Raw genomic sequence first — 107613 nt, 5'->3', positions numbered from 1 at the left:
ACACCCGGTTACAATCCTCCTCTTTCAAACAAATTTACGAGCCTTGGTGCGGACACCTCTCACTGGAATGTTATAGACTGGGTGAAAACTCTGAAAAACAAGGTAATCTGCATGGCCTCTCTGCCTTTCCTCTCTCATATATTGAATACATTGTATAATTACTTCTTTACTTATTTAATAGATGCTTTATTTATTTATTTAATCACATGATTATTCATTTAAACCTTTTTGTTTATTCAAACAGTGTTTGTGTAGTTGTTGTCTTATTCATTATTATTTTTAAACGCTGCTTAAATAACCAATGATTGCGTATTAATAATGATCTCATCATCTCCTTTAAATTACATATTTTCATTCATGCTAAAGATATGTAGCAATACATCCTAAAACATGCCCTAAAACATACCCCGGAAAAATGGGACGTGAGGGCACGGTCAAAAGTTCAACGCGACGTGGGCGTACCACACTAAGGGGCGGATACGGTCAAAGGTCAAAGCAAGTGGGCGGTCCCTCGCAACGTGGGTGGTCTGGAAGTAATTCACCCCTCCCCCTCCTCTGCAAAGGTCAATGACCCCATCAATCATACCTGTCAATCATTTTGACACTATGTCCCCCATATATACTACTCACATCGTCAGTTGTGCACCTTGTGACATTATTATGTTAGTCCGTCTCTGCCTCTATCAGAAAGTGTAAATGAATGTTTCACCTGCATTACAAGCACATGTTATAGCGAAGGTAACCTGTCGTCCATAAATTATGCAAAAAATAAATGACACAGATTTAAATACATCTGAGCGTATTTCACTTGTTAATGATTATCTGTGAACTCTAAAAAACTGTAAATCGAGAGAAAACAAGGAAATATGGGCTTCTGTCTTTGAATCTCTTTTATCCTACATTATTCAAGGTGTGTTAGTGGATAACTTGACAGACTGTAAAATTACATCAGTGATAAATAATTGCTGCAAAATGGTGCTTTTATCAAAATCAAATTAAAATTCAAATGGAGAAAAAAATGAGAATGCGGCTCGCATATTCAGGCACATCCAAGCTCACGAGCAGACATGCCCACGCGCTTGCGTACACACACAGCATACCTAATGCGCAGTGGCCCTCGGTTGCAACGCTCTATGAATACAGCACCTGGAATTGATAGACTCCCTTAGACCATGCAGTCTGTGCTATATGTGATGCCAACGGACAAACAGAGCACTACTAAACATAAAATAGCCTCGTCTTTCAGCGAATCATAATATCGACTCTAATGGCTAAAATTGGAGCATTATTGCATGAATATGGGTGAGAGAGGTTCAGCTGAGGGTTCCATTTGTTCCAGTTGTTTGGTGGGTAGTATAGAGGATAGAGGAAGAGTGACATGCACATATATTTACATTAACATGTAACCCAAGCTGCCCACTGTGATGCTATTGTATTACAGAATGCAGGAAAGCCAAAGTTCAGCGAAAGTTTGAGTGTAAAAAAGCACACCGACCTGTGTAAAACAAATGCTGGTATTACGCTGCTCTCCCAAGCTGGTGTTAAAGAGATAGTTCACCCAAAAATCATTTACACACCCACATGTCATTCAAAAACTGAGCTGTTTTTGTTTAGGATACTGTTAAAGGTGCTGTGTGTAATATTTAGGAAGATTTATTGACAGAAATGCAATATAATATACATCTTCAGAGGTGTATCAGTGGCGTAGCGTCTGGGTATGCAGGTGCATATGGGCCCGGGGATTGGGGGCCCGCATCAAGTTTTATTCATGGCCGTACAATAATGTTGAAAATGAGTGTTCTCAGATCTCGTCTACTCATAGGCAAATGTGAGTGGGTCCTTCCCCGGAAAAAAAATGTAAAAACGATGCCACTTTGCCAGCAGCTTCAGTGGCGTAGTGAGTAAGTGCTGACGCTACATACGAATGCAAGATCGAATCCGCCTTTTGCCGAACTACATTTTCACATCACATATCAGATCATACAGGCATTTATTTTCAACAAAATTAAGAAAATATTTGAAAAATGGCTAACAGGTGTTTAATAATACTGTAAAGTGTACGGTAAGCTTAGGGGTAGTAGAGAGGTCTTTATTGTCCCAATTAGTTGGCATCCATTTAATTATTTTAATACACAATCATTTAACCTATTATTATTGTATAATGTACACGACATTACTTTGTTTACCTTGCTGTGTCGAAATGCAATGAAGTTGAATTTATATGGACTCTGAATGAGCTCCTCAATGTCAATCTGATTGAGGTGGCCTAACAAATGAAGAAATGCGAGGATTACTGTCCAATCAAACGAAAGAAGGCAGAATTTGCGATTGACAGAAGCTGAGGTTGAAAGAGGGGAAAGAGCCAGTGCGATGTATGTAGCTACATGTTTAATGTTTGACAACTTGTTTTATCATAGAAACGTTCACACGTCGCGTGTAAAAACACGTGCAAAACACTGGCTGTGTCGCTTTTTCCCTCTTTCTAGCGCTTGGGAGTTTGCGCTCTCTTCGGGTCTGGCTATTTGAGCGCGATTGTCGTGCGTCAACATTTAAATAACAAACTGAGTAAACAACCTATGTCCAGTAATGCGCAACACTGTTGCGAACAGACGGAGGGGTCCGTTAAAAGTTTTTGATCATTTTTGATCATGTGACTTGCTACGCCACTGAGGTGTATAAAGACCTCTAAAGACACATAATGAAGCGTTATGTTTTTATTACCTTAGAATGAGCTATTTCTATCTATATACATTACGGTCCCCTTACATGGAATTTTCTTACATGTTGTTTCTACAGTAGTCCAAAACGGACAAACTCTACAGAGCGCATTTCGAAAATACGTTATCTCCTTTGACAAAGAAGTGCAAATGACGACATCTTAGTTCTGTGTCAGCCACCATAGTTCTTCGAAAGGGGGCAAGTGAGCTGTTGGTTGCAATTCGCAACCTCACCGCTAGATGCCGCTAAATTTCATACACTGGACCTTTAAGAAATGTTGTGATTATAGAATGTTGACAGTCTAGTCGCTATTCACTTTAATTGTATGGGAAGAAAAAGAGCGGTCAATGTTCTTCAAGATTTGTCATCCCAGAATTGTTCGTCTTACACATCTACAAGAAGTATTTTATGTATCCGCACGGAAACCGTAACGTAATAACCACATATTATCTGTGAACTCGTAGCTGGGAGCGACTGATTTAAAGTGACAGCAGCGACTCTGTTGTCTTTAGAGCCGAGTACGAAAGGGCAGTCAGGTGAACGTCCGATTGAAAAACCATGGCACGTACCATGTAATGAGCGAATATCATTAAATATTTTCAGGGCAGAGTTGAATTTGTTCAGCAGGGCAAGCTTACACATAGAGCTGCCATGAATTAATGTATGTTATCTGTAGTCGCCAGCATTGCTGTTCACCGTCAAAAATCCTGGCCAAACAACTAGTTTTCCTGATGAACCAAGCAAATCTTGTTGGTTGGAACACAAGAGGAGACATTTTAATGCTGTTTTTCATCCAATGAAAGTGAATGGGGACTGGGGCTGTCAGTTCTCCCTTACATCTATTGCATTCCACGGATGAATAAAAGTCACGAGTCTGAATAAATGTTGACAGAATTTTGCTTGCGAAACCCGGTGAGGACCAGGAATGATTTTCGACAGTGATTTCAATGTAAATGTACACTATAACATCAAGGCCAATGATGCACAATCAATGCAATTCAAGGTGAACCATAAACCAGCCCATATGCAAAAACCACGACTGGAGCCAAACTAAACAAGCGATTACGGTCCAGACGGCCCACCATCAATCATTCGGCAAGTGTCATCCGAGCTCTGGAAGAAATAAAGGGAGGGAAGACTAATTCAAATTTCCTTCCTCAAATGTTTACCAGCACAATCACACGAAGGTAGCCGTAATGTTTGTCATTTCTGGTGTGTGCACTGTGTGATATGCAGGCATTGCAGGAAAACAGCAGTCCATCAAAAATGTATCTTGTCAATCCCCCGTGCATTTTCATATCGCGCCGAAAGCGAGGGCTTCTTTGTATGCAGGTGTTGAATGGGATTAGGCTTCTACAGGTATCTGTCTCTCCTCTTTTCTCCTCTCAGGCAGGGCCGGGGGAGCTGAGCAACACAGCACATTGTTGCCATGGTTTCCAGCACAGCACTGCCTCTCGTATCCCTGACCGATACTTTACTACGGTTGTTCTGCCTGCAACACAGAACAGTCAATCACCTCTCTCTAAAAAATATACAGTATACACACCTCAGGAAGGCAAAACTCTTGGGTTGAGTGAGGGTACCATACCGTTTAATGTCTCAATCCTTGCTGTTGCTTGGTTCATTTATAATGTTGGATTAAATGATAAACTGCTAATACGGTAACAATATGCAGGCAACTTTGTCCACACATGACTGATAAGGTCTACCCCGCCTCTCTCCGGGAGCTATATTTTGCTTTCTTTTGCTACGTGACACTTGGGTAGACGCGTGTCACATCAGACACATCTATATGTCTGGTGTGACAACAGCACATCTGTACAGTAGAATGTCACACGGACAAAACAGTCCACTGTTGCACAGAAGGTAGACGTTTTTCAGACACTATGAAGAAACTGTGAAAAAAGACATCTGTATTGACATCAAGGAGGATATGCTGTGAATATTATTACCATACATAAACGTATATATTAGAATTATTTTCATACACAGTACATAGCCGAGTATTACTGAAATGATATGAGCTAACAAGTCAAATCATCCATGAATTTTACATAACTTTTATTCAAATCAAATCCATTTCGATGTAAAATGTAATTAGCCACGACGATGGTCATTGATGCATGTGAAGAGACGACTCAGGTAACAGGTTTCAGGGTGTTGCTTTTAATATAACATTGTGTCCTAGAGCCTTACAGTCAGGACACTAAGAAAATTGTGATTAAATGGGTTTCCTTTGAACCGTCTGCGTATAAAAGTTACTTTAATGAGAAAATCTCAGCTGTTGCTTAGTTTCAACAGTCTTTTTTTAAAGCTAAAAAAATTACTTCTACTTTTAAGTACAAGAGCAAACTTTTTTCATCCAGTTATGCTTTGGGCAGCGTACTTAGAGGGGAATGTACATCTAGCACAATTGCACAAAATCTACACTGTAAACAACGTTACTTTTCAGGTAGCTGAGGAGCCAAATACCGTAAAATTACAGTTATGTCATGTAAAATTACATGTTGTTCATGTTTTTATTGACAAATTTTCAGTTCTTATGTGAAAAATCTGTAAATAAAATGACATGTTTTTTTACAGTGTATGCTGTACAATGCAATGTGAAAATCTAGGTTGTAGAGCATACTTTATATTCCCATGACTGTACAACATCACTGCAATTTCTGTTGCTACCCGAATCTAACAAATCCCTTGATCGGCCATCATCATTTCATCACCATTCACCATCATATAATCATTATTTGATGAATAACCGCTGCTTTAGTATAATCCCCTTTAAATAAAAATTCTGTTTTTGTTAAACCTCAACATTAATTGTGCCACTCAAAACCATCTCTAATCAACTTAATTTGCATAGAAAGGAGACATATTTGCACAAAAAAGTCAATTTCCTAATTTAATACTTATACCGCAAAGCTTTTCCAGCACATTTAATGTTTCAATATCAAATGTGATCGTGGGAGACATAACTTGCGATACTTTGCTCAAACTACCTCGTCCGATACTGAAGCTACTCTTAAGTGAATTTGCCCCTTGGACTTTAGGATTTATCAAATATAATTTTAACAAATTTCAGTATAACTTTTATTTTTACTTTTTCAAATCAAAATAGGCTTTTGTCCTTCATCTGAACGGCCAAAACCTGTAACTTATCATAGCATGTGTAGAAACATGCCAACCAATGTGAGAAATGATCCTTTTCTCTCTGACTCCACCACCAGCTGGCTGGTAATATTCAGTGGGAGAACGGCGTAGCTGATGTCAGCCTCCCCGCTGACACTGTAATGCAGATGCCTTAGGCTGAGAAGAACAGCAGGTTATCCATCAGAGAAGTCCCACAGATTATGTTAACTCTCCGTAGCACATTACCGGTTGAGATCCGATGGTGTGCAACTAATGAAACTGGATCAAACTCTTGTTTGCTTTCATCTGTGGCTCTGTTAACTGGTGCTAGACAGTAATCACCTGTTGTTAGCTCTGTAAATAATGTAAGGAGGAACGAAGGCATAAAATGGATCTTTCCTCTGAAGGTGCAGTTTTGATGTCTCCTGGCATTTAGCAATAATGTAAGCAAGCTCGGAAAGAAGATTGTTTTTTGTTTAACGTGGGGTACCAACAGGATAAAGCATTACTTCTGCATGATGCATATTTTAAAGCTTGTGTCACAAAGAGCATCTTAATGCGAACATTAACATTTGAACTTTTCAGGTCATGAAGTAATTCAGTTCAACAGGATGTAAAATGCAAGGCAGAGCCGAGATTTTGATGGTGGAAGATTTATGATGAGGTTGTATAGCTTGTCAATATACAATATCCCGGCTCCCAAAACACAATAGAAAATGTAATGGATTTAATGGTTATAATGGGAACTGTATTGGTTGGTATAGGGTGTTATCTGGAGTAATACCCAAAACACACCTCAAAAAGACATTTTGTAATGGTTTTAATGGAAAAAGCTAATGTTTCATAATGGAAATCATTAGATGTTCTGTGCTTGTTCCTATTGTTTTTCAGCAGGGATAAAAGACTGTTAGCAACAGTCTTTTGTTAGCAACTGACATTTCTGGAGCACCATTGACTACCAGTCAATAGTCCAATAATACAAAAGAAAATATTTCAAAGAATTTAGGAAACAAACAGTTCTGAGGCACATTTGACTACCATTTTTTGAAAACTCAGTTGCTAACATTCTTATAAATATCTTTCTTTGAGTTCATCAGAACAAAGAAATGTATACAGGGTTGGAACTACTTGAGGTTGAGTAATTCATGAAAGAATTTTCATTTTTGGGTGGAGTATCCCTTTAAATGTGAAACTCAAAAGGCCAGTAGGTGGCGGTAAAAAGTCAGTGAATCATTCAAACAAATTTGCTCAACACGATTTATTTAAAGCCCCAGTGAAATCAAAATGAAAGTTTTTTTACTTTTATTAAAAATAAGTTGGCTTTAAAGACATCAGTAAACTGATATGCTCCTATGCGCATAGAGTCCCGAAAGAGTCCTAAACCCCTTCCCTAGGGCTGCTGAAGCGGTGCCTCATATCAGCCACTTGTCTGCACATGTATTATGTCCTACATGGTGAATGACGCATAGTGCACTAGATGGGAGATAGGGGATGATCCAGACAATGTAAACATTAACATTAAAGTCTTAATTTCACGTTAGTGTCACGCGAGCGGTTGCACGTGAGTGTGCTCCGGTTCAGAGACACGATAGCACAGAGCTGATCATATGCGATCAAACGCGCAAGTCCGCTGAGAAAACAAAACGTATCTGACACGTATCAAGTCTACATAGAATATTGAATGTTAAGGCTCTATGGAAGAGATCAGACATCACAGCCTTGATGAGTAAATGAGAAGACAAACTCCAGTGTCACTCAGCAACGTAAATAACCAGCTTCAAATGACACATCACTGGTATCACTGATCTTCCTGTAGAGGGTTTTCACGACGCGTCAGCAATCCGGAAGTCAGCCATGTTGGAGGCATTAAAGATGGGGTATCATGCAATGTCATGCATTCTGACTTCTTTACACTATTAAACGTGCTGGCTTCTCATGCTTAACATGGTCAACTTGTTAAAAAACGAGTTGGACGTATGATGTAATATTTCTGTACTTGATACACTCCCCCAAGTGTATCAAGAACACTTTATACAGTTTTTTTTATAATTTAATTGTCTTTTTATCGGCCATACTCCCGGAAAAGCACGGCAAGGTGAAAGAAAGAGCCCGCCCACAAGCCAACCGACGAGCGAGACCCGCTTACCATCAAGATTATCTGCGCTGCAGCTCGTTAATTTTGCGATAGTGAAGTGTGTGTCTGTTTGTTCACGGCATTTCAGTGATGGGTGTTATATAAACGGTGGATATAATGCTGGATTTGGAGATTGTTTGAAACTGATAGATGGCACGGTCAGTATCGGCCCACCTCTATTTACTACATATGCCTGCTGAGGTATAAAACACATAACACAAAATTGTAAACTGTTTACATTTAAATGCCACATATTTAATTGAGCTGCTGCCGTTTATTCAAATAGAAGATGTTGGCCGACGCAAAGAATTCTGGGTTATCTCTATCAACGAAGGATACACCTTATGTGTCCTCCGAATTCCTGTGAAAGAAGGTCACATTTGAAGGGTGCATCCGGACTGTCCTACCTGCTTTTATGAAACCAGACAGCCTCCGTGACGTAGCAGCCTTCGAATGAGACCTTAAGAGGACGCACCCCTCTGAAACAAGACACAACTATAGTCTCAAGGACGCCGTTAAAAGGCAGATGTAAGTGTTTAAATGAATGTAAAAGCGTGTATCCAACACTACTTAGTGTACTACTACAATTCCATTGTTTAAAAAAATAGAGTGGCATCGCTGGTATTTTAAAGCTTTAGCATCGCGATGCCACCTCAAGCACTGGTAGACCATGCAACCCTAATAGTAAATTAAACAATGAACTTGCTAAATTTCTTGCAATACGCAGATGCAATACACAGAAAAACATTTTCATCAGAGATGCATTAAATTTCACTGTGACCTTTTCAGGTGTAGAGTTGGCTTTCGCAAATATTGTCTCTTGCATATTTACACATGTACACAACTGCATGCTGATATTACAGATGCGATTTGTATTACAAAGTGTTAATTAATTTAATAATTAAATTCTGATATCAGTGTCTCCCACAGTAAGTCGGAGTATATCTGGGTTTACTTGTTTAAAAGCGTCATTGACCTCACAGCAGTCTCAGGGCAGCCTCTCACAGTTGGGTTTCATCTCTGCAGAGTGTAAATTGATTTGAAAATGAAGATAAATGACGAAGGAGTCCGGTTTGATTGTTACTATTGATTTTTCCTCGAAATGTTTATTTTTGTTCTACTGTAAGTGGAAAAACGGGTATTCTTGCTAGAGAGGGAGGCCATCTTTACCTAGAAGACCTTACAGGGTAGGATACGGAAACATGACTTAAATCTCATGTCGTCATAGCTCTTGCTTTGTTTCTTAGCTCAGAAGAAATATGAAACTATTCAATTTGCACTACTGAACACTCCAGGGTGGTCAGACGGGTTTAGTTTCTCTACAAAAGCAAATTATCTTTTGAGGAAGAACCCGTTGATATTTTCCCCAGAGATGAGCCCCGAGAGCCTCCCGGAGGTCTTTCTGTCCCTATCCAGATATCCTTGAGCAGAAAATCATCTTTTCATTGTTCTAGGTAACCAAAAGCCTGTCGTTGTCAGGTAAATATATACCCTTACCCCACTAACAGCCTGCATCACGCCTTCGAGCTTTAGAAATCTGCTAAAACACCAGCTGTTTCTTTGACATGAGAACACACTGTAGATGGATTTTGTTGGACTATTAAAAAATGCATCTATCTCTTCCCTCATGTGTATTCTTGTGTTTTATACATGGAAAATAATGAGGAACAGAATGTACAGCTATGGAAAAAATAAGAGACCATTTAAAGAGATAGTTCACCCCAAAATAAGAATTCTGTCATCTTTATTCACCATCTAGTTGTTCCAAACCTTTATAAATTGTGTTGTTTTGATCAACACAAAAATACATTTGGAAGAATGAGGAGGAGGAGGAGTTTTGGGGCACTATTGATTCTGACTATAATGGTAGTCAATGGTGCCCCAGAACTGTTTGGTTTCCCACATTCTTCAATGCATTTATTCACATTTATTTATTATACAGCCACGGAAAAAAATAAGAGACCATTTCAGATTTTTATTTTATTTTAAATGGACTATTTATAGGTATGTGTTTGGATAAAATGATTTTTGTTGTTTCATTCTGTGAACTATAAACAATATTTTTACCAAATTTAAAATAAAAATATTGTTTCTTTTTTGCGTTTATTTGCAGAAAATGAAAACTGGAGAAGCAGGTCAAAATAACAGAAAAGGTGCTCTGTATTTCTTCAGACTTCAAATACTGCAAAGAAAACAAGTTCATATTCACTTTTAAGCAATATAACAGTAATATTTGTACATGTATTTAGAAAAATGCATGTGATAACCTGGATCGACAGTTGTCATGTGTCTTGTCTGCTGTAGGTCTTTCACATTGCTGTTGGATGACTTTGTCACTCTTGAGGTTTGATTTTGTGGAAATTCAACAGACACTGGACTGGAATGACCAAAATACATCTAGAAATGCTCATTTGAAATCTCTTAATTTTTTCAGCAGCTGTATATCTAGGTGGAATGTTGTCAGCAGTCCAATGACCAAAAATGATAATTTTACCTAAACACATACCGATAAATACTAAACCTAACATTTTTGAATGGTCTCTTATTTTTTTCCAGAGCTGTATATTGTGGTTATAGGCAAGCAAACTTACACAAACTAGTAAAGACAAGACATGTTCAGAGTAGAAGGTTACTGCAGGTTCACAGAATACAGTTCACTACATGCAGTACTCTGACAAACCAACTGAGCTTCAGACAATTTCACTCCAGGCCTTGAAACAAAAGATTAAAATGGTTTACCTGTTTCATAAACTGATATTACTATATTTTCACATAGTATCTTCTTATTTACTAAAACCATTCTTTAAAATTTTCTTGTAACCGACAGTTCTAAATTAACAATAATTTAAAAAAAAATGGGTTGCATATATTAAAAACATTATTGGAAAAGACAGCAATCTGTAGATGTGGTGTTTTGCATTAACTTTACTAAAACACAATTATCATTCCCCCTCACATCAGTCCAGACAGTACCAGTCACCTTACACAGACTCCGCTCAGCATGAAACCTATCACACGCCATAATGAGATGGAAGAACTCCCAAGGGCTTCTAGGACAGTGAGCTGATGGTTTGTTTGTTTGTTGGTTTGTGTGTACCGGTCCAGTCTTAGCACAGAGGTCATTCAAAAGAAGTGCCATAGCTCGATGTTTCCTACCCATGATGCTCTTACGGGTGCAACATATCTACCAGTAATGAAATGAATAAAATGATTTATTTAGAATGTTCTGGAGGATATTTGATATGCTTGGCTACGTTTGGCCCATAGTCTCATCATAATGAAACAGCAAGCAGCCAGAACTGCAGCAGGGACCTTCCAGTGGAAGAAGGCAGACAAGCCAGCGCCCCAGGCTCTGTTAAATGATGCTCCGTGTCCACATTTCTCCTCATGTCAATATCCTTCTGAACGCCTGGTTGGCTTTTTTTGTCCGTTTATGCATAAGAGGCACACAATACAATTCTATAGGGAAATGGCGAAGGAGCAGATCTGACGTGGTGTTTTTGCACATTTCCCTCTCATATGTGGTCTTGGGAAATGCGTTGCGACCGACCGTTGGGAAAATATATTGTGGTGTGTTATTGTGGCTCAGATGCTTGTTGTTTAGATACCTGTAAACCACAGAATGGAATTGTCAGACCCTGACCCTGTGTCACCCAACATTTTTCTTCCTAAGCACAGATTCGGATGCTGATGTTGGGTCAGATTCAAGAGAGGGACTCTCTTCTAATGTGCCAATGACTCATTTCAAGGAAATGTGTTCATCTTAACACATAAGCTAATTGAGGTCTTTATGGGGAATGAGGATACTATGTAAGGGATAATGTACAGGCAGCCGGTTGTTATCGCAGAAATATCGCTTATTTCGCGATAACAGCCAGCTGCTTGTACATTATCCCGCTTATTACATGTCTACTTGCCACATGAGAAAAAAACTGCACATAAAATGTGAATTTGAAATATTTGATTACCTCATTTTTACCGAATGCAGACCTTCCGCGAGGAAAAGCCGTTTAGTTTCGGTTTTAAAGTAAGAAACGACGTTCAAACGTTACGAACAGGCAAATTGGTTTAATCATTTATAAATATAATGTCATATATGTTATTAAAAGACATATTTATAATTGATTTTTGTGTAATATTAAACTGCCCCTCTCAAAATGATTTGCAGCATCCGGGTTACAGGGTGTTATTAGTTTTGAGCGGTTGTTATTTGAAAATAACAACCCTTGGAATGTCACGACTGGCCAATCAGAATCAAGCATTCAAATGAGCCGTGTAATAAGGGCTCATATAATTACTGAAACCTTTTAATTGAGAAACCTCTGACTGCTTAATACTAGAGCTAGGAGGTTGTGAGACCTGACAAAAACATTGCTCGGCGTAAAACGAAGTAGGAGGAGGTATTGAAGAGACTTTCAATGACAACATCTAAATAATCTAAATAATTTAGTTTTAAATAAGTGATTTATTTATTTGTAATCTAAATAAATAAATCACTAAAGCCTATTAAAATCCCCCCAAAAATCCCATTCATATTTTTAGTTTAGACCATGGCCGTCTGTAGCAGTAGCTGAGCATCAAGAACAAAAAACTAATTCAGACAAATGCTAAAATATATGCTTTGTTTTCCATCTCGCCGGAGTTCCTGCGCAAATATTAGGATCCTGTCAACAGGGATGGCAGGACAAATAGCCTAGACTTCCACTATTACTATTAGTAGTAACCCCACCGTGCTAACATCATCAGTAAAAGGCATTCCATTTGTTCAGCTTAGTTTGATTTACCGTATTACAATTCTGAAGATGAAATATGCCCTGTATATATTTCAGCCATGCATTATATATGAACAAAAATTGGCCAGGGGCCAAAATCACGAACAAGGTATGAAAAATACTGAAATGTATTTGCTGCAATCCCTTTGATGTTTTTCAAATAATGTTGTTATTTAATAAAAGGTTTGTATAGGGAATAAAGTGCCTCTCAATGTCAATCACAGATGATTAGAGTGAGCTGTGATTTTCCTCACGCTGAGCACAAATGGCTGTTTGGAGGCCACTAAGATTCTGAGAAAACATAATCGACTATTATCAGCACACATATGCAGACATTAAAACAAACAAACAAAAATGATGTTTTTGTTATTCCATCATTGGGGATTGATCAAACTCGGTGCTGCTTTAGCAATGCCAAGGTCATGCCATCAGTTAATCTATTATACACTATAAACGCTGCTTAATTCTTTTTTTTTAAATACTGTAAAAATGTTAAAATGACCGAAATAGACTGCAAATTTACATATTGGGCGTAAAATAACATGAAAAACATGTACATTTTAAATACGTAAATACTTTTTTATTTATTTTACATTGTATATCAACTGATAGATTGATACTAGCAACGCTAAGGTACCCCCTCCATCCCAATAATGGAATAACAAAAAAAAAGTGAAAATACGGTCATGAATTACTCAACCTCAAGTTGCAAATCTGTATAAATTTCTTTGTTCTGTTGCACACAAAGAAAGATATTTAGAAGAATGTTAGCAACTGAGATTTCATGGGTAGTCAAAGGGTCCCCAGAACAGTTTGTTTTCCTAAGTTCTTCAAAATATTTTCTTTTGTGTTTAACAGAAGAAGAAAAAAATGTTTTTTTTACTATAGTAGTCAATGATGCCCCTGAAATCTCAGTTGCTAACATTCTTCCAAATATCTTTCTTTGTGTTCAACAGAACAAAAAAATGTATACATGTTTGGAACAACTTTAGGATGATTAGCATTTGCGGGTGGACTATTCCTAAGATCCCTGACAGAAATGACTGCTTATTGAGCATGGATATCATCATACATTGACCTTTGCTGTTCCATCTGACATCCTTATCCCTCATTGGCACAGCAGTGAAACTTCACAACCCCAGCTCCATGTGTACAGGACTCACACTGGGACTATCAATACCACATCTTCCCTTAAAGACCTCAACACTCAGTCAATACTATTCTGTAGTTCGCCAACTCGCTCGCATATACTGTAAAAGATGCTTGCTTGGAAACACAATAAGAAAGAACAACAAAGGTCCTGAATTATTTGTAATCACTGTTTGGGAGCGTGAAGTATGCATATTTTCCCATGAGCTACTTACAGTAAATATTTTTTAACTAAATTTGTATTTTCTGAGGAACATGTGAACAGTGCTCGCCCATGCCAAACCTGCTAACACAATGCTGCTACACTACAACCCAGCTAGTAGGGAACGTTTTCGGGAACATTGGCTAACATTACCCACACGTTGTATTAGTGTTTTAAAGAAAACATTTTATTATAATGTTGTATGGATGTTTTTTATTTTAAATAATGTTCCTATAAGGTTAAATGATAACTAAAATATAACATTTTAACTGCAATATTCAGATGATGTTTTTAGAATGTTATCTAGGCCACAAATTATGTTCCATTACAACAAAGAATAAACATTTTTACTGCAACATTCCAAAAATGTTTTGAGGATGTTGCTAATTCTGTTCCTCTAATGTGACATTTTAACAAAGGTAGAACATTTTTGCCTGCAACATATTCAGGATGTTTTAGGAATGTTGATGAGGTAACATATTATACAATGTTCTTTAATAAAACATTGATACAACGCTCCATAATAACAAAGGAAGAACATTATATGCAACATTCATACAATGTTCTGAGAATATTATTGAGGCCTGAGATGATGGAATGTTTTTATCAAATGTTCCTGAAATGTGACACGTTAACAAAGGTAGAACATTTTTGACTGCAACATATTCAGGAAGTTTTGGGAATGTTGATGAAGTAACAGATTGCAGAATGTTCCTTGATAAAACATTTAGCAAGGTTCTAATAAAGAAGGAACATTATAATACAACATTCATAAATTGTTCTGAGAATATTACTGAGGCCTGAGATGATGGAATGTTTTAAAAAAAACATTCTTGTAATATCATGTGTTACTAAAGGTAGAACATTTTGCCTGCCACATTCTGAAAATGTTTTGGGAATGTTATTTAAATAACAGATTATACAATGTCCTTTAATAAAACATTGATACAATGCTCCATAATAACAAAGGAAGAACATTACATGCAACATTCATAAAATGTTCTGAGAATATTGATGAACCTGAGATGAATGTTTTTATCAAATGTTCCTGTAGTGTGACACGTTAACAAAGGTAAAACATTTTTGACTGCAACCTATTCAGGAAGTTTTGGGAATGTTGATGAGGTAACAGATGCAGAATGTTCCTTGATAAAAAAATTTTGCAAAGTTCTATAATAATAAAGAAGGACTTATACAAAAATATGGTGGCACACACACTCAATAGCGTCTTGGCCAGACCCTTCTCCTCCATGTACCAGCTGTCTACATTAAACTGCACTATAAAGATGATTTCGGCTTTTAAATCAGACTGCAGTTTGCAAATTGCAATGGCGTTGAGGAGGGTGAGTAAGGCACAATTTAAGCTGCTATTGGATCTGTTGATATGTCAATCAAAACGAAAGCCGGTGAGCGCACTGGTCAGGCAGGCCGGTGTTCTGACGATCTGTGTTGTGCTACCATCAGAAGACCGCTGTGGAAGGTAAGGGATGATATTGGTAAATATTTAGATATATACCTAAATATGTGTGTTTGTAGTGCGCATGTCTGATATATGCGCGCCAATCTAGACCACGCGCTTTGAGCAGTGAACTCGCGTCATTTAAACATTAACGGTCATTTGTTTTCCTCAAAGATTCAGACTCATGTGTTTAGGGATTTCTTGATTTTCTTTGTTTAATGAATACCTTACAAATGTGAGAGAGGTTTCTGATGGATTTGACATGTCTAAGTAAACAATATTTGTGGGTGTAAGTTTGTTTTTGATGCATGCTATCTAAAAACGGCGAGATGCAGGTAAGACAAAAATCCAGTTAGTAGTTAACGTTAAGTACCCTAATATTTATTCATTTGTCAAACAAATGATTAATACATTTATATTATGTTGTAGTCTCTGATTATTTAAACAATTTACCTAATTACTATATGTCTGATGATGCTGAGGTATACAGTGCAAATGTACTGCAAATTAATTTATAATACATTTGTAAACGTAAAATTTTAACAGAAAATATATGAATTTAACTTCGATGTATTTTAATTTGATTAGACTAACTATTGATGTACATTGGTACGAAACGATCAGAACTAAAATAAGTTACGATAATGTTCTTGGAATGGTAGGGGAACGTAAATAGTTTTTGGTTACCGATTTTTGGTTTCTAGAATGTTTTCAGTTTCAGTTCCCAGGGCATTTACATCCATAACATTCTGGAAACTAAAATTGTTTGCCTTCATGTGGTTTACCTTTTTCAATTAAGTTAGCAGAAAAAAAATAGTTTGGTTGTAAATCTTAATAGTAATTTGAATAGTTTTAGAAAAGAACATTTTTTGAGTAAATATTCAATGCCTTACTCCAGAAGCTATTCTGTTATTTTAAATATCACAATCATTGTTGTAGGTGGTGTGAGGTAGCTAGCATGCATGAAAGGCAACAGTGTCCACTATCAGTATATGGCACATCATTGTTGCCCTACATATTTGAGGATAGATAAGAACTGACTAGTGACTTGTTCTACACTGAAAACCCTAATACTATAAGTTGACTACACTCTGTTGAATGAGTAAACTTGTTCCCTCAATTTAATTAAGTAATGGAGTCTCCCAAAACTTGTATGTATATTTAAGATCACTGAACTTGCTTTATGTGTACGTGCAGATTGAAATAGCAAAAATCTATGGCCTTTTGTATACATAATTATTTAAATGCTCCATCAGTTCTTATTCTTGACCAAACATACTGTAAATAAACAAAACATTCAGGTGAAATGGCTTATGGGTATTCCTCATTGCATATTGTTCATGTTAAGGTCTATATGCACTTCAATTTTAAGTGTATATGGCTTTTGTAGGTTAACAAATTAAATGGATGAAGATTTTCAATTCATGGTTCCAAAACACAAAGACTTCTGAAGAATCAATAATTATCCTGATTTCTAATGAATATTTTTTGTAATTTGGCAGGTGGACAAAAATGCAGCAGCACTTGAGAGGAGCGGCCCCTCTACCCTGTATGAGTCTGCAGCTCTGATTAACCAACGTCAAATGCTTGAAAATGTTTGTAATCTCATGTTTTTTGTTGTTTTTATTATAATTTTTCATAATGTGTCATTTCTAAATTCCTAATAGCTAATATGTAGTAAATATATTAAATAATGATTATACTGTAAAATAAATCTGCAGAAAATTACCTCTACCTTTTATGTAACATTTACGAACATTAAGTTCATAACTGAATCGTAACAAAATCCAGAGAAAGACAGTTTGTTTGCATAATTTATTTATGCTGCAATGCATGTTGGGAGTCATGGGGGAGTTTTGTGATATATATGACGGCACCCAGCATGCATTGCAGCATGAAAAAAGTATACTGATACACTGATTTTGGTTTAAATTATATGCATAACGTCAGTGGATCAAGCCACTGGATGATCAGGGCCTGTATTAATATTTTATTTTAGCACTACGAGATAAAGGGCAGGGTTGACCTCGTTGCTATTGATGATGTCATCAAGCTTATTAACTATGCCCAGCTTTGCTGATTTTGCCAAGTGATATATGTCCTTGGGGCGGGCAACACAATGTTAACCCTGGGACAACATTTCAATAATTTTCAATCAACAGTTCATGTGAAGTTTAAGCCTTTAAGTTTAAGGGTTAGGGGCTTGTACACTATCATTTCCCTCTGATTAAGGGTTTGGGGTGGGTAAAGGCTTCTTCGACAAAAATGTTGTCCTAGGGTCAACAAAGTACGTTGCCCCAAGTACATCTCCCACTTGGCAAAATCAGTTTGAGCAACTGTGCCCAAAGTGATTGGCTAGTAGGGGATGGATCTCTGTCAGAATCTTGCCATATTGAAATAAAGATTTTAAAAAGTTGCCATATTCAAATAAAGCTTTTAATATGTGGGCTAAGTGTCACTAATTAAACAAGTATAAGTTCAGCTAATCTTACATGTCTGCATCTCATAAATAATGAACAAATAAGCATTTTAATTAACAGACCAGAATAATCATAGCTGATAATAAGGTCCTTTTCAAAAGCTCATTTTCATAAAATTTCTAAAATGTTTACGTTCTGTGGCAGATTGTTGTAAGTTGGTCTGAGAGGCTTGGGAGTCCTCTTACTCCCCCGAACTTTTCACTGATTTTAGCGCTAAATGCTTTGTGAAATATTCTTAGAGCAAAATTTAGGAGACCTAAATGAGGATTGTCACGGCACACCCATTCTTTTTCAGAGTTTCTCCTAAATTCTCCTATTTTAACTTTAAGATGTCTTGTGAATATGAGCCCTGATCATAATTATTGTGATAACAAATGTGCCTAGACACAGCTGCTAAAAACACACAGGTAAAGCAGCTTAAAAACACTAACAATATGAAGTCCAGCGTCATGAGCCCAACTAAAGAAAAATGTGATCACCATAATGCTGATTTTAAATGAAACAACATATCTGTTAATTCTCAATAAGAGCTTTTGTAGATGTATGACAGAAATAAAGTCAGACTACTGTGTCATTTTAAGTGAAATTTTCAAAAAAACAGGTGAACCAACATGTAAAAGAATAATATGTAAAACTTGTATTCACATTAAGGTCAATGTGCCTTGTTTTATAGATATTTGTTTTCTTACAGTGTATGTAAAGAGCTTCAGAAACAGGTGAAGATATTTTCTAATAAAGCAGTTTAAGAATGTTACCACAAATCGTTTTGTTTTAAAGCTTGCTTGTGTACCCCAAAATAACTGTATTGGGAAAACTGACAAAACTGTAAGTATTTTAGGGTGTAATGTTCCAATAGATTTATCACTGAACATTTTTTAGAATTTTTTAACCCATGTTTTAACATTCTGGGAGCAAAAAGAAAACTACCCCCTGAAAACATTTAAAAAAGGTTAGGGACAAGTTCTAGACATGTTATCATTTTAGAATGTTTTTAGAAAATGTTATCCTACCTTTTAGGTAAAAATTCTGGGAACAAAAATAAAACTACCTGCTGAAAACATTTAAGAAATGTTAGGGGGGACAATGTTCTCAGAACATTTTTAGAACAAAAAAATTCTAGCTGGGAAGATGTTTCGACTGTTTGTAATGCACTTCTAAGTGGTTGTTGGTAAAACATGGCCCAGGTAAAAAGAACCCACCCAGAAGATTATATAATGGTCTGCAGATATATGGTTTGGGGTCCTTTGATGTGAGCAAACAAGAGCTGCTATTTAAAAATTCATAAATAATCTGCATTTAAAATTATGGCCACATATAGTTATAAATATGATGCGAACCAGCCTGTAGAGTGTTATACAGTAGGCCAGTAAAACAATCCACAGAGTTCATGTAGATTTGAGTGATTTTGGGGGTAAGACTGGGTCTTTCTGCTCTGACAGTTTGATGGCCAGGCACTGAAAAATGGAAGCACTATGTGCTGTTCCCAGAGTGCCGCTTTCATTTCTCCAGGGTCAAAGCAGCAATTTTGAAAAACCATCGCTTTATTTACAGTACAGTTGCAGAAGTTAAAGACGGGGAGAGAAATCTGCTGGTCTGTCTATCAGACAAATAAGAGCACAAGCAGGCGCGAGCTGATAGAGGCGCCGCGAAATTGTTTTCTCTCTCTTTCTCTCCACTTTACCCTTTACGGCTCCAACAAAATACTATACGCAGTTTCTTCATTTCATTTGCGGTATTTACTGCGTGGTTTAAAATGCGGTGGAGCTAACCTATAATATGACGTTAAGGGTTTGAAAGGGAAACTGGAGGTAAATATTTGTTACAGTGGCTTTTATTTCCCTGTCTAAATGGCTCTACGGATATGAACTTTCTCATGAGTGTTAATAAACTCTAGAGCCATCATGTGGGCGTTGAGTGTTTTTAGACGATTATTCAGATAGTTCTGTTTTGTTTGAAAGGGCTTGATGCCAGATTAAAAGCAGTGATGCTCGTACAGAGTTTGTGGGTGCGTGAGAAAAGCCAGCGCTTCCCTTGTTCATTAGGGAAGAACAACAGAATATACATCAACTTGACACAAACAGAAGCTTTTTGTTGTGGCATAATTAATCATATCCTGACAGATTCTCACATCTAATGAGCAATCTAAGATTGTAAATAGCCAATCATGAAACGCTTCTCAAAAATCCATATTGCAAAAATATATCATGAATGTCAAAGAAATATAAATAAAGTTTCTCTTCAAATCCTTCAACTTCATGTTGCTGTTTTAAGCATGAAGAACGTCCAATGGCTTTCATTTATGTAGTGATGTCATATGTGACCCTGGACAACAAAACCAGTCATGAGGGCAAATTTTTCGAAATTGAGATTTATACATCTGAAAGCTGAATATATAGATTTCCATTGATGTATGATTTCTTATTTATTTGGCCGAGATACAACTACTTTGTATTTAAACGTTTGAGAAAATCGCCTTTAGGCGCTGTAGCAGGCCGTTGCTAAGAAGAAACAGGTTTGTTTTAAGGCTCTTTGTTGGCTTACCGCTATAATGACGTTGTGGAAAGTAAATGAAGCTAAAAGCAGAAATTCTAAGCTTTACATAGATACCAAACTTGAGTGGGTAATTCTCAAAGAGTGGGCAGCAACAACAGTGGCAGAGCCAGAGGGGGCTGCAAGGACATCCAATTGGCCACCCTGTGTGTCACCCCAAAATTTGATTCGCTACTTATGTTGATTGACATCTGATTTCACCTCTCGTTGAACAAAGCTTTTATTTTGATGTTCAGCACTGTTACAGCATCGTTTACCGCTATCTTTACTCTGTTAAGAATGGGAAAAAGTTGTTGTGTGATGGATTGTACAGCGCGGAATTTGAGATTTATTTTTAAAGACTGACGAAAGATAGAAAATAAGCAAATGGATCGCTGCTATTTGCTAAACAAATGGAATATTAAAACGTACACGCTTGAGCCATTTCAAGTCAGACTCAGCCAGGTACGTTTTTTTGTTGAACCATACCATTATAGTGTTATCTACCTACTTTCTAACGTTACACCTTTATGTTGCGTAAATGTAAAGTTTCCCAGCATTTTCTAACCTTAGATGAATATAAACATTGGGAGAGATCCCCTATTTCTTTTATCATTCTAAGCAGGTGCGCTTCATACAAACTTTAGAAATACACATGAAGGAAGCATCATATTTTAAATAAGTTTTACTCCACCCTTGCGTTTAGGATTCCTAAACATTTTCATTGTGTAAGTTAATGTTAGGCTCTAATAGATAGTATCGGTTCCCAACATACATTGTTTACATCAGGGTCGGAAATTAACAGAGGCTTTGGAAAAAAATGACAACAAGGTGAACAAAACTTCCCTCCAAATTCAAGATAAAAGGGGACAAACTGTCCCTGCATAATTAAAAACTAACTACAACAGTCGCGATCTAAATAAGATTAGCACTGCGTCCGAAATCGCCTACTTCCATACTATACAGTAGGCGAAAATGAGTATGAGTCATGAATAGTATGTCCGAAACCTCAGTATGCAAAAAACAGTAGGTGAGAAATACCCGGATGGTCTACTACGTCCGCCGAGATTCGTGAGTGTGGATGGGATGGACACTTATCTATCCCATGATGCCACGGGAGCTGAGCGACGGTAAAATTTCAAAAGTAAATCAAATCAATATCGCGGAAAACTTTATCGCAGACGTTCATTTTTAATGTAATTGCCAAGAAATTAATTTCTCGTGACTAAATGATGTTTTTATCAACGCTCACATGTAGGTTGTTGTTAATACCTCATAGGTCAAAAAGCATACGGGTCACATGACCATAAAACATGGCGGACGCAGTATGTCAGAAATGTATTCATACTACTCCCACTCATACTATATAGAACGTACTGTTTTAACGGCCGATAGGTACTTATTCAAATTCAGTACGTACTGTCACAGTATGCGATTTGGGACGCAGGCTAGGTGAAAATGAATGAATGTCGATGACAGCATTCTTGCTCTGCTTCAGCTTTGAGCATTACAGCCAATCAAGTTCATCGTATGAAAATACTGGCCAATCAGAGGCGTTTAAATGATTCACCAGTGAAGAGGAGCTGTGTTGAAGTGCGCCACGTTCACAAAGTTTATCCTTAAAAACCGCGTACAGATATAAACGCTTCTCAGCTTGTTTTGTAGCGTGTAAAACGTTTTTGTGTATTCTAATATCTGAAAGTAATAATCACGATGACAACATCAAGGGCAATAATCAGCATCAATGATTTTGTTTTAATCTTGCAGTCCTATGGAATGAGTATATGTTTTATATTTATAACATTTTATATGCTGCTCTATCCACATCAGTTTAAAGACACCTCTGATGCTGCTTTGTTTCTGTGTAAATTAAACGAGTTATCAGGATTAAACTGTTTTCAACATTTTCATCATTTATATTTTATAATTTATTTCATCTACATACATTTAGAATTACATTAATCTCATTACGTTGAGCAATTGTTTTGTATACATTTGTGACAAACTCTAGGAAGCAAATGATCACTTGTACCTCTAATCTGCAATCCCATTATTTATTTATTTATAATTCGATGCCAGGTCAGGGTTACACACAAATTGTCTGTAATGGTCTGTGGACCCCCTGAAGTAGCCTTGGCTACCCCCTGGCCACCCCAAATATAAAACTCTAGCTCCGCCACTGAGCAGCAAGCAGAGTTTGTAGGCATGTTTCCGGCCATTTTTTGTTTGCGATTTTGCTGCATCCACTCACAAAAATAAAGTTTTAATTTATTTACAGTAGGAAATTTTCTAAATATCTTCATGGAACATAATCTTTACTAGGTATCCTAATGCTTTTGGCATTAAAGAAAAATCTGTCATTTTGATCCATGCAATGTATTGTTGGTTAGTGCTACAAATATACACATGCTATTTGTGACGGGTGGTTTTGTGACTTTGTGGTCCAGGGTCACATATCTATTATATTGCACAATACATTGTTTATCATTCTTAGTCTTTCAGTGGTAATAACCTCTGAGCATTATTTATTTTATTCTTTGCTTTTATATGAGTTATAAATCAAGTCAAGTGAATATAAATCAAATAAATAAATTTCAGCACTATTCCCATGTAACACGCATCATTACATTTATTCATTAGAATCTTTAAGCATATTATGCATCTATTCATTTTGTCAAATGTCAATGACAACTTTGATTCTGGGCTGTTTTTAATGACATGCAGATCATGAAATGAAGTATTTGCATGCAGCCATGTTTTCATAATAATTTTTTTGCAATGTCCAGTGATCTATCAAAACACTTCACACAAATACAAAGAATTTCCCTACTTGTCCAGGGATTATAAAACTACTGTGAACGCATGGTACACAGCGGATGTTTGTCAGTAAACGTCAGGCTTTCATTGTGAAATACAGCATGATATTATTTTTCCCCAAGACACCTGATTGTGGGCGTCAATGGCTCAGCTGGTCTAACTGCACCTGAGAGAGAAGCAGCAACTAAATTGTAATAGAGAGACTCACTGGGCGACTGAAGAATGGATTTTGTTGTCGTGAAGCGGCAGGATTAACTAGCCATCTTAGGCAGACAGAATGATTGACACAAATCTGAAGACAATTCCCCGGGGTGAATCTTTGAGAGAGCGTGGAAGCAGAGGAGAGAACAGTGTTTACCGGATTGTGCGCCGTGATGGATTTACGGGCTGCGAGAAGAAAAAGGCCCGAAAAGCCATATAGCGGAATGAGATGCACATCCAGTGAAGCCTCACGGACAGCCTGCCAACTATCATACTAGCCTCAACACTTGTCTGGTGGGCATGACTAAAGCCACAAAAGCCGGGGCCTGTGCAGATTCGGCGACGGCTCATGAGAAGCTGTCTTGGAACCGATACTGTCCGGTCATTTCTATTGGTGATCGGAACAGGGCGCTGTAATGGCAGACAGGTGTCATCTGAGAAATTGCCTTTACAATGAGTTTTTGAGCTCAAACTAAGGTCCTTGTTCAAAGTGACCATTAAAGAACTCATTCCGCTCCTGGGTTTATATCTGGCTCCACATTATTAACTAAATAAATCCTCCCCGGTCGGTAAATGTGCTGCCGATGCCAGATGCAAAACAAGTTCCTCTGAGTAATGGCCAGCATGTAGCCAATAAGAATAAAGCACCAGTAACTCAGTCTGAGATTTTATTGGTTGTAAAGTGAAGCCATACAGAGGGCCGGTTAATCATACATGTTACGATGTACATTTGTACCGTATGATTGGTGATTTGTTGTATTGCACTAAAAAAGGTCAATTTTCACATTAAAACCCTGACTGTTAAAGAACAGCTTGATGGGGAAAAAGAAAGCAACCAATAAGATGACACAAACACAGTTAACGCAGCCTCAGGAGATCTGAGGCCGCCCCTCCCTCCGGGTGCTGCAAAACCAGCCTCGACGTCTCCAAGACTCAGTCCGAGCGCATAAAAATGTCTTGGACTGCAAGCACATTAACAGGGATGAAGGGGATAGATATTAGACCCATAAACAGAATGAACCACCCTAGAGCAAGCAGCACCAGGCAGGAGCGGCAGACCATAAGCAGAAAACCTGGTGCAAACAGCGTTTTTGGCAGGCTTGTGTGCAGAGGGAGCAGGGGTTGGAATCTGTGCAAAATACCTCGGAGGAGACAGAGACAGGAATAAACAGAAAGAAACAACTACAGTATGCATCCATGCTCACTAAAGCATGTGGAATATTCCATGAACACGGTACACAAAAGTAATGTATTAATGGGACCGATCTCATGATTTTGGTTGCAAATGCTATTACTGTAGTTAAGGTATGTTAGACAAACTTAAAGGAATAGTTCACCCAAAAATGAAAGTTCAGTCATCATTTACTAACTCTCTTGTCATTTCAAGCCTGTATGACTTTCTTTCTTCTGCAGAACACAAAAGAAGATATTTTGAAGAATGTTGGTAACCGAACAGCGGCGGCACCCATTAGTTTCTTTTGTATATGGACACAAAACCAATAAAAGTCAATAAGTACTGCCGTCACTGTTCAGTTACCAACATTCTTGAAAACTTCTTCTTTCGTGTTCTGCAGATAAAACAGAAAGTCATACAGGTTTGAAATGACAAGAGAGTGAGTAAATGATGACAGAATTTTCATTTTTGGGTGAACCATCACGAAGTCTTGCATGAAAATTGGCCAGTTTGATGTCTACAGTACATGCCCCCTGTTGGTTTGCTCCACCTCAGAAGTCTTGGTATTCTCGGGTGACTAAATTTGTTTATTTAAGTCATTTATTCCTTTGGTTTATTTTATTTATTACTATTGCAGCCTTGGTCCTTCATATTCCAGATGCTGTTCAATGAGATTGGTCTGTTCTTAGTGCAGTTCTACCACCTGTTCAGGAAAAGACACATGAAATTTATTCTGTAAATATTTCCAGGTTGATGCACATATCTTTTTATCGTATAAAGACATTATCAGACACTAATGAGTACGTATTTTGAGGGCAAGCTTTTATGCACATTTTCAAAATGTATGTGCATTTTGGCATGATTTCCATCCAGCCTTTTTTATGCGATATCTAAAAATGGGAATAAAAATAGATGAACGAAAACATGGCCTATAAGCAACATATTTGTTATTGGTAGTCAATACAATAGGGTCCAACACCATTAAATGAGTAAATGCTACAGGTCCACAAACGACTCTAAATGAAGCCAACCAGATGTTATTTCTCTGTATAGTAACATATTTTTGGGGTATAACTGGGTAACAATTATGTAGCAAATGCGAACATTTAGAGTTCTGCCACAGAAAGCAGCTGCTAGCCGAGAGACAAGAGCATTGTAGAATTTTTGACTTCCATCGCATGAGTTATTCTCGCTACACGCACCCATCACAGCTCAGGAGTACATTCGGTAATGTTTTGTTCCTCTCTTAGAAGCAGCGAGTGTGTGAGATGTCATTGTTCATCGTTAAACGACACTTGACTTCTGCTACCGTGTAGTTTCCTCGTCTACTATATTAATATTTTGTCAGGTAGCGGCTGTCCTCCTTTCATATTGCTTTTTTGTCAGGCGCAGCCGCGGACAGCTGCGTTCCTGGAAATGAGTTATGCAAATAGAATGTTGCAACATGTGGACCGCAACAACAGCGAGACGGTTGAGCGTAGAAATAAAGACGAAGGGAAGGGTCGGGCGCAGAAAAACCGTCTGCAGGCATTGCCTGAGTTAAAAGAGAATGTGAGAGTAAATCATGGCTCTCTCCAGGTCCTCCTCTAAAGATGGTAATCTACTGTAAATCAATAAGCGCCGTTCTGGCTACACGTCTCCGCGCTGACACAGCTTAATTACTGACCAGACCCTGCCTTAAATCACACCAAATGAGATCAAATAAATAATGACCGGTTTAAGTGCCACTGTCCAGGGGTCTCTGTCAAAATCGGCAAGTGCAAATGAGTTGCAAATTTATGGAGATACAACAAGCTCTGGAGGAACATCTCGCATTCCGGTTGACAAATTGAAAAGGGGGGAATGCCCAGGATCCGTGTTTCTTGCTGCCAAAGAAGACAGTTAATCTGCACAGACTCTCCGTCTGCTTAATTCCCTTTAAAACCAATAAAACCATATTTTTTGCACCCACACTCCTCCGAGTTTAATTTTGAGTTCTCGGATGACAACAAATACAACAGCCTGTGTTTTTCCTCAGCAGGCCCATAGCTTTCCATCACTGTGCAATAAAAAAGGTATTTATGAAAGACACAACGCTTTCTCTCTCAGAGGATGGTCTTGACGTTTTTGCCAAGTTTGCTAAAAGTGAAGACTGTAAGTTCATGTCCATGCCCTCTTCGTATTCTGATGTGCATTTGAATTGATTACGGGGAATTTATAAAATAGTCTCAAGCCAGCGTTCCACCATGATAAAATGCCTGTTGACAACTTGATTTAGATTTTTTGGTCCAGTGCATTCTGAGCATGAAGTTTGTCAAGCAGGTGGCAAACTCAATTTGCAGAACTCATCATTGATTTCTCTCTCCACACATTGAGAAATGATTTGTGGGCACTTCAGTCCCTTAAAATAAGAGAGAGAGCGCAGATATTGTTCTTCAAGGAGTTGCACCAGTGTTTCTGCTTCTGGCGTCTTTATTGGGTCATAGCGATGTTTTACACTAAAATCTCTGGTGCACATTTAAGGAACACACTGAAAGTGAACCTTGAATAAAACATTGCTTGTCCTTTCAGTTTGGTCTGTCACCAGTGAAAGGTACACACTTTTGTGGCCGGGGACATCATTCCCATTCAAACGGTGTATTACCCCCTTTCAATATGGAATTATCTTTGTGCCACTTTTAAGAAATGAACAAAAATATACAATGAGAAAGAAGAAGAATAAACTCAATGGCAAAAATGTACGTTAGTGTTAAACTGTATTCTTAACAGTTTTCTTGGCTTCCCTTTTGCAAATAATGGTTTATGAATTAGTGGCTAGATTTTCATTTACGTTTTTACTTAAGCCTTTCTGTCACAAACCTTAAAGACACACCGAATCGCCTTGGAACGAGCAGAATTATTTGATGTGTTGACGTAATATCAACTGAAAAGTGCAGAGAGCGCAAGATATATCGAGTTTGTTTTAAAATAACCAATAGCGTTTTGTTTACAGCACAGTCGGCCTCAGCCTGGCAAAGCTTCATTTAACAGCATGATAGCCACAGTGACAATGGTGCAAGTCTATTGAAGAATAGGTAGATCAGTGATACCAGTGATGTGTCATTTGAAGCTTGTTATTTATGTTGGTGAGTGACACTGGTGTTTGTCTTCTTCTTTACTCACCAAGGCTGTGATGCCTGATCTCTTAGAGCCTTAAAATTCAACATTCTGTGTAGACTTGAAATGGGTCAGACACATTTTGTTTTCTCAGCGGATTTGCGCCTATGATCAGCTCTGTGCTATCGTGTCTCTTAACTGGAGCATAATCACGTCACGTGCAACCGCTCGCGTGACACAAACGCGAAATTAACACTTTAATGTAAATGTTTACACTGACTGGACCATCCCCTATTTCCCATCTGCATTCACCATGTAGGACATAATAAATGTCCTAATAATAATAAATCGTCAGTTCATGGTATGATTTGACTAAGACCACCCAAATGTATACGCAAGTAAGATGGCGTACCTGTCAGTACAACTGCTTTGGAACCTGATGTTCCAAATATGGTAAGAGGCATTACATTTCGCTCACACGCTTGCAGTATTCGACCAATCACTACGCACTGGTTAACTGGCCAATCATAGCACACCTCGCTTTTCAGAGCGATGAGCTTTGAAAAAATTCTGCACGTTTCAGAGAGGCGAGGCAAAGAGGAGATACAAACATGCACGGTACTGTATGTGGAAAATACTGTGTTTTTGAACCTTAAATGTGTATACGCATTGCATTACATCTAAAACAAACGATAATATTCGTTTTAGCCGTGTCATATGACCCCTTTAAAAGGATATCAGTTTATTGACGTCCTTAAGGCTCACCCATTTTTAATAAAAGGAAAAAAACTTTCGTTTTGATTTCACTGGGTCTTTAAGTGTGGGCAGGAGGTAACAGCGCTTTACTCTCATTGGTTAGGTGTACTTATGCTACAGTAGCATTGCAATGCTAAAGTTTCAAAATACTGCCCCATGCCACTCTTTTATTTAACATTGGTTATCTGGAATCGCAAGTACATACACATTATGCACATTACCATCCTGAATTAATAGCCATTTTGAGTGCCGCCCTCTTTCTGTTTTGCTTTTTAAGGAAGCAAAATGTAGTTCCCTATCGATACTTCACTCGTACTGCGTACCAGGGCGCTATGGGAAAACTCATTTTTCTCCGATGACTGAAGCTTTTTAATAACGCAGTGAATACTGCACGGCCATTGGTACGCGCAAAGTAAAACTTTGAACCAATGGCAGTGAAGCTACACGGACCTATGGTGATGGAGCCTGCCAAACTGGGCGGGGCTTATGGCTATATAAGCAGACACATCGCCTTAGTGTCCTCAGATCTCTTCTCCTTCAGTGTCGACTCTACCTTCGTTACTCAAGACCGATTGCTTCACCGTCGAAAAGCCTTCGCAGTGGATTGGACCCGCTGCTCAGCGGCCTCGCTGTTTTCTCCAGCGCAGGTAAGCAGCGCTGGTCTTTTTCCCTGCCGCCATCCGGCGATCGCTAAAAGAGCACTTATTTCTTGCGGCGTTGTTGCAAATGCCGCGCAGTCCCTGTCACTCGTGTGGGGTTTTCCTACATGCCGCTGACGGTCACAGCGAGTGCTTCTCATGCTTGGGCAGTACCCACGCTGAAGACGCACTAAAAGAGACAGAATGCCCTCATTGCGAGAGCATGAGTCTCTCCTCTCTGTGCTTGCGGATCGCTTTCTTTTCAGAGAGCTAGTCTGCCCCTCGCGCCATCCCGCTTTCTTCCTCTCAGCCTGTGAGGAAAAAACAGCAGGGTAGAGGAATTAAGCGCTCAGAGAAAAGCGAGCTCACGCTTCGCCTTCTCCGCACAGAGAGATTTTGCCCGTTCGCTTCTCCCAGTCTGACCAGCGTCCCTTGGCCACCGCCAGTGATATGGTCTCGTTTGGCGGAAGAGAATTCGAAGAGGACGACAGCATGTCGTTAGCGGCTTCAGATGCGGAGGAGTTGTCAGGCGCAGTGTTTGACCCCGCCCCTCTGCCGTCTGCGGAGCACAGCGAGTCCAAGCCTGGTGTAGACTCCGAGCTGTTTCGGGTCCTCACTAAAGCTGTGGAGGAGCTGGGCTTAGAGTGGTCTTTGCCAGAAGAACCCGCTCGCAGCCGCCTGGATGAGTTGTTCCTGCCGGGGCGCTGTCAGGCCCCTCTTCAGCGAACTTCACCATTCTTCCCGGAAGTTCATGTAGAACTCACCAGGTCATGGCGCGCCCCCTAGTCAGCTCGTCTAGGTTACGAGAGGCTGCCTCCCCTCGATGAGTCAGTGGCCGCACATCTGTGTCCGCCCACGGCCATTGGATGGACGGCGAAAGTGACCCACCCGTCTAAGCAGTGCAAGAAAACTTCGGCCCTCGCTGGATGCTCATTCTTGTCTGCCGGCCAAGTGGCTTCAGTGCTTCACTCCATGGCGGTGCTCAGGGTCTACCAGGCCAAACTCCTCCATGAAATGGATGAGTCTGGAACAGACTCGCGTCTTTCAGAGAGCTGCGGAGTGCAACCGATCTCGCACTACACGCCACCAAGGCCACAGCCCAGGCAATAGGCAGATCCATGGCCAGTCTCGTGGTGCTGGAGCGCCACTTATGGCTGACGCTCACAGAGATAAAGGAGGCTGACAAGGTCCCCTTCCTCGACACTCCGATCTCTGCCACAGGCCTCTTCGGACCCGCTGTGGAGGGCTTTGCGGAATGCTTCACGGCGGCGCAGAAATCTTCGCAGGCCATGAAGCACTTCCTGCCGAAAAGATCCGGCTCCATGTCCTCGTTCACTCGCCCCAAGCCAGCACTGACTCAGCAGCCGGTGAAAGCCACACCCCTTGCTACACAGACTGAGGCGAGAACAGAGACTCATCAGCGCTCTCGCTCGGGTAAGCGCTTCCCTCACCCTCAGTGCCAGGGACCCTGGCCAAAAATCCCGCTGGACCCGGCACCTCAGGCACCGCCCTGAGACTCAAGTGAGGAAGAGGAAGAGATCAGGTCTCGCTGCAGTTGGACCACCTTCCAAACAAGCTCTTTTATGCACCCAAGCACCCCGTTCAATTCCGGGTGCCAGCGGAAATGTGTTTTTCCTACCCTGTAGCGCCCACACAACCAACCACTATTATAGCGGAAAATTTAATAAAACACAAACATTTTCAGAAAAAGAGAAACCTTGCTCTTCCACTTACCATGGGAGTCAAGCCCCCACTAGGCGGTGTACCTCCCCAAAGCATTCAACCCCTTGCCAAGGCCTGGCAGGCCATCCCCGGGGTATCGGATTGGGTTCTGGGGATAATATCACGAGGCCCAGGTCAAACCGAGTTGGGCTTCTACAGCCGCTACTTCCTCGTGCCCAAAAAGGATGGCTGTCTCCGCCCCATCCTCGATCTCAGACATCTGAACCGCGCCCTTATGAAACAGATCATCTAGCAAATATGCCCAGGGGACTGGTTCTTCTCCCTGGATCTGAAAGATGCGTACTTCCACTTCCAGATAGCCCTCCATCACAGACGATTCTTGAGATTCACCTGCGAGGGGGTTGCATATCAATACACGGTCCTTTCGTTCAGGCTGTCCCTGGCTCCTCGCACTTTCACGAAGTGCATGGACGTCGCTCTATCCCCTCTCAGGCAGAAGGGAATCCGCATTCTGAACTACCTCGATGACTGGCTTGTTCTAGCACAGTCAGAGGACGAGCTATGGTCCCACAGGTCCCTTCTCCTCAGCCATCTAGAATGCCTGAGGCTCAGGATCAACCTTGCCAAGAGCGCTCTGTCTCCCAGCATTTCAGAAAATGCTGGGTCTCATGGCCTCTGCGTCTCCGGTACTGCAGTTAGGCATCCTTTGCTTGCGGCCGCTTCAGTACTGCCTGAAACCGAGAGTTCCGCCACACGCTTGACATCTCAGACACCTACGTGTCTAGGGGGATCGAATCTGCTTAACTACCCTGGCACCCTGGAAGGATTACCCTTTAGCTGGAGCAGGGTGTGCCCCTGGGCACGACGTGCAGATGAAAAGTGGTCACAACAGATGCCTCCAACACAGGTTGGGGGGCTCTGTGCGATGGCATACCGGCCTTCAGCCACTAGCCGGATCAGGAAAGAAGCCTGCTCATAAACTGCCTGGAGATGCAGGCAGTGTGGCTGGCCCTTCAAAACTTCCTGCCGGTCTTACGGATCGCCCCGTCTTAGTCCGGTCGGACAGTATGATGGTGGTGTCCTACATAAATCGCCAGGGAGGCCTCTCTTCAAGGCTCCTTTTTTCCCTGGTACTTCGTCTTTTGGAATGGGCCCAGTTGTAGCAACACACGTGCCAGGCAGGCTGAACCAGGGAGTGGATATATTATCTCAGAGCAATGTCCCTTCAGAAGAATGAACGCTCCACCCTCTGTCGGTTCAGAAAATCTGGGAGATCTTCGGCAAGGCAGAAGTCGACCTTTTTGCCTCAGAAGACAATGGTCATTGCCCACCTTACGAAGGGCAGGGATGCCTTGGCCCACAACTGGCCCAACCGGCTCCCCTTCGCTTTCCGCCCGATTGCTCTCATACCGCAGGTGATCAGGCAGATCAGAGAACAGGCGCACAAGGTGCTGTTTGTAGCCCCATTCTGGGACAACCAGCCTGGGGTTGCAGAACTGTCTCTGCTGCTTGTAGCAGCCCCGTGGCCAATTCCCCTGAGACGGGACCTCCTTTCTCAGGCAGGCAACACGATTTGGCACCCCCAGCCTGAGCTGTGGGCTCTGCACCTTTGGCCTCTCGATGGGAGCCTACGGACCTCCCCAAGAGTGTCATGAACACAATATCTCAGGCAAGAGCTCTGTCCACAAGACGGCTCTATACCCTCAAGTGGTCTGTCTTTTCCGCCTGGTGTGCAGCCTGCGACACAGACCCAGAATCCTGCAACATTTGGATTTGGATTTGGATTCAATTTATTGTCATTGCACATGTACAAGTACAAGGCAACGAAATGTGACCTCTGCATTTAACCCATCCAGAGAGTAGTGAACACACGTACCCCCGGAGCAGTGGGCAGCTATCACTACAGCGCCCGGGGAGCAAGTAGGGGTAAGGTGCCTTGCTCAAGGGCACCTCAGTTGTTACCCGCCGGCCCTGGGAATCGAACCGGCAACCTTCTGGTCACGAGTCCGACTCTCTAACCATTAGGCCACAACTGCCCCTACATATCGTTGATACTGTCCTTCCTGCAAGAGCTGTTGGATAAGGGTCGTTCCCCTTCCACGCTCAAGGTCTATGTGGCAGCCATTTCGGCTTCACATGCCCCCATAGCAGGCCAAACGGTGGGTAAGAACAACCTTGTTGTTCGTTTCTTGAAGGGATCCAGGCGGCTCTGCCCTCCTCGCCCCCTCACTGTACCCACATGGGATCTGCCCACAGTGTTGAGAGCTCTGAAAAGCTCTCCCTTTGAGCCTCTGCAGCCTGTGGACCTCCGCCCCCTAACACTTAAAACCGCTCTGCTTCTAGCTCTGGCATCGGTTAAACATAGGGCTAATCTACAGGCGCTCTCTGTGAGCCCCTCGTGTCTTGAATTTGGGCCTGACGACTCATGGCATGGCTACGTACTGTACCTAAGGTGCTCTCTACCCCGTTTAGAGCACAGGTAGTGATGCTTTCTGCGCTTCCCCCCTCTGAGCAGGACCCGGAGCTGAACCTGCTCTGCCAGTCAGAGCACGGAAGGTTTACATCGAGCATTCTGCCCCCTTCAGGCAGTCGGAACAGCTCTTTGTTTGCTTCGGTGACCACACCAAAGGGTCGCTGGTCACAAGCAGAGACTTTCTAAATGGAGAGTTGAGGCTATTACACTAGCATATTCTTCCTTGGGCCTTCAATGCCCCACGGGAGTTAGCGCCCACTCTACTAGAGGTGTCGCCTCTTCATGGGCATGGTCTAGCGGTGTGTCCATAGTGGAGCACCCTGCTGGGCTTCGCCTTCCACATTTACCAGATTCTATAGTCTGGACGTCCCGGCCTTGCAGGCTCTGGTCCACTCTGCTTAACGGGCTTACACTGGGTCGCCGGACTGACGGTTAACATTAACCGAGTATGTTTACAATGACACAAGCAAAAGTTTCCCAAATATTAGCACAACTGCAAAAGGGATTGATGTTATACAGTTCAAAAAACAAAGACTTATCATTAAATGGTAGCCTACTGTCATATTGTCAAAAATTACGAATTCCATGCAAGGGGACCTGCGGTGTATGTAGATAAAAAAAGCTCATTCTAAGGTAATAAAAACATAACGCTTCATTATGTAAGGTCTTTATACACCTCTGAAGGCATACGGTAGTTATGTACGTATATTATACTGCATTTCTGTCAATAGATCCTCCAAAAAATTACACACAGCATCTTTAAAAAAAACACGCCTGATCATGGCTTTTGTCAGTTATGACAACACCTGTATTTACCAGTTATACAAATGCTGTCACTGACATTGACAGTTGACAGTGAAACACATGGACTCTGGAGTAGCTGTGTTTAAAAAATCATTTGTTGTAGCTAAAGTGACAAAGAACTTGCTAAGGGATACAATGATTCATCTCCCTCCTGTAGACAGAAGGAGGGAACAGCTGTTTCCTCTCAGGAGGTTGGAGCCGGTAAGCCTGTATGGAATTGCATGGCTTTTTGTAGACTTAATCACAAACAGTAGGATCAGTAATCCACTGTCACTGGACAAATGACCCCAGCCCCGGAGAAGTGCAATTACAGCTTCACCGACTCCAACTCTTCTCCCTTAAAACACTTGACCTGAATTTAAAAATGCACTCATTCTTTTCAGGCGAACATCCCGACAGCTTGTCATACATAACAATAATGAAACGGCCTGTTGTGGGGTATTATCCAGTAGGCATAAATAAAGTGTACCAAAAGTCCTTTCATCTGGCCTGTGGGTCATTTAAAGCACCCAAGGAAATGCTTTTGCCGTGCCCTCATTTATCCGTTAATCTGCTTTAATTAATTCCCTTTCATTTACCTTGGTAAACAGGAATCAATAGCACAGGTTTCACTTAATTTGACAAATGCTCTTTCTCTTAATCCCTTAGTGCCTTAATGGATTTGTGGGGGTCTTTCCTTAAAGTGCACAGCGTTCTTAATGAGTCACGGGCCATTGATCCAACCAAACTTCCAAAAATTTGCAACGTGCCAAATTGACTGCTGTTGGAATCACCTTACATTCTTTCTCTGTGCTACAAAGAAACACTTAAATGCATATTCTTTACATAAAGCTGCAGCATAAAATTAAGAGCGCACACCAGTTTTGCCTTTAATCAACATTTGCATGTTTTGTGGCCATTTCAGTCCAGTGTCTGTTGAGTTTCAACAAAATCAAGCCTCAGGATGTCATCCAACAGCAATGTGAAAGACTGACAGCATGACAAGACACATGAGAATCATGCTTATTCCATCATATATTCATTTTTTAAATATATATATTTTTTAAATACACGTAAAAACATTAGTATCGTGTTTAAACATGAAAAACATGAACAGTATTCAAGATCTGGTAACACTGACCATTTATCCAATAACCATATTCATTTGGAATTTGGGAAAATTGCTGTCACTAGTTCACAAAATGAAACAAAACTGATCATTTTACTTGAACGTACCTATAAATAGTAAATTCAGAAAACTGAAAATAATTTGGGAGTGGTCTCTTACTTTTTTCTGTGTCTGTATAGGTTGTATAAAACCTATATATAAGGCCCTGAATACATTTCAGGGGAGGTGTGAGGTTCTTTAAAAGTAATATTTTGTTGTGTAGTTTAAGCATTTATGTATACACTACTGATCAAAAGTTTATGATCAGGGTTAGTTCACCCAAAAATGAAAATTCTGTCATGAATTACTCACCCTCTAGTTTTTCCAAACCTGTGTATTTTTTGTTTGCTTGAACACAAAGAAAGATATTTTGAAAAATGGTAGCAAATGACAATTCTGGGATATTATTGACTACAAACAGCGAGGCTGCTGAGCAGCGGCTCCTGAACCTTTTGCTTTCCTTAATTCCTCAAAATATACTCTTTTGTGTTAAAGGAGACAGCAGATAAAACCCCCACTTTTTCTGTGTTTAAGTGTTATAATCGGGTCCCCGGTGCATCTAGCAACCCAGAAAATGTGAAAAATAAGAAACATGAAAAATAAGAACCCAGTAAGTTTGTTTTGGTGTGCCTTTCCCTGCAAGCATGTGAGAAATCGAACCGTATCTGATTTCGCTCCGATTGTGACGTCCAAAGCAGATTTTATTATAATGTTACCGCCCCTTAATCTACACAGCTCCACCCCCTGCGCTCCGCCATTGTTGTTTTCACAAGCGACAGCGGTGTACGTGACGCCATGGCTAAAGTTCGTGGACAACATGCAATGTAGTCGCTGCACAAACCTGGGAAGAGACAGGAGTGGATTTCTTTTATTTTTAGTGGAAATCCATCAGAAACCATAAGTAAAAACCTGCTTATTTGCGTGAATCACTTCAAGCCGGAGTGCTTTTTCAACCTGAGACAGTACAAGCAGGATTCGCTTCAAAGTTGTTCCTCAAGCGGCATCGAGACCAACTGAACGAGACAAATTTGCTGATGTAAGTAATATTTATCAACAGTCTGAATTGACGTAAATGTACCGTATATATAGGAGGATAACGTTAGCATATGATAGCGAAGGGAGCTAAGTCAGTCACGGGCTAGCATTCAAAGCCAGTGTTAAACTTACTGTATATAAGTGCAGATGGACACTTGGGCCCGGTCACAGACACGGTTTAGCTTAAGCCAGGACTATGCCTTAGTTAATTAAGATTTATGTCACTTTTATAAAAATACAGTGGAAGAATACATTACTGGTGTGCATCTCAGGACAAAACAATGGCACTGATATATTTTAAGATATTTCTGGGCAAGTTATTTTCAGTTAAGACAGGTCACATATTCATTTTAGTCTGGGACTAGCCTTAAGCCTTGTCTGTGAAATCGGGCCTTGGAGTTTAGCTGTATGTATGTTAATACATTATGTGCCTTAATATGTTTAGCTGCGGCAAGCTGTTTGTTTTGCTAATGAACAGGGGCGAACACTGGGGTTAGTTTCGTCATTTGTGCTTAGGCTGAAAAATCTGTCACAGCAAACTAGCTCTCACGTTGTGTGTGTAACGTTATAACTTGTCAGTGACAAGCGCTAAAATCCATGTAATTCCGCTGAGATCTGCAGTGGATTCCGTGGATTTTAGGTAGGCATACATGCACAACGTAAGCGCATTAGGATGCGCTGTTTGCTGTGACTGATTTTTTTGTCTCCGGACGAATGATTTGAGACGTTTAAAACGAAACTAACCGCAGATTAATTCAGGAAACATCATTTAGCTAAACCATTGCCATGGCAGTACTACACGTGTGTTGTGTTGACACGCCGGACAGAAGGGGGTGGGGTTCGCTGTAACTCATTATCATTTAAAGAGACATGCACCAAAACGGGTTGCTGTGATCATAGCTGTTTTTGACGAGGCAAGAAGGGTTTTGTTTACACAGCCATTGAGTGTTTTTAAGCAAAATATGTTCCAGACATTTCATGAAGACCCTAATAAATCATACCAACTTGTTGAAAGTGCTCGTCTGAGGAGACCTTTAAATAAAACAAAAAACATACAATTATTTTTTCTACTATGGTAGTCAATGGTGCCCCTGACATGTCAAGTTTCTAACATTCTTCCAAATATCTTTCTTTGTGTTCAACCGAACAAAGAAATGTATACAGGTTTGTACCAACTAGAGAGTAAATCAAGTAAATCATGACACAATTTTCATTTTTGGGTGAACTATCCCTCTAAGATGACTTGGAATTATAAGGGGAAAAAAAGCTTTGTTTAAATGTGTTGTGTAGATTGTTTTTACTTACAAGAATGCTAAAATATAATGTAGCTTTGATATATTTGCATTGTTTTTAAAAAAAATATGTTCTATAGTTAACAGTCCCAGCATCACTAAAAGGAATTGCAGAATGCTTTTTATGTTAACGTTTTAACGATTATGACCGTAAAGATTTTTAAAAGATTTCCCAAACACTCCCTGTACCATTTTTAATGCATCAAATTACTTTAATTTGACTGAATAAAACGTGCATGTAGAAATTATTCATTTTTTCATCCTCATGTTTTATGTGAAATAGTACAAATTACTCTCCAGGGCTGATAAAACACTAACTGAAGGTTTGTCGACCCATTTCACAATCCTGTAGATTATTCCGCTTGGAAACCTCTAGTACAGATTTTCTATCGATTAGACACCGTGAATATTCAAATATAAAAAACAAAAGCAACAGTTAACAAAGAGATGCTAAACAAGTTGTTTGGCTCTTGACAGTACTTGGCAAGAGAAAAAGCCCCAAACTCAATGCTAACAGATATACATGTTTTTTTCAAAACTCAAAAAGCTACTCCCAAAGGTTTCAATTAGGAAAGCGTGAGGCATCCTAGCGGATTCACTCTAATAGTAAAGACTGATCTCCTGAGTGTTGAATATGGGCACCGCTGGTTGCATTGCTCTCTCTAACTCGGGTTAATTGGGTTCCTTTCAGCTTTTGCCAAAGAGAACAGAAAGAATCCCCTCATTGTGAGCGGAAGTTGTTATCCAAGTGTGGAATTCAAATGTGTATTTCTCAGTTCCGGATATATGCCTTAATATTCCTTGTAGGTTCAAAGCAGACTCGGATAGCAAATGCTAAAAGTCGGGCTGTTTTTGAAGGTCCTCTTGTCCATTTTTGGACTTCATTATTTCTCTCTGTGAGTGCAGAAGCGGGAGCTTAGCCAGGCAGAGACCCTTAAGGACCGGCGGTTTAAGACTGCATAGAGCAACGTCTTAAAGTTTTAACAAGACAATCTGAAAATATTGGTCCCTCGCTGGTCCTGTGTTGTGTCGTAAAATCAGTGAGCTACAGTTTGTCCAGAAGAACTGTATGTATTCCACCATGTTTAAATTTCATAGACAAAATTATCCTTGACAACCATGGCACAAACAGTCTGGAATAGATAAATGAGAGGAACTAAAGTGAGACATTTCATATTTAATGGCTGTACAAAAATGTTTTGTGCCCTGAAGCTTCAAATTTAGTTTCATATCATAAATAAATCTGCATGTAGCATGAAACACACATTAGTATGCCGCTTTCATGTCTCTCAAACCCAGCACATTTCATAACTATTCTGAATGAATCCATAGTGTTAAGTCAGACTGCGAGCAAACCGCAACATTTGCTTCTTTGCTACAATGGCTCTTATTACAGACAGCAACAGCTAGGAGTATAGGCACCTCAGCACACCCACTGACAACACACTGACACTTCATTCATATTTTACACCTCCTTCAGCAACCCAGTAATGCACATGCTAGCTATCTATAAGTCAATTAAAGCTCAGCCGAGTTATTTTTATTAGTAGTGTAAATCCAGGAAGTAGACACAACACCATAGCTTGGAAATCTTATGCCGATATTGAGTAAATAAAGTACGTATGCATGATTTGTGATGCACATCACATTTATAAATATGCTAAGCCTTCAAGGCACATTCATTTGAACTCAATAGACACTGGGGATGGGTTGTACATTAATACTATAGATACAGCCGCAGAAAAGAATAAGAGATTGTTTCAAAATTATTTTCAGTTTTTCTGAATTTACCACTAATAGGTGTTTAGGTAAAATGATCATTGATATTCACAATATCACAAATGATCACAATATTCTTCCAAAATGTCAAATAAAAATATTGTTTCTATTTGCATTTGCAGAAAATTGGAGAAACAGGTGAAAATAACAGAAAAGATGCTTGTATTTTTCAGACCTCAAATACAAATAAGTTCATATTCACTTTTAAGCAATACAACAGTAATATTCGTACATATATTTAGGAAAAGTTCATCAATTATATTTTTATTTGATAACCTGGATTTTTTTCAAAACAGTTTTCATGTGTCTTGTCATGCTGTCAGTCTTTCACATTGCTGTTGGATGACTTTATGTCACTCCTGAGGTTTTGATTTTGTTGAAATTCAACAGACACTGGACTGGAATGGACACAATATATCTAGGAATGCTGAATAAATGAAACTTTGGAACGTTTGTTTTTTGTTCCGTGGCTGTATATAATTCTATGTATACTGTATGCAAATTGCACTTTTAGACAACTAGGAGACACACTGTTTAGGTCTAAATAAGATGAACGCTCTCCTTACACAATATTTCTTCTACCTGTGGTGTTGTGTGACACCGGCACTGTCGAGCATACGTTGTTTACCCTCGAAAGGAAAAATAACACAACTCGGTGAACGTCAGTTATTTCGATGATAAACGGAGCGATAATTATTCAAGCCTTAGGAATCCTTCGTTAGACAGACAAGCCAAGAACGGAGCGTGTGCCGCATATCCCAAGACTTCCCACAGAGCACTTAAATCACAGATGTAGAAGAACAACACCCATGTTAAAACGCATAAGTCAAGGGAAGGAATCATAAGGTCTCGACGGGCAGATTAGCGCACGGATCACGTAAAACAAACGCCCGTTTTCGCAACAAAAGACATGGCTTCGGTCTTGAATCCGTTCTCGTTATTAGTATGGGGCAGAGGCTGCTGGGGTTTTTGGCAGGAGCTGAATTAAACGTAGATGGGAGGGTGCGAAGAAGCTCCAGTCTGAATAACTGCAGATGCCAAAAACAGGCAGGCAAAGAGGGAGGCATATAATCTGAGTCATTATCAGAACTAAATGGACAGAATGTGCAACCATCTCAAACGAACAAAGTGATTTCACAGATCGCTGATGCCCTTTTCTGGGGATGGCAAATAAATGGCAACGCTATATATTTTTTCCCCCCACTGTGTAAGTTCTTCTGAGCGCAGTTATACGGCGAGCGGTGACCTCCCATCAGAGCGACCCAATCATCTCACGCCGCACCTAAATGGAGTTCAGCGATGGAGGTTGTGGTGATGAAGTGCTGAGGACACCGAGTATAGCTTTCTTTATCAATAAAGGGATGGCCCTGCAGGGTGATGGTACGGGTGATAATGCATCCAGTGCTGGGCGCATCAACAAACTCTACTGAGGTTGTAATGATTTTAGATGAGGTCAGGTTGGGAGGTTAATGCTGGAAGTGAGCGGACATCAATGCACACTGATATTTCAAATCATTATTTCAAAGTATTCGAAAATAGAACATGATATAATTTCCTATCAGACGGCTAAAAGTGTTCATGTATCTCAACAGGTAGGGCGTAGTGCTGGCAACGCCACGGTCCTGGCCTGAATGTACATATTGCTTAAATGCGCTTACAGTCACATTAGATAAAACCATCCCTTAAATGCATGAATGTAAAGTTCTCACATTTGTACCAGAGCATAACAACAACTTAAAACGTAAGTGTATGCTAATCGTAATTGGTAAATGGTGTTATGGTCTAATGGCACCCACTTAGTCCATTCAGCAAATCAGTTATGACTTCTGAGCGAATGTTATTATGACCCCTCTGTAATATTCATGAGTCCGGCTCATATGGTTTATTACATCACACTTTTTAGATCGCTTCTGCTATGGCACAAATAAGTGCCGATTAATCGATTCCAAAATAAATGTTTCTGTCTATATAACATGTGAGTGTGGTGTGTATATTTATATGTAGAAATACACAAACATGCCTGATAACATATGGGTCAATGACGTATAAGGATTTGACATGCCAATTTTAAATTTCTAAATAAATAAATAATATCTATTACAGTTATTTAAACATGTGGTGTAGACATAAATGCAAATTCAAATGTTAAATTAAGTCATTTTAGTGTTTTTCATCTATGAATTGGCTATAGCCATTTCCTTGACATGCTTAACATTTGTTTTACAAATCTTTAGTATTTAAGGTGTTTAGAAACAAAGTATTTGCATTTGTTTGAGTTTTGGTTCGTTCTATAATTTTGTCTTCATAAATTAACAACATGCAAAAAACTTATTTTTCCTGAAAAACTGATATAAATGTTTTAAAAAATACCATTCACGTAAGCATTCAGAGATTCATGTTTCAGCCACAAAAAAATAGATATATTTTATTTTTAATTGAATACAATTATCGATTATATTGGCCACACCGCATGATAAGTCGTTATACATCAGTATGTATGTGCATTTAGATATAAATATATTTGTACTATACATAAATATACACGCCACACACATATAAACACATTTATTTTGGAATCGATTAATCACAATTAATCGTAACAACACAAACAGATTTTGACTTCAGCCTATCCATACGATTTGAATCCATACAGTATTACAATATTTCAAATATAGAACATTACAAATAACCGGATATCATTATCAGCAATTGCAAAATATAAGACGTATAGTTGTTACTCAAGCTGTAAGGGCAGAAACTAGGCACGAAGCAAGTGTTTCTTTAGTAGTTAGTACATTAATTTATGAACGCATATCTAGTGGCATTTACACTGTCTGTAATTACAAAATTAGTTCACAAAGAAACAAACTAAACCAGCTTATTATAAAGCGTCAATGGGAATTCACAGTAATATCTAATTCAGATGATTATATTATCATAGATATGAATGCTGATGAGAACAAATTTAATTTGCTTCTACACCACATCTAATCTGTAGTGATTAAGCTATATTAGAATGTAAAATGAGCACAGACGATCGTATACATTTTTTGTTGGAGCAAATTATCTACGCATTTGTAAATAAATTAGCAATTTTCACCTTATGCTGCACATTGGGAATGTCCTTCAGAACATATGGTCACGGTTAATGATGACATTGGGTCACTTCTACACGGCTCTTCGCTTAGCAGCGTTTCTGTTTCTTTGCACTACGTATTGATTTTTTTCTGACATCATTTTTTAAAGTGGTTTCTGATCCCCTTTTGTCTTTAGAGCCTCGTGTCTCAAAGCTTTCAGAAACTGCCAAACACTTTGAACTTTTTTTCTAGGTAGAGGCTGACAAGACTGCAACAGCAAAACAAAAATGTCCATGTTGAATTCCATACCTTCAAAAGCCATGCAAACAGCCATGACATGTTTTTCCACTTTTGTTCTAAGAAAAAAATACAAAACAATGGTTACATTTGTTACAATGTTCTTGAGAAAGAAATAAGATATTTAAATATATTTTCTATTGATATTGTGAGTAAACAATGCTTTTTGTCTCTTTCAAAGACAAGGTGGCAGATATTACCATATTTACAGTCATTTAAAGTCGGCATGAAATGGAAGATGTCTTTTTTCCTATTGTGACGTATTTTCGAGTTTAGTGGCTTCTGGAATGAGAAAAAAATGGAGGTGTGACTTGATTTCATCCTTTGGGAACTGATTGGATTGTTGGAAATTTGCCGTTGCTTACAAAAGGGAGGCATATTTGAGTCTATTCGATGACATGTTGCTGGAGGGCAGAAACGAGTAGCCCCACCCTCACGCCATAACTCATGACAGGAAGAGAAGTCGTTTCGAGGGCAGGAGGTTGACGCTTTTGGTTAAAGATTTTGAGGGCACATGAATTAAAATAAATAAATAATTTATTTAAAAAAACAATATAATATTCCTTAAAAAAATACAAATTTTGATTTTATGATGACTTAAAGAATGGTCGTACACCAACTAATCAACCATTACTGAGGTTGACTAGTTAAATCTCACCATGAAAAAATCAGATTTTTTAAATGGAATATTGCAGCGTTTATTATAAATGATTTATTCTTGCAGGTCTTTTTTTCATAATCTTTCATAAAAAAACACGACTCTACTCTGCATGCTTCCAACTTCCAACAAAATCAATCCCTCATTCCAAAAGCCGCTTTACTCAGATACAGTACACGTCACAATTCAGAAGGAAACTTTCGTTTCATCATGACTGAAACTAGTTCTCATTTTCAAGCAGTCTGACCATAATTGCTTTTAAATATAATGCTGAAGGTGGTGAATGCGCTACCCAAGTTTTGATAGCTGTAGAGACGCTGCTTTAAAGGGAATGCATTTAAAGAAGAAACTTCTCGGTGAGGGTTTTAGTTATGTTTGCTGACACTGTCAGCGCTCTGAAACGCTCTCTGAGAAGTTGCACCTCCAAATTCATCTCATTTAAAGCACCAACACTCCTGCCACCAAAACAGCTCACGTAAAATAATTCGCCACCTTCAACATAACGTTTCAAAGCAATTATATTCAGGCTTCCAAAATTGCCTGCTGTGAGCAATGTAAGCAGTGCTATGACAGTTGCCACAATAACGCGCTATAAAAGTTACATTTGTTTATCAAAAAACATGTTCTGTCCCGTTGTGCCCTGCATGTCCCACTGTGTGGTGGATACAAAGTCTCCCTAAAACTGAGACGAGATGTTAGGACAGCGGTAAAATAATGAAGCCGTGTATTACCTTCTCTTCCAGGAAAATTTTGTTATGCAATATACTGTATATATACAACGGAAGGGTACATCTCGATGATAAGTGATGTGGCAGACAAGCAGGTGAGAGGCGGAGACAGGACCGTCTCAGTGCACTAAATCTCAAAGTTAAAAAAGCCTGAGAGAGCAGGACGTTAGCCAGCAGGCCATAAACGGCCAGTGATGTAATGTCTCTAGTCCAACAAGAGCATCATTAAACGTCTGCAGAACGGTGAGTCATAATGAGCATTGAAAGAGAAGACTAATGCCTTAGTTTTTTTATAAGAAACGATCCAAGGCGCGCACGCACATTCTTCCTCAGATGTTGAGGGTCTCCTCATCCCTCATTTTCCCGCAGCTTTACTGGAAATGATTGGATTAGCCATACACATTTCATCTCCAGCATGTTCACATTCCACCGCAATTAGTCATTCTGAACAGACAGGCGGCAGAATAAAAGCCTGTGAGCCACAGTCATCACAGACGCTCTTATCACACGAGTCACACCAGTTAGGAGAATTTACAGGGCTGGAGGTCCTGCTTAGCCTCAGACTAAATGGAAGACAAAAGGTTTTAGTTGTCATGACAATTAGTTGGAGTCTCAGAGCCGAGTAGGTTTTGATTGCCTGAAGTTATTAGCTGCCGGTAATTAAGTTTGCATTATTCTCTGGTGACAGCAGTTTCGCTCCAACGGAAGTCTGTCCACTGGTCGGGGCACGCACCAAATCCCCCGCTACATTTTTGGCACAAACAAAAATTGATTCCGTTGACCCTTCTCTGTTGGAAAAAAATGGGCACTTTGAATAAATTCACCAATAAATCAGCTGTCAAAATGTGTGATGTGGAGAAAATTAGATGGAGAAGGTCAAGTAATGTTCAACAGACATATATAAAACTATTTTATTCATTTTTTACTTTTATATCTATTTCAGAAGCGTGTACCCTCTCATGCCCACGTGAATGGCCATGATTGTCACGAATGTGGAGTGGAGGAAGAACCCAAATTCAGGCAGACGGGGGGTGATACAAGGAGATATTTATTTAACAGAACACAGAACGTACAACAAAGGAAATGCCCACGAAGGGGTGTCTAAACAGACAAACTAAAACACGAAAACTTGAAATAAACACTTCCCTCGAGGGGGCAACAATAACCAAAACTAGATTCGACACAACGTCGGAGTAGGGTAATAAAAATAAACAAACTGGGCAAGGTAAAGCTCCACGAAGACTCCCGGACAGGGTGTGAACTAAAACACACAGACCAATACACTAAGACTTACTCAGACTCACTCAACAGAACACACGAAACACGACCGAACTTGACGAAAGCGCACAGGACAATGAAACATGAGGGCATTAAATAGGGAGGACAAACGAAGGATAATTAACGAGGGCAGGTGGGGAACATGAGACACAGCAGGGAAGCAATACAGGAAACGAGAGGGGCAGGGCCAATGACAAGACACGAGAAAGCACATGAGATGTAAGAACATAAACTCATGGCTTTCTCACATAAAACCTAAGGGCTCCGTCCCGATCCTGCCACACGACTAGAAATACAGAACCAAGAAGGCAGGACAGTGACAGAGCCCCCCCCCCCCCCCCCCCCCCTTAATGAACACCCCCAGGTGTTCACCAAGGGGTTGACTGACAAGACATGACAGACTGGGACAAAGACAAAAACCAGACAAACATGGTGAACATGACAAGGGGCAGACAAGAATACAAAACGACAGGATTGGGATGTGATAATAAAAATAACAAACATGGGAGGGGCTAAACAAGGGCTCATGGGGGCAGTCCAAAGGGTGGAAGTCCATGAGGGTAGGGAGAGGGGGAACAGTCTTAGTCCCCGGCTGCGCTCGAGGGCGTGGAGTCCTGGGGGGCTTTGTGGGGGAAGTCCTGGGGGGGACCGCTGACTTGAGCATCAGCGGGACAAGGCTGGGACCCGGCTGGAAGGCCGGCTGGACAGGGCTTGACGCCAGCTGGAAGGCCGGCTGGACAGGGCTTGATGCCGGCTGGGACGCCGGCAGCTGCTCCGGCTGGGACGTTGGCTGCTGCACCGGCTGGGACGCTGGCTGCTACACCGGCTGGGCAGGACAGGACACCGGAATGGGCACCGGACTGGACACCGGCTGAAATGCCGGCTAGATCGCCGGCTGGGACGCCGGCTGCTGCACCGGCTGGGAAGAGGCCCGCGCCGCCCGCCGCTGCCTATTCTTCTTCAGCCGAGCCACCTGCCTGGAGGTCGGCTGAAGGAAAGAGGCAAACGGCATGGCTGCCTCCGGCTGGGACTCCTCAGACGTGGACCCCCAGGATGCTCGCCTCCCCCGCTTGCCTACGAGGCTGGTGGACGTTGGAGAGGCTGCAGAGGGTGAGGAGGATAGCGTGGCGGTGCCCACAACCCCGATCTGCAGGGAACCACCCTCCGGGATCGTGACCAGCGGAGATGGGTAACTGGTATATGTTGAGACCATGGACTCTGATCGCTCCACGGCAGACAGCCACATGGCGTCGAAGTCCAGCGGCCTCAATGCCCTCATCTGCGCCATCGAGAGTGGATTCCTGAGACCGGAGTTGAACAAGACCGCAAGCTCCTCCTCCCCAAAGACGCCATTCTTGGCAACGTCCAGGAACCTCTCCACATATTCGTCCACGCTCTCGCTCCCCTGGCGAAGTCCACAGAGGAGGCGAGCTAGGTGGGATCGTCCAGAGTTCATGCTGCCTGCTGGATTCTGCGATGGCTCTTTCATTCTGTCACGAATGTGGAGTGGAGGAAGAACCCAAATGCAGGCAGACGGGGGTGATACAAGGAGATATTTATTTAACAGAACACAGAACGTACAACAAAGGAAATGCCCACGAGGGGGGTGTCTAAACGGACAAACTAAAACACGAAAACTTGAAATAAACAATTCCCTCGAGGGGGCAAAAATAACCAAAACTAGACTCGACACAACGTCGGAGTAGGGTAATAAAAATAAACAAACTGGGCAAGGTAAAGCTCCACGAAGACTCCCGGACAGGGTGTGAGGGAGGGCACAAGTAAACTAAAACACACAGACCAATACACTAAGACTTACTCAGACTCACTCAACGGAACACACGAAACACGACCGAACTTGAAGAAAGAGCACAGGACAATGAAACATGAGGGCATTAAATAGGGAGGACAAATGAAGGATAATTAACGAGGGCAGGTGGGGAACATGAGACACAGCAGGGAAGCAATACAGGAAACGAGAAGGGCGGGGCCAATGACAAGACACGAGAAAGCACATGAGATGCAAGAACATAAACAACTCATGGCTTTCTCACATAAGACCTAAGGGCTCCGTCCCGATCCTGCCACACGACTAGAAATACAGAACCAAGAAGGCAGGACCTTGACAATGATGTGCAAAATGGACCAAATTAAAAAAATAAAATTGGTCCAAAACTTTGAAAGTAGTAAGAGTGATGCCAAATTTGCTATTAGTCATCATGTTTATTAAGCAAAAGGACCCACAAAAGGACTCTCAGGGCCAGATTTACTAAACAGGGCAAATAGAGCAAGAGTGCAAAAAAAACGCAGATGAGGGTGAAAATTTCTGCAGGTGATTTACCAACAAGGCGCACAATAAAAAACACAGGCGCAATATCTCATTCCCATAATGACCAACGCAAACTACTAAGAGCAGCACAAATTAGTGCAGAGTTTAAGACACACTTTTTGTGTTAAATAAACCTGTAAATACCAGTACAATGGCCAGGGTTGAACGAATCGGGTTGTGTGGTTCATTTAAATACTCTTCTAACATACAGTTTGCTTCTGAAGAGGAAACTCCTACAAATGCATATGCAATAAGGTAAGTCGTGAAAACAGCAGTTTCCACACTTTTCAGTGCTAATTTTCCCTGCGTGTCTTCAGTAAATATTCACATTAGGGTTTTTTTGCGCCAAAAGAGGTGTTTGCGCTGCCGCAAGCTGTTAGTAAATTTGTCCCTTAGTGTTTAAAAGACTAGCCCAGGGGTCCCCAAACTCATTCCTTGATGGCCGGTGTCCTACAGACTTTAGCTCCAACCTACCTCAACACACCTGCCTGCAAGTTTCTGCTATGCCTAGATCTTGATTAGCTGCTTCAGGTGTGTTTAATTAGGGTTGGAGCTAAACTCTGCAGGACACCGGCCCTCCAGGACCAAACCTGAGGACCCATAGTGTAGTGGTATTATCAAGTAATTGTAGCCATTTTACACTTTTTGTTTTGGAAAATGGAAAGACTAAGTTTTAGAAGAAATCTCAACATTGTCTCAAATTGTGCTTTTTAAATTTGTCAAAGAAACACAAACTTGAATGTTCATGCATAAAACATAAAAAGAGACTCAGTTGGGTCTCCAAAGCTTTGAAAGAGCAACAGGCAATACAATTTTCCTCTCGCCCTGATGCATTATGGATACTATAGGAAATATGCTGTATTATATGTCCCCGTTCCATTTGGCAGTGCAATGGCTTTTAAAAAGAAATCCTTTTCTGATACACTTATATATATGTTATGAGAAAAATTATTTATGTCAGTATGATAAAGTAATATAGAAAGTTTGGGACCAAATTTCCCACATTTCTATATTCTCTTTTTTGCCAGTAAAGGCAAGAGAACAAACCGTGCTCTCAAGGACACCGCGCCTCAGAAAGGCAGCCCTTGTCTGCACTTGTTACAACAGCCACCTCTAAAGTCTGCTTTTCCCTCAAGCAATGGCAAGCAAGGTGTTTTGGGGCTACTTTGTGCTTTTACAATCACAAGACGGGGGACTCGACTGGAGAGCTTCCCAGGGACTTGCTTTCCTCTAGGAGAGCGTCAGCCCCCAGGTAGAGTCGTGCAGGCGGGAACAGAATATGTCAGCGCCCAGATCATACTAATGCAAGCCACCCTCTGTCCTTCTCAATTCACTGAGGCTCAAAGCAAGCAGCATCTGCAGAATAAAAAGAACTTTTCAGGATAACAGGATAACTCCTCTGGTGCAAAACACACAGCGATGACACGTCGGTGGCTCTGTGGGCATGTACTAATACAAGGACAGAGGTTTCCCTCGGTTAAAAGCACAATTTTCTGCTGGATAGACGGCGGTTAATCTGCGCAGTCGAAACATCAACAGGTGACCCCAAAACACCTCCGCTGTTGACGTCTATCAGAAAAAGTGCGCTTTGAAGTGCCCCAGATGGTGCTGCGAGTTATTATTCACGCTTGTTGTTTGGGTAGACTCGTGACCTGTAGCTACCGCACAGAACTGGTTTGCAGTGAGTGTCAACAATAAACATGCGAGCGTTGCTTTTGCAACTTCAAAGCAGATGAAAGTCTCAGTACACATCAGGCCCCCATGCCCTAAAGAGTTCATCTGAATTTTCCCCACTTCTCTGTTAATAGGAACACAACAAAGAGCTTACAAGTGCTCTATATTTGTATTGCTGAGCTTTGGTTCAGAGAAAAAAAGAGCTGTTGCAAAAGCTCATTATTGGCATTTTTATGCAGAAAATTCCATTTTATTTTGCTTAGTTGGTGCATAACTTATAAGAGAGCATGATCAGCAGGGGTTCATTTACTGTATATAATGATTTGCATGATGGTTATTGTTCCCTCTTCTATTATACCGAGAGTGCATTTGTGCACTGCGAGACTTTCCTGCGGCCAACTGCCCTCTGCTTATTTTGTCAATGGCATAACAGTGCACATGAATGGCCAACAGCGGCTTTTATGGCACCAAACGGTCAAGGATCACACTGACAGGCTGAACTTCGGCGGCAGAACGCGAAGACAAGGTGCGCCATTCATTTCATGCTTGAACAACGGTAGCTCTCGCCAGCCTGCTGTTGCCCCTTTTGTTTCGGATCGTTCTGAGCTCTTTGCCGACGAAATAACAGCTTACCTTGAATAAACCTGACAAAATCTGCTTATAGATGACTGCTGTGAAAGAAAATGTAATTTCGCCGTCACATTCCGGCTGCGAAGAAGAGTTCATTGGAACAAACTCTGAAATTGTACACGCAAAGGGGACCAAAGAGATTAGCCTGCTTACCCTTGTCTCCTGCAATGTCTTGTTAGTGCTAATGAAACAGATTTCAAAGGTCACTTTGGCCACACACATCATCTGTTCTTTGCAAATACTGTACGTGTGCTTTAGTATCTCAATTTCAGACCTGCTGTTTGATCAAGTGATCAAGAGTGGGGACATTGGTTAAATATCCAATTCTACCGTAGTTGGTTTTTTACACACAAAGTAAATATACACGGCGAAATTGCTCCTGTTCAGCAGAAACAAGAGATTGTATTAAAAGAGCAAAACTGTTTCCGGGAGAAAAAAATAATTTCAATTAAAGAATCAATTTAAGTCACGCTGGTTATTTAGGCTGCAAAATTGTATGCATGGGCTCTAACTTTCCCTCTCTTGATTGATCTAACAATTATATTGGTTTGCCTCTGAAACACTGGGAATGTAATAAGCTTTTTTCTAATATAGCCAGAATGACCCTTCGTGCTTTTGAAACACTCCCATCTTTGGCATGGCCGGCTTTATGAAATAAAACGCAGCGACTCATCTTCTATAAACAGAGCGTATCTTTGTGTCAGTGCACTAATAACTTTCGGCAATGCACTCATGCTATGTAATGGGCTGGGGAAGAAGTGATTAAGTGCATGCTCTTTCATTTCTCCCAGCTCCGCCTCTCCAAACCACCAAGTCGAATAAGGCCGATGATTTATAATTGATGACAGCTCACCGTCTACGGGTGAGAGAGTTTTCATTAATATCACAATGAAGCCAATCTTCCAACTCTCCTCAATTGTCTTCAGATAGCTCCCACTGAGACTGGTTCTATAGCTGCAGACTACACAAGACGCTCTCTTCCGTCCACGAAGCGCTCACCTGATTCCCACTTGCCATTTTTATCCAATCATCACCATTAATGATATATCAGAGATGAATATTTCAGAGCCTTACGTAAATGCACATGGTCTCCGACCAATGCGATAAATTATACAGCATATTAAAAGGCACCAGACAGAACCACAGCAGCCTTTGAATTTCAAGAACCAGGCACAGCGTCTTGGCTTTTGTTATAAGACACGATGTGTTGTGTGAGTAGAGTAGCACCAGGCAATTCAGTTAAGAAGGCGTCCTGGGGTTTTCCGAGGCTTAATGTCACTCCAAATATTTCTTCTTATGGATGGAGGACGCCATCTCTTTCACAAAACCACTGGCAAAGCTTCTGACGGAAGTCTTCCTTAAAGGGATAGTTCACCCAAAAATGAAAATTCTGTCATCATTTACTCACCCTCTTTTCATTTCAAACCTGTATGGTTTTCTTTCTTCTGCAGAACGCAAAAGAAGATATTTTGAAGAATGTTGATAACCGAACAGCGGTGGCAGCCATTGTGTCTATTGTATGGACACAAAACCAATGCAAGTGAATTTTTCAAAATATCTTCTTTTGTGTTCTGCGGAAGAAAGAAACTCACAAGAGAGTGATTAAATTATGACAGACTTTTCATTTTTGCGTGAACTATCACTTTAAATTCATTGTTATTTGTACAAAAAAGGCCCTTAAAGCACACCTAAAGCCTGTCAACATAAACAGATATCTGACTACTAGTTAAACCGACAATGAATCCCTAAGGACCGGAGAGGAAAGCGTACCCTTAATACTTCGCCATGTGATAATTGTGCAGGACATTAGCAGGGCGCTCTCTCTCCCTCTGTTGCAAGGACGAGATAAGTAGCCCTGCCACGGTGTACTGTCAGCAGGGTAAGTGTGAATGATGACCACAGTGGCTCTCGGCTTAGGAACATCTCCTTCACCCCTGGCTTTGTCCCCTCCACTGAGTGCTGAGATACCGGAGCACTGGCCTCATTCGGATGGTGACTTCCTTTTCAACTCCCTGTACCATTGCTCATGAAAGCAGAACAGTGCAGTGTTTATTCGAAATGACAAAACATACGGCCATCTGACATCCATACAGTGTGTGGAAACGGTTTCAATTTCACGTGGACCTAACACACATGTATGTACCTTTCATGTGTGCCTTTCACATTGAAGTATGGAGGTCTTACTAGAAGTGATTTGAAAGTTAGGCTTCATGAACTCAATAAGGGCTAAGGCTTTCGCTGGCCGTAATTTGATCCAATTAAAAAGCTTTGATGAGGAAAACTCCTTCAGCTGTCATTGGGCGAAGATAATGGTTTGGATTTCTGTTTATGGCTCAGCTATTCATTTACGGCAAGCAGGGCCAAAATCGTATTTAACGGCGTCTTAAACTGACTTTTTTGGGTGGGTGTTAACCGTTGAATTTATTAGTTTTTCCAAACGCGTGGACAACGTTAGCTACGACATAATAGCGAAGCTCAGCGCTCACGAAACAATCAATGACTTCGCAAAGAGACAGATGGACCATTTCACAACGTGATAACACCTATCTCAGCACCTCAAATTAGACCCATCGCACTTCCGTGGACGTGTCTCCGGCAACAAAGCATCTCTAATTCGCCAAAGAAAAAAGACAGCAAAACGTTTAAATGAGCCAGAAAATGTAACGCATATGCCCGAGCCTCTTTGACGGGAGTCCATTCACTCTGATATGAATGTAGGATTTATGCGGCCATTTATGTATGCTGGGTTACATCTGAAGGAGCACGGCCCCATTCTATTACACGAGTTAACACTTCGGCAGAGATCACCTGAGACTTGCCTGATGTTTCCTTCCCCCACATGCTCTCTCTCCCTCCCACTCCTCTGCTCTGGAGTATGTTGAATGCCTGATTTCTCCGAGACAAGATGATCACATTATCCATGGCAATTTAAATCAGATAGACACCGGCAGGTTAAGGATTATCATACGACGGCATGCAGGAGGCCTTACACTAACACCGTATTCTAATGTAGGTGATTAAAATGATCCTTAAACCTTAAGCAGAGTGGTACTTCAAACAACTAATACAGTTTGGGCAAAATCATTTTAAGGAAGTTTAATAAGGCAGTTTGGTTCAGCTATCATAATTTTATGCTGTATAAAAATGTTAGGTTACAGAAGTTTACATTAAAGAGGAGAAGCACTGATTAAATATGAAAATATGATCTGCATTTCAGAAGGAACAAGTTCTGTTTCAATGTTGTTTAGAAAAGAGATATAAAGTTTAAATGTGATGAACTGAGGTTTAGTCCAATTAAAATTGTACAAAAATTCTCTAGTTGGTGCTCCTGCTGGCGACAAATGCAAAGCTTTTTAAACAGTGTTTACATTGCCAAAGCATAGAAGCAATACATTCACAAATTTAATTTATATGGAAGTAGACATGTTACAAAAACAAAAAGTATTTAAGAATACTACAAAAAGGAAAATAAAATAAATGTACTAATAAGAAAGCATTAAAGGTGGGGTGGTTGATTTGGAAAGGTGCTAATTTTAGCCTGCTAGCACTGAAATTATAATCCCACCCTATATGCGATTCGCCGTCCAAAACCATGCCTCCTCCAAACACATCAACGTATTTTGTAAATCCACATGACCAGTCACAGCGTTCGGCCAGAACGTTTTGATTGGGTGAACGTTTTTTGGTCCTATGCATTTCACAGACGATATATAATTATAAAAATATTATTTGTCCACTATACTTCTTGATTGCTATCAGGATATAAAGAGATTTCCAACCAACATGACAAGAAATGTTTCTGGACAGGATCACCCATCCTGCCTTTAAGGTACGATAGGCTGTGCTTTATCCTAAATAAATCACAGCTAGGGCTGAAGCGATTAGTCGACGTTATCAACCACGTCGACAAATATTTTTGATGTTGAATGCTCTTTTGATCTCCTATGACCTAATGTAAGGCTGTATAATAACGGTTTGACCAATGGAGCGCTGTAGCGTAAGACTTCAATGCAGTCCTCCGGGATTGAATCCAATACAAGACATAGCGCTATTAATTGGAAAGCTGATCCTGAACTAGTAGAGTGTGGAAAGTTTTACGAAACTAGACACAAATAAAGATTTTAGATGACACTAAAATTTGTCATGTTACATAGGTCCCCTACATGGCTTTGAATAAAACAAGCCTCGCAAATAAGTTCACCCTTCACAAATTTGGGGGCAGGGAAGTTATATTCAGACATGATATTGGGCTGTTTGGATATAAATGCAGAAATGACAAGCACACACCTGAATCGTAATTCATCCAAGAATTTGTTCTTAAAATAACAATTGACAGAGACTATTGGGTTCACATGATTTAATTTCTAAAAAGACTAAAGGAGCACAGTCAATTTAAGAGTGCTTTTCATTCGATAGCTGTGGAATAACCCAAGGACCCACTCAGACATGTAGTTAGGCAGAGGGGTGACTGGACCAAGGGTTCGTCTCATCAGACAGAGGCCTGCAGTGACTCGAGGAACCAGAGGACATCCTGCCTGGGTTCTGACCTCAAGCTCCCAGGCAGCCTTGGAAGCTCTATCCACCGCAGGCTGCGAGAACAGATTGTTTCAATTACTGCAAGCCTCACGTACCAGGTCCCCCCTGACACTGAAAACATCCGTGTGCAAGAGAAGGATTTGGGAAGCAACATGTTGCACCAAACACTGGGCCAACGCTTTCCTACACCAATCTATATTCTGCTTGCACCCTGAGATTTCTCCTATCTAGCATCCACCACCGCTCTCAGATTCTCCCAAGATTAAATATTTGTCCATAAACACCAATTCATGGCTGGCACTTGCACTCGAAATTTCCACCAAAATCAATTCACCCACCTCTGTGAGCACATCAATCCAAACAAGATACATTTTATGTCTCATTTTCAACTTCACAGGCATGGCATGGATTCCTGGCCATCCCCAGACATTCCGTAACATTGGCTCCAAGAGGAGCGGCTGTCTATTCCTATAATTTGCAGCGTCACATAATGCATATCTTGTTAGTTAAGCAGCAGTGTAGGGAATTGCTGCGGTAATTTCAGGCCATAGAGAGACTGAGTAATTGATAAAGGGTGAATTACTTACAGGAACAATGCATTAAAGGCCTCAAAGAGAAGGCCACTACAAACTGATATAATTTCGAACAAAGTCAGGCCAAAATGAAGATAAAACTAATTAGTTTTCAGCAAACTAGAGTTAACTTTCTGAAAAAGTTCAGTCTGGTCTGCACTTCGGGCGGCCCAGGTTCAAGTCCCGGTTCGTGGTCCTTTCCCAGGTCCTACTCCTCTCTCTCTCTCATCCTGTAACTCTCTCTCATCCTGTCTCCCTCCATTGTTCTATATAGATATGCATTTTTTCTGGAAAGCCTGATATTTGAAGCCATGAAAAGAAGTGAAGAGTGTCGATAAGGCAAACAAAAAACAAAATGCTATTGAATTTGTAAAATTTGTTTCTAGTTTAAAATGTGTTTTTGTAAAAGGGTCCAAGACGAAAAAGGGTTTAAGCATTAAAACAATAAGTGTAATACTGCTTTAAATTGTCAAAAAAAGAACGTTTTCTGTTTAATTTACTTTTAATTTGACCATTTGTCAATAATATTTTTTTACTATATTAAAGCACAATAAAATTTAATATGCTCCCTTATTCTGTTATATATTTTAATGGGTACAAGTCAGCAGAGATGGGCACAAATAATACATCAAAAAGTATTTAGTTACAAATTACAAATACTTACTAATAAAATGTATTTAAATAAAATACAAAATACTGCTGTGAAAAAACGTATTTAATTAAAATACAAGTAACTTGTAATTTGAAAATACAAAAATACAATTATTTTTACAAGCAATCATTTGAACTGCGAGAGGTAAAGTGGAGTTAGATACGCAACAGAAAGAGAAAAAGATTTTCTAAACAGCAGTCCATGAAACACTCAGATTTTAGCAACACACTTACGTGTAGGCCTTCATGTCATTTTAATATTATCATCATTATTGATTTATCTCATTCTCCCATGACCTACCCGCAATTGATCAGAATGTTGTTTTTTATTACTTGAAACACCTGCCCGCGAATATTACTGCGATCCGGCATCACTAGACAACACAAATCAGATCAATTCTAGCTATTTGCGCTAATTTTTTGTCCTATGACATTCAGTGAATGATTCCTGATAGTAGATTTTTACTAGATACTTTACCTTAAAGCACTTTGAGCACAAAAGCAGTTTATTTTCTTTCTTTACTTACAGTAAATCAAAGTATAGCAAAACACTCTCACGTGGAATAAGTCAAACGCACCTAATAACAGACAGGTCTGAATCAAAACTTCCAATTCAACTAGTGGGTGGGTTACCCGCGCTTTGACGCTCATCCAAATGCTCTATGATCCATTCATTATTGCTAGCATTCACAGGAACAACATTAATGTGTTGTCCTTAAATGAACACAAAATGTGTTATTTTTAACACAACTGTTTTTAGAGTGTGTAGCGTTAAAAGCAAACTTTATAGACAAATGACAGGTGTACGTCATCTACATCTTCTCTCAGACGAGAGAGGATGATTAAACTGATTCCCCTGGAAACAGTCAGGTATGCATGTAGGATCACTTTAAATCTAGCAATGAATGTCTATCTGTTTTTCTACAGCACATCAATAACTTCTACATTTTGAAAGGTATTAAATGTATACTTAAACATGCCTTAAAATATTATCAGCAATTTAAAAGGATACTTCACCCAATAATGAAAATTTTGTCATTATTTACTCACCCTCAGATTGTTCAAATGTCTTTGTTCTGCTGAACACACAGGAAGGTATTTGGAAGAATGTCAGATCTCATTCCCCATTGACTTCCATAGTATTTATTTTCCCTACTATGGCAGTAAAGGGAAATGAGATCCAACATTCCTCCAAATATCTTCCTAAGTGTTCAGCAGAACAAAGACATTTATGAAGAATAAAATGACAAATACATTTTCGAATATGTCATTTTATTCAATTAAGTATTTTAAAATACAAAATACAGTCTCTCAAAGTATTTAATTACAAATTACATTTGACCATTTTACAAATTACAAAATACTCAAAAGTAATTAAATACGTATTTCAAATACATGTAATTGAAATACTGCCCATCTCTGCAAGTCAGAATAACACCGAATGACAATGTTACATTATTTCAACCAAATTTTGACATTTTATTCTCCACAAACTTAGTTGAAACCATAAAGTAGACATTATACTTACATTTAATATGCGTTCTATGGACATAAAATCACTTTTGTACATTTATTTTGATGGGGACATCTTAACATCTCTGATCCACAACCAAATCAATCTCAGTCTAAACCCCGCCTCCTGAAACAAAAGCCATTTTGTTTCCATTACTCAGTGTTTTCAAGCTTCCTTCTTCACCCTTGTGAAGAACAAAAGCGCTCAAAGTATATCGAGGCCTTAAGGGTGGAGTCTTGTCATTGATGGTTTATCTCATGGAGATCTCAATGGATTCTCGTTGGAGGAGGCCGGTATCATCTGCACCTTTTCTCGCCCTCTTAGAGCTTCCTCTAAATCAGTATTAGAAAGGTTAGCCTAGCGCCGATAGGTTGCCACAGATGATACAGTGCATATGTCACAGAGTTTCTCTGGATGAAGCCGGTGCTCCCGGTACACCACAAATGTGTGTGGAAGATGTATGACTGTGCTCTAATGAAGGCAAAATGGGACCCTCGGCCACTATGGAAATGTCTCTATTGTGAAGGTTGGGTAGTTATCGTGCCCCTAAGTGTGTAACAGCATTCTGACGCCTGAGGACAGGCTGCTACTGTGCAACTTTTTCATAGTACACAAAGTTCAGCAACTTATTCTCCGATTAACACTGTCAAACAGGGTGTGAAATAGGAACATGGACTTCTTCCACTGTGGGATTTAATCGCTTTAGCGTTGCTTTACCCTTTACCGTATAGAAAAACGGTCAACAAGCCAGACTCACTTTACCGTGACCGGGAATTATTAATGTATCGATGATACTGTTTGTGCTTTCGGCTTATGAGTTTGCTGGAATTGGTTTGATGTTGTAGTTTCTACAACACAAGATAGTCATATTAAATATAATTGCTTTGTCTCATTTTCCTCACTGTAATCCTAACGCTGCCTGTCACCTCATTTCCATTGTTTCTCAGAAGATATGCAAGAGCTTTTTCTTTTGATAAGCTTCTTTGATATGCCTGCAAAGACAGAATGGAGTCATGATTCTTATTGAGATTTGTTTTGCTGTCATTGAAGTTTAAAGACAACAGTATTTGGCAAGTACTGAGAAAGCCACTGTAGATTCAAATGATAGCAAACTGTCCAAATCGTATATTGGAAAGCAGAGGTGGACGAAGTACACAACTTCCTTACTTGAGTGACAGTACAGATACTACTGGTCAAATATTACTCCACTACAAGTAAAAGTTGTAAAGACAGATTCTTACTTGAGTGACAGTACAGATACTACTGGTCAAATATTACTCCACTACAAGTAAAAGTTGTAAAGACAGATTCTTACTTAAGTAAAAGTACAGAAGTACGTGCTTTTAAAAGTACTCAAGTATTAAAAGTAAATGTCCTTTATGTCAGTTGTGCATTGTTTTATTGTCGTATACATTATGCCCCTGAAGCAACCTACTGAATACACCGAGTAGCTCACAGAATCAGTTGTATTAAAGGAGTAGTTCACTTCAAAATTTGCCCCCATTGACTTTCCATAGTCATTTTTATTCCTACTATGGAAATTCAATGGGGGAAATTTTGCAGTGAGCAACTCCTTTAAGAGCTTTATATGTTTAGCACATATATGTTTAGTTTAGATATAATCCTGTATGATCATTTAGCCTAATTATCCTCATTAGCCCCCTAGGCCTATATGTATTTATGAGCAGTGTTCTTTGATTTTGTATATTCCCTTTACCAGTTTTAGCAGCAATTTACCAGTAAGTAGTAAGGTTCTTGTAAATAGTAAAGTGTAGAAGCCATGTGTTTGTTGGATTGATTACCATTTGTATTACCATAATTTAACTACAAACATAAACTATAGCTAGTATAATTTAGTTTCTGTGGTTTTACTAAAGATTATTAATTGGAGTATGGTTCCTATATATAGAAAATGGTAAATTTGTGGATACTGTGGTTTTACTGCAAATACCATCCCTGCTGAAAAAAAACAATGAATTTTTGAATTAGAATGAGATTTTTAAATTAAATTCCTCTTTGTAGTGTGTTTTGGGTTTTATTCCAATAGGATTTACCATCCCACCAATAGAATCCATCACATACAAGTAGACAACAAGTATCCATAGTACAATTCCCATTATAAACATAATAACATCATTCATTTTCCAAATCGCTTTAAATGATACAGCAGCAGATCAGAAGTTAACACGCACTCGTAGCTCAAGGTGTATGTGATGCTTATTTACCGTTTAGCCATTGTGTCGATCATTTTCATGACAATGTTTCTACGATATTTGACTGATCGTAATCCACAGATGATTAAACTACACTTTAACATTTTTCGTCCTTTATTGTTCTATTTGTCTTTTCAGAGCGCTATCAATGGTGTAGCAGTGCCTACGTTTACATTAGTTTAGCGGGGAAGATCCCAGAGTTGCCAGATTTGCGTAAAAAAATCTGCCAAATGGCCATTCAAAGCTTGCCGGAAAACCGCGAGTTTAGAAAAACTGAAATACTTGGCAACAGTAAAAGGTCCTGGCAGATCATGCAATACATGCATCTATTAATGCAAAAAATCTGAAGATAATATGTTTATGATTATAATCATAAGCGGGTCTCGCTCGCCGGTTGGCTCGTGGGCGGGCTCTTTCTTTTGCCTTGCCGTGCTTTTCTGGGAGAATGGCCAATAAAAGGAATATCATCCCTGTGATAACACAGGGATCCAGAATTATAAAAAACTTTCCGAAACAAGTGCTGGGAGAATTCGTTTTTTAACAAGTTGACCATGTTAAGCATGAGAAGCCAGCACGTTTAACAGTGAAAGGAAGTCAGAATGCATGACAGCATGATACCCGATCTTTAATAAACGAGGATAAAGCTATTTTTAGCTTGTTTCTCACCTGCAGTATCAATATAGTAATAATCACCACTGTAATAATATCAGAGCTAATGAGTTGAAAAAACACATTTCTGATTTGGTGTTGATTGATTTTAGGCTTACTGATGAGAACATTTTTGTGATAAATGCTGGTCTGAACTGGTTGAAAGCATTTTTGGTGACATTTAACAGTGTTTCTCAGAGGAAGCAAGGTTTGCACAGATAGAATGAGTTCAACTACTATGCACATTTTTGACATGCTAAATTGGCGAGCAACTTCTTCTTGAGCAACGTCATCGTTTTTAAAACAAATGACAAGAACCTCTGTATAAATCTCTCACTCCTCGGGTGTCAAAGAATCAATTGGTTAAACTATTGCTTAATCTGACAGCACATAGTGCCCATGGGAACTTTCCTCAGCAGATAATAGAAAACAATTAAATGTGGGAGCTGTGAGGTTGGAGGTAGTATAAGGAGCTTATGGGGAAATGCGCTCCCTCAGCCAGCTAACTTCTTTAGCTTCATTCCTGACTTATTCCAATTCAAAATGAGAATAAACCTTCAAATACAATAGCGTCTGTAAGCCACCTCAGATACAGAGGTGATTGACTTCTTTCAATGGGCTCCAAACATTATGACGGAGGTCTTTATACTTTATAGTGACACGGAGCGGTATCCAAGACAACATAAGTAGTATTTGACTAGTCGTGATCTTAAGATGTTGTTGACACATTCAATGTAAATGTATACAGTAGAGTGTATATCATTTAAAAGCATTTATATGTGTAAAACATTTTAATGAGGCAACATTAGACTGGCTTTAAAAGTGTTCGGCACACAGATGCTTACCGACATCTGAAAGTGTGAAGTGTTTAAGTGTCTGAAATTAGCTCACCAGAAGTGTACAAGTCATCTACTTTGATGGAGAAGAAAGGACATTTCAAACACGGAATGCTTTTGGAGTATCCCAATTAAAATGGCAGAGGCTGCTTAAAGGTGAACTCCAATCACAACAACTTGGGCATTTTTCATTAAAGTCGCCTAATTTTGACAGATTCCTGTTATAATTATTATTAATAATTACCGCTAGCATATGACTTATGATACACACATAGGAAGCCAAATACACTTTATAATCGCAGTTTTCCTCAGGCAGCAGCCCAGTGGACTGATGCTAATCAAATGAAGAAAAATACATTTAATACCTAAACAACAGTTCAAGGAGCTACAACTAGTGCAATTCTGTGATTTCCAAGTTTTGGTGGAGAAAACCCTGAGATGGAGGGAAGATATAATTGTTTATTTAAGCACAGAAATTTGCAAGTCCAAAACTTGACCCAGTAACATTTTATTTATCAAATCAATAAAAAATCCTTTCTTGAAGAATGTTTGAAGAATGTTGTTACCCGGCCCATCCAATAGAAGTGAATGGGTGCCAGCGCTGTTACGTTACCAACATTCTTCAAAGTATCTTCTTTTGTGTTCTGCAGAAGAAAGAAAGTCATACACACTCTTAAATATAAAGATGTTTAAAAGGTTCTTCACACCGATGCCATAGAAGAACCATTTTTGGTTCCACAAAGAACAATTCAGTCAAAGGTTCTTTAAAGAACCATCTCTCTTACTTTTTTATAATCTGAAGAACCTTTTTCACCATAAAGAACCTTTTGTGAAACAGGAAGGTTCTTCAGATGTTAAAGGTTCTTTATGGAACCAAATGTTCTTCTATGGCATCGAAGAACCTTTTGAAGCACCTTGTTTTTAAGGGTGCAGGTGAAATGACAAGAGGGTGAGTAAATGATGACAGAATTTTCATTTTTGGGTGAACTTTCCCTTTAAGGTATTTCACTTGCTAAATCAAGATGAAAATGTGTTTACACAAACAAAAATAACAACACAGCATTCAAACTTTCAATCACGGTTTCTTACCAGCCCAATTTACTATTATAACACCATAGACAATCTGTTAAACATTTCAGAACAAATAGCTGTATAAAAGATACAGTTGATACTGTGTTTTCAGTAAACACACAGAGAGAGATCACATAATCACAGATTTTTAGGGGGGCTGCTGCAATCACGTATTTATGCAGCTAAGTTAATTATAGATTACAGGGGGATGAAGTTCCCCCAAATAGGTTCTAGATTGGACTAAAATGTTGTTTTCCCTATACCAGGAGTCTTGTTGTTGATAAACCCAAATGCATCTTGAAGAAGATATTTTGAAGAATGTTGCTAACCGAACAACGGCGGTACCCACTGACTTGCATTGGTTTCGACACAATAGAGGTGAATGGGTACCGCCATCGTTCGGTTTCCAACATTCTTTAAAATAATCTTCTTTTATGTTCTGCAGAAGAAAGAAAGTCACACAGGTTTGAAATGACAAGAAGATGAGTAAACAATGACTGAATTTTAATTTTTGGGTGAACTATCCCTTTAAGGAAAGAGTTTAAAAATTAGCAGGTGGGATTCATTGCCATCACTTAAATATGAGTCAAGCACAACTAATAAGATTCAACTCAACGCTTCAGGGCCCAACGACACTCTGCGTTATCCGACAAAACAAAACAAAATCGGAATCGCACCTACGTACAGAATGAACGTGGCACGGTTGACGGGGTTTTCAGAAACACTGAGTAGAATAAGTGGCCCAGAACAGTGTTTGCTGTAAAACAACTGGCTGTTCTGTCACAGGACATTTTCCTCATGTGGCTGTGATGTGACCAGGCAGCTGGCAGCGGCAGAAAGTGAGGCAGGTCACAGGTGCCAGAAGAATTATCAATCTCTCACTCCCACGGCAAACAAGCACAAACGCTTCCCCTCCCACGTGCAGCTTGAAGACTGGAAAAGCATCCACCCAGGGCATTAGATTCTTTCGCTGAAGAAGAGAACAGGCTCGGCGTAGCACGTAGAGGTAACTGCTGACCCAGTTGGAAAATGGGCATGAGTCCCAAGGTCACACGCCCACACACCCAAAAGGTTTTGTTTGTTCGCAAACCGCCACAAACCATCTTTTGCGGCCCTTATGCCAGGTGTGTACTAGAAAGGGAGTTCTCCAGTAGGGAATGGAGGTAACTGCTGGCTCAGCCGGAGTTACATAATAAAGCCTTGTGGGATATGCGAGTATAATGAATGTTGCCGTTATTTGTGAATTTCGTCGAACAGAACTGGGGCAAACGTGTGAACGCTCCACACCAATGTCTTGAACTTTATTGACAATAGCAATCCTGCAATAACACTGTTCCGTGTTAAGTAAAATGAGATATTTTATCAGTCTGTAGTGTGTGGATACAAATTGTTAAGACCAAGCTCCTTTGATGCGTTTATTAGCACAATGCATACCAGCAACAAAGAATCTGCTTATTGTTCATTTTTCGGATACTCCGTTACGTTTTATATTGATTAGATACCTGCTATACTTCCTACAATTTTTTTGTTTGTTTTCTTAAAATATAAATAAATAGTACAAATAAAAATTAATACAAATTAAAAATGTATAAATTATAAATTAAATATTAATTAAAAAATAATATTTACTCTTCACTACATCATGAATTGAAATTCTTTCTTTGTTCAATAAGCGACTGACAACCTGAGTCACCATTTACTTTCAGTCTCTGCATAAAGCTGCGGTGTCAACATTCTTTAAATTAAATAGTACAACGTAAACAAAACAAAATAATGTACGTCAACCAGCTTTGGAACAACACAACACAAAACATAATATTGTTTTCAGTTAATCTATTTCTTAATAACAGTTAAATCCGTGGGAAATGTAAACGAATTCAAGCAGTACTTGAAATACCTGAAAACTAAGAATTTAAACATCTAAACACGCTAATGACCCATAAGCAACAAAAATGGGTAAAACGGGGTGTCATTGTCCATTAAGTCTAGATTTACTACTAACACAGTGCTGAGGTACAGGCTCAGGTGGCATTGCTGGCACACTATTGCCCTCTGCTGGTCACATGTGAGTCACGTTTACTCCACCTTAGCAATCCTGTTCATTTTATTAACAGTATTATCTTAATAATTAATTCCATCCTTTTTAAAACAGTCGTGAACATAGTGAAAACAGATCAATACAATTTAAACAAAATTGAACAGAGGAAAAGTTGTGGATTACAAAAGTAAAAACTCATCACTTTTACTGAACAATGTATGTAGGCTAGTGAACATGGTTCATCAGTTAAACAAATGAACATTTGTTTTTAATGACTTTGAAAACTTGGATTTTGACATATTCATGCATATTTGGACTAGAATAAAAGAACAATATCAGGCTAAGCAACTTTCTTCACCCACAATAACAAAAGGTCAGTGCTCAATACTTCCATATACTCAATTATGAGGTCACCAACTTGTTGACCCAACATGAAGAACGTGGATTTCATACAAAGAACACGATGTCTGATGTTCTTTAAAGTGTTGTAAGATGTTCTTTAAAGTGTTCTTACCCCCCAGTGCCTCATGGGATTTCCCCTGCTATTACTCGGAGTGTGAATGAAGTCCCCTGCTGCTCTGCCATTAGGACTGGCCTCAGTCCAGTCAGGAATCATGTGACTGTTCATGTCTGTCTCAGAGCCGCAGGCAACTGTAGATGCACACCTTCAGAAAAAAAAAAGATTTCACTCAGGGTTGCCAGATCTGTGTTAAAGAAATGAAAAATCTGTCGTCATTTACTCACCCTCATGTCATTTCAAACCTGTAGGACTTTCTTTCTTCTGCAGAACACAAAAGAAGATATTTTGAAGAATGTTGGTAACTGAACAATGGCGGTACCCATTCACTTCTATTGTATAGACACAAAACCAATGCAAGTCAATGTTTACTACTATGGTTCAGTTACCAACATTCTTCAAAATACCTTTTTTGTGTAGTGCAAATTACAAATATAGTCAAGTAATTTAAAATAACAAGAGGGTGCAATTATTTTCATTTTTGGCTGAACTATCGAATTAAGTTAATACTTCAATATAGCCAATTAGTCTGAACTATACAAGAGCATCTTTTGAGCAATACTTTAATTTTATCCACGAGTTTCCTACGCCCCATGACGCTTTGTGCGAAAGATTGGAGAAACTTCCGGTTCAATGTGAAGAAACGTGTTTCTGCCGTATTTCAAGTCATTCGTTTATAACAGAATGTGAACTTACTGACAGCGCTTATAAACGACATCAGCATTCTGTTCACCGCTTTATAGAGGAATGGGATGATGATTTTAATACTTGACTGCGGATATTTAGCAACTTTATTGATTCAGCTGTTGTGACTGTAACCCAATGAGCAATTTGAAAATCATGGAGGGTTTTCAATTTCTTTACATGATGTTGATTGTGTGCTATTTCAAGATGTGGTAAATCATATTTTTTTGTATTTAAAAGCGAACTGCAATGGGTTGCACGGGCCGCATGCACCTATCATAAAGCTGCTGTATTGTCAGCTGGCCATTAATCTGATCAACATTATAACGTTACTAAAGATTAGTGCTAAAGCTGCCTTTCTACTTTTTTAAACATTCTCTCTACGTTTTGTTAAAAAAAAAGACGATAAGTGGAAGAAACACCTACTGTACACCAAGCATATCAGATTAGAAATGTGGTCCAAGTCCACATCACACGATGTGATATATTCCAACAGATTTTGACAACACGTCGGTAATATACAGTAAAGAATCCTTGTAAATCCAGTCTTTCGTTTACAGTCTTGCGTTTTTATTGAAGACCGTACAGTGTTTTGATGATTACATTAAAGGTCCAGTGTGTAATTTTTGGGATGATCTATTGGCAGAAATGCAATATAATATACTATGCCTTCAGAGGTGTATAAAGAGTTTACACAATGAAGCGTTATGTTTTTATTACCTTATCATGAGCTATTTCTATCTACATACACCGCGGGTCTGTTTGCATGTAATTCGCCATGTTCTCTGGTAGTGTTTTGAAAGGGAGGGGTGGAGTGAGCTGTTGGTTGCAATTCGCAGCCTTGCCACTAGATTTCACTGACCGGACCTTTAAATTTGAACTCCCTTTCGAAACTGTGAACTCTCTTTTTAAACTATGAGAATATTCAGTCTAAGTAATGTTTAATGTTTGTTATCTATTTGTTTGAGATAAGCGGTCCACATTTTAAAGTTTGTCTTTTAAAAATTGTACAGTAGGAGCAGTCCGTCTTAACTTTAGATCTCTTTTTTAAGACCCGAAATAAGCTTCGCCTGGTTGTAAAAGTGCAGCCGCGAACAGCAGGTGTTGCTCATCAGTTTCGAAATTATTTTTTATCAGATTACCACATGAAACCAACAGTATTACAATTCAAAATATGAATCACAGGCTCATTTTCTGATATCAGAATAAGTTACTTAACGCTGCAATTAGTGCAATTCACTACTTGTGAATTTTAGTTTTACACACTTTAGCAGCACCCTCCGGAAACTTGTGGATACAACTCCTCCCTTTTTTCTGTGTGCGTGCGTGTGCGTGCCTGCGTGTGTCCTCGGTGGCCTGTGTTAAGCTTTTGTCCCTCTAATGATGGTACAGCGAGTCAAATGTCACTAGCACTTGATGCATCTTGATTCAAAGGAGACACTCCGATGGGAGCTCAAGCAGAGGGGCTTTATTCCATAGGTCTATCCAGAAACAGCTGTTTTACCTCTAATTAAAGGAGTGTAGCAGGTGTCACCTGCACCCCGGCAGTGTGGGGGCACACCTGCTTGAATTAATTTGATCCAAAGTGGTTTAGACGGGGTTGCCTGCACTCTGGTGGGGCAAACAGACACTCAACATGCATTAGGCTTGCACCTGCATAGCTGGAATTGCACAAGTGCCCAATGCACCAGAAAAAAAGTCGTTTCATCCTAACACTGACCCTTGGGGCTTTATTTACAAAGCCGTATAGGAGAGAAGCAGTCTGCTTAAATCAAATAGGTCTATAATACTATGCATAGCCTTTACATATTCATTAAGCTGTAGACAGGAACAAATATTGTAATATAACTCATATGTGGATAACAACAACCAAGCATAAAGGTTAATTTATAATCCAACGTCTGTCGATATTTTACCCAAGCATGCACTGTAAAACTTTGCTGTAATTTCGCAGCAGGTTTGCCAGTAACTTACTGTAGATTTAATGTACAATTTTGTTTTAAGCATAAATTTACCCAGTTTATATATTTTTCTTTCATAAAACTAGACTAAATATCTCGGGTCACTTTTCTTGTTATGTAAATGTATCATAATTTAAGAAGTTTTAAATATTTTTACAGAAAACAAGAGAATAATGCTCAGGAAGAATGCCATTTTTTACTTTGTTATAATGCCAATCTCTTCTTGCTCATTTTGAATCTCAAAAGTCAAAGTGTTTTAATTTTGATTGAAGTAACTGAAAACAGTACTAATTGGAAAGTATATTAAGTAGTAATTAAATCTACAGTAAGTTACTGGCAAACCTGCTGCAAAAACTACAGCAAAGTTTTACAAAGTTTTTTAAAGTGCAAGTGTATTGCTTTTAATAGCTCTCCAAACAAAACTGCTCAGCTGCAAAAGATCTACAACAACTTAAAATATATGCATATATTTAATTCGAAAATTAGCTTTTTGCACCCATCATGCTGCAGTTCCGGCATCAACCAGCAGGGGCTAAAAAAATCATGAAAACCTTTTAAAATACACAAAGTTCTTCGTAGTGTGGTTTTCCTTAAATGTACGCCATGCATGCTGCTATAGGCTGCTTCCGTGCATGCTATGTTTACCTATTTAAGGCTTTCCTTTTTAGTGATTTCACAGTGCGTTTAACTTTAGGACCTCCATTTGTCACCACCGCGGGGCATCTCCCACGTCCATTAAGAGCAAGCGTAGATGTTTGCAACCCTTAACCTTTAATAGTTTTTATGCATTCATAAATTGCTTTCAGATGCACAGGGGCACTGCAGTGGTCATTATTTACATTGACAGGCCGCAGCACTAGAGAACACACAGGGATGCATCCCAACAAAGTGGGATGGATTCCATCAAACACACGTCGCGCTCTTCAGGGTTCATTAGAAAGAATCTGTGTATTGAGCCTATTTTATTAAGAAGCGAAAACAAAACAAGCATCTGGCATGTGATCAGGATTATCGATGCTCTGGTGTTTTGTTATTGATTGTGCAAAACTTTGGTTTAACATATGCCAGGTGTGCATGCTATGTCGATTCGTCTGAGGCACAGCCTGAGGAAATGTCACGCATTTTAGCGCACTGGTTCCTTTGTGCCACAATAATGCATTAATTTCATGAGCCAACAAGCTATGACTGCCGGCTTATGTGGAACTAAACAGTGTTTAATTGGATTCTGATCCGCGGCAACACACCGCAGGCCTGTTTGGCTGTTTTTTCTTCTTTTAGAGCACCTAGAGCATAATGAAGCCGATTACTCCCCCCCCCCCTCTGGTGGCATGGTGACTAGGTATTGTGAGCCCCTGGGATGTTGCTGTTTACGGTCACACTTTACATTGCCCTAGTGTCCTGGATGAGCGGCTAGCAGCTGCGCTAATGCCGCCGCTTGCTGCTGTGGCACTGCAGAGGCCAACTAGTTGCCATGGAGGGATTAACCTTAAATTGATTACCAACACAAAGATCATCTACTGCCTGGGTAACATGCTTAGGACGCAGTTCATTTCACAACCTGTGAGTGAAATCTCAGGAATGCTTTAGAAACATCGGTGTGAGGTTTCTACAGGGGGAGCTCAGAGACTGGAATCATCATAACTATGTTTACTAGAGGTAAAATGACATGAAATTACTATTTTCCATGAGGGAATGCTTTACATATGTATAATGCAATAATGCAACATTGCTTTTGCCACAGAGCTTTAAAATATATCTACATAATTACTAAATTCCTGAAAAAGTCATTCAATAGTGTGTTGATTGAGTTATGCGAGTTATAATGCACATGTATGAACAATTTGAATCTAAACACTATTTTTGATATAAACGTTGAAATGAAACACAAGTCAACTAATCTAATGGCAACTGAATAAAGACAACTAATGTAATGCTAACTAAATAAAAATCACATTATTTCTTTGTAACATTCACATTTAATTTAAAAACAATACAAATCTGTTTAGTCCATTGTTAAAGGGATAGTTCACCCAAAAATGAAAATTCTGTCATGAATTACTCACCCTCAAGTAAGGTTTTCCAAACCTTCCAAAATCCAAAAGAAAGATATTTGGAAGCATGTTAGGAACTGAGATTTCTGGGGCACCATTGACTACCATAGTAGAGAGAATTATTGTGTTTTTATATATATATACACTCACCTAAAGGATTATTAGGAACACCATACTAATACGGTGTTTGACCCCCTTTCGCCTTCAGAACTGCCTTAATTCTACGTGGCATTGATTCAACAAGGTGCTGAAAGCATTCTTTAGAAATGTTGGCCCATATTGATAGGATAGCATCTTGCAGTTGATGGAGATTTGTGGGATGCACATCCAGGGCACGAAGCTCCCGTTCCACCACATCCCAAAGATGTTCTATCGGGTTGAGATCTGGTGACTGTGGGGGCCATTCTAGTACAGTGAACTCATTGTCATGTTCAAGAAACCAATTTGAAATGATTCGAGCTTTGTGACATGGTGCATTATCCTGCTGGAAGTAGCCATTAGAGGATGGGTACATGGTGGTCATAAAGGGATGGACATGGTCAGAAACAATGCTCAGGTAGGCCGTGGCATTTAAACGATGCCCAATTGGCACTAAGGGGCCTAAAGTGTGCCAAGAAAACATCCCCCACACCATTACACCACCACCACCAGCCTGCACAGTGGTAACAAGGCATGATGGATCCATGTTCTCATTCTGTTTACGCCAAATTCTGACTCTACCATTTGAATGTCTCAACAGAAATCTCGACTCATCAGACCAGGCAACATTTTTCCAGTCTTCAACTGTCCAATTTTGGTGAGCTCGTGCAAATTGTAGCCTCTTTTTCCTATTTGTAGTGGAGATGAGTGGTACCCGGTGGGGTCTTCTGCTGTTGTAGCCCATCTGCCTCAAGGTTGTGCGTGTTGTGGCTTCACAAATGCTTTGCTGCATACCTCGGTTGTAACGAGTGGTTATTTCAGTCAAAGTTGCTCTTCTATCAGCTTGAATCAGTCGGCCCATTCTCCTCTGACCTCTAGCATCAACAAGGCATTTTCGCCCACAGGACTGCCGCATACTGGATGTTTTTCCCTTTTCACACCATTCTTTGTAAACCCTAGAAATGGTTGTGCGTGAAAATCCCAGTAACTGAGCAGATTGTGAAATACTCAGACCGGCCCGTCTGGCACCAACAACCATGCCACGCTCAAAATTGCTTAAATCACCTTTCTTTCCCATTCTGACATTCAGTTTGGAGTTCAGGAGATTGTCTTGACCAGGACCACACCCCTAAATGCATTGAAGCAACTGCCATGTTATTGGTTGATTAGATAATTGCATTAATGAGAAATTGAACAGGTGTTCCTAATAATCCTTTAGGTGAGTGTATATATATATATATATATACTGTATATAGTTCTGTTGAAAATAAAATAAAATATTTTTAAGAATTTAGGAAAACAAACAGTTCTGGAGAACCTTTGGCAACATTTTAATGGTGGTCAATGGTGCCCCAGAAAACTAATTTAGTTACATTCTTCTAAATATATTTCTTTGTTCAACAGAACATTTTGCAGGTTTGCAACAACTTTGAGTAATTAATTTCATTTTTGGGTGAACTGTCCCTTTTAACCACAACCATCAACTGACGATACCCATTATAGTACATTTGACATACTGTTTCCTCCAAGTAATACATTTTATATGTTGATGATCTCATAAATTTCATAAAAATCTTTTGCGAGGTGGCAAATTCAAATTCTTATGAATTTTTAACATCTCGACCGTTTTGGTGCAATCTACTTTTGCAACAGTGGTGGTTATGTTTAGGGGCAAGGTTTCATTACTGCTTTTTTTGTAATACAAACATATTAAGAAATACATACAAAAAACAATCATGTATCTTTTTGTACATTTTATTGAACGAATTCCAAATATAGTAACAAACTCCTGCGAGATCAGGCTGTATGGAGGTTAGGGTTAAGTGCAATACAAATACATTACATAAAACTCTTTCCATATGCCCCTGATTACATGTGCACCATGCATAATGTATTCCATACATAAGACGCAATAATTAAAATCATCAGAATTCATTCCATTAACAACCACTTCTAACACTCTTTTATAAATCACTGTCATCATCTTCAGTATAAAGGTGGAGCCAACCGCAGCACTCCAGGTGTCTGAACCCTGGCCTGCCCTGCAGGAGGAGCCTGAGGCAAAGAAAGGTGAAGTGCTGAAGTGTGCTCGGGAAAACAGCCAGCATGTGATGTGAGTGTTGACAGCCTACGGACGGGCATCATCATCATCAGGCCCTCGACCTTCAGCACAGCCCCTCCTCTCCTCACCTCCCCACAGTGTGAGTCACATTTGAATAATACATACTTGTCTCCAGCAGAGCCGGTCCAACCTGCTCCCAAACAGGTCTGTACAAGTACAGTGTCTGAACCACCACCACAGTATGATTCATGTTTATCAAAGATCCCAGATAAGCCAGAGCATGCACCACAAAAACAAGGTCAAACGTGTTCTCTAAAATGGCAACCGCATGGCACTGCAATAAGCGTTTCCTATTGCGTATCTCATGTCGCAACATCACCCAGCATTTTTGTAATCCATTGTTCAACACTATCTGGGTTGAAAATCTAAAAAAACAGCCTGTGAAATGCAACGACACATCTGTGAAAAATGACTGGAATGTTTTTCATCAAATATGACAGGTGCCTGTCTAGACTGTTTACACAACTTCACAACAGGTACTGTATGAAAATATATTTTTTTATACAATGCCTCATACAAAACACAAATATTATTAATTTGTTCTGTATTCATGTCTGACAACAGCTGGAGCCCTGCCCTAAAACAAAGGCTGTATTATTAACACAGCAACGACAAAACAACAATCAATAATTCATCCTGTTTAACATTTTAGTATTATTTATGACGCATCATTCATGTCACATATTGACCCTGTTTATGATCGCACAATCGATGTGCAGGAGACAGACCTTATGAAGGTCACTCTTTGGTTGAAAAAAACAGCTCTGACTGCATCTGCTGTGTTAGATTATATTGTTTATAAGGCACTTCACAATAAGGTCCATCATTTTTTTTTTAATGCATTTGTTTTTAAATATTTTCTTTTAGCCCAACGTTATATGCCGAAAATACTTAAAAGCCACTGGACTGAATCCCTAGAATGGTACTGTGCTGCTATTTTATTCAACCGTTTTGGATGTGTCTATCTATCCATTTGTCCAATCATTGGAAGACAGGTCAAATCATTTGCAAGACGTAAACAACACTGGTGCTTCTTGTTTTTAGGACTACTCAAATGTTAGAACAAAATACAACCAAACAGAACATTTAGAACGAAATCAAAAATGTTTAACAAACACATTAAACTTAAGTATATATGTAAAATAAAAAACTGAAACAGCAAGTGCTTCTAAACCAGTGCCGTTTACCTCTTGCCAAAACGTACTGTGGTAGAAAATGAATTGTTAAAAATAATACTCAAACTATTTATTTTAACATAAATGTCACATGCATAGTAGACATAGTAGTGTTTTTTTTACCATTCCAACACAAAAGTAAAAAGGATATGAAACTAAAACATAGGAACAGAAGAATTTAGAATGTGTGTGTGTTATGAAAATTATGAAAAGAAATTAAGAGAAAGCTGGAACTAAAAACATATACACTAAAAAAGTAAGCAGACAGAGTAAGAGATAAAAAGGTTGAATAGATAAAAGAATGTATACAAAAAATAGAACAATGTCAACACAATAAAATGTAGCTGTAGGAGTGCAAACTGAATGTGGTGAATTTAAAGTCTCGGGTGATTAAAACGCATGTCCTAATTCAAGGCAATGTAACCAAAATAAGAAAAAAGAAAGTTCATACATTTTATGTGATGATTCTACCACTGTGAGTTTACCTTTCATCCAGTATGCTGAGAGTGAACTCACCCTGAAGCATAGACTTTCTGTCTTATACAAAAACACAGCGGGAAGATGGGCCTGCTTTTGCTGTGTGACTTCATACATCCTTTCCATAGGCCTACTTTTTATTTAGCTGTCACAGACTTCAAATGTCTGTTTACAGCATACTGTATGTGGATTTTGAATCTTTTTTGGTACACAATGACGCTGTCAGAGTTTTGTGCAAAATGTATTGCTCCTTAAAGGAACAGTTCACCCAAAAATAAAATTCTGTCTTCATTTAGAGGCCATCCACACGGACACTCATTTAGTTGTATACGTAAAGATTTTGTATCGTATCGGCGTTTCGTCCACACGGATTCTGCGTTTTGAGAGCCTGAAACAGCTATTTGAGCCTGAAACCACTAAACGCCACCCTTGCGTTTTCATGTGTACAGCCGATCCGTATATTTTCTGAAACGATGATGTCATCACCCCAGCGCGCAAAGTTGATGCGCATGCTCCAAATCTTCTTCTCCGTTTTAAGTGCATCTCTGGCAGTGCCACTGATTTGGTGTGCATATACTATATCTTTTTGAGTCGGTTTAGTGGTTTCGTGTTTAAGCAGATATTTCTTGAGACGACGCCGTGAAAAGGAAAAAAAGATTGGATAGGGAAAGCTCTGGCTTTGTGTGGATTAGCCTACTCACCCTCAGGTTGTTCCAAATCTGTATATATTTATTTGTTCTAATGAACCCAGAGAAAGATATTTGGATATTTGGATATGTTTGTAGCCAAACAGTTCTTGGCCACCATTGACTACCACAGTAGGAAAAATTGTTCTGTTGAACACAAAAGAAGATATTTTGAAGAATGTAGGAAAGCAAACAGTTCTGGGTCACTTTTGACTACTACTAGTCCTACCACGACTGGGGTTGAGAACCACTGATCTAAATGTTTTTATATTAATTTGTTATCAAAGTAGCTTCTTATGTCATCACTGCACTTTTGGTACAACGACGGCTCTATTTCATACCTTCTATGTATTATGAAAACAACATATGGCAACAACCACACCGTTCACCGCCATTAAAATCTCATGTAAAACTTCTGTCTGCACAACAAACAAGCTCCTTCACAGATCATCTAGCTGCGCTAACATCAGATTCTTCAACAGCTGGCTCTTTTCCACAGAGCAGTCTGCTCAATGGCCATGGAAAAAACCAAGGGTAAATTACAAACCAAACAAATATAGTCATTAAGTAACACACAAACAGATTATGGCACCAAAGTGTGTCCTTCCCTGTTCTAGCGGTCAATATTTACTGCATATTACAACACTTCCGCAGCAATGCTGATCTAAAAGATACAGTTGTATTTTACATGTGCAGCATTTCATCAAGTGGTCGAGTCTGTAAACAATCTTGTTGACTCAGCAGCAGAGGCTCGTGTGAGCACATCAGCAGAACAGACATAGACCCAATCATTAGTATTCCCGACATTGTGCTGTAATACTTTTTCCAGGGAAATTGGAATGTGTCTGGAGGCTTATTGTTTCAGATAATTGTTTAACCTTTCATGGCGCATCTCACCAAGTTGGGGGAAATACAGTAAAGGCCTTTGCAGGTTTATGCTGGTTTAGCTGTACGGTTTTCTGCAGGTGTCTCGCAATACATGCATGTACAGGCAGGGCTGGAAATGGGGGGATGTGGGGCAACAAAATTTCAAGGGGGAATGAGATCCAACTCAAAATGTGGAGGATTTCCATCTTTTACCTGTGAAATATACTCTATGCACATATCATATATATATATATAAAGTTCTTCTGTGGATTAAAAATATAAAAAATGTCCCTAGTGCCCATGGTGATTCTCAGCCATTTACAGCACTGTTTACAGGTGAATATCTACTTATGGTTCAGCTGTTAAAAGTCTTTTCATTGTAAGAAATAATATGTGACCCAGTCTGTGAAAACCAGGCTAATGTCCCAAAATCAAATTGTGATAACAAGCACCAAAGTTTAATTTTAACTACTGATTTCACTATAATGTCGATCTTTGACAAGGCTTTACTTGGTCAATGTTATCAAGGTTATATTTTCACTAAATTTGTTCTTTGCATTATGTAGGATATTTTTTGTAGAAAACTGTAAATCACAAAAAATCACTTTAGCTGGGTTTTCACAGACTGGGTAACATATACTTTATTTTAAATGTTAGTAATCCCTAACAGGAAAAATTAAGTTGAACTGGGATACGTTTGTTCATTCATTTCATAGACAAAAAGTGTCCCACCAAAAGTGTCCCACCTTAAATTAGACACACATCGGCTATAGAGTAAATAATGATATAAATGAACCGGCCTCTTAATTTGAATGTAATAATCGAGCAATAAAATTATGTAATTTTGGATCAAAATTAGGCCTGAAAAGAAACCGATATCCTAAATAGAGTAAAACACTACTGAATATTAAATAATGCTTACCTTTGCTGTGTAGAATTAGTTGAATTGTCTTTTCTTTTTAATAATCACCATGCCAAAGATAATAAAGTGGTACAGAAGGGTCACAAGTAAAACCGTAGTATATTATTCTACATTGATGAAAAATGTACTCGAAAGTGAATCTGTTGTACGGCGTTTCTTGAAGCTGAACGTTGTGTGTGATCTGTGTTTCTGGCAGGACATTAAAACTAGACGGTACACTCAGTGTGTTGCGGTAAAGATCTCCCGTTCTCTCTGCTTTAACTCTTTTGTTTTTCGTTTACATATAGTACAAAATTCCTTTAGTTATCATCGGATAAATACAGGTGACATTTTAAGCACTAATCGTTACGGACAGTAACGTGTCAAATATTTAGCAGCGAGTTATGTTAATGCTGTATGTGAATAGGGGAGTGGTATGTTTTTTTCTCTATATACAATTTCTCTTTTAAATCAGAAATCAATTGATCTGCTAAATTTTCTTCCTCCTCTGGCTCAGATGTGGACTGAAGTGCGCACTATTTTGCCCTCGACCATGGACGATTTTATTATTGAGTTCAGTGAAAAGATTGAACCCAGTGTGTTGAAGGTTCTTGAACTGGCCAGAGATCAGCTGTACAGCAGACCAGACTGTCCATCTTCTGCTGAAACAGCTCAGATTATTATAGATTACTCATGGGAAAATCTTAACACGGGGACATGGAGAGATGTAGACAAGGAATGGAGGCGGATGTACAGTTATGGCTGCCTCTTTAAAGTCTTAAGTTTATGCAATGGAGATCCATCTCAAGCCAAAGTCAAAGAGGCCATAAAGACATGTGATATGGGTTTGTTAATGGGAGCAGCCATCATGGATAACATTTTGCAAAGACTTGTTTGTATTTTAAAGAATACTATGAAACTGAAGAGTACCAAAGTTGAGAAGAGTGAAGAACCCTGTTCAAAGGTGAAGTCATCTATCCCAAAGCTTATGATTTCTTATTTATTTGTGAGCTTGCTTGCTTCTTGTTTGTGCATTTTATTTCACAGAAATCCTACGCTTAAGTATGTCGTCTGTCAAAAACATGTCCGGTTTTGTTACATCCTTTAACGCATGTTTATTTCCCCTCATGGTAAAAAGAAAATGTGTATAGACTGATATTTTTCTAATGTCTGGACTCTTATCATCAGGGGTTTAGGAAGATATAAACAGATTGTTCAATACAGTGGTAATAAATACATTCTCTGAAAAAACACAAAATTCTAGTTTGACTGCAGATATCACTTTATGACATTGGAATTGCCTTATATGTTGTATTAGGGAAAGATCAACATCCTTAACAAAGGATGTTGATCTTGGAACATGAGTCCTGCTTGGCTACAATATGTTAGTTGCCTAGCTGTGTGGTTTATTGTTTCGTGGATTATAAAAATGCATCTTTTTCCTAAAACAGAAAATGAAATGGGAATGTGTGTCCGAGCCCGTAATAAACCCTGCACGAGCTGTACCTAGAATTCAGTGTCCATCTCTGGAGCGCTTTCGATCAGATTTCCTGGATCCTCAAAAGCCTACCATCATAGAGGGAATAATTAACCACTGGCCAGCCTTCACAGAGCATCCATGGAGGTACTGTTGATAAAGCAATAAGCCCCAAGAAGCAGTGGGTTACTGGGGTATTTTATAACGGCTTAGAACTCCGCTCAGCCAATCAGAATAAAGGACCAGAACTGACCGTTTTATAATACGTTTTTTACATTTTGTGAGATTCATCTTATAATGTACTGTTTACTCTTTATCTCTCTAAGCATAGACTACTTGCGAAGTGTCGCTGGCTGCCGGACGGTTCCCATTGAAGTGGGATCCAAGTACACAGATGAAGAGTGGTCACAAAAGCTCATTACAGTAAATGAGTTTATAGACGGCTACATTTTAGGAACAGTAAGATGCTTCTTTTAAATGTCATAGTTATGTAACTTTTTTTCCGTGGAACACAAAATATATTTTGAAAAATGTCTCAATGGTTTTGTGTCCATACAATGCAAGTCAATAGAGGTGTTGATTGGTTACCAACAATCTTCAAAATATATATTTTTTGTGTTCTGCAGAATGGAATGTCATGAGGATGAGAGTAAATTCTGAATTTTCATTTTTAGGTTGAACGAATCACTCTAAGCCAGTACAGCCTGCAACATTTATATATTTAAAGTAATATACAATCTAAAGTGTAAATTTAGCCAGCAAATGTATCAAAAACATATGGTCTTTTATTAAAAGATATGGTAACAGAAATACTGAAATGCTGTATTGACCACCGGTCAGTTGTAACTTCTTTGTTGTGTTGTAGGAGGAGAAAGGTGTGGGATATCTGGCTCAGCATCAGTTGTTTGATCAGGTTGGTTCTTTGACATACCACAATATTAGTTCGCCTTCATTTTCTACACAATAAAGCCTGTTCCCACTGTAAAAACTGATACGGCCTTCAGAAACTGTCTGGAGAACCACACAAGTTTGTTTGGCAAACAAACAAACTTGCCTTGAGCAAGGCACCTTACCCCTACTTGCTCCCCGGGCGCTGCAGTGATAGCTGCCCACTGCTCCGGGTGTACGTGTGTTCACTACTCTCTGGATGGTTTAAATGCAGATGTCACATTTCGGGTATGGGTCACCATACTTGACAAATAGGTCACTTCACACAAGGAAGTATACTGTAGTTCCTCTTTGCTGTTTCACATGCAAGAGCATTTGGAGAATTGAAATGTCTTTCATAATTGCAGACTCCCACCGGTTTCCGGTTTAAGGGCTGGGGGACGTAGGGGCAAGAAATGATATTGTAAAAGTATTTAGACCAATTACAAAACTTGAGCTTTATTTGCAGTATGGGGAAGAGCATTCAACAGAATTTCTCTTAAACTTTCTACAACATAAATGTACGGTCCGGCTACAATCATCACGGGCGTGAACATGTTAGCATGGGAATAGTACATCCGATCTTTTGACATGTATGTGTCCAAGTGTAAACGAAATGTTGATGTCAAATCAGATAACAACACAATCGGATATAAGTCTGAAACTGGTTCTCCAACTTTGAGGGGCAGTTTGTGTTTTATCATCCTATTGCTTCATAACACTACAAACAATCATTTTTGTGTTTAAAGATAGTTTTATAGTTGAAATAACTTTGGAAAATACTCCACTAGATTCCAGAGCTGAAAGAAGATATTCGTATTCCTGACTATTGTTGTCTTGGAGAGGGAGAAGAGGACGACATAACAATTAATGCCTGGTTTGGGCCTGGGGGGACAGTGTCTCCTCTACATCAGGATCCACAACAAAACTTCTTGGCACAGGTAAAGCCCAAAAGATTAAATGTTCATTTGGCATTTAATGGCAGTTTTTGTTCTTCCTGTCACATTGCCAATTTTTATTTGTGTGGCAGGTGGTTGGAAGGAAATACATACGTCTCTACAGTCCAGAAGTAACAGAAAATCTCTATCCACATGACTCTCAGCTACTGCACAACACCAGTCAGGTAGAACATTGATTGCTTATCATAGCCTTACTTAAAGGTCCAGTGTATAAAATTTAGCGGCGAGGTGGTGAATTGCAACCAACTGCTCACTCTACCCCTCCGCAGCTCAAACATGCATTTTAGTCTGGGACTAGGCATAAGCCTTGTCTGGGAAACCACCCTATAGAGACAGCAGAGCACTAATGATGTAATATAAACTTTAAATGACAAAAACAACTTGTTTTACCCAAACTAGGTAGAGGTGGAGAATCCAGACCTCGTGAAATTCCCAGAGTTCCCTAAAGCATCATATGAGGAGTGTGTGCTTCAGCCTGGAGATGTCCTCTTCATACCTGTCCAACATTGGCATTACGTGCGCTCTCTAGAGCTCAGCTTTTCTGTTAGCTTCTGGTGGTCTTGATGTGTGTGTACAGAATTAAACAATTTGCCACAAGTTTATCGTCTGGTTTTTGTGTAGCTTTTATTGGTGAAAATGCTATTGATAGCAAATATGATATTTCATTCCAGGTAAAAAGTAACATTTTAATGACTTGAAAATAACCTAATTGTAAATGTCAGTTTATAAGCTAAACTGTTTTTACAACTTGCAATAAGTAGGAACCGTGTTTGTAGTAACCTAAGGAACTGACTAATCTGTTTTTAAATGCTGTATGTTAATGATAATCATTTGATAGAAGTATTTGCTTAAGAACAGTGCTTATTTAACAAAAAGCAGTACAAAATGTGCTAAACCTTCAGTTTAAGATAATGTACAGGAACATATGTACAAATTCTTTAATATAAAAAATCTTGAAACAGAATTATAACAAATGTATTTGTGAAACTGAAAAACAAGTTGTTCTTAAATAACAATGTACATTTTAAAAATCCTGAAATCTAGTAGAACTCAATATGATACTTAAAAAACCGTAGTAAGCACTGAAATTATGACCTTCTTGAGCGACGTGTTGCTGATGTTGAAGGGGTGGGAGCAGTGTTCTCTTTGGCTGATGAAGACAGACTTTGTGAGCCCTGAGACTGAGAACGCAGAATTTCTGCAAATAAGAAAGATTATAAAACCTTGTGAAGTTTTCTGAACTATTCTGCAGCAGTGTATACAGATCATTGGAGTACATGTAGTTTACCTGGAATCTCATGCGGCCAGAAATCATTGCACGAGGGGCAATGAGGGTCACTACGTCCTTTAAAATATCGAGCAACACACGGGAGATGCATCTTGATTCCACATCTTGGATTTTCACAAATCTGGCACTGAATATGAATGAAAATATTTTGTTTGAAGTAAGGCAACTTTGTCATTAGACTGGAAAAAATGGTGTACTGTACATTACAAAAGTAACAGCAAATGTAACGGCACAATCATTTTTTATTCATCCTCAAGTTTTTTCAAACCAGTATGCTTTTTTTAGTATACTGCATTTAAAAATAAAATAAAGAACAAGAAACTGGATTTCTCAAATGACATTTGAGTTTTGTTTGAAAGCTTTATGGTCTTAGATGTGTTTATGTCCTTACCTGCAGGGCAATGTTCTGGCACACATGACACACTTTAATGAGATCCTGGTAGATTATGCGCATATACTGTTCCATTTCTATGATGCAGCGAACACTAAGTGTGTATTCACCATGTTTCTAAAGCAGCAAACAATAGAACGAACAACAATACATTATTGTGGGGGTCAAGATGAGAAAAAATCCAATAAAATAAAATCGAAAACATACCTCATTTAACCACTTGTCTTGGACAAATTTATTCAAAACATGCTCGGTTTCTTTCTTCTTCAGTTTCTTGGTCTGGAGGCTGTCGGCACAATTTAAAATATCTGTGGAGGAGGCAGACCCACTCTCAGAGTCTACAATCAGATCCATCTGAAAACAAAAACAACATAATAGGAGATATCTACACAAACCACTTAGCTTGCATATTTTTCATGACGTATTTGTTTAGCTATTAAAAAATGTACCGTTTTCCTAAATAATTCGAGTTCGTTATCTGCATAATCAGATGCCATTCTTGTTACGTCGGTCTCTGCCATGTTAACCTGAAAAAGAAATAAAACAAATTTTAAATGCATTATATTTTATAAAATTTTATAAAAAAGTGTAAATACCCGCAAACCAATTTTAACTAACCAAGGCATAATACTGGAGTCCATCTTCTTCGGACATGCCCTTCCTGATGTTCATGAACATGGGCTGAAGCTGAGTGTTGATGACATCAATGAATTCATCTAATCTATCGTGCGCATAGTGTGCTGTAAATTTAACACAGAGGCATATTTCAAAAGGGCTTGAGAAATACACTTCTCAGATGTGGCGCTATGACACATAGGCTAAAGTCCCAAGAGTGTGATTTAGCAAATTCTAAACAAAGTGTGGCTACTTTGAAGACACCAGAATATAATACAGTTTCTTTTGAATGCTTTCAGTCACAACGTTCCTTTAGTTACAGTTGTGTTATTCCATGGTTTACCATTATTCTAAAATAGGGGGAAATATAAATAATGTGATATGAAGACATAAACGCACAGATCAGACAGAATGATTTATGTGACTAAATTGCATAGAGTCCGTGCATACCTCCATGAGTCTCACAGCAGTGTTTGTGTAACACTTTGGCCTGGGAAGAACTGATGATTCCATTGCTCATCATGGACTGTAAAAAGCGTCTGTGACTGTCTCCCATTGGTCGAGACATTCTGGTGAAAGTCCTCTTGAGCTGAAGAAAATATGTCTTTATAAACAAAATTGTTCAAACTTGCCAATATTGGGCAAACATATTATGTGTGGAAGATAAAAGGAAAATTGAATATTTTTGGTCAAACTGCGAGAGATTCTTTAAAAACGCATTAACTAAAAAGACATATATTTTACATTTATGCATTACACGAATCAAGTCATATTAAAGGTCCAGTGCGTCATTTTTTGGAGGATCTATTGACAGAAATGCAATATAATATACATAACTGTCTTCAGAGGTGTATAAAGACCTTACATAATGAAGCGTTATGTTTTTATTATCTTAGAATGAGCAATTTCTATCTACATACACCGCGGGTCCCCTTACATGGAATTCTCCATGTTGTTTCTATGGTAGCTCTAAATGGACAAACTGCTCTACAGAGCGTGCTTCGTAAATATGTTATCTCCTTCAGCAAAGAAGCAAAAACGTGACAACATCTCAATCCTCTGTCAGCCTCTGTAGTGCTTTGAAAGGAAGGGGTGGAATGTGCTGTTGGTTGCAACGTCGCCGCTGAATTTCATACACTGGACCTTTAAGAAAGTTTAAACTCTACAGCAGCATAGTGCTGAAATCTTGACAACTTGCCACATTCTGTCATAACAGCTATTTCATAACTATTCACAATGACTTGGGCTGTTTTTAAGCACGACAGGAAAGTAGTTTTACACACAAATCATAGGAAGAAAAGATGACAACAGATAAACAATACAATTAAGCCGTTGATAAGCATAACCGACCGCCAACGTTACCGTTTAACTAGATGTAACGTTAAGTCTATAAAAACTACAGAATTGTAATCCACTTGTTTACCTTACGAGTACTGTGGTAATATACGTTACACGCAAACACGTGACTGTCCGTAACATGCAACAAGATCGATTGTTCAGGACTGACCTTTTAAAGACCCGCGATGTAGTTTAACCGTAACAGTATTTATTGTTATAGATTCTGATTTACTTTGTACCTGCTTTTAATATAATGCCAAGACGTTCGTTCGTGCTGTCGCGCGGCTTTATCAGAATGACACTTCCGGTCACGTGATGCGGTCTTGTACGGTTGCTGCATAGATCCAATGTGATGGATTAGTAGATTCGAATTTAAATATTACCTGTTGATTATTATGCAAGTACTTTTTGTGCATCAAAAATCAGAATCTGACATTACTTAAAAGCATGTGGTTCAAAACCCGAATTACCTAAAATATAAAAAGAAAGTGTGAATTATGATTATTAAAAGTATGAAAAAATAATTATTTAACTGGACCATTCTGCGCTAACGAAAGTAATTTTACATCAGACATAAATGGTTTCTTATGGCAACGTGTTTTAAGTTTATGTTCCTTTGGCCCGGTTTCACAGACAAGGTTTATCTTAAGCCAGGACTATGCCTTAGTTAAATATAGGATATTTAAGTCACTTTTGAAAATGCCTTAGATAAAACATCATGGTGTGCATCTTGAGACAAAACAATGGCAAATGTATATTTTAAGATATGTCAGGGCAATTTATTTTCAATTAAGACGGCGCAAACTTTCATTTTAGTCTGGGACTAGGCTTAAACCTGTGTTTTTTCTCATGTATTGGTGGTTCGCCGAACACAATTCACTACCAATTGAGCTTCAAGGGCACTATTAAATGTTAATATAATTGGTCAACGTTTAGTCAGTTAGTTAGGGGAAGTGAAACCATTCTGATCTTTTTTCCCCTCTGAAATGCAATATTATTTTAACATTCTCTTTTTTAAAGTCTGGTAGTACTATTTCGACCACTATGCAAATCATATGTTATCGTTAATATCTTCTTTCATTTTATTTCGGTTTGTTCTTCCATGGAATTCTGAGTGTCTTTCCCTCCGCTTGAACAGGCTGGAGATCAGCTGTCAAGTGTGTTGGACCAGTAGCACAGAGAAGGGGGATATAGGTAACACATGCGCTGCAGCTGACCGGGAGTCAGCGCTTAACAGGAGAAAGAAATACGTCTGTTCCTGGAAACCTTACACGCCCTTTAAAATTCCATGTTGCTCTTGCGAAAAGGGAAGTGTGCTGTTGAACGTCGTGTAAATTACTCGAGCGTATTTGTTTTTTTCAGCCTTTGCTTTTAAGTTATATCGAACACAGTAAAACGGACTCGGAGATAATAGAAACGCAAGCAAAAATGCTTTTTGGCTGGTAACTTTGTAACACTTTAGCGTCGGAAAAGACGGACACGATGCGTTTTACCGTTCCCGCGAGTCAGATCTTTTTTATTCTGTTGTTCCACGCACTTTGTTCTGGTGAATAGTACCTTATTTACCACATAATAGTCATGTCAAATGTTATGCATGCAAAAAATAATTGAGTACAATCGTAAAATGCTAACAATACTACTAACAGTCATCTCTTCGTTTAGCAAAAAACAGTCTAGAACCAACAGAAACGGACTTCACGTGTTTTAATGACTTTGAAAGCGCAATGAAATGCCATCTTTCCTCTGAGAGCTGCTCTGAATACAAGCTAAACGTCACCCATTATGCAGCAGGAGAGTAAGTGCTTTTATTTCCTTTATAATACCATGATTCTTCTTCTTTTATAATAGTATGGTTTTATTTTCGAGAAAAATTGATTTATTAAATGTCACTTACAATGTGTTGTCCATAAATAACTTTACTATTCTTATCAGGTATCAACAGGAATTTACTGTTGTACATCATTATATTACAGGTCAAATGAATATTCATGCGTTTTTAAAGCTTATGAGCGTGCCACTGACTGTGAATGCAAGGTAGAAGTGCCAGGATTCGTAATGGGTGAGAACTTCAATACTGCTCTTCTGAAAGGAGGGAATGTCTTATTCGTAAAAGTACTGGAAACTGGGAAGTTTCGTAAGTATACATTGTCTGTTTTTGATTCTTTAGATTAATTAATTATAACATTTCATGTGGCGTTACTGGACAGATCATTTACAAATGACTTTATATTTTCTGCAGTTAAACCTAAAACTCCAGTCTTAAAAGTTCAGAAGACTGAAAACGGAAACTTTAAAGTAACTTGGGACGCAAAGTATAAGAGGCCAAAAAATTTTGTGGACGGGTTAAAAATTAAACTGTATGGAATCATAGGAAAAGGACAGAAGGTAAGAAGGAGATAGTGGGATGATGGAGCCTATTCATGCTATATAATTGTATCAGGAGGTGTATCATAAAACATTTTTGTCCAAACAGGAACCTCTAGAGGGGCTGAATACTGTGGGATTCATTGAAATTATTAGTAGTAATCTTGATCCAAAAACCAATTACAGTTTGACAGCAACCATGAGCACGCACTACAATAATTATATGATAGAAAGTGATGAAAGTAAACCACTTGCGTTTACCACACGTAAGTCTTTTCTTATTTGTTTTTACAGACATCAGTGCAGATGTTATGTAAACACTCTTTAATAAACCTAAAAAACTCTCTTCTCCATAGCCTCATCACCAAATGATATACTGAAAATAATTCCAGTTGTTTGTGTTGCTTTGATCACTCTTATATTCATTATTTTCATCATGACATTCAGGTAAGATTTCTGTTCTTTCCATCTTCATTTTAGACTAACCTATTCAACAGTTTTTATTCTTGACAAATTCACACTCATTTGACGCATTACAGCATCAAGAGAGTGTGGTGGGACAAGATTTCCAAGCCCAAAATTAATTCTGACTTTGATCCTGGACGGAATGTAAGGGGATATAAAATTTGCTTTTCACAGAATTTATTCTATCCATTAATCACCACCAAGCTCAAGACATTTTATTATAATGCTAAAAAACCTCATTGTTTTCTTATGTTCAATAGATCAACACGATGAGTCCTTCCATCGTGCCAATCTCTCCTATCCGGGCTGACATCCTAAAATCTGATCTCAATAAGGAAAAGAAATGGTAAGGTTTCTTTGACAACACCCGACAAACTTCATTTTATTTCTGATTGACGCATAGGTACACGGCTCTGTTTTTTTTTCCTTGCAGGACATTGTCACCGGTAGATACAAAGAGTGAAAAAAGTTCAACTAGTGTGGATTCAGCCGCAGGGGATTATGGGGAGACAGGCACTGATACCCGGGAAGAGGACAACATATGCACACGCACCGAGCGTGAGCTAAAAGATGTGTTTGAAAGCATTTGGTCTGCAAAGCTGATACCAATGTCATCAACCTACAGTAAGGTACCCGTGGTGACTGAAAACCATCTTGGTAGCAGTTCCCAAAGAGAACGCAACTGTTATAACAGAGACTCTGGGAATTGCTCTGGGTCATCGTGTTTCAGCAACTTGGCTTATGCTAAATCACCAGCATACAGCTATGAACAACTGCCTTGTGATACCGTTTATGTGAATGAGCCCACCATTAACAGTGATAACCACCCAGTCGGCTCAGACATTGGCAAGACCCAGTCTGATGACAATACCGATGAGATGCTCACCAGGAACAAATTTATTGTCTCCAAAAATCCATTGTATCCTACTCTCCATGACAGCAACATGATTGTGTGCGATAATGAATATCAAGATAAGGGTATAAAACAGCAGTGGAACTCGACCACCAGTACTGTACTTGGCAACTGTGGAGCAAAGAAAGTTTGTCAGACGGGTGGCCACGCACCCTCCTTCCAGCCATATTGTTTTACTCTTCCTTTGCATATCAAACCCAACATTGAAATGGTTGATTCATATCATGCTGTTTAACTGCGCTGTACAAACAAACTGTGTTACGTGCTGGAAACATGCTATTTTTTTATGGCTATTATGCTTCCAATGTATTACGATGAATCATTTATTTGAATGTACAGTATGACCTTTGATAACAACCGTGCTGTTTCTAATCCTTGTTTAGACACCATGTATTACTTTGACTTTTTCACAATGTTTCAACTTTAAAACAATTTGACAATGTTCTCCTTTTTTCACAAAAATGAACACATACATTTTGAATGCAGAATACCTTCATCTAAGATCAGATGGAAGTGGTTGTTAGGGGAGAGTATTTGAAAATGGCAAAAAAAAGGCTTGTGACTGATAATGACTGTGTTTTCCATTAAATAGTACTTTATGTAGTACTTCTTTATTCAGAATTTCATGCTAACCACCGCATTTCTGAAGAACTTAAATATTCACAATAAAACCAATGCAAATGATCTAGGTGTCCTTCTTTATTCCTACTCTCTTTAAAGTAAAACCTCAGAAGAGTGAAATATTGTGAGAGTTGTACTTGTTGATTCCATTTAGATGGGGACAAAAATGACAAGCTTTTGTTGTTCTTGCATTAACCAGGAAGTTGTCAAATGTTTTCCATGGAATTCACGTGCAACAACATGTCAAAACCTCATGCACATTCCAAAGAAAGTGCTGCTCTACTCTTAAAAATAAAGGTGCTTCACGATGACTTAGAAGAACCTTTTTTGTCTAAATGGTTCCATGAAGAACCTATAACCTCACACAAAAGGTTCTTGGTGGCAAAAGGGTTCTTCAGATTATAAAAAGGTAAGAAAGAGATGGTTCTTTAAAGAACCTTTGACTGAATGTTTTTTTGTGGAACCAAAAATGGTTCTTCTATGGCATCACTGTGAAGAACTTTTTAAACACCTTTATTTTGAAGAGTGTACAGTACTATGAAGCAAAACTGTTAGTTATCTGTTCAACTGTTCATCTTAATTTAGAGGATTGTGCTTGGTGAATTTTCATAAATAGCCTACATCTTAGTATTAAAGCTCACCGTTTAATTTTCCATTATTTGTCCTGTTTTTGGTTTTTAAAATCTAAAGAAAAGTACATCGATTCAAAGCTGTAGGTCCGAACGCATTAACTAGGCTACTTCAATCTCCAAACGTATCCAATAGTATCCAGCTGCAGAACCGCAGGTATACCTCGATTTATCTGCATCTGCATATAATGCTCAGAAGTGCAGCACCACCTGCTGGGCGTTAAGGTTAAATGACCCCTTTCATAAAATAACTTTTCTTGGTAGCTTGTTGCAAAACAAACTATTGTATTGCCTGTTTGCTGTCTACAGACTATTTGATTAATGAAACTGTACTTGTGAATTTTACATATCTCTATATACCTACTGTAATCCTGCCATCAATGCAGAACCTCCGTTAAAAAAGAACAGCATATGCTGGGTTGGGTATGTTTTGATGCTGGTTTGACCAGTTTAAACCAGCTAAGGACCAGCACATGACAAGTTTAAAACAGCACAAACCAGCATCAAAACATACCAAACCAGTATATGCTGTTTTTTTTAACAGGGCTAAACCAAACATGGAAGACCTTGATCCTTGATCTTTTCATTATGCCTAACCATAAGAACATGGCACAGCAGGGGTGAGGACCTAACCTAAACCCCTCCAACCTAAAATGACCTCACCATGCAGATTTAGAGTATGCACTTTTCCAGTCATTCAATAGATGGCGCCGTCACCAAAAGAAACGCAAGCCTGGAGCTGCATTTGTCCATCAAATTATACAGTATATCTCAAACATTAAATTCTATAATATATTAAGTTCATAGAAGCAGAAGATAATATACACAAACGCAAACAGACATGTTTAGTTTATTTTTTAAATGCTTCCAAAACATCACAAAACCTCAAAAAGCATGTTTCATATCACATGTTGATTGTCAGTAAAGAGCTAAAAACAGCACAATGTTTACAACACAAAACAATTATTGCATAGCTACAAATAAACATTGTCGTTTGTGTGTTAGACAGGTGTTAGTAAACCAGGCGAGTACAAATGCAATATATATAGGCTATATTTGATATAGAATACAGTGAAACATTTCAACAAACATTTCATTGCAGACAAATAACTTGTAATGCAGAGAAATGTCACCAAATGCCGTCTTTAAGCTGCAGGATCAGGAAAGGCAGATAAACAATACAAATGTATATGGCACAAAAGCAGCGTTAAAGTATCGGAGCATATAAAAAGTGTAAATATGAGGAATTTTCAGCACATTGTATACAATGCAAAGTGAAATGTATACTGGACTTCATTACTGAATACCATTATCTTGCTTTTCTCCTTTTTACTCGTGGCTTCAGAAGCAGAACATAGATTTACAAAAATGAGTTTTGCGCATGACGCTGTGCATTTAGTCAAGAAGGCCTCTAGGATACATCTGTGTAAACGGCACAATTCTTGTTTAAACAGAGCTTCAGGCGAGACCAGAATCATTTTTGAGATAACATTTAATAGTTTAGGGCTACGGAACTAACATGTCTGGTATGGTTTTAAAAACTACACGGTTACTAATTTAACATTTCGCCATAATGAACCTGGTAAACACTTCACAGGAAAATGGTTACATAAAAAGAAGTCTTACTGGAAGCTGTCTTAAAATGGTTTGTGTCTTATTTTAATCCATTTTAAATGACAGAATTACAAAAAATGTATAGGTTCAATGCACTGCAAGTCGTTTTGGATAAAGGCGTCTGCCAAATGCATAAATATTAATCACACAAAATACAGTAGAACCCCGAGAGAAATACTTTCAGAAGACTAACTTAACTGACTGAGAATTTTTTTGTGTAGGCGCTTATATCTCTCCTAAACATACACCTAGTTTTTTTTTTACATTCGCATGAAGTTAATTAAATACTTTGTGATTACAGTTACATTACAGAAATGTAAACATTGTTTAAAAAGTGTTCTTAATATTCTATCACAGCAAATAAACATAAAAAAGCTGCATCCATCTTCTTCAAATCAAGAGTGGTGATGTATTCTAATAAAAACAAACAAATAGTGCAAGTAGTCCAAATGCTTACTGAAATGTTTTGAGCAATGGCACAATGAAAGTGTCTAATACTCTTGTGTATCAGCTAAAACATTCTGCATCCTCTCCACCATGAAAAAACACAAGGTTCCTGTGAAGCCTAAGACGACCATAACCAGGAGCTGCCAGGTGAGCAACATATAACCACTGTAGAAGAACGCCAGTGCTGCAAAGATGGACTGAGAGAAGAAGAGTGTGTTACTAATACACTGAAGCACAGTCATATTTTACACTACACCTTACTGGCCACTGGAACAGGAACGTGCAATCTTTTCACCTGTATGAATTTGAATATGGCAAAGGCTGGGGCACTCTGTTCAGAATATGCCCATCCCAGGATACTGTACAGTTGAGTGTTAAAACAACTGTCTCCAAGACCGAGCAAAAAACTGCACAGCAGGGCAACGGAAACACTGCGAGGGAACAAACAAACGTTAGCTTAACATGAAAAGAAACTGGAGAAACTAAGGTGCAGTATAGATGTCTCTGCTTTTTTGTTAACAATACTTTACGTTGGCATCAGATATGGCTTATGCTGTGAGCTAGTATTGAGGACCACAGGTGCATCATGTGGAATGTTGAGGAATATCAGGTAGAAAGCTACAAAGTGCACAACCATTCCTAGAAAGACCACTGATGTGCGTCTAAACCGGCTATTTTTCAACACAAGGCCAAACAGTCCTCCCCCTAAAAAAGTAAAAACCAAACTCTTTAACTTCCATTACATCTTATAAAGTACAAGTCCGACTTAACTTAAGTAAAGTTGAAGTAAAATTGATCATGCTACATACTGAAAGTGTACTTACCAATCATTTCTCCAGCTCCCACCAATCAAGCCTTTTGCTGTGTCGCCAAAGTGTGTGGTAGCGCCAATGCAAGTTCCATACACGCCACTGTAAAATGACAGCTCCAAACCTGCAGTGAAAGATCATAAAACAGGGCATGATCATTATGGTTCAAAATACAATGTACAGAGATAAAGATATTTTCCTTTAGTGATCTTACCCGTGTATGCCATGCAGAAACTTAATAACAATATGGTTTTGGTTTTGAAGATCTCCAAAATGGTCTCTATAAGGTCACACAAGTAGTATAATCATATACCTTGTGTCAAAAGTTTGATTGATTTATGACCCCCTGTCAAAGTTCTGTCAACCAGTCACTCAAATGGAGACTATTATGGCCTGTCAATCTTGATGACATTTATGTTTTATGACTGTTGTTGGGGTCTCCTCTAACCCCCACCCTTCCTTCAGTGGGGCTAACTACCTACACAACCCCCCTCATCACTCCCTAATCAAAAAGGTGTGTTTTCATCCTGTTTGATTTTACTATAGGCTTCTTGTGAAAGATATTTGTGTTTGTAAATTAGACAGAGATAAAATAAATATTTATGTGGGGTTTTCTTCTAAGAGTGTGCTGTTTCCTTGCTTTTATCATGCTAATGAGTGAATTGAGACTCCAGGTCTGGAATCTTATCAAAGTGTGACTGTCCCCTTATTATCTCAGGCAAGTCATTTGACCAGTCAATCAAAGTAAGCTGGGTTTTTTAACATCTGTCAGTCTTGTTTGACAGTTTATATTTTACGACTTTTGTTGTTGTAGGTCTATCCCTGCAATGAAAGGTGTTTTCATCCTTCTGGCATGACACCCTGCTGTTCTTACATCACAGTTTGAAACCTGACGGTTGTGTTTTTAAATTAGAGAGAGATAATGGTTATGTGTTGTTTCATCTAAGAGTAAGTTGGTTCCAGGTTTAAGATTTTTATCTGATAAATGATTAAAGTTTTTGGGTCAGCATTTTATCATTGTGTCATAAACTATATCTTTTTTTATTCAACGACATGCCCTGACACGTTCTTCCTGGTCATGGAGGAATGGGGGATTGTTTTTTGTTAGCACCTAAGGGGTGCGTTTCTAACAGATTGTACAAGACAATGAACCAAAAAAAGGTTTGGGTTTCCATCCTGACTGATTTTCTGGAGATGTCTGTGTGTCTACAATCTGGTGTGACAGAAAATCTTTAATGTTTGTGTTAGTGACTCTTTTTTGATCATTTTGGCATAAAAAAATCAAACATATACTACGTCTGGTTTAGGGTTAAACTTTTAAAACCAGGAACAAAAAACAAAAGACAAACAAACAAAAAAACTAGTCAATATCTTCAATTGTCATAGTTCTACACTGTTTTATTTAATAAATGTTAAGTTTCAGATGATGTCTTAAGATCTACAAGAAGGATGGTGCTCTCCCCTATAGTTAAAATACAACTGTTTAGCACTCCTTTCAAAATTCAAGATCTATTACTGGATTCTTTAAAAAATGTAGAATAGTCAAATAACTTTCTTGGCATCCTGTTGAGTAAAGACCGAGTCACAACAGTGGGGTTTTAAATGTAGCTTCTGTTAAAAGAGTTGTAGCTAAGGATGTGTTTATGGTAACAGGTCGAAGAATTTTGGGGGGACTCAAACACCCCCTCATCCACTTTTCACAGCTTAACTCGTGAGACTGCATCAGACTGAGACTATAGTAACTGTTTCTTTTTCGTTTCAACCCTCTTCATCGCCATTATTTCGTGTCGTACATCTGATAGCAAAGAAGTCTAAACAGATAGTGTTTCCGTTTCACATTGTTTTAAGGGCATATATTTGTAAGTGTTAAACAAAATGGTTCAATGTTTTTTTTAACGGTTTGCTTCAGATCTAAACTTTACACGAACAAAGTATAAGTTGAATCAACTGGGCATGTTTTATATAATTGTCATCCTTTTCTTATGGTGAATGCTTTTCACTCACAACATGTGTTGAATATAATTCCTTTTCTGACAGAAACCAACTGAACGTACTAAAAATAATAGCAAGAGAAGGCCACTCTGCAAGTTTTTTAAGTACCACCGTATTTTCCTGTATGTGTAAAATGCTTTTTATGTTTTTCCAGACAGATCTGACAGATTGTGTGCTGGATTGTGCATTACACATGATTGGTAAAATGTAGTTGCATTACAGAATGTCTTTTACGTGTAAAAAATCTAGATTTAAAGTTCTAACAAACGTACGAATAAACTAAAAATGGCTATTGCGTGCAGGAAAAATAGGCAACTTATGCAGACAACGTGTCTTTTGAAACTCTGTAAATGGGGTTTTAAATGTTTAAAAAACATATAGAGCTACCGAGATAGATGTGCTCTGGTTTCGGCTTTTAGAAAGTTCTTCATTTAAAAGATTGGATGTTACCTCTAGTTTTATCTTATTTAGACAAATGTTCTGGTCTTTTCATCTTCTTTTCTTGATTGCTCTACAGTCTTTCCGTGGTGTAGACAAATGGGAAGTCCATGGGCACCACCCAATACAAATCTTACGTGTTACTTAAGGGAAGGATGGGTTTAGTCATATAGAGACACTATTAACATTGCAACAATATCTCTATAAACCAGTGCTTCAGTAAATGAATCAGTTGATAAATAACTAATTACTTGAAGGATGAATACACGTTTTGTGTTACCATGTTGTCCCATTAAATAGATATGCTTTAGAAATGAGTTTGTGATGTGATCCTTATACTATACCCTCAAATACACATCATGCACGCAACGTGGATCTCTCACTATATATCAACAGTGTTGATCAAAACGTTTGACCTGTTTTATTACACAAGTTTGCAGAGGTGTAAAGAGTACTTGAAAACCATACTTGAGTAAAAGTACATATACAGTACCTTGCAGCGAAAATGACTCCATTACAAGTTACAAGTCACCAATTCCAAAACGACTTCAGTAAAAGTCTTAGAGTATCTTTTTACTCATACTGAATAGGCTCAAAGCACTAGTCCTCAACACTTAAGAGACATGTCAGTGAAAAACAGTTGATTCGTGAGGAGAGCAATCGCATTTATTTTCTTAAATCATAATAAGACTGAACACCTCAAAATTGCAACAAATCTTGGCCTACACCATAACCTACTGTACGTCTATTACAAACACCCAAGTCTCATTTAAGCTCAAGTGCTCATAAGTAAACCAAACTCCTTCAAAAAGGTATCTTCAATATAACGGATAAATAAAATAATGTTAAGTATAATTAAGTTAAAGTCAAAGCCTTTTTGCACTGGACTTGCTGGTTTGGCCTCATCGCCAGCTGCAGTCATGTTCTCATTTCACATATAAACCGCCAGCGATTGACAACTACCTGATACTGCACTCGTATTCACATAAAGAAGCCATGTTGACAAGTTTTAGTAAGTTAGGGCAAACTCCACAAGATTATAGTACCTTCAATGCCCTGTAAATGGCAATATGAATGATTCTGTAGCAAAAATAAACTGCTGCAAAAAAAGATAGGTGCCATGCGAAATGTAATGTGTAATTGCATTAGTCATTACAAATATAGTGGAGTAAAGAGTACATATACTTGTTCAAAAATGTAGTTAAGTAGATAGTAAAAGTAGCTAATATCTTTAATACTCAGTACAACTACAAGGTAGCCAAAAGATACTTAAGTACAGTAACTAAGTACATTTACTCCAATACTTTACACCACTGCAAGTTTGTATCCTCACCATGTGAATGTCAAGAACATTTTTACATTTCTTAAGTTGTTCTACTTTTGNTAAACCTTTTCAACATTTGCGTTTAGTCAGTACAACGTTGTCAGGCATTTACACTTAAGTTTTCAGAAGTTGTTTTGTTTGTCACTCTTTTGTGAATATTTACAAGTGATACAATTTGATGTGATGCGTCAGTGACGTTTGAGTATGTTTGGTGTGCAGTAAAGTTTCATGACGAAAAGTGTATAGTCCACAGCGAATCAAGAATTCACAAAGTATAAAGCGCAATTTAAGAATTGTGACAATTTAAAAACAATTTAAAAACTTTTTTTGGTCACATTCCCTTTACACCTATAATAAAAATCTACAGTGCAGGGTTTTCACACCAGACATTACATTAACATCGGCCACTCACAAACCCATTTCAGTCCAACACGATTCATAAACATACACATAAACCCCGCGATAATCTAAACCAGATGTGCTGAACCACATTCATTCACAACAAAACACTGTACTTTGAAACAAAGGGATAAATTGAACCAGATGCACAAAGGTGAACGCCTGTGAGAATATAAAAATATGAGCACTAGCAGGGCTTTACAATAAATGACATGTATGTTGCACATGCAACGAAAAAATTGGTCTCTGCTTAGAATAAATTTAATTGTGTAGCGCGCGTGCGATACAGTTCGGCAGGTGCATTAGCCAGAGCCGCTTGTTTGTATGAAGTGCGTTTGTCGGTGTGCTTGTTCGTGTGAGGTTAACTAATGGCGCACCACTATTATTTTCATTTTTATTTTGTTTTTGCAATTAAAACTTGTTCCCTTTCGAGAGCGGAGCTACCACTATGGGAACTCTTCCCTTCTCTACTTTCCTGAAGTCTTATTGGATAACGCCAGTAAAAAAAATGGCCAATTGTCGCAAGATATGCAACAGTATGCAAATACTGACGAACCCCCTGGCAGTATAAATACGGTGCATAGCGACAATACCTCAGAATCTTCTCTTTCACGCTGCCATCGTTGAAGTCGCAACTGGAGACTTCTTCACCGCATCCGATGGCTGCTTTCTGTCGTCTTTGTGCGGGCCCCATTGGCCTGCCGGATACCCATGAGCACTGCATTGCCTGCCTGGGCCTGGCTGCTGATATTGTCCGATTGCGCGCGCTGTGCGGACCTGCCGGCAAGTCTTGAGGACTCGCAGGAACATCGCTCGTGGACTCTTCGGGTTGAGGCTCACTGCCGCCAGCGAGCTACTGGTGGGCCCACCCATTCCACGAGGTACCGGCGACGACTGGGGCCGCCGTCCTCTGCCGTATGCCTCATTCCCCAGTCCTTTTCGTTGAGGAGAGCTTTCGCCTGCCATCGCGGACACTGTTTCCTACGGCGTCGGGGAGGAGGACGACTATGTCCATCTCGGATAAGGACTGGGCGGAGTCGGAGCGGGATCGCCCTGACTCGGAGAGCATTCGGGACATCCAATCAGCTGTGGGCGCTCAGGGTGACTTCACGATTGGTTGAATCGGTGTGCATTACCCCGTGCTTGGTATGTTTTAACCCAGTTGATAGCGGGTATTACTGGCGTTATCCAATGAGACTTCAGGAAAGTGGAGAAGGGAAGAGTTCCCATAGCGAACCTCCGCAATGTCTCGTTCCCGCTTCTCAGGGAACCGAGGTTACGACAGTAACCGGAGACGTTTTCCGGCTGCATCGAGTCCATTGATCTAGAGCCGTAAGATCTGTGTGATGTGGGAAAACATGGAAGGAATCACGAAAGCGGAGTTTTACAATTTAAATATGTCCTCTGCTTGTTATGAGTGGCTATGAGTGAATGAGCTGCACACTTTAACATGTTACAAGCGTGACACTCGTGGATTTTACTATACGAGTACATGAACACATGAACTTCATCCACAGAGTTGTTCCACAAAAAGTTTCTTTTACGAGAATTTTGTAAAGTTTGAGTGAAGCTACTGTCAAACACACTGAAGCTCAAGCGTCTTCGCGACAACCCGCCAAAATAAAGGTCCGCTTAATTTGAACCAGATGATAAAATAATTAACTTGTGGTAAACACTATAGTTAGGGCTGTCACAATTATTAAATAATCGTCTCTTCGCAATTATTTCAGATAACCGCAATTATTGTAAATGCTTTGAAAACAAGGATGATCTGCAGTATCTGCTGCATTTTACATCCACCGTCCTTGATCTGCACTCATTGTTACATTCAATTGACATTTCTCCATCATTTGAATTGTATTAGCTTTGTTTTGTTTTTTTTGTTGTTGATTTGTCTTGTTTCCAGACTTGCTACATCTACACAGCAAGACCCTCATATCTACTTTTGTGCTCAAGACTAAAGTCTTCTCTGTTAAGGTCACTCCACGGTAAATAATATGTGACCCTGGACAACAAAACCAGTCTTATGGGTCAATTTTTTTAAATTGAGATTTTTACATAATCTGAAAGATGAATAAATACACTTTCTATTGATGTATGAGTTGTTAGAATAGGACAATATCTGGCTGAGATACAACCGTTCAAAACTCAGGAATCTGAGAGTGCAAAAAAATCAAAATATTGAGAAAATTGCCTTTGAAGTTGTTAATCAGGGGCACTGTGGCAGACCATCCACTCACAAAAATAAAGTTTTTATATATTTAAGGTAGGAAATTTACAAAATATCTTCATGGAACATGATCTTTGCTTAATATCCTAATGATTTTTGGCATAAAAGAAAAATCGATAATTTTGACCCACACAATGTATTTTTGTCTTTTACTAAAAATGTTCCCGTGCTACTTAAGACTGGTTTTGTGATCCAGGGTCACATATGTCATTGTAGACTATACACATAGATCCATCTATTGGTGCTGAAAAATTTGCAACTGGTTATAACTTTGAATCCTTTCGCCTAAAACAGCAGAATTCTCTCTTTAGACTCCTTGGGACATACTGAGTTGAATATAATCCAACATTCTTTGGTTGGCCATCATGGTTATGGGCAATTCCTTGCTATTGTCAACCTCAGGATGAAAAAAAATTGTTTTTAGATTTTTAGCAGAATCACGGCAGGATCCCTTGTTATGTGTGGAGAGAGCCATTTTGACCCTTTCGGCCTTCGATACTCTCTCCGGTCCTTGTCTGTGTTCCCGCCCTTTTGTATCCCTCATTATTGGTTGTTAATTAGTTCATGCCCCACACCTGTTCCCCTTTGATTTGTCCCCTTATTTAATGCCCCTGTGTCCTCTGTCTTGTGCTGAATCATTGTTGTGTCGTGTTTGTGTCATGTGGGTGAGTTCCTGTCTTTTAGTTAGACTAGTTTATTGTAGTTTAATGTCAAGTGTTAGTATTAGTCCAGTCTAGTTAGTCCTTGTTCCTGTTTCCATGTTTTATTATGCTAACCCCCGTGGGTGTTTGTTTTGTATGTTTATTTTATTAAAGTCTTGTTTAACCCCTTATGTCCCTGTCTGCACTTGGGTCCTCTGTCTCACACCTCACCCGAGAATCATGATAATGATAGATCTGATAGATATACTATCTTGTTATTGATCCAAAATGATAGTAGTGTTCCATCTTGTTCATATGCCAAAACAGATAGATCTAACTATTCTGCAGACATGAATGTCAGAGGGGAAGAACAGCAGGCAGGAGACAAAGTGATGTTATAATAAAAGGAGCAAAGTTTATTGTAGAGAGAAAATCACAGTTGGGGTCAGATGCCCATTCTAACTCTGTCTATCTTCGTCCGACTTAGTCATTCTAACTTCACCTGACTAGAAACACATTTGTCAGGTGCTATTATACCAACATAGACCGTGGAAAACTGTGGTTTAAAGATACTTAACCATGTTGTCTCGATGTAATTAAAATGACCTGGTAGATAGGATCTGAATTTCTTAAAAGTAACCTGTTTGTGTGGGAAGGGCAAATGGTATGGGGAACAAAATGACAACATTTTTTGGTCCCTATGAGGAAACAATTTTTTATTTTTTATTTTTTTAAGTTTTTTTGAAAATCTAAAAGAGCATAAGTTTTGTGTGATTGTTAGGTTTAGTGGTGTGGTTAGGGGTAGGGAATATGGTATACAGTTTGTACAGTATAAAAGCCATTGAGTCTATGGAATGTCCCTATAAAACATGGAGACCCAACATGATGTTTTTTGGATTGTTCTCAATACAGAAAGATAAACTTTTTTTGTGTTATTATTTTTAGACACCTTATGTTTGTCAATACCCTTGACTTAGATGAAGATCAGATCACATTTTATGACAAATTTATTCAGAAAACCATGAAATTCCAAAAGGTTCAAATACTTTTTCTTGCCACTGTACAAGCTTGTTTCCTCATGGGGACCAAAAATTGTTGTCATTTTGTTCCCCAAACCATTTGCCCCTCCCACACAAACAGGTTACTTTTAAGAAATTCAGATCCTATCTACCAAGTCGTTTTAATAACCATGTTGTCTCTATGTAAAGTATCTTTAAACCACAGTTTTCCACGGTCTATGTTGGTATAATAGCACCTGACAAATGCGTTTCTAGTCAAGTGAAGTTAGAATGACTAAGTCGGACGAAGATAGACAGAGTTAGAATGGGCATCTGACCCCAACTGTGATTTTCTCTCTACAATAAACTTTGCTCCTTTTATTATAACATCACTTTGTCTCCTGCCTGCTGTTCTTCCCCTCTGACATTCATGTCTGCAGAATAGTTAGATCTATCTGTTTTGGCATATGAACAAGATGGAACACTACTATCATTTTGGATCAATAACAAGATAGTATATCTATCAGATCTATCATTATCATGATTCTCGGGTGAGGTGTGAGACAGAGGACCCAAGTGCAGACAGGGACATAAGGGGTTAAACAAGACTTTAATAAAATAAACATACAAAACAAACACCCACGGGGGTTAACATAACAAAACATGGAAACACGAACAAGGACTAACTAGACTGGACTAATACTAACACTTGACATTAAACTAGACTAACTAAAAGACAGGAACTCACCCACATGCCACAAACACGATTCAGCACAAGACAGAGGACACAGGGGCATTAAATAAGGGGACAAATCAAAGGGGAACAGGTGTGGGGCATGAACTAATTAACAACCAATAATGAGGGATACAAAAGGGCGGGAACACAGACAAGGACCGGAGAGAGTATCGAAGGCCGAAAGGGTCAAAATGGCTCTCTCCACACATAACAAGGGATCCTGCCGTGATTCTGCTAAAAATCTAAAAACAATTTTTTTTCATCCTGAGGTTGACAATAGCAAGGAATTGCCCATAACCATGATGGCCAACCAAAGAATGTTGGATTATATTCAACTCAGTATGTCCCAAGGAGTCTAAAGAGAGAATTCTGCTGTTTTAGGCGAAAGGATTCAAAGTTATAACCAGTTGCAAATTTTTCAGCACCAATAGATGGATCTATGTGTATAGTCTACAATCACATATGTGACCCTGGATCACAAAACCAGTCTTAAGTAGCACGGGAACATTTTTAGTAAAAGACAAAAATACATTGTGTGGGTCAAAATTATCGATTTTTCTTTTATGCCAAAAATCATTAGGATATTAAGCAAAGATCATGTTCCATGAAGATATTTTGTAAATTTCCTACCTTAAATATATAAAAACTTTATTTTTGTGAGTGGATGGTCTGCCACAGTGCCCCTGATTAACAACTTCAAAGGCAATTTTCTCAATATTTTGATTTTTTTGCACTCTCAGATTCCTGAGTTTTGAACGGTTGTATCTCAGCCAGATATTGTCCTATTCTAACAACTCATACATCAATAGAAAGTGTATTTATTCATCTTTCAGATTATGTAAAAATCTCAATTTAAAAAAATTGACCCATAAGACTGGTTTTGTTGTCCAGGGTCACATATATGTTTTGTATTAATATGCCAAAGTGTTGGCAAGAGACGACCTCAAGTCCATTTTGATATATCAATTTGAAACCTATTTTGGCTAATACAAATTAAAAAAACTTTTGATCACTTTTTTGATGTGGCTGTCCATGCTTGTAACAAAATAACATAATTTTATGCAAATCAGACAATTGGTAGTAGTTTGAAATAATCTACCTTCTTTTACTTTTAGTTGTCATTCTATTTAGTACGCATTTCAAAATAAACTTAATTTCCTTTGTGTTATACATTCTTAAGCACTTGTGATTTTAACTAATTTACTTTCTAAAGAACTCATTCATTAAGTATCGTTTTTCTTTGTGAATCATTTCTATGTAACACACTTTGAATTACCTTTGTGTATGAAATGCGCTATGTAAATAAACGTTGCCTTGCAATGCCCAAACGTGAGAGAATCGTCGACGGCTGAAAAAAGTATAGACAGAAATGCGAACCAGAGATAAACATTTTGTAGAGTATGAATCAAGAATTCCTCATAAACGAGACTTAAACAAGAATTTAATGCATTTTTTACCATCCTTTGTGAAATTAGTAAAAATTGAAATGGTGAAATGTTCGTGAAAATAGTGCCAATTTATAAAAACATAAGACAAGAGCTATTGTTACAACTGCAGAAGACTACCAAAAGAGTAACAAATGTTTTAAATTTACTAACTACTAAGACGTACTACTTAAAAGTCAGTGTAGCACATGTGGTATGTAAGGATAGTAACATTTCTAAATATTGCTTCAAAACAATTTTGTGTATTTTTAAGATTGGGACATCAACAAATTAATTCATTAACAGATGAAAAAACAGACACAAAACCAGAACTTACAATGCCACCAAAGAGCAAAACAACAAACATATAGCTGTAAAATCTTTCATCTCACCAGTGCTTGTCAACAACTCATTGACACTTCACAAATCAGTGTCACGGTTCAATATGTAGGTGATTGTTCAAAGGTACACTAAACATTATTATTAAACGTTTTTAATATGGATGAGCTTGGGCTAAAATTTTATGATTTTGGATAGGTGGGGTCAATGTGGTCTGTAAAAATCAACATTTGTTTTTGCTTGGTTAATGAAACAGTAATATTATGATCTAATTAGATCTGTTTCAGGAATTAATTTACAGTTTACCAATCCTAAATCTGAACGGCGGCATGAAAAATGCACATTGCTTTGGAAGAGAGTTATCTTTGAATAGTTTCTGGCTATAGACAAATAATTATATTTCCTTTATTTGCCATAAAAACTGCATACAAACACGCACTGCAAGTTGTGAACACACACACCCAGAGCAGAGGGCAGCCATGACTTTTTGGTTACGAGTCTGACTCTCTAACCACTAGGCCACAACTGCCCCACTAGGCCAAAACCAACCACCAGAACGTAGCAACGGCCTAGCAACCACCCAGAGAACGCCACACAAACTGCATAGCAACACTTTTACAACCACCCGAATGCCTTAACAACAGCCGAGCAATCACACAGAAAATCATTGAAACTACATAGCAACACTCTTACAACCACCAAAATACCTTATCAACGGCCTAGAAATCACCCAGAACATCAAAGAAACTGCATAGCAACCCTTTAACATCGTCTCTCATTGCACTAGCAACATCACTTGCAACCGGAAAAACACTAGCAAATGATATCGTGCGAAACCGCTTTTTTTAATTTGTCCTCCAGCGCTCCTACCGCAATCTGTCATATATGCGCGCACAGAAAACCAGTGTGAGGGCTGGCTTGACAGTCATTTTCAAAGTGGAGGCTGGCCTGACCGCAGTCATTAACTGTACGTCCGTAAATCAGCCATCCTCAGCTCATTTAAATCGACATGTATGATTCCAGCTGCAGAGTTTCACAGTGCAGAGTGCGCCCTGGTCCATGAAAATATAGGCAGTATCCAGGAAAGCATAACCTTTGGAAAACAAATACCACATAGTCACTAGTACTCTACATCTGAATCACTGGTTAATGCTAGTGAACTGCAGCGAGATGTTGGTCACGGTCACAGAAGTGCACGAGGCACGAGCCTCGTGACCCTCATGAAAGCTGCAGGAATGCAACATTCATGAGACGGTTGCTGTGTAAATAACTTCACTATAAATTTAATCGGACATATTCTCAGGCTGTTGAACTGTTTAAAAGGCTACTAACACTGCAAGTATACTTAAACAGACCATACAACTAGGTTATTGTTGCGGGTTATCTACAACACGGTATCAAAGTCTGTCAACACTGCACATACATAACTGCAATAACTTTTTATTTATGCAATTTTATTTTGCATTTATGACAGCCAAACTTTTTACACGTAGTCGCTGTTGCATCTGTAATCCGCGACCATTTAAAGTAGCAGCGATTGTCTTAGAAAAAATAAAAATGTCATCACTTGTTACAAATATGTACATGTTCAAAGGTTGTCGATTGTGTAATCGCTAAAAGCATCACTGACCCATAAAGCTGCTGTAAAATACGCGTGGCGCTGCAGCTATGTAGATCTACATACAATGGACACACTCAGCCCCGATCACTAGTGTTTGGAAATCTGCGAAAATTTATAGATCCCGTCACGTCTGCAATTCTTTTTTTACTTTATGTACACACTTCGAACTAAAGTATTATGAGGTTATAAAATGAAAAATACATTTACATTTTTTTGTCCCCTGTATAGAAATACCATATTAATTACACTCTAACAAAAATACAGTAAATGATTCGTGCATAGTTATGCATAAAAAAGCCAAAATAATAACTACAATTATTCAACGTATTGAATCCGAGAGTTTTAATAAAGAAAAATAATATTAGACGTTTTAAAACATATTTTGACCTTTTTTGCCAGGCATAAACTTACATATCAAATGAAAAATAACACATAAAAAATAACAAAAAACGAAACGAGATTTTTTTTATTGCCAAGGGTAAATACAAAAATATATAAAATTTACATTTCAATCAAGAGTACAGTACAAAAACAAGGAGAACGAAAAAAAATAAACGAGCAACAACATCAACGTAAAAAAACACAAGAAAGAATTATTCAGTAAAATAATAATAATAATATTGCATAGTGACTTTTAACAAAATATAATTACACAACTGTTAACTGTTACGTCTGGAATAGTCGCAAAGTCAGTACGGAAAGCGTCGAGGTTCATTCACTGACAGCGCGTTCTTTCCCAGAAGCCTTTCCTCATATTGTACACAATCATCATGGCGGCGCAGGATGGTAGGTAGCATGAAAATGTACTTAAATGTTATTTGTATTCGCTTTGCGGTGTTATTCATCAACGTGCAATATCAGTTGTAATTACTGGTCTTCTTAATAATACAGAATGGATGTTCCTTCAACTTGTCAGTGTTGAATAATAGGTAGATATTTTGTGATTAGCCTAAATTGCGATGTCGAAAACTTCGACAGTGACACAAAACCCAGTGAGCTGTCTGCCTACACAGCATTTCAGAAACATCGTAGTATCGTTTGGGATGATTGGTCATTTTGAAATAGCGTTTTTGAGCATCATAATGTCCCCGTCGAGCCTGTGATGCTCAAAGTGGTTTTCTAAATATATCTTACTAAACACAGCTTGCGAATAGTAGCACAGCAGACTGGCTCAGAATGACCAGCTGGATGATCCTGATGTTTTATTTGTGACTTGTCACTGTGTGAGGCGTGTACAGTTACAGCACCCAGAACAGTTGGGTTTTGGGCGATTCATTGCTTCAGGCAGCAGCTTAAAATCTCTTGTTTTTACTACATAACAGTTAAATACTATACTGAGTTGTTGCTTTTTGTTACCAGTCGTGTTGTAACTAGTGCAAACTGGTAAGATTAGGTTAGTTTCCTATTTTCCCATCAGTGCTGCTGAGGGGTTTTAGTAGTGTAATTTGTAAAGTCATGGATCACTTGTTGTGTTTTTATACTCTCTTGAGTGTCAGTTGAATTGTGAATGAATTTAGATTTAATATATATCAAAATATGTGTTCGTGTTCTCATAACATTACTGGCACCTTGGAAGGAAGTCTGCTTATTTATCAATACAATGACACATTATTAAGAACTGTGAATGGTACCCTTTTAAGTTTCATCTGGAATTGCTCCCACAGGAAGTGAGGTAGTAGGAATGGACGCAGAGGTCGTGCAGAAAGCACCAGAAGTTTCATGTGAAGCTGCTGGACAAAGCCACACAGCAGCTGAGACTGAACAAGCGTTACTTACTGATGGAGAAAGCACGTCAACTCAGCCTGCTGCTGTCAGCAATGGAGAGGAAAGCGATGAGGGGAAAGAGATGGTGGACGTGAAAATTATTTGGAACAAAAATAAATACGATCTTAAAATCCCTTTAGATGGCACTGGAGCCAACCTAAAAGAAAAGATTCACTCACTTACTGGTAATGCAGCTCCTCCTGTACATTCCAGTTAAAGTTGTGTGTTTAATGGCACATATACGTACGTCCTGACTCATTGATAAAATAAATGGTTTTTTAAACTGCTGCTACTTTGATAAAATTAGAGTAATAGAGAAAACCATTGTCAGTGTTCAAAGGTTTGGACACACTTGACTGCATTTATATTCTCACTATTGTAGACATATACTAGGTGTATACATTTTATATAAGTATAATTGTATTTAATTATTTCTTTTAAAACCATAAAGTATTTGATATGTGGAAAACCAGACACGTTTTCAGCCTACACAGCAAGAGAATGCCCACAGTGTAACAACTTTAATGAAAATCACTACATGGCAAGGACATAATCTGTTTGTATTTTGTTTATTAGGTCTTCCCCCTGCTATGCAGAAAGTTATGTACAAAGGGTTGCTACCAGAGGACAAGACGCTTCGGGAAATCAAAGTTACAAATGGTGCAAAAATAATGGTGGTTGGATCCACGATAAATGATGTACTAGCTGTAAATACACCCAAAGAAGTTATTCAGCAAGACGTCAAAGCTGAGGAAAACAAAAAAGAACCATTGTGCAGACAAAAGGTGAGAAATGTTTTCACATAGTTTGAATTCTTTACAATGGTAAGAATTCTTTCATTGATTATACTTATTGTGTTTTTTTCAGCAACACAGAAAAGTTTTGGACAAAGGAAAACCAGATGATGTCATGCCTTCAATTAAAGGAGCTAAGGTAATTACAAGCTGTTGAAAATAAGATGCCATGAGACACAGTGGCATAGAGTCTGCATATGCAGATGTGATCACGGACAGACGGCCCTTAAAAACTGCATGTGGGCCTTTGTACTTTAATCAGATTTAAACTGCTTTATGTAATGCATTTGTGACATTTTGTTATTGCTAAAGATGCACCTATGTGTCGGTCACCAATATTTATTGGATTTTTTTTTTCAATTTGAAACCATTAGCATACTATAGCAAGAAAATGTGCCTACACCTGTTCTGATGCACACTAATAATGACATTCGAGTGATCTTTAATTTTTTGACTAGGAGCGCCTACCAACAGTGCCTTTATCAGGAATGTACAACAAGTCTGGTGGAAAAGTACGACTTACTTTCAAACTGGAACAGGATCAATTGTGGATTGGAACAAAAGGTGATTTCAGAATAAGCTTTATTCGCCAAGTGTTCACACGCACACAAGGGATTAGTTCTGGTTACAGGAGCTCTATTGTCTTAAACACACAGTACATACACTACAGTACATAACACAAAAGAAATGAAAAGAAACATGAGACTAAATGGATAAAAAATATAAATAATATACAAAGGTGCAGTTATTTGCAAGTGTGTCTAATAAGTACTGTATATTACAATTGTGTACTGAACATTTTTTATAACCATAAACAAAGATAATATGCGTTTACGTAAAGATTTCATCCTTGAATTTATAGTTAATATACAATGCTTTATTTGTACATTACAAATCACTACGATTTGATGTCTTCTTGTCTTCAGAAAGAACGGAAAAAATCCCAATGGGTTCCATCAAAAACGTTGTGACTGAGCCAATAGAGGGTCACGAGGACTATCACATGATGGTATTCGTTTATCTCACTATACATGTTAATAAATAAATGCTAACAGACAAGAAAGCTTTTGAAAGTGTTTAATATTTATAATGTCATTGTAGGCATTTCAGCTGGGTCCGACAGAAGCTTCACAATATTGGGTCTACTGGGTGCCTGCACAATTTGTCGATGCAATCAAAGACACAGTCCTTGGGAAATGGCAGTATTTTTAACGTGCCTCTATAGACACTGAAGAATTGGGATTCAGAAACGATGGAAACATTGACTGGAGCCTACACAATAATCTGAAGAACTGATTTTTTTGAAGTACACACAGAGCAAACCGAAGGATTGCTGTTGGACAGAATTTTTGGGGGGGTTTTAAGTGCACTAAGTGTCAGCATCCCGTTTTTCAAACTGTTCTACCACCCTTTTTTTAAAGCAATCCCAAGCATAAACAGAGAATTGTACAGAACTTGCATATGCGTTTCTCGTAGTTATTCTGAAAGAAATAAAATTATTTAAGGAATATGATCAATGTATTTTATCAAGTAAAATCCTCAGTTTACTGTACAACACGAGCAAACTTGACAAAGTTGACACAAAGTGGTTAATTTTACCATCAAATTTGTCATGCATAGATTTTGACAAATAAGCAGTGTTGTTACCTTCACATGAATTAATCCAGGTTTAATGTTAAAAAATGCATTTTACCACATTCATCTCATCCCATTTAATTGAAACGTGTAGGTTGTTTTCTGTGTATACACAGCAGAATTACAGCCCTAACAACCAAACATTTATTTTTTAATAATGCATTCTTTAATATTTTAAATACCCATGAAAAAGGTAATGTTATTTTAAAAAATCTGGGATGTCCCTAGCCCCAAACCCATGTATCAGGAAGAACAATGTAATACTGTGCTTTAAACACAAAATCACAGTTGCAATTTGCTAATATTCTGAAATACAATCAGATCATCATGCATGTTGTTTATTTAAAACATGGTGCTAACTAAGTTTTTTCAGTATTATTATTTCAATAAAGCCCCAAAATCGGATCTTAATGACTTCTCTGTAATATATTTGGCTCTTCAGTTTTTCTGATATGGAACAGTATCACAAATAAGATTTTCCAAAATCACACATTCAAGCAACACTGGTTCTAGTTTAAGGAACACATACTGACAGATGCAACTATGACTGGATCTAGGTTTAGATCCAGTTTAGTTCTTGCAGGTCTAACTAGACATCTCTATTCATTAGGAAAATCACTTCACACTTCAACCAGCAGGAGGCAGTTACA

General features: G+C 38.8%; 5 protein-coding genes and 1 long non-coding RNA gene across 8 annotated transcripts; 3 read left to right on the top strand and 3 right to left on the bottom strand.

The window, feature by feature from the left end:
• Nucleotides 1-42777: 42777 nt before the first annotated feature.
• On the bottom strand, nt 42778-75894 carry LOC130560976 (uncharacterized). The gene is made up of 3 exons (XR_008963775.1): nt 75793-75894; nt 64707-64857; nt 42778-42876 (listed from the first exon to the last, which is right to left on the bottom strand). It is a non-coding gene; the product is annotated as an uncharacterized LOC130560976 (long non-coding RNA).
• A 114-nt stretch (nt 75895-76008) lies between these two features.
• kdm8 (lysine (K)-specific demethylase 8) lies at nt 76009-79721 on the top strand. 2 transcript variants are annotated; one of them, XM_057344959.1, is made up of 8 exons: nt 76009-76205; nt 76289-76735; nt 77223-77395; nt 77575-77707; nt 78114-78161; nt 78967-79116; nt 79206-79298; nt 79534-79721. In XM_057344959.1, exons 1-8 carry the CDS (start codon nt 76176-76178, stop codon nt 79696-79698), a joined length of 1239 nt encoding a protein of 412 aa, XP_057200942.1. In that variant the 5' UTR covers nt 76009-76175; the 3' UTR covers nt 79699-79721. The 2 variants fall into 2 exon arrangements, with proteins under 2 accessions (XP_057200942.1, XP_057200941.1); XM_057344958.1 differs by having other exon boundaries at nt 76009-76735.
• Nucleotides 79722-80217: 496 nt separating this feature from the next.
• On the bottom strand, nt 80218-83119 carry nsmce1 (NSE1 homolog, SMC5-SMC6 complex component). Of its 2 annotated transcripts, none has more exons than XM_057344963.1 (8): nt 83006-83119; nt 81879-82017; nt 81432-81553; nt 81263-81340; nt 81021-81167; nt 80814-80930; nt 80423-80549; nt 80218-80332 (listed from the first exon to the last, which is right to left on the bottom strand). In XM_057344963.1, the coding sequence occupies exons 2-8, from the start codon at nt 81994-81996 to the stop codon at nt 80223-80225; spliced, it is 819 nt and encodes a 272-aa protein (XP_057200946.1). In that variant the 5' UTR covers nt 81997-82017; nt 83006-83119; the 3' UTR covers nt 80218-80222. The 2 variants fall into 2 exon arrangements, with proteins under 2 accessions (XP_057200946.1, XP_057200945.1); XM_057344962.1 differs by having other exon boundaries at nt 82936-83068.
• An 845-nt stretch (nt 83120-83964) lies between these two features.
• LOC130561570 (uncharacterized) lies at nt 83965-87192 on the top strand. The gene is made up of 9 exons (XM_057346001.1): nt 83965-84312; nt 84429-84561; nt 84740-84900; nt 85006-85151; nt 85240-85396; nt 85487-85577; nt 85670-85739; nt 85856-85941; nt 86029-87192. Exons 1-9 carry the CDS (start codon nt 84249-84251, stop codon nt 86741-86743), a joined length of 1623 nt encoding a protein of 540 aa, XP_057201984.1. The 5' UTR covers nt 83965-84248; the 3' UTR covers nt 86744-87192.
• A 1400-nt stretch (nt 87193-88592) lies between these two features.
• LOC130561291 (UNC93-like protein MFSD11) lies at nt 88593-93980 on the bottom strand. The gene is given in 7 exon segments (XM_057345508.1): nt 88593-90016; nt 90115-90250; nt 90350-90524; nt 90644-90663; nt 90665-90752; nt 90843-90908; nt 93947-93980. Coding segments are annotated over 7 exon segments (672 nt in total). The 3' UTR covers nt 88593-89863.
• A 9482-nt stretch (nt 93981-103462) lies between these two features.
• On the top strand, nt 103463-107365 carry ubfd1 (ubiquitin family domain containing 1). Its single transcript, XM_057345960.1, has 7 exons — nt 103463-103556; nt 104435-104719; nt 105111-105319; nt 105402-105467; nt 105787-105892; nt 106255-106337; nt 106430-107365. The coding sequence occupies exons 1-7, from the start codon at nt 103541-103543 to the stop codon at nt 106538-106540; spliced, it is 876 nt and encodes a 291-aa protein (XP_057201943.1). The 5' UTR covers nt 103463-103540; the 3' UTR covers nt 106541-107365.
• Nucleotides 107366-107613: the final 248 nt, after the last annotated feature.

The sequence above is a fragment of the Triplophysa rosa genome, linkage group LG11 (assembly GCF_024868665.1).
Source record: "Triplophysa rosa linkage group LG11, Trosa_1v2, whole genome shotgun sequence".
Classification (NCBI taxonomy): Eukaryota; Metazoa; Chordata; class Actinopteri; order Cypriniformes; family Nemacheilidae; genus Triplophysa; species Triplophysa rosa.
This window is presented reverse-complemented; position numbering and strand designations above follow the sequence as displayed.

Excerpts from the sequence above, each read along its gene's own strand:
- ubfd1 (XM_057345960.1), top strand. Across the intron at positions 104,720-105,110 it reads AAAGATTCACTCACTTACTG|GTCTTCCCCCTGCTATGCAG; the intron begins GTAATGCAGCTC and ends TTTGTTTATTAG. Across the intron at positions 105,893-106,254 it reads ATTGTGGATTGGAACAAAAG|AAAGAACGGAAAAAATCCCA; the intron begins GTGATTTCAGAA and ends TCTTGTCTTCAG.
- nsmce1 (XM_057344963.1), bottom strand. The coding sequence starts at position 81,996 with ATGTCTCGACCAATGGGAGACAGTCACAGACGCTTTTTACAGTCCATG. Across the intron at positions 81,554-81,878 it reads CTGCTGTGAGACTCATGGAG|CACACTATGCGCACGATAGA; the intron begins GTATGCACGGAC and ends TTAAATTTACAG. Across the intron at positions 80,333-80,422 it reads CTGGCCGCATGAGATTCCAG|AAATTCTGCGTTCTCAGTCT; the intron begins GTAAACTACATG and ends TCTTATTTGCAG.
- kdm8 (XM_057344958.1), top strand. The coding sequence starts at position 76,208 with ATGTTTTTTTCTCTATATACAATTTCTCTTTTAAATCAGAAATCAATT. Across the intron at positions 76,736-77,222 it reads GTGAAGAACCCTGTTCAAAG|AAAATGAAATGGGAATGTGT; the intron begins GTGAAGTCATCT and ends TTCCTAAAACAG. Across the intron at positions 79,299-79,533 it reads TACTGCACAACACCAGTCAG|GTAGAGGTGGAGAATCCAGA; the intron begins GTAGAACATTGA and ends TACCCAAACTAG.
- LOC130561570 (XM_057346001.1), top strand. The coding sequence starts at position 84,249 with ATGCGTTTTACCGTTCCCGCGAGTCAGATCTTTTTTATTCTGTTGTTC. Across the intron at positions 85,152-85,239 it reads TCATAGGAAAAGGACAGAAG|GAACCTCTAGAGGGGCTGAA; the intron begins GTAAGAAGGAGA and ends TTGTCCAAACAG. Across the intron at positions 85,740-85,855 it reads ACTTTGATCCTGGACGGAAT|ATCAACACGATGAGTCCTTC; the intron begins GTAAGGGGATAT and ends TATGTTCAATAG.